Source organism: Athene noctua, chromosome 2, assembly GCF_965140245.1.
Source record: "Athene noctua chromosome 2, bAthNoc1.hap1.1, whole genome shotgun sequence".
Taxonomy (NCBI): domain Eukaryota; kingdom Metazoa; phylum Chordata; class Aves; order Strigiformes; family Strigidae; genus Athene; species Athene noctua.
Window position 1 is genome coordinate 44,734,236 of NC_134038.1, and position 144,179 is coordinate 44,878,414.

A 144,179-nucleotide genomic window follows, 5' to 3' on the forward strand; every position below is an offset into this window, starting at 1 on the left:
TGAGAATGTGTTAGATGGATCATTTATTATATTTCTTACTTGAATTTTATGTATACATTTATGAAACCACCAAATGCTTCCAGCAGTAAGAAAACATAGTACAGTGTTACCGTGCTAGCCTCAAATAAGAGAAACTATTCAGTTGCCACATGTAGAGAGTATGTGGCAGCTTGAGAGTGGTGAGAACTTACTTGCACTGGCTCTGAAATGGTATGGTGGTATACTGTCTCAGTCTTGTCTTCATCTTATATGGCTTTGCAGTTTTTACTCAGTTCAGAGCAGTCAGAATGAGCTTGTGCTTCCCAGAATACCAAATTTGTTGTCATACCTGAAGATGTGTTAGTGTGGGGCAAGTTACCTACACTAGCTATCCTGGCAGAGAGCTCCCTCAAGACTTAAACATTCAAGTACAGTCAGACACTTAAAAATGAACCATAGCTTTCTCAGCCAATTGGCACATCTCAGGTTAACTGCCAAAACAGGGCTTTCACAGAAATTTCTTTGAGAGATCTTAAAGACACAAGCAGAGTATTCACAGTAACAGGGTGTTGTGATCTAAAATAAGATTGTTTTTTGAATGTATAGAATGGTTTTCAGTCAAAGCAATGTAAAATTGAAGGAATGTTGGGGGGGGGGTGTTAATCATTTTAAATGAAAATTGTGTATGGGTGAAACAAGTTGTTTCTTTTATTTATTCATTATTTATAACAAGAGTTAACTTTTATTTACTTTTTTTTTTTATTTTCACTCTGTGCGTGTGAGTGTGTGTCTATGTCACCTCCAGGAATAAAACCAGCTGGGGATACTGAAGTCAATTCCCTTCTGTCTTTCTTTGTACGAAGCTGGTATTTATAATGAGCCTCCAGTCAGCTCTGTCATGATAAAATGAACTTTCTGAATTATTGTTGTTCGCCTGATTTCACAATCAGCCCTTTGTAGCCCACAACACTGTCACTAGCAACCTAACCAAAGGCAAAAATTTCTCTAATGTCTAGACCAGTTTATGTTGGATAATCTCAACACCTTTCAGCAGCAGTAGTATTTAAATGCAGCTGGAGTGGAACAAAACAGAACTTTTTTTAATTTTCAAAAAGCCTCATGTGTCTGCTATTCTTTCTCTCCTCCTGGAATCCTGTAAGTTATAAATGTGGTGGGCTTTCTTCCATTTCTTTCTATGTCTTGCTAACACTTTGTGTCTTGTCTTGGGTGTAAAAGTTAGCAAGTTTTAAGATTGATAGTCTTTGACATAGGAAAGTGACTTCTTTGTTACAAAGCCAGTAGATTTATAAAGCTATATATAAATACTATGTTTAAAAACTTGGGTCAGGAAAAATTTATCAATTTATCTATCAGATACATCTCTGTTTTTCTTTTGATGTGGATAGAGCGTTCAAACTATTGTCTTTTGGAACATCACAGGAATAAAATGGCCAGAGGCAGTACTTTTACTTGCAGCTTGAAGTCTATTTCCAGTTACCACTTAATATATATTTTTCTTTACTTTTCCATGACCACCTCTACTTACTGTTTTTCAGAGAAAGACAGTATCAGGTAGATGGGATTGGAGGAGGAAAGGAGAGGTTGTCTGTGCCCATTCTCCATTCATCATCTTTCTAATCATCTTTTCATCCCCTCTTGTACAAAAATGAAGACTTCACAAAACACTAGTTAGGTAACTCTTCTTTCCAGATGTATATCTGTTGGGGTGAAATAAAATATTTCCACTGCCTGGTTCCAATAACTATGCTAAAAAAAGATGGATATAGAGTCAAAGCAGTAAGCAGTTCTTTTTAAGAAGATGTATTAGGTATACAAAGCATTAATAAGGTTTTTTAAAAATTTAAAAAATAATTCTTATCTCTGGCAGCAACAGAACTGTTTAACTGCTAGGGTCCAGGTTGAGATGAGCTTTGAAAAAATGCTAGAGTTAGGCCACTGATGCATATTACCAGGATAAATCCTTTCTTTGTTATCTAGTCTTCTTTGTGCAATAAAAATGCACAGGCCTGTAAATTATGAAGACATGTGATTTCCTTCTAGTCCTATGATAGGGCAGTTTAGACTACAATCTGACTTTAATTCTGCTTCAGCACTGGCAGGAGTTTTACCTGTCCCAAGGGTAGTACAGCTCGCCCAGGGCAGGGGTGCAAGAGCTTTCTACCTCTTTGAAGCAGCTCTGAATAACCTCACTAGTAACCTGAACGACTTGCCAAAAGAGTTATCAAAACTGTACATAGCTAGAATAGCTCTGTCACTGAGCTATAAATCAGAGGGGAAGAAAGGATGCATTCCCAGCTGTTAACTCCCACTTTTTCCAGTACTTTAACTTGATATAAAACACGTGCACCAGCAGAGGGCATTACATGCCTCAATAAAATGCAGATTGATAAACAATTTGAAAGGAAGTGGATATTCTTCTAGCCTTCTTAGGATATTGGACATCTTATATAACTAACCAAAAGCTTAATACAAACTGAAATATCCCAAGCATATGGCCTATCAGATATTTCTCAAGTGCTCATTCATTCCAGTAGCTCCCTGTAGCTCCTTTGCTGGGAAAAATAGTAAATTAATTAGTTCTCACCTGTGAACAAAGGGTGAAACTAAAATTCTTAGAACTGAAAACATACCTTTAGATTTATATCTATGAATTATAATTTTCTATAAATCAAGCAAAGTGAACATAGTGACTAGAACTGAAAGACAGTGACAGGAAAACACAAAGAAAGCAGCATTTGTCATAGTTCTGTGGAGCTTTTCATTGCAATTGGCTTAATGTTTGCATTTCATTTTTTCAAAGTCTGAGGGGTTTAGCAGCACTTGTAATGATCCCTTAATTTCACACATGAAAACAACTTTACTGTGAAAAAACAAATTGTCCATGTTGAGATTCAAAAAGTAGTTACCTCACAAACATTTTTTTATCAAGTAATATCTTTCTACTTTATAATACTGTTGTATTTGTGTTCTTCAGGTAGAAGTAGGGTCTTCAGGGAAAGCAATACAACAGGGGAGTTCACATACCAATGCATCAATGCAGAATTATGTCTAAGCAGACAATCTAATACACACTTCTTCAGTGTAGTATACTAGTACTTTTCCAGAAAGTTTTTTTTTCAAAAGAAAAAAAAAAAAAAAAGAACTGATGGTGAAGAATCTTTATTAATTCAAATTAGCAGACAGAATTTGGAAACATCTGTATTTCTGAAATACAGAGCTTACTGAATAAATTACATAAAACAATACATTTCTTTCTAGAAAAATACTGAATTATCATTGAGGTCGTTGACAAAACTTTGTTATGTGAGAAAACAAAAATATCTAAGATGTAGTTAAGTCATCAAATAATAAGAATGAAACGTAATTTCTTTGGTGGAACACTTTTTGTACAGAAGGATGTAAATAATATGGCAGCCAATGAGCTTTTTATTATACAAAGCATTCCAGCTCTTCAAGTTTGTAGATAAGTATGTAATTTTAGATCTTAGAACATAAACATAACAGAATAATTGTTTGTTTGCTTACAAGGCAGGAATATGCAGTGATTTAACTATATTGCTTGGATATCACAAGTCCATTGGGTAATTTTCAAGGTGATTTACAGAATATCATTACTGGGTATGTTGCACTCATTTGTCTTTTCATTTGGTGTGGTTTTCCTTCCTACTTGAATACTGGCATAGCTAATTAATAGCTTATATAAATGTGTATATCAGAAATCTAACATTTGGAAGTACAATGTTTGCATTTAAGACCAGTCCTAAAATTAAAATACTATTTCCTACTGCTTTTGTGGACCAATAAAAGAATAAATGCCCAGAGACATATATACAAATGACACACTAACACTCCGTGTATGTTTCCTTCTGCTTGTTTCAGAACTCAGGAAAACACTTTGTTGGTCATAGATGAGAAAAGCCTCTGTCCAGCTAAACCTAAAATGGTCTTAACTTTCAGCATCATCTAGGCTTCTCTACAAGCAGGAAGGACTGTGCTAGGAAGCATAGGCTAATTGGTCTTCAAAGCAGCTGTCCTGACAAACAGAATATATATTCATGAGAAACTATGGAGCAATATTAATTCAAACTCTTAAGGTTAATAAGGACAGTATTTGAAATGTAAAACTCTCTAAAATTAAAAAAAAAAAAAAAAAAAAAAAAGAGCTTTGAGTTTAAATGGACTGATGTTTAGTGATTTTTATCCACAATGCCTGGAAGTTGGTGAACTAGAAAACAGCTGAAAGCCCATTTCTGGAAGTGGGCCCTGCAGTCCCATACTATCCTGCTGTAAAAGCTTATGCAGGGGTTCTGAAACTGGAGCTATCAAAGTCAAGGAGACTGCTCTCAGAAAAACAAATAATATACATATATATCTTGTGCTTCAGGTCAGAAGGAAGACATGACAGAAAGCCTTAAAAATACGTTACATTTCCTACTGCTTTTTCTGACACTTTTTATTTTCAAATGTCAACTGCATATCACACACACTGTGTAACCCCGTTGGCATGCAAAGAGGTTTATTTACCACGTCAGCCAATGCTTCTTAAGTAAAAACCTCTGCAGAAATAAAGACTAAGTATGCATGTGGTAAATTTTCATCCATATCTTAACCAGTAATAAATTTACTGAAAAGTTATACTCTCTAGCTAAAAGATTGGCTTTCAACAAATAGTTGTTGTTACTACATCATTATCAGATCTATGATTTATTAATGTATTTGTGGGGGCTTTTTTTTGACAGACAATAGAAGGGTGTTGCTAGAAGTCATCCCAGATTATAGCAAAACCTGGAAAAAAGAGAAATTTAGCCTAATTCACATAGGGAAAAATATGCTCTGCCACTACTACTGGTACCAAGAACAGGAACTGCAGGTCAATGACAGCAGCTGGAGGAAGCCTAAAAGAAGAGGTGAGAGGATACGAGTCACTAGCATGATCAAGGGAGAGATGCCTCTGCATCAACTTGTAAACAAGCACTTTTATCATGTTTGCTACTTCGTTAGCATCTGAACAATTCAGACTGAGATATGAAAGATGGTTTTAGCTCCCTTCTCTTTTATGCAGGTCCTGGACGGCTTTAAGCAAAACACTTCTCATCTGAATAATGATGATATGAATAATAACATTTCTCTACTTCAAAGGGCTTATAATGAGAATAAATTAGATGCTCAGATGTTATGGTAATGCTTCCCAGTAAATCAAAAAGAATTTTCAAAACAAAATAATCACATTTACATTATTTTTTAGATACCTACAATTCAAAAATCTCTTTTTGGCAATCATAAGCCATTTGTATGTAAGCAAGGAATTTCTGGATGGTTAACCCCAGAAATGTGAAGAACACTTATCCGGAAATACTTCAGCTAGTTGACAGCAGAATATATAAAGAAGAGACTATTAAATTACTAAATGACCTACACTACATCTTCTCATATGCAGTTTTGCAGCTGGAGGACAAGTGACTGCTAGGATGCTTAGTTTGTTCTCTTCAAAATGTCTACAGTGAGGCTCTGGTTTGAAAAGTGATTATGTAAAAATAGCACTTCCTACTCAGCAGATCTGTTCTTGTGTGCTTTAGTGGGGAGAGAGAAAAAAGAAGAAAATCACTGCATGACTTCACTGCTGAGCCACCCTATCTCTGGGGGAAGAAACTGCATTATACTCCAGTTTATGCAACTTCATCAAAATCACCAATTTAAAGCTATAGTGTACCTAAGCAAAACCTATCATTTCAAAATTGTGCCCTTTGAAATCAGACCTGCATAACCTCATTACCTTCAGCTGAATGGAAGTGAATGAAATTAAAGGAAATAAACCCTTCAGACTGAAAAATCATGATTGGATTTCCTCCAGCTTCCTATCATCACCCAAACTAATCAAGCTATTTCTCCCCCAGGTGGAAAATTAGAAGAAAGAGACAGGTGATGATGATTCTTTTTTAAAAAATATTTGGCAGGTAGTCTCAGAACACTGAGCCCATATAAGTTTCAAGAGGTTACATGAGGACTACAGAAGGCTAATAGTATGATAACAGCAGCCAGCACAGGGGTGTAACCAACGCAAAAAACAGATTCATGCAGTTTGGCCAGCTTGTTGCCAGGGTTGTCAGACACCTGAGTGATGGAGTGGGCTTTGCTACTACCAGCTGCTTCCAAAGAATCAATATATCACAACAAATCTTCCTCTTTCAGCCGTTCAGAAGAAGTCACCTTTATCAGTGTGATTTTTTTCCCCAAGAAGATCAGATGAGGAGGCTCTTGTAAAAAGGGGGGAAAAAAAAAAATTACACTGGAAAATGCATACTTAGTATCTGAAAGGATACTTTGATCATTCTTGCCAATTACATACCTGTTAGAGGCGAGTATATTTACATATTTAACATTCAGTTAATCTCCAAAAACTTCTTTGATCAAATAGACATGCCATTTATCCTCAAACGCTGTGCCAAAATCTCATCTCTAGATAGCCTAATGTGTGAAGTGATGAATTTGTTTTCAAGTCTTTTACAGAATGCCTTCCATTTTTCACTTCAGATTAAAACACCTACCCTTTTAACAAGTGTATTGCCTCTCCTGAACACTATCTTTAAATATAAAAGAAATCATACCAGAATGGTTCCCTTAGGGTTTTGCCTTTTGACATTTCTCTACTTAGAAAACTTCTGAGAAGGAAAACTAATGGCACTATGCTTGCAGACACAATCATTTTCTAAATGAACAGAAATGTCTACATATTTCTGCTTCCCATCTGTGACATGTTCTAGTGTGCCTTATAGACACATATCCTGCATGACCGTCACTAAGTCCCTGGAGCAGTGGACTTAGAAGCACAACTAGCCCTAGAACTGCAAGTTCTGAGTTACAGCTTCTGCACTCATTGGAAACGGAAAGATTACTTCATCAGTCTGCAGAGAAAAAGCACATAGGTTCTGACAGAGGTCAGTCCAGCAATAGAGGTTTTGCAATATAATCTGGACTCAGGTCTGTTATGTTAGACATGACAAATCCCAAGAAAAAGTGTTGTATTTTTGTGATCAAACTGTGTTCTTACAGAATACGTGTTTTCCAAGCAACATCAAAGATTGTCATTCTTTTCTTCTTCTTCTATACCAAACTTTCTCTTAAGTCTCTTCAAAAAATTCCCCGAAATGAAAATCCATGAAAGAGTGTTTTATTCAACAAAGAGAGAGATGCAAACACAGCATCGCAATTCCTTTATGTATTTAGAATGCAGAATTTGCTTTGAACCTCTAACTGTGTCTTGGAGACCTTTCCAGCATGGTCTACATGTTTACGGAGGATGTTTTGGGCATTCCTCTCCTTACAGTACCAGTCATTCTCACAGTAGAAGGTTAAGACCTCTGGCAAGTAAGGCATACAGTGAGATAACTAAACTGTAATACATCTGAAGTCACTGTCTGCAAAGCACTCCTTCATTACAGTCCTAAAATTGAAGTACCATGATAGAGTCTCTCAGAAAAAAAAAACACTGTTAGAGGTACAGCAAGATTTTATTTTCAAGGCCTACCACAATTACTCTTGTATTTTTTCAGAATACTCCTTAGTGTTTGTTGCCACTTTCAGGGAGCAAGCGTACGAGGCTTTGTATGCAGGCAGGTCTGGTCTATCACACCACAGTAGGCCGGGGTTCGCCCATCAGCAGTATGCCTCATTAGTGGCATTTGGGACTTTAAGGAATGACTAATTTGTGTAATTGTTTTCACGGTGTGAGATGCAACTGTGCTGACTTAAAGCAGAGACCACAGAGCTTGTTAACCTGTAAGACGCAATATAGACAATGAAAATATGAGAGAAACATTTAGTTACAGAAAAAAGTGCTATTTCATAGAGTGTAGCAAACTTCATCCTCATCCATCACAAAAAAATTTTGGAGGTTGTAAGGCATTTTTTCTTAGCAATGATTAAATGAATAAACAGTACAACTTACTACAAGGATACAAATAATATTCTTAAAAATTTACAAAGATAAAGAGCCTTCAGTGAGGAGGTTTTTTAGGGTTTTGTTTCCAAATCACTAGATTTTTTTTTTTCTTCCTTTAGTCAGAAGACTCATTTTCTTTGCAAAAATGTTTTTTCTACCTGGGACAAATTTGTAGAAACAGATTTACTGAGAAGAATTCTGACACTTTCCTGGCAACTTGCAGTGATGCCTGGTGAAAACAGCTAAATTTTACTGTAGAAGAAATTTGCAAAAACTCATGAAAACAGCTTTTGAACTCATCCAAATGTCATCCCCCTAAAAACAAATCTAAATAAAAATGTCAGGATTGTAATTTTTTTACTCACTTCAGGAACCCCATTTGGTATACTGCCTATGCAACTGAATATTTAAGGGAGTTTTTTCCACAGAAAAAAACCCTGACTTTAAGTGTTGATCCTGATTTTTCTTTTAAAACTGCCTAAACTGGTTATCTATCATATAATTTTGCCAGGAGACTGTTTTGCTTCTAGTGATTTCACCTTGAAGTCTCCAAAATTTGGTAAGATCTAATGACGAATGAAGAAAAATGGTGGGTATCCCTGTTTTGCCCAACTACCCATAATCAGACACAAGCAAGTAAAAGAGGGTCTAAAGTAAAGCTAAGAGCACTTTTCCTGCATGTCATGAATTACAGTTCAGTCTCCTTCGCCTTGTAAAAAAATGTAAGGCTTGTAGTACAAAAGCTACCAAAGGACATCACCAGCATTTCAGGCTCCCTACAGTAGCAGGAAACTTGTTCTGCTTAAAGGAACCCAGTAGTACCACAGACTGGCTATTTCTCCTGTATTAATGACATTTTTGTTTCTGTTTTGGTGAGCACTCATCTTGAAAAGAAAGTCCACAAGAAAACTGCATCCAACAAAACAGCATGACAGGGACTTCAAACTGTGCATACCTGACAAAACTCATCTTCAGTGCAACATTTTTTATATCCTGTCTTGATAGTTCATCTCCTAAAGGAAATTTAGAAGCCTCTCATTTAAATTTTTCATGGGTATAACCTGATGAAAGGGGCTTCAGATTACAACTTAATAAAGGCTGATCTTGTGAAAACAGAACAGATGTCAAGAAATTGGACAACTATTCCTGGTTTTCCTTATTTTTTCCAATTCTTAGAAATTTGATTAACCTTGCTGTGCTTCATTGTATTCTCTATAAAACAAGGATAACGATACATGCCTATTCTACAGATATCTGGGAAAATAATTATCTTACACTGAAAAGCTATGGGAATGAAAAGTATCATTACTTCACTGGTATTTAATTGTATTAAAAACTATCCTTCAACTTCCATTGAAGTCTTTGGTATTAAATATATCAAGAGTGGGTAGAAGTAATGAATGCCATAGTGCTTTATCTTCTCTACGGGCAAAGGTGTTTACTAATACAAATTGATTCATGGATCCAAGTCCTATTAAAAAGAACCTATCTTCTGTTTGAAGGAGGAAGAATCCCTATCAAATTCCTATCACCAGTTTAGGTTCTTCCAAGCCACTTTGTAGTGTTTCAGGTCTGGGAGATTTTGGGTTTTGCTAGCATTACAGAGCTGCTCTAGAAATTACACTGAAAAAAAAAAATAATCTAAAAATAAGCTAAAGAAACCAAGCTCTCTGGTGTTAACGTCCCAGATGGGAGGAGAACAGTAGCATGCCGACTAGACACAAATCTCTCTGCAGCTTTTTAATAAATCTACCTTAATACAGTGTTGACATAAATAAGGTGTTTCAGAGAAATTTTTGTTAAATATGGATCTTATTTTATGACTGATCTAAGGTTCCACTGAAAATTAGGAACAAGTAGGAGCAGTGCAACGTAACTCCCTCCTTCATGCTAACCAGTGACTGTGTTTGTGAAAGCAACTCTTGCAAAATCAGAAGAGTTGTCAGCAGGAGGATTACTACATCAATATCATAAGGTCAGAAGCTATTTGATCTATTGAAAGGGAACATTGTGATAGCTGAGCTACACAGGTGAGATGCAGTAATAAAACCATATAATGATATTCCCTGTTCCAAAAGAATTTATACTCTATTATTAGGCAGAGGAAATAATGGAGATGTTTCAGATGTTACTGACCACTGCAATAAGACCATCTTTGGGTGTTTACTGATTCTCATGACCACTGAAAAAAAACCCAAACAAACAACACAATTTGTGCAAGAATAACCCTAAGAATAAAGGGTGCTTAAGATAAGCATCAAGGAAGAAGTTCACCAGAGTTATTTTTTTATTTATATTTAATAAGTTTTTATGGCTTCAGATAAAATGTACATACTGAGTAGCAGATCAGAGTTACAACTGAGCATGCTGGCAGGTTTATATCATGTCTCACTAAGAAAGCAATTGGCATTATTCAAACACTGGGTCTTTACCTTTCCATATTTCCATGTCTTTTCCTTTCTGTGAAAAGAAGAGCATATTTCATCCTCTAACTATAAATGTCTTCAGACATTACAATTCCCTGCAACTCCGAGTCACAAATCATGTACTTATTACAGTCTGGACTCTCAGTATCTGATTGTGTTTTGATTCCCAAGTTTTGATTGCAATGAATGGTGTTGCTCTTCTGCAACAGCTAGTTTTAAAAATACACACAAACATGACAACCATATACTCAGTTTGTTTCTGTTGTAGAAAAAAAGATTAGCCTGTGATAAAAGAAATTAATGATAATGTTGAATGGGGTCAGTGAATGAATTAAATGAAGGTTCTGTAAGACATCTCTCACACTGAATCACCAGAAGAGCTACTGTTATCTTCTGAAATGATCCTTCCTGGCTGCAGGGTAGAAAGTCAGAGTAAAGGTAATACATTGACTTTATTAACGTCAGTGATAGTAAAGATAGTACCAAATGAAAGGCCACGAAAAAGCCTCAGGGTCGCTTGGCTAGATGAACTTGCAAGAGCTGCATACACACATTACACAAGGAATTTAAGCTACCCTGACAGTCAAGGTCTAAAGGGTCCAAAAGTTCTGAGCAAGAAATTTCACTAAAATTTTTAAGGATCTGGGATAAAGTTGGATTTAACAATGTCTAAAGCTGCTTCTGTGTCATAACAGAGAAGAAAAAACTAGTATCCAAGGAAGTGTGCCATTTGTAAAATTATTCAGAACTCTTAGATGTCTATGATGCATCTTTCATTGTGGCTTTCTAAAATATGTTTCCAGTGAATTATTCCAGAAAATATGTTGCTTTTACCCTCTCCTCTTCACAGATGAGGTTCAGGAACACAATCCCTTTTTCTTTTATATTCCTTTACAGATTCTGACAACATTTGGAATGTATAAGACTATCATTAAATATATGAAGAGCTATGCAGTCACCTTCATATAATTTTAATGTTAAAAGATGTGTACAAAGTGGAATGTGATTAAATAGCCTTAGTTAGGTGGGGTCTTTTTGTTTTGTGTATTTATTTTTTATATATCTATAACTTTATCCTTAATACAGTCATATATGAAGAGACACCATGAGCCCAGCTGGATACCAAATAATTGCATCTGTCATATAACTTTTAGCTATGTGCTTATTTACATGCTGGGTAGTTTCTAGTGGCTTCTTCTGCCTAGAGACTTGAAACGATTTGGATACTATCCTGTTCACATGTCTTAATCACTAACTTTGTGTTAATTATGGATTCAGTTTGCTATTATATGCCAAAAATACAAGTGGCTTTATTCAGGTCAATTAAAACATACTGAGAAAAAGTATCAGTTACTTTCTTACTGAAAGCAAAGGTCTTGAGCTTCACTTCCCATTCTGCAGCAGAAGCCTTCTTTCCAGAGAGTAGGAGTGTTAAATCATCAGGGCTCTGCAATTACCAACTACTTAGAAATCAGTTGAGATTTAGGTGTAAACTTTGTCTATTGATCTACGTTGATGCTGGCACAATCTAAATATGCATGTTTACCTGCCACATAGGTTTATGTGTGATCTAGAGTATGCTTTGAGTTCTCTTTTTTCAATAAGACATGGCTATGTGAGGCACTGAAACACTTAAAAATTAGCTAGATACAGACTTTAACAACAGCAAAGCCAACAAAAATAATTAGTGGTCATTCTCTAATATTAACACATTGTTGCCTATACACAGCAAAGCTGCAGATTCTGATCGATTATATTCCAGAAAATGCAAAAAAGCAGAACAATTCAGTTAAATACAGTTCATTCCTTGGGGGAGAAACAAAATGTTTGTATTATCCTTGCATTTTTGCCTGCTTCAGTAGCAGGGTATTAAGTCATACAGAGGCAAACTTACTACATAAAATAAACAGATGTATTCTTTTTCTTTAATATACTGATATTTTATTTGTTCCAGGATCAGATTCTGCCATTGCTATAATGTATAGCATAATGTTAGCAGAATAATTTTTATACTTTTATCTAGCATTTATACTTTCTATCTTAGAGTCCACTGAAAACTTTCTTGCCACTGTAAGGCTCAACACACAGAAGAAACATCATGTAGGTATACCCTCACGCTTGCACGTAGCCCCATTGATTTCAGGCTGTCATTTTACTTGAGAAGTTGTAGACTTTAGCAGAGCAATTTTCACACTATAAAAAACCCAATCAAATAAATCTTCCTTTCTCATCCCTGGGTTTTCTTCAATGGATTTTTTTCTTTTCATGTAATTGTATGAAAAATTAGAGATTGACTAAAACAGTTATAGGCATATAATCCCTATGAAGACTTATAGTTGTTTTACTGCCACATATTTGATTATTTAATTTTTTAATTTCTTTGGGTTAGTAGGAAATTGCAAACTGCCAGGAATCAAGATGAAACAATCTTTCACACGACTTAAAGGGTGGAGATTCAGATATTTATTCAGATCTTCTGGAGTACAAAATGTCAGTCCTGTAGTTGCACGCAAGAATGAGTTCGCTTTAACAAAATCTTCTACTACCATCAATATGCAGTAAAGGAAAAACATTGGCCTTCAGCATTTACTCAAGGCTTAACACAAGCACTAGTCTGCTTACTCGTCCTTGTCTTGCACATTAAGATATATGCATTAGGCCAAATAAATGAGAAAGATCGCAAACCTATTTCTTATCAGAACAGTTAACTGTGTAATTTCTACGAGAGACCTAATGCCTACCTGAGGTCATCTGAATCAGTAAAAGCTTTTTAACTGGGCGTACCTTAAATAGGACTAATCAGTACAATCTTAATCTGGTTATTATACCCTCCACTGATGTATTCACTGCAAAGTCTGGCCTGCCAAGTTATGTCATGAAAGAGCTTAAGTCATTTGGGCTTCGTCAGTTGAAAAGCTCAATGTCAGGGCTAAGTGCACCAATAGGTTGTAATTGCCCCGATGAGCCCCACCTGGGACCTCCACTCACAACCCCAGCCCATGGCCCCAGAAGTTGCATTTAGCCTCCGGCTGTGTGCTGTGCTATTAGGTGTACCTACCATCCCCACCTACCATCTCCATCCCTGCAGTGTTGTTTGGGTTTCCTGGATTCACCTTAGATCTGGCTCGTTGCCTTGCTTTTGCTTTATGATCCCTGGACAGTTCATAGGATCTGTTACTGTTACCAGCCTGCTTTGCTTATCCAGCTCAGGGGCTATCGGACTGTCCCCTGGCAATGAGGGCACTGCTCATCCTGTGCTGCAGCTGCTCTCAGCTCCTAGTTTGCTTTTAACCTTAGAGTCCTGCTCTTGCTGCTCCCTGGTACTCAGTGTCCACCATTCCCATCAAGAATGAATCTCTCTTAGCAGTGAGGCACCTGAAAGCATTCAGCATAACATTCAAATAGGTATGTGTGGAGGAGCCCAGGTCTACCACTATCAGTGTACTTCACTTAAAAGATTTGCCTTGGAGTATCTTTTTTCTTTCTTTTCCTTCTTTAGCTGCTCTTGTTTTTCAGAACCTTTCCCAAATGTGCTAGTGACACTTCCAACATGATGCAGAGACCAGGGTCTAGCTGTGCTTCAATCTATATGGCTTTGTATGAGAATAGCTGAAGGCAGAAAATATCTTGCAGTCAGTGCTAGTGGAAACAGCTGCAGAAATGGCCAGAAATTTGTGTGGTAAAAAAAAAAAAAGAAAAAAAAAAGTTAAAATCTCGACCTTTTTTTTTTTCACTATGATCATTAGCTATTTTCTGTAACCTTCTGTAACTTCTCAGATCCCAGTTTTGTGTTATACCCTTTTTCTTATCTCTCATCCTTTTGTTTCCTGCCTTGTTCTTTTATCCCTCTTCTTTCCTTCACTCTTCAATTAATCTTCTCCTACCTACCTTTACATGCCATAAAGTTGTGAAACTAACCCAGTGCTTGCTACTGCCATATAGTTCACTCACATGCATATTATTCTACATAGACATATTCAATTAATTAATTTCAACAGCGGTATCTTACCTAGCTACCATCTCACAATTTTTATCTTTCTCACCACTGCTCCAAGAGCTGGAGGAATAAAACAGGGCAGAATACTGAAGCCATTTAATTTCTTCTATTATATACCTAAAAGTATGGTGTACACCCATGGATGAGGGATTCTAGGAAAGCACTCTAATTAACTGGCTGGGAACGAATCTCTTCCAGAGATCCTGTACATCTCTCCTAACAATCTAGTTTCATATAATTTACTAACTAATGTGCTCCTCACAGTTGTGAAGTTTCACTTTTACTGCCCCAGCCATCTGCGCATATGTCAAAGACTTAATAATAGTTAACTACATCATCCAAAAAGCAAAAACAAGTAAAAAAAAGGTGTAAAACCTCTGCCAAATTTGGAGAAAAACAATTGGTTTTTTTGGAAAGCATCAAGAGTTTGGAGGAGGCTAAAAGAAAAGATTATGTTCTGTTAAAAGACCTTTAAAAAGCAATCTGCATGATGAATATTAAGCACAAATCTTTTGGTAAGTCTGTTGGATGTAATATATTCTTTCTCAGTTTCTCATAAAAATCACTTAAGCTGTAGAATATTATATCCTATGAACAAAAAGCGCATGTTAATTTTAATAATCTCAATACAATAAATGATTGTTTCCATGTCTTTTTGGTAGCATGTTGGTAAAGGATGGCTTTATACATTCCAAAAGAAGACTAAATCAGTGTCTGTAACAACTCAATCCTATTGATTAAGATTTAAATTCTCTTAGGAAAAAAATCCTATAAAGTTAACCTTCCCACTTTGCCAAAATATTAAATGTTATAAATGAAAGTAGAGACATTCAGATTTTTGACATATTTACAACATACAGATAGCTTTCCTCATCTTTCCTACTTAAAGATAAAAGCAGCATGTAAGAAATAGATACCTAACAGATTGTCACTCTAAGTAAATAGTTTTAAAAGCTGCTGAAATTATTGCACACAGGCCAGCTGACTATCAGTAAGAGGACTATTGATAGTGTATTATCAATCCATATATAACAGAGAAAAGATGCTCTACAAATTAAATATTAATTCATATAAATTAAATCACATATTGCTCCATGTTTGATTAACAAAATCAGGCAATATTACAGGCAAAATCCCAACATTTATTAATTTAAGAATAAAATGTTTGCTATTATTTAAAATACAAAATACAGTAACTTCCTTTCAACATGACTCATTCAAGGGAAGCTCACAGACTGTTTGGTTTCAAACTACTAATCATGGTGGCATATAATTTTTCTCAGTTCGAAGGACTGTGTTGTTTCTAAAAACATAGCATTATAAATTTAGCAAAACACCCTATTGATTTAAGAAAAGGATGACATAGTCTGTTGTTGACTCACTGTCAGCTAGAACCAGAGACAAATCAAGATATTTCCATGGAGAATGTCTCGTGCTTGCAGTTTACAATCAATGAGTAGGACAGAGGTGATAATATATGACACTTTCTGCTGACACATTCATTTTGTAACCTAATATACCTCTAAGACAAGTTACAAATGGCTGAAAGCAGAAACATTGAAGGAGGACATTTCTCTTCCCATCACGGGTCATGGGGAAAAAAAAAAAAGTAAGTAGGTATCCATAACTTTTTGAAAGAGAAGAATGGCTTAATTTACCCTATTATTTGTAAAATATCATTACAGATGAATAGGTTACTTCTATACATGAAATCTAAAAGACAAACATTTGTCTTGGTACCAAAGTCTAAAAGATTTTTTTAACATTTGATTGTGTGACTACATTTAATAGTATGTCAACTGTTATCTAGACGTGATCAGTTTGTTATGTTTATGAACAACATTTGGTTCTACATGTATCAGTGACTACAGGCCAACAGAACCCTTCCATTGCTACAATCTCAGGCTTGTTCTTAACCGAAGAAACAAACATGAAGACACAAGCAGTAAATTGGAAAAGTAATCCAAGAAGGTCAGACAGCTGATCATGACAGCTTGAGACCAATGTCTGTGACCACAGATTCCATTTATTTTCATTTCATTTCAGTCATTTCCATCCCTAAAATATTTTTTTTTTTTTGCTAGCATGTTCTTTCAATGTTTTAAAATATGAACTGAGCACAGCTTATGTTCTGGCAGCTAAAATAATACTTCTGGCTCTGCGCCATCCTTTGCCTGCAGCCAGGAGCACTCCCAACATGACTGCTCCAGGGGGCTTGAGCGTGTTAACACCGCCCTAGCAGAGGATTTCATGGCAAGGGAAAAAAAAGCCTCCTGCACTCTCCTAACCAAACGTATGCGGGCATATCACCTTTGGTAATTATCACCGCTATTTCTGCTTACCTAGGGCAAAAAAAAAAGTTTCTGGTACTATTGTATCACATTTCCTCTGACAAAGGAGGTAAGAGTTGTGATCACTTAAATGGGGCATGAGAGGTGGGATGCAGGGATAGATTACAGGCATCCCAAATAAATGTATGTGACTCAAACCTCAACACATTTTATTTGGAACTGATTCTGTGTGCTTCAGAGGAGCATGATCGTGATCCACAGCATGTGTAACACTGTTCAACTGCTTAATGAAATTCATGTCTAAGAAGAGTGTATTTCAAAATCTACAGCAATGAAAATCTCTATTCCTTAAAAATTACAAATGCCTTAGCAAGGTTACAGTACCAACTGCCTCTCTGAAGAGGGTGGGAGAGGTACAGAGGGTGCAGTTCTAAAAGAAAATTAAAGTGGCAAGTCAATCTTAAAGACCAGTAGGAATAAATACTCTCTGAAGTATCCTGGCACATAGACATGGTCTGGAGTAAATGATGATTTACTCCTTCTAAAGATGCATTTTCCAATCAACTCACTTCTGGAGCTTTCGTGAAATGTTATTCCGATCTAAAGCTTGGTCAGCATAAAACCACTTTTATCTAAAACAGTTACACTCAGCTTGTTTACCCCAATTGCAGATTAAGAAGGCCAAAGATGCAGAGATGCTAGAGCTTGTATATGCAGATCTTACCACTCTTACAGCCAAAATCTTTCAAGTCTCACCTGTCAAAGCAACACCACACAAATGTGACTAAACCACTTCCAGAGCCAGGACACACCTGAAAGAAGCACAGCTGCATAGCTGCAGCAGCCAGTTGTAGAGGTCCACATCAACAGGCTCAGGAGCCAGCTTGATGTTTTGCTACTCATCAGAACTGGGGCTACAATGTGATACACAACTGTGCAGTCAGACTAGTCCATTACAGCTTAACTGTGAGTGGCTTGGTGCTGAACGTGCAAGGGAAAGGACTCAGCTTGGGTTTGGCACTCAGTGGGGGCTGATCCATTTCCCTTCCTGGGAACCTGAACACCATTTACTATAAATCTTTGGAAATAGCCTGATGGCTGCTGAGGTACAGATGAGAGCCACAGAAAGTACACTCCAGTTATCTGTGAGCAAAGAATGAAAAATAAAACATTTTAAATTTTAAAAGTATGATCGGCAGGCCAAACATCAAGGGTAAAAGAAACTGCTTTCCAGCAGTTATTTAATTACTTTTTCCCTTTATGTTACTTGCAATTTTCTCAGTACTACAGTATTTTTTGCTCTGAGACAAGATGTTAATGCAGGCAGACCAAGTCTGCAAGACAGGAGAAAGCCACTGTAGCACTCCTCCTTTTCAGAGCCCTCTTCCTGAAACAGGCTACACCAATGACAACATACAGTATGGTGTGAAGTATGCGCTCACTCTATCCCATTGCCAGAAGTGATATCTATTGTAGGGAAAAGAGGACGATATCTGAGAACTGTAACTGCTACTTATATAGCACACACTTTTTGTGTTCTACATCTGCAAAACTGACCAGTCAAAACCTGTCAAGAAAGAAAATCCACCAAAAATTAAAGAAAAAGGAAGAAGGCAATGAAAAGAAAAATTAAGAAGACAAAGAAATTGCTCAGTGCACGTACTCTATGAATGCAAGAATATCAGGAAAATACCAATATGAGAAGGCATACAAAACAGACACAGTAAATCAACTATGATTTTAAAATGCCTTATAATTAAAGCTGAAACAGAATGAGCAGAGTAAGGTTAGATTGGGGGAAGGAAGCCTAGTAAGATTGTGGAAACAAGAGAAAAAAAATTAGTTACATGTAAAATGAATGAGAAGCAGGATGTTACACAAAGACTCACCAAAAGTTGTAAATTTTAAACATAAATTAAAAGTATATGAGCATTCAATGTGGTTTCAGTATGAAGATGCTATTTTCTTCATTTTGTGGAATAGAAGGAAAGCAGCAGCTTCTGATCTCCACATAGGTCTAAACATTGGATCAAGTTCAGAAAACAGTGGATTCTTCTCATCTTACTTATGGCTGCTCTTGGTGAAATTCTTTGTCCAGTTTTTCAGCTGAAGTTCTTCAGCTACAACATTTTAAATTTCTAATGACTGTTTTACACTGGCCATGTATTGTCCCTCTGATGAGAATAATAAAAGAAAGAGCAACTACCATTAACTGTGAAAACTCTGGTCCTACCATCTTTCTGAGGACAACTTTTTGGTCCTGTTTCATTGGTATAATGGAAGATGATGGATATTTTCAATAAGAGAAAAATATGTGAGAAAAAAATCCATTACTTAAGCAAGAACTGGTGATATTACATCTTTCACAATTATTTTGTTCAGTTGAACCCGTTAACAGTTGGAATTATTTGCTGAATTAGATATTTATAACTTTAACATTTCTTAGTTATTTTACTTTCAATTACTTTCAATTTTTGTCTTAGCTTTTTGTCCACCTATGATGTAATATCAAATCCTACTTACTCAGATCTTTGTATCATCCCACTCAAGCCAATATCTGAATATACAGAGAGGGTCTAGGCTTTAAACAGAAATTTAACCTTACCTTTATGGATCAGGTTATGTATTTACATTTCCATAGTATTGTGATTGTAACATATTCTACATTGGTTCATCTCTATTTCACTGCTCTACTGGGGTATTTTTTTAGATGGGCTTTCTGGACTACATGCAGACACAACACGGCATCCTGTTTTATTTTATTTAATTTTATATCCTTCAAAAAGCATCAGTTGAAAAACTCAGGCAAAAATAACTTTCAATAAAAAAGAAATTCTGGTTGTTTAGATCTCAGGGCCACCATCAATTACTTATTTTTTCTCGAGGTGACTGAACTTCTATATAACTAGATACTAGTTATAACAAATGTGGTTGAAGAAGCGCTGACATTCAGAACACTTCTTCAGATATTTGTCAGTAGGGAAAATGAATGGCAGGTAACCCACAGAGCAATAAATATCCATAATTAAAACAGCTCCATTAGAATTCATTTCTATGTCTTTGCACACAGTGTCTTTTTCACTCATCTAGGTTTGATGGTCCTGTCATGTAATACTTACGTTTTTTTGAGAATATTAACACCAATGAAAAGTTGCCCAAATTGTGCACATCTCAAATTTAAAATAATTGTGACAACAACTATATTTCACATCACGATTCAGAAGTTATACCGCAACAGAAAATATGTACCTCACTTCTATTTTGACAATGGATGACGGGAGTTAGAGCACATTTGGAGAATCGTACATGCTTGAGCAGAATTTTCTGCTACACCTAAATGATGATGCTTCTTTTCAGCTCTGAGACAAGATGGCAGAATGACCTTCCTAACTGGATGTCTGTGTCCACTGTAAACGGAAAAAAATTGTATCAGTTAACATGGTAATTTAAAGGGAAAAAAGCTATCTGAAAAATTATCTTAAAATTAAATGAGCAAAATAGGGCCATAACTTCTCTCTTGAGTGAAGACTGATTAAGTGCACCTTGTCTGACAGGTAATGAGCATGTGTTGGTCAGGCGCAAAAAGATACAGTATGGCATAGAAAGAGAGGGAATGAAAACCAGGAAACCCTCATACATACAACAGGCATGGAATTATGCACACTTATTAAATCTATCTAAAAATTCTTAATAGAAATAATATTCGATGCTCAAAGCCAGCAAGAATTATTATCTGAGGGTAAGGCATATTTAAATGTAAAAATGGAATTTATCTGTTTCTCCTCCCCTCCATTTCTCTTATGCAAGGGGGCATCAGAAGTATGTTGATTTGTAGGACTACTTGAATCCCTCAGTACACCTAACAAAAGACAGTATTATTTCTCAGTCACAGCCTAGCAGAAACTCTCCCCCTTATGTTGCCAATTATCTCCACCTCAGTTATTGCCATGTACATTCATTGTGTGCTGCAGGTATTAACTAATTCCATCCCCCACCAGAGTAATACTCAGTCCTGGCCTCCTACCAGCTGCATTTTTGTGTACTTCATTTCTCAGGGCTTTTACTTAAGAAATCCTGTTCCACCAGTACACAAATTTTGGCTAAAGCTCAAAACTTTATGCCTCTCAGCTGCATTTCGCAAAACTCTAAATGCTTAAACCACTCCAGATTAAATTATCATTGTAAATGTCACCAAGCCACCTAAATTGCTGGTTTTATTGTAACATCCACTCTAGATCTTCAGGTTTACATATCCAGTAGCCTGAAAACCATAAACACTACACCTTTTGTCTGATCATTTGGTGAATATGAATTTACTGTTCCACAAGTGTGGATATCATCCATTTTCTGATACTGATCTCTGGCATTTCTCATTCCTTTCCTCAATGGAAAACTGATTAGCCAAGCTCCTGCAAATCCTGACACCTGTGTACTTTTAATTCTTCAAAACACCAGAAGCAGCCTACTTTACCCACTAACTCCCCAAATCTCACCTCATTCCTCCAGCCCTCTTTGAAACCAAACACGGGACGATGCCTTAAGAACCTCACTTAAGACCTGGGCTCGAAATGACCCAATACTTCTGATCATCTCAGGCTTCACTTATTCACATCTCGACCTCCACTTATTCCGTTCCACAGTACTTCCTCCTTTCCCAAATTCCTCTCAATTTTCCTTGCGATCTCTCTTCCTCCCTGTGGTCTGAGAAACCAGCTCCTATTTCAGAGCATCGGCAACATCAAAGCCTGAAGCCCCCCTCTCTCGGAGGGGAGCAGTGCCGCTTGTGAGAGGCCCCACAGAAGGCGGATCTGAAGAGGTGCCGGCCTCCCCCTTGGCTCTGCTCGTCAGAGAAAGGCGGAAACGCCGTACAATTAGAAGGCCTCGTAACGTGAGAGCAATTTAGGATGGGGCAATTTCGGAAGGGGCGGGGGGCACGGGGCACCTTGCGCATTTGTTCAAAACCGGGCCTGAGAACCTGCGCGGCCTCTTTCGCCCTCCTGCGGTGCCGCTTGCTCCCGGCCGGCCCCGGCCTCGGCCTCGGCCCCGTCCCTCCACCCGCTCCTGCTTTCCTTCCCCAGCGGCTCACGGGCGGCGGGACGCGGGCGGCGGGTCGGGTCGGGCCCGGCCCCACGAAGGAGCTTCCCGCCTGGCGGGGGAGGGGAGAGCCCGCGGCCGGGCACTACGGCGAGGACAAGGATCCCCGCGTCCCCGGGCGACTGGTGACGAGCGCCGGGAACGCCGGCCTCCCATTGGCTTGCGGGCTGGCGAAGCTCGGCCAATCACGGCTCGAAGCGGAGCGGCTCGCCCCCGCCCCCCGCCCCGTGGCGCGGAGGGGGTCCGGCCGCCTGCGGAGGCAGGGTCACGTGACCTTCTGTTTACATCCTCTCAGCTGTGGCGGCCCCGCCTCCCCCCGCCGGCTCTCGCACCGACACCGGCCGCGACCCGCGGACCCCTCCGGCGTGCGGGCCGCCCTCCGCTTGCGCCGCCGGCTCCCCCTCCCTCGTCGATCGCCCCTGCTGCGCTCCGCCCGGGTAGCCGGGAGCGCTCTCCCGCCTGCGTTTCCCCACCCCCCCGGCAGGTCTCGCCGCTGTGCCGCCCCGCGCAGGGTCCGGGGCCCGCTGCAGAACGGGTGAGTGTCCCGCGGGGGGCGGGGGGCCGGGCAGACCCGCGCTGCCCGGCTGCCCTGTGCGGCGCGGAGGCCGCCGTTGGACAGCCGGGACGGTGAGTTGCGACGGGGCTGGAGGACGGAGCGGGGAGCGCGGCCCGCCGGCCCCCTGCCCCCCTCTTCGCCTCCCCGGGCGCTCCGGGCCCCATTGTCCGCTGGCCCCGCACGCACGCGCGCGCCCTTGTGAGGTGCGGGGGGGTGGGGAGGAAGGGGGCGGGGGGGGGGGGGGGGAGGTTGTTTTCGTGCAGCCGGGACAGGGTGAGGACTCGCTGCCGCTCTCGTCTGCGGGGTGGGGAGGGGCGGGAGGGGGTAAGAGTGTGCGTCCGCCCTCGGCAGTTCGTTCCTCCTCCTCAACCCAATCCCCCTTCCACCCCCCGCGTCCTTTCGCCGCCTGCGTAATAAATAATCTCTGGCCCAAAAAGGGTCGGGAGGGAGGAAGGAGAGGTGGTGGTTGTAGCTGTCGTGGGCTCGGGGCAGGTGTGAGGGGACAGGGACAAGCGAGAAGGTTCCAGCCTGAAGATCTGTGCGAGAAGGAGTAGAGGCAAGGTGAGGGCAGCGCTCGTCCCCCGCTGCGGCTCAGCGCTCTGCCTCCTCCCCGTGACGGCTGGGGGTTTCCCTTCGAGGAAATGCAGTGAGAAAGTGGGAACTTGCCTTTTTTCCTTGTTTTTTTTCCTCCTCCACCGAGTCCATATAACCTCAGGGTCTTGTGGGGTCTGCGTTTTCCAGGCCGAGGCATTTTGGAGGAGGCAGAAGGGAATGTGAGACAACACTTTGTTTTGTTTCAAGAAGAACCTATGGGCTAAGGAAGGGTACGTCTCCTTTCGAGAGAGGAGGTGGTGTGGCAGCAGCGAGGGGAAAATACTTTGTTTACATAAATGAAGCGTGTGAAATGCACGGAGACTTCGCTTCTCGCCCTGTAAGCCACGGTCAGTCGGGGGCGGTCGGAGCCGGTGAGCGGTCCTGGCGGCAGCCGCCGGGGAGGCAAAAGGAGAAGGCTGCCTCTGCCCCCCGCTTGGCCATAAACGCACATTTTGTCTCTGTTTACATTGTGGTCTCTGTTTTGGCTGGGAGCAGCGTAAGGGGAGGAGCAGGAACTCGCTCCGGGGCAGCCGCCGCCTCCCCTCTCTGTTTTCTTTGTTGTTATCTGCTCGGAGGAGGCGTCCTGGGGTCATGTCTGCCTGTGGATGAGCTGCGGTTAACGCGATTTCTCTTCGGCCCGAAACCTCAGGCCGGCTTTTCTGTGCTTGCGCAGGTCTGGTCTTCCCTCCTCAGCCCCCCCCACACCCCCCCCCGACTCGGCAGTTGTCAGCGGCTCGCAGTGAAGTTGGAGGAAGGAGAGGGGAGGGCGGAGGGGGAAGGAATCTTGGCATTTGTTTGATACGCAGTCAGCAGCCTGGGCCTGCTTTGTACAGCTCTGTCGTCTTTGACAGCAAAAGGGAAAAAAAGAAAATCCTCCTATGGTGGAAGGGTGGGGGGTGTTAATTTCTTTTTTTTTTCTTGGTGGAAGACGAAGGAGAACATCTTTAGGGTCTGCACAAGAGAAGAGATGGAAGTACTGAACTGCTGCAGTGTGTGGAGAATGCTTGTGTCCTTGCAGTACTTACCAGTGCCCACATAGCTACTGTTTTCCTAGTGGGTATTTTTTACTGCTGTCAAGTAAGTCAAGCGCAGCTGAACTGCGGAGTTTAGCAAGGAAGTAAGGTTTCTTCTGCTAAAGAGCAGTAAACTTTGAGACACACTCAAAAAAGAGACACAGGTAAGGCTAGTCAGCACTTCAGTGAATTAATGAAGATACCCAATCCCTCCTGACCATATGTCACTGTATTACAGAGAATGCTTTTAAGATGCAAGATGCAAAAAATCTAATGCTAAGTTGGTAAATGATAAGGGTTGTATTGTGGGAATGCCTTTGTAACCATTTTTGCAAATGGATCATAATTAGTGTGGTACATTTTTTGACCCCCACAGGACTCTTACTGTACTCTGGGCAGACTGTCTCTGGAAGGAATCAGGCTTTGATAAATGGAGCTGTCTTCTGAAGAACTCCTGCCTGATTTGCTGGGAAAGTTTGAAGAATATTTTGGATGTGTAGGTGGACAAATGTGTGAAAGATCTATTGGTATTTTAACTAACTTTGGGTGAATAAATATAATGATAGAAGTATAAGAAGTATGTGAGTGAGGTCAGAGAGCCACAATGACGGCTTTGGAGATGGGCACTTAGTCTGTTAGTGTCCCTCAGAAATGCAAGGAAGAACAATTGGATGTTGTTGGGAGGCCTGCAGTGAGGAGAAAGTAATGAAATCACAGAAACAGAAAAAAGTATGTAATACTGGATGGCCAGATGTTATCACTGGGTCTATGCAGGATTAGGTTTCTTCCCTGCATAATCTCTGATCTTCAGTCCAGAATTCGTGTAAAAATCTTTCTGCCTCTCCTAACTGCCTTCCTGTGGGTTTTCTTCATCCAATGTCAGACTTACTGTTGTGACTTGCTTTAGGTATCTGACCAGTCAGTTTCAATTTTGCAGTGCTCTGTTTATAAATTTATGAAGTCTTGCCATTTTTATAGTCCTGATCTTGGTAGATCAGTGATTTTTATTGCTCAGTCTTCTCTTTGCTGTCAGTCACTGCCCCAAGCTGCAGCAGCTGCTTTTGAAGAGGATTCTGCTGAATAGGAGACTCAGAACAGGACCTGACTGCCAGACATGTATTGTAGTTTTCTGTGCCTATGTTGGACCATACCAGAGCAGTCACTTGGCTGTGTTTCTGTAAACTTGAAGTGTGATTGCTGAGATGGTAAGCCTGTATTTTGAAGCTAAAGGGAAACTTAAGCATGATACCAGTGCAGATGGAAGTCTCTAAAGAGCATCTTGCCTGTGACTTTTTTTAGGCAAACCTGAAAGAAAAAACAGTAACACAAATGAAATTTGAAGTTTCTACTGCAAGACATGGTTAGTAATACAGGGTGTTTGGTTGTTTTTTTTTTTTTTTTCCCCAGAGATGCTTGTAAAACTCAATACAGGCAGGATTAATTTTTTTTCTTGCAGTGTTCCAGAAAGGTTTATGCCAGGAGTGTTAAGAGTTCCCTAAACCCAATACATTTTTATGGCCAGTGTTATGTTAATGGTTGGACTAGATGATCTTCAGGGTCTTTTCCAACCTAGATGATTCTGTGATTAAAACCAATTCTGATATATTTAGGCAGTATGGGAATGCTCATCCCAGTCTTCAGTGCATGGTGAGAAACACCTGAGATTACAGTTACGGTTTCTGGATGAGAAGTGTCTTTACATATACTGGTTCTTTTCATTTCCTGCTTTGTTTCCATTTTCGCAGGAATGTTGGAGATCTGCTGTTTTACCCTGCTGAACTGAAAGGGATGCTGTGTAGCTGATCATTAATTAGCTGTGTAAGAAAAGAGTCTTGAAGACTACAGCACCTGGCACTCCTGAATGCAAACATCATTGAATATTATCTCATTTAATGTTTTACATACTTAAAATGTAAATTCCTCAAAGCAGGAGTGGAAGGAATATATGTGCCATCTTGTTTTGCAAATGAATAATCAGGTGTGTGACTGGACTAAGACACTCCAGGAATCTTCTGGTAGGGTCAAAAGTTGATCTGTATGCTTCATCTTCTCCAACCAAAGAGTGTGGATATTTTTGACAGAGAAGTGTGGTCATGCTGTTCTACTTCTTTATTTTATTGAGTTCTAGGTAGTAAAGTGAAGTAGTTTACGTTAAATATTATGGATATAATTACATTGAAACATCAGGAAATAACTACTGTGCTCCAGTTCCTTTGGGACTTATTTGTGTGCACTGGCTGATAATGAGAGCCTTCAGGCCAGCTTAATGCAAGCTCTTAAAACAATTGCTGCTGCTGTGTTGCTTAAGAAAATAAGGCTGGACTTCTGACTCTTGAAGAAAGGATAGAATTTGTAGCAGTTTAGGATGCTGAGTATCTTTTTTTTTGCAGGACTGAGAGATTAGCTGAGTGCTGTTCAGAACAGTAGTGTTAGTTCTCTGTCCTTTTTGTCCTGGCACATCAGGCCAACTTCATGTTTCAGAGTTAGTGTTGTTGCTGCACAGTTAATGGTGATGTTAACTAACCACAAGGAGCTTCAGATTCTGATGAATGTATGTGTGTGGATTCTTGTTATTTCTGACCTGAAGCTTACCTGAAACATTGAAAGTAAGAAGTAAACTGAAAGCAAAGATGCCTTTAAAAATGGAAATTTGTCTGAAGAAGCTTATTTCTGAAAGCAAAAAGTATTAGGAGCTGTATTTAGAGAGCAGCAGTGGTGTCCATCACTTGTATGTTGTGACTACAATTGGTATGTGACTTATTTCTCAGAGAATTTTACCAGTCTTTTAAACTGAAGCAAAAAAGTATAAATTGCCCTTCATTGTGATGAGAAAACACTGGTTTAGAAGTCATCATAGAGCAGTTAAGAAAAAAAAAGACAAAACCCCAAACTCCACAGCCCTAAAATAGTTAGATGTGACATCAGGAGTCACCATGGTAACTCTCAGGCTGCAGATTCTGGTGTATTCTCATGTGGGGGTGTTCTAGAGTGGGGAGGTGACCATGGAGCAGGGGTAAACTGCTCTTCTGCTTAGAGGGCTGTCTTGTGGCAGAAAAAGATTTGGGGCCCACTGCTTACAAGATGCATTTAATGAAGGCTAATTTTGGAGTTCTGGCTTTGTTTTGTATAACTAGCAAAGAAAGAATGTAAAGATCAAGATCGTTACAATTGCAGAACATTTTGTTCTGAGTTGCATGGAGTTGGAGATTTAAGATATTGTGTTAAGGTAATGTAAAATAGAGTTCCTCTCGAGTACTGCATTTCACTCCAGATTTTCTCAAATTAGTATTTGCTCAGCATACAGTTGCAAAACAAAGGAATTTGGATTTGCAGTGTTTCTAGGATGTAAAAGATAAATGCAATTAACTTTTAAAAACTTGAGGAAACAGTCCAGAACTTGCTGACAAAACCTTAAAATTAAGTATAAAAACTAATAGGCTTAAAGCAAATGGTTTGGCAGCAATATGGGGTGTTTGAAATCCCGTGTCAAATACATTTATATGAAGGTCCTATAGGCCATCTTGAGTTATCAGCATGGAGCTGTTAGAACAGGAGGTAGGGTTTACTGAAGACCTGCATTCTTTTGAAGTTAAAAAAAATGGCAGGCAGGGTAAGTCTCGGTAGAGATAGCTGAGCAGTTAAGAGAATGGACAGTCTTTGTCTTGGTTGCTAACATGCACATTTTACTGGAGATACTGTGTGTATATATGCACACATACACAAAGAATGCATGCACAACCAACCAGCTGTGTGTCAGCGTAGTGACTGTGAACGGGTTCTCTGTCCTGAGAGTTTTTACAACCTGGTGATCACATATTGCACATTCAATTCTGGTTACAAGTCAGTGTCTCCATGTTTGTTCTTTTGGTCTTTCTTCTTATGAGTCTTTTGGCTGATGGTACTTTGACTTTTCAGATGGTTACTTTTTCAGTTCCAACTGTTGCGTTCCTTTTGAAGGACACATCCCTCAGCTTTATGAAGTTTATGTTCTGTCTAGGAGTCTTAAATCACACAACAGCAGCTCGTTTTGCTTATTTGTGGGGAAGTAAGGACAGGATGTGGGCAGAAGAGTTTTCTGTTATGTTTCCTAACACTAATTGTTGCTGTCATAGGTCAAGTAGCCTATAGTTAGCATGAGCACCTAAAGTAGCACTAGAGGTCTGTGTTTAAGCACCTGAGTCACAAAGCAAGTTTCAAAAGGCTGCTTGTCGTTATTACAAAAATTTTCTTTGCATGATTTCTAAATAGATGATGCTTATTAGAGCTGTCAGTAATCGTGATTATTTCTTTTTTTTTTAAGAATTGTCTTGTTAAAGTCTTACATGATAGGTGCATATTTCTAATGGCAAATTGAGCAATCTTGAAAAGTACTTGCAGGATTAATAGCAGCAACTTTGTGATACTGGATAATGTTCCACCAGGAGGCATCTGACTGTCATTGGGGTATTTTTTTTTTCTCCAACTGATGTCAACAAATGTTTTTGTAGTGTTGCAGTCAAATCAGAGTTCTTATACAATATTAGTTTAAGATGTAGTGAAAGGCAGTATGCAGTAATATAGTAGACACAAAATACACGTGCTCCTGAATGTAACTATTCAAAGTATGTGTATTGGTACTATTCTTCAAGCAAAACAAATACCATTTGCTGTCAGTTCTGTTGTCTTTGGAGTGAAAGGGAACTAAATTTCAAAGTGAACATCTCCGAGTTGACATGTTTTGTTTTTTTTAAAAAAATCACAAAAAGGCTGCTTCTCCAAAAAGAAATACCTACATCAGTTTATGGTTTCCATAAGTGAAGTGATAAAGTAATTAGAATTGTTTATGGTAGTAGTCAGTTACTGAATCCCATCCAGCAATTGAATGCCTGTGATGTTCCTGTCCAAATGAAAGGCTTGATTCCTATAAATGGTTGTTTTAACATTGAAAGAGGAATTACGACTGTGTGGTTGGGAGAAATTGAGAAGTGGTTACTATTTTGAGAATTCATTTGTGTTATTTCTGTAGCAGATGTTTTCAGTGGATATTCAGGAATTACCATGTGGTGTTCTGGACATTTGAAAGAAAAAGCGAAGTAATACTCCTCAGCTCGGTCAGGACCACTGTGCTATATAATGGTCTATATATCGAAGTTAAAAAAAGAGAGCTGGAGCCACTATCTTGGTAAACATATTTTCAACACAGTGGTTTTTGCTTGATAGGTATGGCTAAAAGGTATGCAAGTTACTGCTTCCGAAAGAATGAAGTTCACTGAAGGAGATGCTTAACTTCAGCAAACAAAGCAAAAGGTTAATATTCCTGCAGGACTAATAATTTCAAGTAATCAAGAATGCTGTGTGTATTTCTACTAGGACATCAGTTTGCCATTAAAGGATTTGTTTCCATCTGAAAATCTTTGCCTGAGACTCAAGAAGTTCTTGTTTACTCCTGTTCATGTTGGATTCTGTCAGGTGGCATTTCACTGGCTCTTCTGCTGGGGCAGGTGACCCTGCTGTTTATTTGCAAAACTTCCCTTTATCCTTTGAGAATGAACTCTGATTTTCTTTCCATTCAGTGTAGTCACCTGCTATCCAGTTTCTTAAGCTTTGCTGTGTTCTTTCTTCAAGAAGTGCTAACTTTGGCATTATTGCAGTCAGGAGGTCAGTGAAACTGGAAGGACACAGGGAAGTTGAGTTGCTGAGTTTGACTTTTGCTGAGCTGACAGTTGCAACATTATAAAACCCATACGCCTTAGTCTCTGATTATTTACTTTGGTTAATTATGCCTTCATTATAACTAAGACTCATTATTCTGAGTTTCCTGAGATTCTGTGATGTTTTCTAGAGTAATTAAGTTGTCAGAAAAAGTCAGTGTAGAATTTGACTTCCATTGTGGCATGCTGTGGATAAACTGGAGTTGCTTCAAGATACAACTATGGCAGGTTATGTGATTGTAGCAGCCTCTTGTGTTATATCTGTAAACTACACTCTTCTCAGGTAAAAACCATGTGCTTTGTATGATCGAAAGAAAACTGATGGGATAGGATTATGGGAATCAAGATAAAGTTATGCTGTGCAAGTGCACAGCTGCTGCATAAGCAATGATAAAAAGTTCTCAGTTTCCATTTCTTGGTGAAATATTTGTATGAATATCTTGAAATGGTCATTGACACTTTCCCAAATGCTCCACATCCCCTCCAGATGACATCTGCTGATGTTTGTACTGAAAGTAATTCATAACTTTGGAGCCATATTTGCAATAGTACTTGATTCATACCTGGAGACAAAGAAAAACAATAGTGCAGAAGCATTTTCAAGTTTAAAATGTGCTTATTATGTATTTTGGTTTTGACTCTTAAAGAAGGCCTATAAGTGGTTTTGTTCAGGTATTTCTAGTTCTTAGTTTAGGCACACGTGTCCTTGGGTCCAGCCAGTGTGAGGCTAAGCACGTATTCTCAGTAGCACACAAAGACACATATTCAGCCTGTACGTGTATAAATGCATAGTTGGCCACCACATCAGCACAGAAAACACAGCACCACTGCAAGCACAGTGCCAATGGCCTTATCCTGTTGCCCTTTCTGGATGGTCAAGCTAAATGTCTGATAGTGGCAAACATGTGCATGTATATAGTACGGATCCTTCTAGTTACTGCGTTTAGACAGTCTTTTGTACACTGAAACTGGCCCTTGGGTCCATTTATTCCCCACTGCCACTTGCACACACATGCTCAGGCTCAGCCACCAACCCCAAACACCACAGCTTCTCCAGCAGCTTGCTTAGACCCCTCTTTTCCCCCAGTAGCCAACTCCTTCAGTTGCCTCACTTGGACAGTCTGCCCCATCCCTGGTTCTCAGGCCATGCTGCCAGTTTGCTGGCTGGTCCAGCTTGGCACTCCCTGTGATCACACCCTGGAATGCAAAAGCTCACCCCCTCCTCCTTTGCTGGCACCACAGACTCATGGGTCCCTGTGACCTGTGGTCTGACTCTATTTGTCACGTAGACACACATGCACACTGAGTAGAACCTCAGGAGAAGAGTTACAAAAGGAGATTAATGGGCAGACGGGACAGACAGTAGGATTTAATGGTTGGTCTAGGTGATCTTCAAGGGCTTTTCCAACCTAGATGATTCTGTGATTTAGGGGAGTGCACAGCTAGACACACATACTGACCTGCAGCCTGTTCACAGGTGACCCTCTTGTGACTGTAACCCTCTGTTTTCCCGTGCTTGTTTCTCCCCAAGCTGCTTTGATCCCACCTTCTGTTCCTCTCCTAAACATCCCATAACAGGATTTATGCAGTCCCCAAGTGCCTTTCCCTTGCACCTCATGATAAATCCGATAGCCCTGTAAGCAATTACACCTCAAAAAAAACCAGCTGATGGTTCTGTGGTAGCCCTGGGAGCAGCTGGGTCAGAATATTTGGGTGGGTTCCCCACCCTCCAGTGTGGCCCTCTGTTCTTTTGTCTGCATACAGAATAGCTTTTTATCATGTAATTTATCAGGGTTAGCTATGATATGTGCTGGCAGTTAATCTGTTCAAACATTTGCAGGCCCAGTTGAAAATTTCTGGGAGACCTTACTGGCTGGCCACAGGGGTAGAATTAAAGTGATACTGTTACAAAAGTAGTACTTTGAAATGTCACCTCAAAGCAGGGTATTTTAATAGCAACTGAAAGAGAGGGAACTTGCTAGAATGATTGGATGAAACTTTCTGGAATAGGCTTTGGTAATAGTACTAATGCTGTAAACTTTTAAATTATAATTTAAGTTGTTCTTTTTTCCTCGATGATTTGCATTTTGTAGAGACTTTGGTAGATTTTAAAAATAGATTTAGTTCATACTTGATCTGTATGTTTTGAAAGTTTTGATAAATCATCACTTTGGTAAGAAACCATGAAGGGATAGTTAATCTCTGTTTTGTATAAAGTAAGCATCAGACATTTTAAGAAACAGGGATTTATGGACAAGGTCACATCTTTTTAGGGTATGCTGTTTATTGATTTATGGTGTGTCTGGAGAATGAGGAAGATTATGACGGGGGCCTTATGGTGTGAGGCACTTGGAGATACGCAGGATATGGGGACTAAAAAGAAGAAAGTTAGGTGCAAATACATATCCATTGCTTGCTTTGACAAGAGAAAAGTAACTGTTAGTGTGAATGTGTTTTAGTAAACATGTTAGACTTTAAGAACTTGGTGAATTCAGTGTGATGCTTCTGGAAGATTGCATTAGTAAAACAATTTTGTGTCGTGCTGAGGAAGAGAAGCAGGAAACCGGAGTAGGCCTTACTCATTCTTCCCACTTGAGGATTACAGGCCTAAATAATAAAGTAACTTCTCAAAACGTACTGTTGTATTACACTGGACTATTTTAAGAATTTGGTAAAAAGGATCAGAACTTAAATTTTTAAATTTTTAGTGTCTCATGAGAGGAGGACACAAGAAATAAGTTGAGATTCTCAGGCTGTGAAAGTCAAGATATTGATAATACAGTATTAAAAGTTGTTTATGCTGTGATTATTGCATACTGTTTTGATGCTTTTAGATATATTTCTAAAGATCTGAAAACCCAAAGGTTTTAGTGCACTTGAGCTTGATAAAGTTGATTGATATTTTTGTTTTTTTATTTGGGCCTGGGTTTTTCTGTAGAGACTGCAGTAAATGCATAGCTCTAAGATGAGGTTTCAAGTGTCAGGAATGTAACCATCTTCTATTTTTGCACTTGACCTCATTTCTATTTTCTTTTGCTAAAGGCAACAGGCGTATGTTGTTCTGTTACTGCTGGAAGTAAGTTACTTAAACTTGAAATGTTTATATGTGATAAGCTTTTGAACTTCAGCATTGGCTGAAATATTCACTATTTTGTCATGGGCCACATTTTGCCTATTCCGAAATTACATGAACCATGACTTGGTCTGCTTAAGAACTGTAGCTGTGGAAAAGACATTTGTGGTAAAATGTTATGAAAGTATGTTTCAGTTCTACTGAACATGCTTTGTATTTCATTATAAAAGAGGATTCTCCCTCCTCACACACATACACACACACACACACACACACCCCCACCCCTCCTCCCGATCTGTTACTGGTTCCTCTATGAAGGTCATAGAAGGTAAAGGAGCATCATATTTTACTGTGGTTTGTTACCTTCTGGTCAAAGCAAACTAAAGCATCAAGCATTTCATTTCATGAAGCGAAACAGGTTTTGTTCTAAAAATGTTATTTGGCTTGATCTTTATGTCAAGGTGTCTTAGTTGGCTTTTGATCAGGATAACGTTAAAATTTGCAGAAATGTTTGTGTCTTATGAGCCTTTTGCCTTTTTAGACTAACATTAGATATTCAAGTGGGTTTTTTTTTTTTTTACATGTCTCTGAACTCTTCTAATTCTTAACGTTTGACTGTTATGGCTTATATAAACCTGCTTGAAATGAGTATTCTCTGTTAAATACCCTTGTACAAAGCTGTGTATTGTGGCAATGAGTTTTGCAGCCTGATCGCTCTGTAGCTCACTAATTCCTGTGAAATATGTGCACAGACAGCAGTTTCTCTTCTGAAAAACAGGTGCATGATACAGACTCAGTGAATATCAGACATCTGTATGTATTAAGCATCACTGATTCATATCTGTCTTATGAAGTCCTGATATTTTAGTCTTGTCAGTGAACAAGCTGCTATTACCTGGTACCTCCTGTTCCTGTGGGTGTGTTAGACCCTCTAGAGAAGCTTCTCATCTTTCTCCTTTCTCCCAGCCAGTCGGTGATAAAGCAGTACTCTTTGACTAGTTTATTCTGGACAGACTTAAAATAGTTGTAGCCTGAGAATAGGCAGAGCTGTAGGCACATCTCTCAGGAGCTGAGACTGTCACAAAGTATGCTGTAAAAGGACTGCCAGGTTCTTTCATGGACTCTGCTGTCACAGGAAGGATAGGGGATCTTCTGTGTGTTGGACATTGGGTTAAGCTCACATCCTTTGTTTATGAGATCTTTCAGTTAACTGTGACAGCTCACCAAGCCATCTTAGGCTCCCCAGAGATGAGACGATTTTCTGCAGTGTGTTATAAACAAGCACCACCAAATGCTTTGAACAGGTGTGGGTAGAGAAGCAATATTAAATGTTTTGAATTCTACAGTTGGATGGATACTATAGGGTATGCAGTATTGGGGCAGAACTAGTGTTCATTCAGTCATAAAGGTATACATACAGCCTTTTGATGTAATCACTGGTTTATATGTAGCTGACCTGTAATGAATGGTAAGCAAGAGACTGGCAACTATTGTTTTGCTGATGTATGTTATCACCATGTACTGTGAAAAAAGCGTGCCATGCTGTTCTGGTCAAGTACTATTACCAGGAACTGTCTAGCTCCACGGCTCAAACTGCATTGTATGCTGCCACAGACATCAGTTTTTGCTGTTGTCAGTCAGGTGTTCAGACTTCTGTTGGCAGTTAACACTGCTCTCTGAAATTATTGAAAGAATTTAGAATTTTTTAAAAAATCTTGTAGACAGTATCACTGGACTGACACGTAACAAATTTTGGTTCTGATGATGGTAGCTAACAGCATCTTGCTGCTTTGGAAAATGATTTTCAGAGCATTGAAGAGGCTATTATCAGTACTTCTCTTCATGTGCTTCAGACTATGAGGAGGAGCTGGTTCTGGGAGCTGAGCAGCAGAACCTGTTTATTAATACTGTCCATCAGTAATGGACAAACTTATGCCTGACAGACTGTCTTTTGCACAGATAATAATGGCAGGTGCTTAAAGTCTTATAAGTCTTTTACAAAGATGGACTAATCAGAGTATTCCAAGGCTGCTTATCATCTCATCAGCCTCTCATCCATGGAGGCTTTTTCATTTTACAAATAAGAGCATTTCTTAACAAAAGTTTTATGGCATATACTGGCTAAATTAAAATTACCTGTGAAATTGCATACTATGAAATCCTTTTGAGAAGGGAGTGTTTCTGTGCTTAGTCCCAATTTAAAGCTTTTCAAGATGAATTACTACATTTACAGTATTTGTAGGTATGCAAATCCCAAAGAGCGGGGGGGGGGGGGGGGGGGGCGCAGAATACTTTTATATAGATGACCAACAAATGCTCTTTACTAGTGATTAGTAAGTCAGTAAACTAGGGTGGTGAGACAGCTTTCCTGTCTCTCAGCAGGGCATTTTTGCAGGATGTAATGAAGAAAGGTCAGTTAGTGGCCCAGAGGGCATTCTATGATGTGAGCACTGAAGCTGGGTCTGGTAACCATAGTGGTAACTATTGGAGAATCATAAGCATAGCCCTAAATAGATAGAGACCAACAGCTGAGGACTTGCTGCTCTCTGAGGGTATAGGGCTGCTTTAGTATTTGTAGGGTATAGATCTATGTCTTTAAATTAGAGAAACTATCCTGTACTCTGCGTTTCACCCCAGCATGGCAAACTGCTCTGCTGTGGAAATGGTGAATCTTGTTTCTTTGTTTTGAAGTAGGCATTCAGAACACGTTTATGTGGTGTCACAGGTGGGAGATTTTGTTTGAAGAAGGAACTGCTTCTGAAGCCTGGGAGGCTCAGCTTTGTAGACATTTTTTGGTTGCCCAGATATTAAGCAGTAAGGAGAACTGACTCAGGATGTGGTGTTAAGCTATGTATTAAAAGTTCCATCCAGGAAATACATAGGATTCTTTGCTTTGCTTCATAATAAAAGGTAATTAATTTTAAAGTCTTTATCAGCATACCTGAAAAGAGGTCTTGTATACAGAACCAGGTATATCGAAAATGTTCCTTTCAGCATTCAGTCCTTGCCATGGTGTGAAGAGGGTAGATAGAATTTCAGATAAAAAACCGAAACCAGTACAGAAGAAAACATAGACTGAGAAAGGAATGTATCCAAGTCCAAAAAAGAGGGGGGAAAAAGTGTTGTTTCTTTTCTGGGTGGACAACCAACAGAATTATATGCTGTTTTAAGTTCCTGTGAGCTGTCTCTGTTTAAAAAAAAAAATAAGAAAAAGTCAAAAGGTTCAGTAGACATTCGGCAAGTTTGCTCCAAAAATTACACCCTTGTGTAACTACCAGGGTTAAGGTCATTTGATCATGAAATCTGTTCTGATTTGTTTGTCACTGCTCATACATTTGTGGAGTGCATTTCTCTCAGTGCATCTTCTGAGAGAAATGCAGTACCATGTGTGCTGTTTTGATATGTTCAGGTGACTGGTGGTGGAGGAAGAGTGAGAGCACACACCTGGAATCTTGTATAAACAGCTGTTGAAGGCCTAAACAGGATCAGGGCTCAAGCTTACATCAGACTTGACAAACATTTTCTGCCCAAGTAGGTCAATGCAATTCAGGTTAAGTCAGTAGTTGTAGCTGTTTACATTCATTTGGTTTAGCGTTAATCCTGTGATCTGTTTCTTGTTCCATTGCTATATTATACAGAACCTTGAAGTATGCTTTGTGGAGTGTATTACATTGAAGAGCTGACTGTACTTGTTTTTGTACTTGCTTCTGTTTAACTTGAAAAGCTTCTTGAAATGATCTACTGAACAGTAGGTTAGGAGTGAATGTTTTTGGAGTGAGATGAGTCTAGACTTCAAAAACATGCAGTGTTTCCAGTAGAGTTTTTCTTAATGCACCAAGTAGTATGTTAGTCTATCCTGAAAACAGTAGTTTTACTTTTTCCTAAATTATTTGGAGTGACAAAACAAATAGCTGTGGAAGAGAAGGCAGTTCAAGTAGCAGCTAATTTTCCAAAGCACTTGGACTTTTTACGGCCTTTAGTAGCAGTTTAGCAGCAAGGCATATGTATAAAAATTTTAAAAAAATGTTTGTAAAGACTTCATTCTGAAATACCTCTGTGTCCCATAGTTTATTCTGATTTTTGTAGTCATCTACTATGATTACATCAAGCACACAGTTCATATTTTGGTTTTCTCCAGCCTTTGCCTGGTGAAGCTGTTACAGTTTCTCTTTTCCTTTCAGATAGTAATCAATCATTCTGTTTATTCAAAAGGTCCTGCTGAAATCTTACACTCAGCTCTGCAGTTTGGAGTTGAATTTCCTCTTGTGCGGCACTGTTACAATACTTGGGAGGAAAGGGGAGGCTAAACTAAAAATTGAGTCCTTTTGTTGTAGGAGTCGCTGGACGGGATAAGGACAGGCAAAACATGATCTTGAGTTCATTATGGCTGCAGGGGTGGCATGAATTCAGTCTGAGCAGAAGTTGGTCTGACACTTAGTTGGTGGCCTGGGAAACGTTAAACCTCTGCTGATCACAGTGGTGTTGCTGACTTCTTCCATGAGTAAACCGAAACTGTTAAATGGATCGAAGTGTTTCAGGCACTTGTGCGCATTTGTAGTTAATTCCCTCCTCTTGCCAGTCTCGGAATATTCCTGTTTGGGAATACTTAACAGCTGACTCTTACGTCTATATTAATGAGTCGTTAAGTGGTTTATTGTTTTGTGGTCCCCCTCCTCCTTTCCTGGGTAATGGGAAGGGTTGACCAAGCAATTTTGTGTGACATCCATGAGTTTAAAGTAATGTATCTCAGGCTTGATTCTGTGTGGTGTGGTGTGCTCCAAGCTGATATCCTAGTGAAAGTAGTTCCCAGGAGGAGACTTGAAATATGACTGATGGCATTATTTTCTGGTTTTCATCCTTTGAAACAAAATAAGAGTCAAATTACTACTGACTCTTGTCAATACTTGTATTTTTAAGGAGTCCTCTGTGTAGAGTCAGGATGTGTCAGTATCTTGTAATATGTAAGATACTTGAAATTTGTAAGATACTTAACATTGTATGGATTTAACAAAGGTGAGATTTTTGTCTGTCAAATAAACTGGATACCTTGCTAGCATGGTATTTAATCTGTATTTAAGAGAGTGTGAAAGTCCTTAGTGATCTAAGGAATTAATTTGAAGTGTGAATGTATTTTTAAAAATTCTGAATTGTGCAAAACTTGTCTCCCTTTGAGAGCTGGCAGAAAAAGCTTGGCAGACATTACATCTGGTTACTAACTTTGCAGATAAGAGTTTTGCATAGCTTATAAAATGGTGAAGGATTAAAATGCACTCAAATTATCAGCACTTATATTCACATAGCCAAAGAACACCTGCTCAAGTAATGGGACAATATTAAAAAAAAAATATTATAAGGAATTTCAGTAAAACTGGTTGCAAGTTAGGTTTGAAATAGGTCAGAGGTGTTGTGATACAGTTGTGTGGATTTTTACATAAATTGTAAAGTATGTTGACATTTCATTTTTATTGTGAATATAAGAAACCTCAAGATAAAATGTTTCAACTTGTAAAAATAAATTAATGGCTAGTATGGAATGAGAAACAGATTTTTTCTTTAATTATAGTTGGTTTTAATAAGTGAACCAACTTATTTATTCAAGACTATATTGAAATTTTAACTTGTAAACTACAATTTCTGTTGGCTTCTGTATTCCAAAGATTCCTAAGGCTAAAGGCAAATGCTGCATTTTGTTAATGTTATGCACTGTTCTCCTTTCTCCTGAAATCTCTATATCTCTTGGTGTAATAGGCATCAGAATGCTGCTTGTGTACTTTGTGGACAGCATGTGTCTCAATTTAGGTGTTGGTGAGCTTCACAGGATGCTTTCTGTGAGCTTTGCAGCTGCATAGAAACTTTTATCATAGTATGCTTTGCTGTCTTTATCTTGGTCCTGGGTCAGATGTCACAAGGGCACATTGGAGAAAAAGGGCAAGTCAGTCATCTGTGTTAAAATAGCTTGTGAGGTGGTTTCTTTTGTGTGCTTAAAACAGTAGAAAATGTATTTGACTTGACGTCTATTGCCTCTGTTAGAAGCAAGTAATTTTAATTTTTTAAGGTAAAAGCTTACAAATAAAAACCCCTTTTCTCTGCAGCACAAGAGGTCACTTTTAATTAAAAGGTCACTTTCCTTCAACTTCCTAGGGTGTTTTTTGGTTTGTGGGTTTTTTTATAACAAAAATACCACTTGAGTATCATTTTTGCTTACCTATAGCTGTAGAGACCAGAGTAGAGCACCAGTTGATTAACGCAAATAAACCAAAAGCAAGGTATCTGAAAAGCCAACAGTATCACTGTCTACATAATGTTAACCTTTTTCATCTGGGGCAGTGTATCCTGAATAGGACAGGACCTTCAACTGCTTTTCCAACTAGCCCCTCTGTTTTGCTGCGTAAGCATCCCATTCTTGAGAGGAAGCTTTCTGTTTTTCTCCCCTGTGTCCCACAATGTCATGCTGTCCGCCAGACCTTTTTAGTTCTTACCTTTGAGATTCTGTGTGATAACCCTAATGAAGGTGAAGTGCTTGACAGGTATCATCAGGAGAAAAGTCTATTGATATTACATTAACTTTAACTGTCAGATAATACAAAGAATATAAAATTACAAAATACTTGAAGAAATTAATTTTGATTTAAAGTAGTGACTATAGAAATTAGAAAACGTTATTTATAGGAAATAAATTTTATGTGAAACGAGTAAAGACATTTTTTGATAGAAACGATAAAGCTTTAGGTTGGAAGAACATCCTTTTTCCATCAGCCTTTTGTGTATTTGCCTGCTCACTAGTTGAGTGTGGATAGTTGGTGAAGTTCTCCATCTGCTGGTGCGAGGTGGTGGATGCACTCTGCAAGTAGGACTGGAAATGGTATTTCTTTTTCTTGAATGTAGCAGCTGCATTAGTTTAAGAAACTCAGTTCTTATATTTGCTTTTTAGTTAAAATAATTTTCAAATGTACCTCAAGACAATCATGACGTTTTAGGATGGAGGGATGGCAAAAACTATTGCTTTAGTTACTGTAGATTATTTAACTTGTTAATTACCATTAGATTCAGTAGTTCATTGAGCTTCTAGGTTTGATGCAAGTGCAGACAACCGAGCAGCACTGGACTATTTTTGTAAATTATTTTTAACTTTAAAAAAAAATGTTCCCACCAGTTCCACATTTCCTGTCTAAATAGTCTGTCAGTTTTTTCACGAATAGAAAGAGATGTTCCCATGTGATTGAACATACACAGGCCTACTTAGTTCTGCTGTGAAACACTAGAATGTTGAGAAGTGTGGGTTTTTTTACTTTCATCAAAGGTTTTGCTGCTGGGGTTTATAATTGCACTTGGTAACTTTTTACTTCTTTGTACTCCAGTATGTCAGTGAGAATTGATTTTGCTTCAGACAGAAACACACAGCTGAGTGGTAAACAGTAATAATGTCACCCATGATTTTATCAGGGCTCTAGCAGCCCTGAGCTTTCCCCCACTCTTTTTTTAAGTGTTTTGAAGTTAAGGAGAAGCATTGTGACTGCATCATCTGGTAAATTAGAGCTTGTGTGGTTGAAATTTTAAACCTAGCTATGTATCTTAGCACTGGTACTATATGGTTATTCATCTTTATTAGCTACTTGGTGTTTTATGTAAATTAATAGAGGCAAGGATAAAGAGACACTTCTGTAGGTCAGAATTGCAAATATAAGTGAGGCTTCCTGTGTTGGAATACTGTTTTGTGATGGCCATCTAGATGGGAGGGGTAGGGATTGTACATCTTCTGATGCTGGATGCTGTAAAAACTTCTTTAAAGTAAAAAGAAAATAGCAGGCCAAAACAAATTTTAAAGCTTATATAAGAGAAAACCAAGATTAAAGACATGTACACCTTTATATGTGCCGTTTCTTTTCAGAACTGAGCTTTAATAGTTTTAGTACTCTTTTGATTCTGAATTTAGTGTTCAGAAAAGTGAATTTACTCATTGGACTGCAGTCCAGCAGGTAAGTACATTTTTTGCATTTTCAAGGATGTTTCAGTGCTTTACTTCAGAACTGTTGCTGTTTGCATTTTAATTTTTCAGGAAAATGGTTCAAACTCCAAAAGTCTTTGTTTAATGTTGCGGGGGGGGGGGGGGGGGGAGAAACCCACCAAACTTCAAGTTGCTCATAGTTTCTGGATGTTTCCATTTGGTTTTATGGATTCATGAGTGTTCTAAGAAGATTCTTAATTTAAAGTATTTAACGATAAAAATAGTGTTGCAGTGATCCCCACAATATAAACTTAAGAACCAGCTTCATTCTGAGGACTTAAATGATCTTGGGCATCCTGATTGTGTTTGCAAATTCCCAACTCGTGAATTTGCACTAATAGGTATGTACAAAACAGGAATTTGCTGGATTGTGTTGGAGTATTCTCAGATAAAAGATTATATTCATATTATTAAAAAGAATGCTTGGTGAAATAGGCTAGTTGGAAGATGCAGGTGGAATTTTTTTAAGAGGTGATATTCAGCACCTCTTGGTTTTGTTCTTTTGTTTTGCTTTTTTCTTTGTTAACTAGTTACCTAGAATGCGCAACAAGATTCATGATGGTTGTCTTCTTTTGGCTAAGCTGGCTGTAATCAGTGTTAACAACTATCTCACTATGGGTACTCTGGTCATCCAGAAGCGGTGAATTAAACTTTTTTGCTTTCCTTTCTTCCAGTCTGCTGTTGCTCTTTTGCTGGTAATTCATGCAGTGTTAAAAATTTTAACGTCTGGATTTTATGAGTTTACTGATGAATAATATAACAACTGCAGACAAAATACAGACCTGAAAGAATTACTTTGAAGTGAATATGCTGTGTAGAATTCATGAAACCTGCTAGTCACTTAAAAGCAGTCCAGGTGTTGAAAACTTCTAGGTACTTAAGGAATTCATACTCCTCTAGTATAGTAAATGTGAAAGACATTCAGAGGAGCTGGAATATTCAGAGGGTTTTCCTGTGCTGAATCCAGAACAGAGCAGTATGTGGTTGTGTCTGCATTAATACTCTGGTTCAACTCAAAAGTAAACATCTGAGGAGCATATGCTGGACATCACCACTCACCTGGCTCTCTTCCCCTGTGAGGTGATTTCAGAGCATGTAAACCCAGTTCCTTTCAAATGTAACTAAGTTGGTACACCCTCCAACTGTTGTTGGACACTTAGTTCTCAGGATGGGACTAAAGCTAGTCCAAAGGCAGTTGCTGTGTCCCCCACCCAAATGTATATAATATGGGTGGTAGGTTCTTAGCACTGTAGTGTTTTCAGTGTTTGTGTACGCCTATGCTGCTTCACTTGCTAATGGAGACAGCCCATGTTGACATATTAAAGCTAAAGTGAAAAACATTGGATTGAGTTAAAATCTGAAGGGCAGAGTTCTGATTAAATACTAGCTGTCCTGACTCAATAGTTCTGCTTTGTAAAGTGATCCAATATTAACAATATTTCATCATCCTCTAATAGTTGTTGATTTGTTTTTCTTTTGAAACTCAAGTTATGTAAACATATCTATTTTCCAGGATTCGTTTGTGACGTGCTCCTGAAAGAAGAACTGAGAATCCGTTACGTACTTAGAATTTTGGGAAAGCTTTTCTCCTAATGTATTTTGCAAACTAACTGAATTATCATAGAAATTCAGCATGGGAGGAGCTGTGAGTGCTGGAGAAGACAATGATGACTTAATTGATAACTTGAAAGAAGCTCAGTACATTCGCACTGAGAGTGTGGAGCAAGCCTTCAGAGCAATTGATCGTGGTGATTATTATCTGGAAGGATACAGGGACAGTGCTTATAAAGACTTGGCCTGGAAGCATGGAAATATACATTTGTCAGCACCGTGCATTTATTCGGAAGTCATGGAAGCGCTGAAGCTTCAGCCTGGATTATCTTTTCTAAATCTGGGTAGTGGAACCGGATACTTGAGTACAATGGTGGGATTAATATTAGGTAACTTGAATATTTTTATTATAATATAGTGTTTCTGCATGTTTTTAGAATCTCTGTAAAACTTACTTTTACTTCTTCAAAAATGACAGTACTAATACTTAAGACTGGGTGTTTGTGTTGTTAAAATACCGTATGTTAGCTGCAATCTGTTCACTGACACTGTTATTCAGTGACATTTCATGGAGTGTTTTGGAAGAGGCAATTGTTCCTGCTTGCCTTTCTATAGTCTAAATTTCTCATTTGAAAGAAAATATAGCCCTCTCTTTTCTTAAAAGGCATAGAGGAACAATTTCTGAGGACTAAAATTTTAGTCTGCATTTGTACCATGTTTATGCCCTTACTCTAGGGTTATTGTTTTGATCTTCAGTTCATGGAAAGAAAAATATAAATTATAAATGCTAATGGATCTTGAAGAAACTTAATTGAAAAATAAATCTCTTAACAGTGTGCAAACAACTATTTTAAAATACATTTATTTAATAATTTTATTAGTGAGAAAATTTAGAGATATAGACTGATAAAACTGTGTAAGCACTTCAGGTCCATAGGTTTTTAAAACTATTTTAACAGATTAGCACTGTGTGTTTTCAGATACGTTTTCTATATTGGAAAAAAGATTGAATGAAATATTGCTGTCTAAATTTAAATTTTAAAACCTTCCTTAGAGAGAAATTGCTTTAATTGTTCCCCCTCCCCAATATTTAGAATACAGAGCACCTGTACCAACAAATTTTTTTACAGGTGAATTTCATTATCTTAAATCTTTATTTTAGTATGTAGTTTTCATAGATACAGTTTTACTGACTGTATTACATGGAGTTTTCATATTTCATTGGTTGCAGAAACTTTGCTGGCAGGTAATAATACAGATTTTGCATATATTTATTTACATACACAACTGAGGTGTGAGGAGTTGGTTTGTTAATTTTCAATTAGTTAGATACTTTCTGTCATCTGTTCTTATTTATTAAAGAGTAGAAATTATCCCTAATAGTACATAACAAACATTTGTTGGCATCTCTGGCAGTGTCTTTTGTTTCAGTTAATGCCAAGAAATTCAACAGATTCCACTGTTGTCTTGTGGAAATAGAAATTACATTCCTTCACAGGTAAAAATAACAAGATATCTGATCTGATAGTGTTGCTTTGCCCTTTTTAAGAGTGTTTCTGTGTGAGAGTAGATAATTTCAATTAGATTTTTATATTCAGCGTTCTATTTCAGTATTAAAACAATTAGTAAATATTTCTGCATTTTTTTCTCTAAAGTGTTTGCTCCAGGTAGTGAGTAGCCATCTTCACTTACTTCTCTGCCTTGTGGAAAGCTTTGTTATTTCATTATTCTTTCTTAACCATAATGTTCAAAAAAGTAATTGACTTATGTATGTTGCACTTGTATATGTTTATTTATCTAATCTATATTGTGTGACTGTTGGTTGACTGTTGAATGGCTTCTGGGTTTGACTTCTCCTTATCAAGCAGAATTCCTGTCCTTCAGAATATTATATGCAGAGTTGAAGAAATTAAACAGGAAAAGACTTGTCTTCTACAGAGGGTGAGATTGGCTGACAGCCCCCAAGGAGCACAGTTACACTGTAGATGTTCCCACAGAGCCAGCTCAGGTGCTGATACTTCTCTAGAAGTGCTGAGGAACCTGGAGCAGTGGACTGCTCAGCTACTTACAGAAGCAGACTTGCTGTATTTCTGTAGTGCTGTACCCAGTCTCCAAAGTCTGCTTAGTGTTGTAATGTGGTTTGAGTGCTAGGCTGAGGCATAAAAGGTATAAATACAATTTGTGTGCCTTTATTTTCTGTACTCTGCTGCCTTTGATAAAATTACTGGTTACATATAATCATTCTTTATTTTAGTGTTTGTTTTAAACCAGGGAACAGCTGCTTTAACAAAGAACAGACATTTTCTGACAAACGAACCATATATATTTTTAAAAGCTTTTTGTTTTTTAAATCGATTTCAGTGTGCACTGCAATTAGTAACAGAACCATGTGTTTCTTGACAGTAGTTGGGTATCTTTCCATTTGACAATTTAGTGAGCAGTATTTTTGCCACTTTGGCAGTGTCAAAATGACTACATTAAATTAGCAAATAATTTGAAACACTTGTAAGTATAGTAACATACTAAAAAAACCCCCACAGCTCCACAGAAATTAAATTACCTATTGCTGATACTGTTAAAATTAAATGTAGTTCAGACTAGATGATGGAATTGCTAGCTCATTATGCTGAAAATAGGCCAGTTTACTTTGGAAAGCAGCAGATAAGTTGGTTTCACACTTCTAGAATGGCTGACTCTTTGCTTAAATGTATAGCTGTGACTTTCCTGATGAAAGAAGAGAACATGTTTCTTGTATTTCTGTTCAAATTATGAATACTGTGGTGTATCATGATAATGGTGGTGTCTTGCATTCATAGGTTTAATTTCAAGCTCTTGGAGCTACTGAAATTAAAATTTTTTTCAGTTCTCTTTTTCAAAATTGAGTATTGAAATTTTGGCACATGTCAGTGCATGTTTTTTAAGTTATGACATTAAAGGAATGGCAATTAATTTTTAATTTAAGAAAACATACCTTGGATGCTGCTGCATTCTGTAGAACTGTAACTACACTGGTTAGAAACCTCATAGCATATTACTGTGCAAGTGAGTATTAAATAATGAAACAGCTAGGAAGGGATTGCCTATGCTAATGTTTTTCTCAACGTGATAGATAATAAACTAAATTTACAGTAAGTATAAGTGTCAACAAGAGGTAAATGTTTCCACAAGTTACTTGAATGATCCACCTACCTCTTGCCTGCTACCAGAGAGGTCTTACAAGCACTGCTTATGGTAACCTAGTGGATTGGTTTTATTTCACATAGTAGAAAATGCTCTAAACTGTGATAAGAATTGCACTCATTAATCAGCTTAAAGGCATATACTATTTTTTTTTCTTGCAGTAAATGAAACTCTAGGTCTGTTTTGATAATTGGTGTCCTAGGAAAGACAAATTCTCTTTCACTGAAGTAACATCTTTGAGCTAAATATTTAGGAATGTTTTAGAATACAGTAGAGGATATAAATACATGTTTTGTCTAATCTTATTGATGTTTACTTTCCCTTCTTCCCCTTCCCTCTCCTTTTTCCAATTCTGTGCTCCAGTGACTAAAGTCCCTGGGCTATGAGTGCATGTTAAATATAGAATCCCCACAGCCAATGTGACTATCTGATTCAGATTCCTTCCTGATGTGGATAATACTGTCTCATGATCTCTTCTTGTTCCTGAAAAATAGCATGAACTTTTGGCACACAAATTGACTTGGAAATATACTTGAATTTGATTGCAGGAAAGCAGTGTTGCAATCGTGATGGGATTGTGATAAGTGGATATAACGCGGTCAGTTTCAATGTTCTAGATGGAAATTAATTACTATGTAAGTAAATCAGGAGCAGATTTTGGAACCTGTAAAAGCAGATGTGGCTAAGGGATATAATATCCCATCTCTGAATTTTCAAAACCTGAGAAGATTGCCATAAGAAAACTTCAAAATTTAACTACCAAAATACAGACTAAATTATAATTTCAGATAGTTGTATTCCAACTAAATACTGTGTTGAAAAAGAAGTTTCTCAGACTCACTTATGTAGTCAGATTCATTTTTCTCCTACATGCTTATGAAGAAAATTAATTCTGTAAAATTGTTTTGCCACAGTTTTGTCCCTGTTCTTTCATTGATCTTTTTCTTCTGATCATTGTTCTTTCATTGGCCTTTTACCTTTCTCTTAAGCATCGGTAATGCAGTTGCCAAAAATAACTTTGGCACTGTTGGGAGACTTGTGTTTTATGTGATGGTTAGTGCTTTCAGAGATGAAAGGTGTAATGCTGTTCCATGCTGTTGTGCTGTGCATAAAGAAGAAGAAACAAAAAAACACCCTGCTGTTTTTATTTACAGGACCTTTTGGGATAAATCATGGAATAGAGCTTCATTCAGATGTGGTAGAATATGCCAAGGAAAAATTGGAGAGCTTCATAAAATATAGTGATAGCTTTGATAAGTAAGTATCTAATTTGTCTAGTACACTTGGCAGCAACGTTTTTGTTTTTAAATTGAGTGCATCATTGCTTACAAGTTTAGGGAGGGGAGAAGAATGGCATCACACAACCAAAACATAAAACTTCCAGTTTGTGACATTAGTTCATGAGGTAAGTTAAGGCTTAAAAAAGGACTCTTTAGAAGTGTGGGAGTATTCCTGCTGTGTAATACTTAACAAAATTGATTTCCCTGCATTTTGGTGGTGCATACATACACATGCACACATATGTATGTACACGTACATGCATATATATATTTAAGAGAATGATGTTATATGCAGGTGTCTTTGCATGTATAGAGTAATTTTTATACATTAAGTCAGTTTTTATTATATAATTGTACATCATCTTTCTGTAGAGTATTAACTTTTTTCTAATCTACCACTATCGATCTAGATATAAGTAAACGTCTGATTGTCTTCATGTATTACCTGAAGAGATGGACTTGGAAGTATTCATCTGTACTCATACACCATTCATTTTTATTGGTATACTTCTGGGTTACAGGGCTTTAAACTTTACTGGTTCTACCTACTCAGCAATTTCTTATTAATAGTTTTAATCTGGCCCATAAGAATTTAAGTCTTTGGCTTCTCTGCCTCCGTGAAAGGGAAAGCAAGGTTCTAGCTAGGACTGTTCTCTGTAAAGACTTTTTTCCTTACAGGCAGTAAGTACTCCAACAGTGATCGTAAGGTAGCTTCTGGAAATCCAGAAAAGCTTCTGAATTGTAGGGGTAGCCTAAGAATTGCATGTCCTATGCAATTCTTTCTACTTCTTTACCTTTGTTGTAATGTGCTTTAGAAACTGCTATGTTCTTGGTTATGTTGGCTGGAGTCAGTCTACTTTTTTCCATACCCCAGACTTTGGAGCTCTTGTCTGACCACAAGCCTCCTTCCTTATGCTCCTAAGTAACAGAAGGCTCTTAATTAGAGTATAATGTTAAGTTTGTAGTATCATCCTACTGTTAACTGTGTCTGAATTCAATTCTGTACTTCTGGTATTGGCTAGATGATTTTAGTACTACGTTCCCCCATTAGAATAAAGTTATATATGACAAAATATGTATGTTTCATTACTACTGTCTTAATATCGGCACGTATGTTAGCTGAGGTTAATATGTACAGAAGCCAGAACACATAAAAATGGATTCAGTTGGGAACTTTACAGTGCACTTCATATAATCTGTTTTAAAGTGTGTGAAATGTGATCACTTGTGGTCATTATTAATATTGCTGCATTGGTGGTTCTGTTAAGTTAGATGTACCTGCCAGCTAGTTAATCAATTCCTGCACATACCTGTACTCCTGCATTCCTATAGGTGTGTGTCCTCAGACACAAAAAGCTGGGTTTGATTGAAATGTCATGTCCTTCCCATCTGTTGGTATGTTTATGTACAGAAATTGAGAGAAATTGAGCAACATGGTAGCAAGGAAATGTCTTACTGTTTAAACAAAAACTGATTAGGGTATTTATGTAAAGAAATATCAGAACATTGGGGTTTACATTTTAAAACACACAAGAACCGGAAAAAAAATACAAAAGCTGCTAAACTGCATAAGTGAATGTGTGTTGTATGTATATTGTGTTTGAAGGAAATAAGTGATCATACATAGTAAATGATCTAAATATTCTTGAAGGAGAAGAGGTGTATTTTCCCCTAATTCAGCAAAGATCCACTCTGGGGACAGTGTTAAGTGCTGTGTGCTAATTACAATGAGAGTTAAATTGATCTTTAGTTATACAGCATTATTCCAATGAGGGAAAAAAAGCAGGTTGGTAAATATGATCTAAGTTTTATCACTAATTTGTATATTTTGTTTTGGTGTATGCTGTTTAACAATCCACCTTTTTCTCACAACAGTAAAATACTAAGCAGTGGCTACAGAAACACCCTCTTCACCAACCTAACAAAAATTAGATTTCTGTGAAAGTGCTTTTTCATACAAACCTACTTGGTAACAGCTGTACTACAGCTGACATGGTACTGATTGGCTGGATGGATTTTGTGTTTTGTGGGAGGATTTGTAACTTGTCTGCTGCTGGCTAACTGCTTTCTTTGTAAATAATCTGTATTTTAATGTAGTTAATAAAGATGGTGTGTGGGGTTTTCTGTGATGGGGTCCTTCTATATTCTTTCTAATCTGAGCAAATTTCTGCAGCATGTCTTAAATTTTATTCTGCCTTTCAAAGTAATGTGCTTTGGGTCAGTAAGTCTGGTTTTGATTCTTGTTTCAGTAACTTTTTCCTGCATCTTCATTTATAAGTGAAAGATATTTACCCAAAATTGTGCGGACTGTGGCATCTGAACTTAACTACTGATTTGGTCAGCTTAGTATTGGACGAAAGACCACCCAAGAAAAAGGTGTGCGGTGTCTGTCTACTGTTGAACACTGGTGTATACCTAGCAGGCGTCCTTACTGTTTGAAAATAGATTTTATGTGGCAGACTGGTATGAATGAAGTTAATTGTCTGAGTGGATGTGTGTGTGTTTGATGTGGAGAAATACACTTGCCAGCAATCTCTAATGAGGCCTGTGGGGGACAGAAGGAGCACAGAGACCACGATCCGTTTTCCTGATAGTAAAGGGAGTTACCTGGATGGGAAATTCTGTAAAACTTCGCATTACTACTTCCCTGCGTTCTTTTGTTAGCATATAATGTTCTTCAGTCTGTTCTGAATATTTTAAGCAATCTCATTTTGAAACAAAACCCCAGGGTTTTAATCTTATGGGTAGGTACTTGGAGAGCTTCAACCTAGATCCTAAATAAATACTTCGCGTTGCTCCTTTGCTTGGAGCAATAGGCCATTGGCTTTGTATCTCACTTTTGTGTGAAACTGGGTCATGATGGTTTAGGTGGGTTTTTGCCTGAAAAAGCAAGATGAAATACTGTTTTCATGCCATTTTTATGGGGGAATGATCCAGTGTCGTGGTGTAAGACAACTTTTTTTCTTGATTCCTGGTAAGAATCTTGTTGAAATGTAATTAAAAATTTAATTTTCTATGATTGGGGTAGGTGCTTGACGAAAGACTGGAATCAATATAAAAATAGCATGTCCAGAAGGATTTGAGACATTCTCTCTGCCTAAAGGGAGGGTTGTCTACTTCTGGTATCTGGACTTCTTTCAGTTTCGGCCTCTTGAACAGTTCATCGGAGGAAAACCTTTTCAGATACCCGTTTCAGAAAGACAAATAATTCCAGTAATCATTTGTATCTGTATCCATATTCCACCAATCTATAAAAATAGTTTTCCTCTAAATGGAGGTGGAGTTCATTCTGAGAGGTAAACGGCTGCCTTGATTTTAGTTGACAACATGTTTGCCAGTAGAAGTAAAGGAGTTCCATCTGAAAGTGTCATGGTTGAGGTACAACGATTTCAGGTGTAGACTTAAAAGTTCTCTTGAGTCTGAAATATACATAAGGCTCTCTTTCATTCTTAAAACCTTCAGGGAATGCATGCCAATTAAGGGGAAAAAAAAATCATTCCTTAAGAAGGCTCTATCTAAAACACGTATGTGCAAGTACCAGGCCCCGCTTCACCTGTTTATTGAAGGGGAATGTGTTGTCTTTTCTGCTCCCAGTCAACTTCTAGACCTAGAATATCCAGCTCGGAGAGAGAGCCACAGGGCAAGGCTAGGTTGCCCATCTTCTAGCACCCTATCAAAAACCAAACCTGGGTAAGCTGGTGAAGTCCCTGCTGTGAAAGAAAATCACCAACCCTTCTCAGGATCAAAAGAAACCACTTCAATGGTAAGTGACAAGAACCCTAGTACTACTTGTGGGATAACTGTTACGGGTGAAACTTCTTCCTGAAGTCCTGTAGTAGATTGTGTTGTCATTAAAAAAACAGTAAGCTTAATCTTCCAACAGAATATTTATTTCGTCGCAGTTCAGGGCTCCTGCTAGGACTCTGAAGGTTCACTCTCTTCGTTCAAGCAGATTTGAAACAGAAAGTTCCTTATACACAAAGGAAATAAAGCTCCTGCCAGCCTGTGTAGCTGGTTAATGATTGCAGTAAAAAAATCCGATCAGGAAAAGCAAACTGTCTCCAAAACTCACTGATGGCTTTCTTGGTTTAAATCTTACTAATAATTTAGTCTTAGTTTCAAATAATGTAATTTTTTTTTTTTAGTGCTGAATGAATTCTTGTTGAGATTTAGCCTAACCAGAACAACACAGAGACTACAAAAAATCCAGTGGGATTCTTTGATACCAGAGGTTATGTTAAAAAGGAAAGGAAAATATGCTTTCAGAATATCCCTTTTTTTTACAGATATTAAAGTTTCTAGTTCTATACCTCGTAAACCAGAAGGCTCCAAAATTAACAGTTGAATCTACTCATATCTAGAAAGGAACTAAACCTGCAATTTTTGAGTATATGATACAGGCAGAAATATATACTCTTGCCCTCTCAGAACCACACATAAAATACCTTTTAGAAATAAATAAATTCCATGGTGGACACTGGATTTCTCTGGAAGTCTTTCATTGCTACAAGTTTGGATAGTATTTAGAATATTTGTTACATTAAAGCAAGTGGTAACAGTGCTCATCAGTGCATGGTTCTTACAAAAGCTGTTGCTTCACAAAAACCCGCAGTATAAAATATAACAATTTCAACATATAAACCCATTTTTCTGCTTTAGTAAAAAACCCAAATGTTCTTCTTTTTTTGTAAACCGATAAGTTGTTTTCTAGACTCCTATCCTGGATATATTAGGGCCCTGACAATAAACAGAAATGACAGAATTTTTTTTTTTCTCACCTCCTTGTCTGCTTTTCTTAAAATTCACCATGGAATTGATAAAAAGTATTCCTTCAGTATAATTCTTTATTTTAGCACCAACATTTAGATGTAATATATAATGAAGTTTAAAATCTTGTAAACCAGTGTTGAAGGGAAAGTGAGATTAGTCATAAGTATTTTTAAGAACCAGTGTTTGAATTTTTCTTCAGAAATAATTAAGGTCCACTTCAGTGAAACTGATTAGAATATCAGAAATTATAAACAAGATAGCAGAGGTTACATAATAGAAGAACCAAATAATAGAACCACCAAGACAATTTTATTCAATAATGTGAGATGGCAAATACAAGTGAAGTAGATACACACGTTTCTTCCTGTCCCTATAGCATTGCCTAGGGGCTGAAAAAATGTTCAGGACAAAATTATTGAATAAAAATTTTACCAGCATTGCTTTTGGCTATTACTCTAATGCTGATTAAAATTACTGTTACTGTAATTGGATGCAAGGGACTTAAAAGTAGTCATGGTAGATTTTGTTGTCAAAGATTTAATATTTTTATTTGTTTCTATTTAATATTTGTAGTGTACATGCAGAGGGTCTCACACATAATAATAATACTAATAGGTAAAATATGTGTAAGTTTTCAACAAAACATGCTAGCAATCCATGAATATGCATGAACCAAAGAGTTCAAAGAGCTTGAAAAAATGTTTAAATAAGATGGAATGAACAATTGAGGAAAAAATAAAAAAAAAATGTAAAGAACTTGCCATCTTGCCCTGCTGTTGTCTCACTTAATAGGAAAAGAATTAACACTCTTTAAAAATTACTTTCCCATATTGACTGATGCAGGTTACTTAGCTAGTGTTTTAATCTTAAATAGACTGACAGGACATAACATGAGAAGTATTGAGAAACGAATAGGAAAACCTTTTCCTGCAATATATAAGTACCACCTTTAAATCTGATTGATACTAGTTCTAAAACGCTTGGAGTGGAGTAAAATGAGAAAGGCTAATGAAGCATAGAAATTACCATTCTTTTGTGTGTTCTTGTGGCATGTTACATCACACAAAGCCATGTGAGTATTGACCGTCATCTGTGGTTTTCAAAGAAGAGAAGTCTTATGTCAGTTTAAAACCTGAAAAATTGACTAAATGATCTGGAAGCTTTTCAAGGTTTCTTTGAGTGAATGTGTTAGTGTTTAAACAGGTTCTAGGAGTACTTGAGGTAGGATTACTGATTTACAAAATTCTTATGTTTGACGTAGGAGAAGCTCTGAGTGTTCTGTCTTTGATGCAAATGGAGAAAGGAGCCAGAACTTCCTGGATTAAATTATGTGTAGCTTTTCAGTCTGTGTCTTAAAATAACCACTGGAAACACTTTTCAGCTGCTGTAGCTGTGTTTTATAAAGATAGGCCAGTTTTTTGTTGGTGAAAAGAGTAAGAACTTCTTAACCAAACTGTCAGAACTGATTTTTTTTCTTTCCTTCTTTCTCCATCCCGAGGAGTCCTTTTGTTGAAAATATGGTCAGCAGTATATTAGTATAGAACAAAAGTGTTATTTCCTTGTCACAGTAGCAAAAATAGTTTAATGTTTTATCATAGTTTTTCAAAGTCTACACATACTGCAGATTCATTTCAGTGTCTGGTTATTAGTGTATTTGATGTTTTAAGGGAAGTTTGATACAAAGTAAATTTCATGAGTTCTTATGCTGGATTTACTATTCTGTTTTGGAATCCGTATTAAAACTTGGGTTTTTTTTTTCCATGAAGAGTGTGAAATTTGCCTTGCAATGCTTTTGAAGTCTTTGTTCTATTGTAGTGTTACTGTAGTTCAAATGGCAAGTGTTAACAACTTGCCAACCTTTTCTTATACATCATTAAAGTTGAAGAGTCATTCTTTGTGCCCTAAATTTAAATAAATTTGAATAAATTTAAATAAATTTCGTACTAGAGGGGAATTAATTGTAGCAGCTTGATGGTACTGAATGAGATTTCAGGCTTTTTGGAGGGTTTGAGTTGACTGACTAAAGGAAATGAATGTGGATGGGAGAACAGTGTATGAAATTTGTACTGAAATAGGTTTTCTTCCTGTAAGGGGTGTTGAGCAGAAAGCTGAGATTTGAGTGTGGTTAGTAAATATAGGGATAGACAGAAGTGTACTATTACGTGATACCCTGGTATGAATGTAGTAGCTGAGAGGTATAAATATAGCTGGAGTGATGCTAGTTTTAAGAACTAGTTAATTTTTCTCTTAGCAGAAGATAAGTTTAAGTGGTTCCTCAGTATAGCTTTTATTTTGAGCATCTTGTAACATGTTTCCTTCAAACACAAGCCTGTGGGTGTTGACAGTTGTTTGTCCTTCAAATTACTTGACTTTTATCCCCCATTTTATTGAACTTGTTCCTTTTTAAAGAATCAGGTATGTATACCACTTAAAAAAAAAAAAAAATATTCATGCCTACTTCCATCTAGTTTCATCTTCAAGAGACATCAGGACGAAATCCTGCATTCATGAAGGTTGTATAGATAGAATAGCTTAGCCCAAGAAGCATCCTGTACATCTTCAGAGTTGGAAGTAATTAAAGGGTAGGTTCTGCGGGTAGATATTAATGGTATGACTAACCAATGAATCCACTTGTAAAAAAAACCCAAACCTGCTTATTGGGATAGGTTATTGTACTGTGCTCTCTTTTTTATTATTAATCTTGCGATCACACAAATACTAGATTGGTGGATATGGATACAGGAGCAACAAACTTTAATCTTAGTGCTTTGCTATAAATTTTTTTTCAATGGATGTTCATTTTATTACACTAGTAATACTTCATTGTGTTTATCTATGGGGAATCTTACTTAAAAGAACATGGGCAGTAACAATATTGATAGTTTCCTTAAGCTGCTGCAGCAAAGATAGAAATGCACTTTAAATTCTACAGAATATTTTTGTACATTTAGCTGGAAGAAAAGTACTGTGGCTGTGTTGAGAATGAACTTGAAATGCCCATCCTTGAGGGGCAGATTACAAAAATGCAAAAGATGGAAGGGCAGAATCAGGTCAACAGATGTTTTATGTGCTTGAAGCTGCTTGATTATCTTGGGCCATTGCTAAATGTGATCTCTCTGTGCTTAAATTTATCCTATGCCAAGTGCATGTTTAAACAAATTTTCTGTTGCTATGTTATCTATAATGGGAACTCTTAATTTCTGTTCTGATGGCTGTTGGTTCTCTTGTAATCAAGAGAGCAGATTCAGCTGAAGAACCTAATGTGATTAAAATTCTCCAGATTGTTCCAGCACTTTATTTTTGCCCTTTTTTTGGCTTCTGATGTGTGAAATAAGAGGGTTTTTCCATGTTACCTACATAATGCTCTGTAAGGCCACCCTGGCCATTTGGTAGAGGTGCACAAATGACAAAAACCACTTGGCATTTCTTAGTTTGGCATTTCTTAGTTACATTTCAACTTAAACTAAAAAAAAAAACCAAACAAACTCATCTTGATAGGTATGCTATGTGATTGTTAATACTGCATGTTAAAGCAGTAAACCACTTACTTTCAGCAGTGCCATTAATCTAATAGAAGTGTAACGCAGAAGAAAATCAAATATCTGATCTGGTCTGATATCCCAAAGGCAATAGGAATGAAATAAACTTGTTGGATATAGTGATGATTAGGACTAAAAGAATTTGAGTTTGATTAGGTCAGGTACCATTGTCAAACAATGCAGATGATACTACTTTGACACTGTAAGACTAACAGGCTTGTGATGCTCTTGGTAGGTACTTTTAAAGTCACTTGCTCCCCTGTATTTGCAGAACCTTTTTATTTCTTTTAAATAATTTCCTGATCAAATTGAATCTTTTTTACTTGAATAAAACTGAACTTAAGTTTGTTTACTTTGAAAATTATTTGGGCAAGTTAGTATAAATGCTCAAAATTATACTTTAGTCTCTGTTGGAAGGTCCTCACAAATTTATGAGGTTAGATAAATACAAGAAAATGGTACATGCATTTATCAGCTCTTTCTGATTCACAGGTGTGTATCTTTTTGTGAAAATGGAATCAACTGAGGATTCAGGGAGTGGGCAGAGTCTTGTTGCATCACTGTTGAGGTTTACTTTATGTGAGAGTGTGGGGGAGTAAGGTTCACCATTGTACAACTTAACTAGGTTTGAAAAGCTCGTAATACTCTACTTCTGAAGCCTCTATGCCTTTATTTCAGGTATTTTGTCATTGCTTGTATCATAACAAATCAGTTCTGTGGGAAGCATGAATGAAGAGGGTTGGCCTTTGAACTCACATATTGCTATGACCAGTGACAGTTTACCACCTTTTCCTCCCATTTCGTCTACTTTCAGCTTTCTGGGTAACAGGTAGTTCAGGAATTGCCATATGTAGCTTCCTATGTCGAGCAGGCAGCTAAAACACCAGTGCAGGCCAGCTGGGTGTTACCATTGCATGGCCAGGTGAGCTGAGTTAGATCTGCTTGTTTTTCCCCTGACGTGGACTAAAGAGGTGTCTTCAGGAGTTACATGTAACCTAGTCCATACAGTGTCTAGGTTTGCAGTGCGTAATAGGTCTTTCAGGAAACTTCAGCTGTTGACAAATGGTGCTGAAGCTAACTGAAGATATGTGGGGGGAAATTTTTTTGAAGTAAATGCTCTAATAACTAACTTGATGTTCTGGTCATAAGCCTCATGTCTCCACAAAACTCTGCTAGGACTGTAGAGCACAGTCCAGCCAATTTAAAATGCCCGTAGATGGAGTTGGTCTCTAGAGCTTAACCCATCTCATTATTATAGGTGTAAAGGGAAGTTGCTTCTGTGTGTTTGCACTTTATGGCCTGGTTACAAGCTGTGGAGCTAAGTGAGAAATTATTGTATTTGTAAAAAGACCACTGTGGATTTTCATTCACAGCTGATGTATAGAGTATTTTGTGTCTGGGAATGTTTTGTGGGGTTTTGTTTTGTCTTGTATTTTTGATTTCTTAGGGAGTTTAGGGGTCCACTTGTTTTAAGAGGGTGTGACCAGTGGCCTCATGAGATGCAGGGTGGTGTCTAGTAGATGGGAGTTTCGTTTGCCAGCTTTTAGAGGAGCATTCTGAGAAGACCAGAAGTAGTTGTGGAAGCTGCCAGGTTAGGTAGGCAAGCTGTCTTTGTTTTTCTAGAACTAGGGACTGTCTCAAGATTTAAAACTGCATTTTAGAAAAGTACCATATTCTCTGTCTCTCTGCCTTGCCCTTGTATTTTTGAAGCCCACAAAGGTACTTTGCTCAAACTTTAAATTGTTGTGGTGATGCTTGACTTAAGCTGTAGGCAACCTGAAATGAAAACTGTATAATGAACTGCCTCATTGACCTTCAGTGAATGTAAAAAAAATACACAACAAAACAAATGCTTATGAAATAAGATTGCTTCTTCAGCAAAATGATCCGTGCATTGGATTTCATTTTCTTCCCAGCATTTTAACCTTACCTAATGTATTTCTAGATCTTTCTGTGTTAATCTGAAATTATTTCAACCACAGTTCAGGCTGACCTAGCTGCCTACTTGTGTGCCACAAGGCAGTCATTCCCCTTTCCCTCTCCCTTTTCTTTTTAATCTACCGGTGTTGCTTGTAGCTTCAAGTTTTTCATCTGGATTTGGATGAGGAAACAGCATTATGGACTGTTGGCTATGTATAACATGAGCTGGGCAATAGTTGCTAAAGTATTCTGGGATCTGTCTGTGACTAGGCGAAGGAAGCATTGCATTATTTTCAAGACCAAGCATCCCATCTTGTGAGGGGAGGAATATACTTTGAGCAAAAACTTCAGTTTAATGGAGTGCTGATTTGTTAATGGCAGTGCTATAGATAGGAAAGTCAGCCAAGCCTTACAGGCAGTATCCCTAAACAGTGAAAGCGGCCAAGCTTCACTGTAACTGAAGAAATACTGATTTGAATGTTGTCAGGTGTTGTACTGGGATTTGCTACTACTAGCCAAGTAACAAAAGTTCTTTTCCAATGACAATCAGCTGCAAAGTTCATAAAATGACTACATGTATTTGAAGTTTTTAGAAAAATTTATTCCTTCTGGATGAAGTTTGAGATACACTGAGTTTTGATACTGCCAGATGAAATTTATGAACTGTTTCATGCAACAACAAGGTTTTAGGTTTTACTTAATATTTTTTTCAAAGAAAACCATAAATCTTTTCTATGAGCTACTTTGTAACCTCTCTTCTTAATTTTAAAGTGCTTGGGGAAAATGAAAAGTTAGTTGCTGAACGATATTTTTTTTTTTTTTTTTTCAAAAAAGTTAAATTGCTTTTATGGTAATAACAGCTGAAGCAGTAAGGTGCTACAGTGATTTGAAAAATAACAGAAAATATCAGTGTAATGGAGAATACGTGCAGCCTTGACAATAAAGCTCTATCCTGTACATCTTTTCTTTGGTATTTTATGCAGTGACAAAGAGTACTTACAGTCCTTGCAACTTCTGTTATAAACTTAGGTCTGCTTAAAAGCAGTTGTATAGCTTTCATTTGCTGATGAAATTAGAACAGATGTTCCTGAGACTTTTTTTCTTCCTTGCTTGTGTGTGATCAACAAAATGATGGACTTCTTCATTAAATTTCTTTTTTTGGGGAAATATGGATTGGGCTCAAGGTGGAAAATTCGGAGGTAGAGGGAAACGAGTCTTTGGAAAGCCTAATTAAAAAAAAAAAAAATGAAGGGGGTCTATTAGGAAATGAACTGTTTTAGTATTTATTCAACAGCCTGGATATTAGACATTGTTGATAAATTTACTATTTTAAATGTACTTTTACTCTGTGGCTTGTAAGGTTTATTTAGACAAATCTATTTGCTTGCAGTTAGGAAGTCCGGTGATGCTTTGAGGCCTTTTCTGCTTTGCACAATGCATAATTGTAACTGCTTAAGAGTTTTTCTTTGGTGGTCCCTGATGTGGCATAAGAAAATAGATGATTTTCAAAGTAGTATTACCTTAATATAGACTTTTAAAGTATGTATGATAATCTTTCTTCATTACATAAAGGAAGATATAAAAAATATTTTTCTGTCTTTATCTGGACTGGCTTTTCTTAAAAATCCTAATTTGAAACATGTCCCCTCTTTCTTTGTTTTTTTTGTTTGTTTTTTTTTTCTTCCCCTTAGATTTGAGTTCTGTGAACCTGCCTTTGTGGTTGGTAATTGTTTGGAAATAGCCTCAGACAGTCATCAATATGACCGGATTTACTGTGGAGCTGGAGTCCAGAAAGACCATGAAAACTACATGAAAATTTTATTGAAAGTTGGAGGCATTTTAGTAATGCCTATAGAAGATCAGGTGACTTAGTGACAATTTCCCGTTTTTCATCTTTTAGTATGAGAAATATATATTTTTAAGGAATGCTTTTAAATGTATATGTGACCGAGTTAATGTTCAACTAATGATATTTTGATTCATTGTGTTGTTGCAGTTAAGCAGATGCTAGTCTCTTTAATGAGGTCTTGAACTTTTTTCCCTTAAACTTGTAGGAAAGCATCAATATCCCACTTCAACAAAGTATGTGGCAAAACTGTGTTTTCAGTGAAACTAGAACTCCATTTGTAGTATTTTCAGTGTATTATACCAGTCGCAGAACTGCTTTGAAATATCCTTGCCACGCAGATGTTTTCAGTCAGTACTTCCAACAAAGAAAGCAACCTCTAAACCAAGAGAACTTATTTCAGAGGAATATCAAATAGTTGTGATTAGTGGGATATTGGGAGGAGAAAAATGAAGGAAAAAAAGTAATTCTAGCAGGTTTTAGTATTGTTTTTCCATGTTAGATTAAACGTTTGACAGGTGTATTATTTTAATAATACTTCACACTTTTATCACTTTTCATCCTTAGATCTCAAAACGCTTTACAAACGTAAGTATTATTCTCCCTGTTTTACTAATAGGGAAATTGAGAAAGATTGTGACTTTAAGTTGATGTCCTCCTAAATATGGATAATTACTGAAATGCCTCTTGATAAACATGCTAATTACTTTATCTTCTGAAAAGGATTATTATGTATCTGCTTTCTCAAAATACCAAAGTGTTTTAAATGTAGCTTGCATGATTCAGTTCCGTAAATTATTTTTTTTTCAGTATTTATTGAACTAAGATACTGCCTGTTGAAATTGATGGGATCCAACCTAAAAGTAGTCACAGTTTAAAAGCAAAATTAAAACTGTGAATATTTCTACCTTATATACAAATGGTTAGGGGACTAAGAGCATGTAAAGTATAAGGAGCAGTTGAAAGATCTGGGTTAAACTAGTGTGCAGAGAAACAGCTAAGGGAACATTAATTCCTGATTTGGCATCCTAAAGACGTGGAGAATTTACCTAGTAGGCAGGAGTCCAGTCCTCCTTGCACATGCACAGCAAACTGAAAGAAAAATGTTATAAATGACAGCAAGAGGGCATTCTGCCTACATATAGGGAAAACAGCTTTTCATGATGAGTAGTTGAACACTATAGGAGGTTGCCTAGACATTCTGAGAAATCTCAGTCCTAGGAGATCTTTTTTAACATTGGAAAAGCTTCTGAGTTGCCTGATTTACCTTTGAAGTTGGTCTTGTTCAAGCAGGAGGTAGGACTCTAGATGTTGCTTCCAATCAAATGTATTCAGTGGTATTTTGCAAAAATCAGAATGAGTAAAACTTACCTTGGGCCTTAATTTTTCAGCTGCATGTCTTCCCATTGCCAAAGACGTTATTCAATATTGTAACAACCAAGTAATACTTCAAGGAATATGAAAGTCCTTTCTGTTCATAAAACAGCCTTTATAAGTTAATTTTGAAGCAAGACAAAATAGCAGTTTGTTTGAACACCAATCTGAATAGTACTGAGTATGACAAAACTGTAACCACTGATTTATTTTGTTCTTGTTTTTATGCAGCTAACACAGATCTTGAGAACAGGACAGAACACGTGGGAAAGTAAAAATATCCTTGCTGTTTCATTTGCTCCACTAGTGCAACCAAACAGAAACGACAATGGCAAGCATGACACTGTGGGACTGCGTAAGTGTCATTTGTGCTTGCTCCCTTTGTCTTGATGGGTTGTTGTAGTGCCTCCTGGTGGTGTTTTGAAAGTGGGGAGACTATGCTATACAGACACGGTATGATAGAACAGGAACATAGTTCAGTAAAGCAGTAGCTCACTGATATATTTTTGTGCTTCTGACACATGTTCTGTGTTGTGAAACAGTTAATAACCTGAATTAAAATGATAGTGTTTCCAGCTTATTTTTCCAGATTTCTTTTCCTTTTAGGTTCAGCTTCTCTAGCAAGGTATAGATGAAATAGCAAGCTAATATTAGGTCTATCAGGAGTGCTAACTTTCTGATGGTCTTCCAGATAAAAATATTTTTTTCCTCTATCCCCTGAAATGGAAGGAACATGTCTAAACTGCAGCTGTGGTGTGGTAGGATATTAACAGCTGAGTGTGCTTGTGTCTGTCTGCAACTGATAGTCATGCGTAGCTGTATTTTATTAGTCATTGGGGTTGGCTTTCTAGCTGCAATGCTTTGAATTAGGTTAGTAAAGGTATTTAGAAAGTACCTGAAAGCCCATCTGCCAAGATCAGACAGCATGGTAAGTGGAGACCAGAGAGTGCCATTACTCAGGGGTCAGCATTGAGACTGGCGCTATTTAACATCTTTGTTGGTGACATGGACAGTGGGATTGAGTGCACCCTCAGCAAGTTTGCTGATGACACCAAGTTGTGTGGTTCGGTCAATACGTTGGAGGGAAGAGATGCCGTCCAAAGGGACTATGACAGGCTTGAGAGGTGTGACCATGCAAACCTCATGAAGTTCAACAAGGCCAAGGGCAAGGCCCTGCATATGGGTCAGGGCAATCCCAAGCACAAATACAGGCTAGGTGATGAGTGGATTGAGAGCAACCCTGCGGAGAAGGACTTGGGGGTATTGGTGGATGAGAAGCTCAACATGACCTGACAATGTGCACTTGCAGCCCAGAAAGCCAACTGTGTTCTGGGCTGCATCAAAAGAAGCATGACCAGCAGGTCGAGGGAGGTGATTCTCCCCCTCTACTCTGCTCTCATGAGACCCCGCCTGGAGTGTTGTGTTCAGCTCTGGGGCCCCCAACATAAGAAGGTCGTGGACCTGTTGAAGTGAGTACAGGGGAGGGCCATGAAGATGACAGGGGGATGGAGCACCTCAAAGACAGGCTGAGAGAGTTGGGGTTGTTCAGCCTGGAGAAGAGAAGGCTTGGGGGAGACCTTATAGCGGCTTTCCAGTACTTAAAGGGGGCCTAAAGGAAAGATGGGGAGGGACTCTTTATCAGGATTGTAGTGATAGGATGAGGGGTAATGGTGTTAAACTGAAAGAAGGTAGATTTAGATTAGATATAAGGAAGAAATTCTTCACTGTGAGAGTGGCGGGACACTGGAATAGGTTGCCTAGAGAGGTTGTGGCTGCCCCCTCCCTGGAAGTGTTCAAGGCCAGGCTGGATGGGGCTTTGGGCAACCTGATCTAGTGGAAGGTGTCCTTTCCTGTGGCAGGGAGTTTGGAAGTAGATGATCTTTAAGGTCCCTTCCAACCCAAACCATTCTATGATAAGGGGTGGAAAAAGTGGCAGAGAAAGGTGTAGAGTTGAAATTTTCTGTCAGCATAGTCAGGGCTAGGAGTAGAATAATACATAAAGCTTAGCATGTGGGAATTTAAATGCAACAAAGAACCTAGAAGATAACAGCTTTTCTCTCCTGGTTTGTTGTGTTAACATATAACGAAAGGGAACTAATCCACCTGTTCTCTTCATATGTTTCTTGCCTCCATGCACATTCTTTAACTGTGAAACACGTATAAACCCTCAGGAGTCTAGGATGTTCTATCGGGTTGCATTGTCTATAACTATTGATGTGGCTATTAGTTTTGAGAGTGTGTGTGAGCTTGACAAGGATAATTCCTTATTATAGTTACCTTTTTCTTGTTCAAAGTATAGAAGGCCCTTTCCTTTATGTAATCAGTTCTTTTTCAGAAATAATTAATTTTGCTTGTGTCAACATTTGCTTTTTGAAAAGACTTCAGAAGTTATTTCCTGAAATTAATGTGTTAATACATGTTTATTTGTTTCCTCTGTTCTTTGCTTTAGATGTAGTCCATAATAAATAGGCTGTATCATGGCTAACAGTGAAATTCAGAGATGGCTTGTTAAAACTTGTGTTACTATGATCTTGTATAGTTTAATCCCTGGAAGAGAATTTTCAAGTCTTCTCTATCCACCATCCCTGAATTTTCAGAATGAAAATAGTGCAGACAAGTGACATTAAGAACTGAACTGTAGTACAATAAAGTGTTTTTTGTAGGTAGCTTAATATAATAACTTCAAAATGACTTTTTATTGAGAAGAAGAAAATGACATACAAATGTGCTACAAAATCGGCACTATTTAAAAGAAAAAAAAAAAACCACAACCCACATAACATTAGGGGCTTGAATTTGCGTGGTAAAATGAAATCAGTAAGATAGACTTCTTTTCACTGCTCACTCTGGTCTAGCTTTATTATGAAGCTTAAAAAAAAAGGGGGGGCGGGGTGTATGTTAAAAAACCCAAACAAACAAAAAAAACCCAAACCACAAAAAACAAACCCACACCAAACAACCCCCCAAAAACCCAACAACCCCCCTCAAAAAAAGTAGTGATCTGAAGCTCAAGAAATACAAATTCTATCTAATTTCTCTTTTATAGTAACATTGCCTATTTGTTTCAAATCCACACACCTCTAAATTATCTGAAAAGTTCAGAGTAGTCTAGTAAATGTTACCTTGCTATAAACTTTAGCCAGAAATTGCAGATGTCGCTACTATGTAAACATGGAGTCTGCCATACTTGGATAACCCTTGAATGCCTTCTGACATATATGTAATTTTATATATAGACTACAGTTATAATTCTTATATGTATATAGAACTCATTAAAAATATCTGTAAGCCAGGCATTCTCAAAGTAGAATCTTAGAGAACTACAGAGGTGTTGCTCAAAGGATCATTTTACTGTCTTGGTTATTGGTTAGGAGACAGTTCACTGCTGCTAGACAGTTGGGAAGAAGCAGACATTAAACATCACAAAATTGCATCCTGTTCCTCTCATTCAAAAAAAAAAAAATCCACAATGTGAATAGCTTGATGAATGCTTTTAGGAGAGAAACTAAGGCAGATTGGCAGTAAGTTGCATTCAGATTCTCATGTTATATGTAAATGATTTAAGATGGCTTATTAAACACTAGAGTGGTTATACCTGTGTGGCATGTTGTCAGCAAGGATGAACTCTGTGGTTGGGTAGACTGTGAGCTGTGTGATAAAGATCAAGCACCACTAGCATTGGTAAGGTTTCTCTGCATCTCAACAAAGTTTTATGTTTGAGCAGGATGTTAACATGGTTGTATAGCTTCACGCTTAACTTAGTGTGCGAAGTAGACTTGTGTTGACTCACGGTGTATTGTAGATGCTAACAACTCTGATCATGAGCCCAGTACATCACTGATATGCCACAGTGATAGATTTTTATTGGTCTAATTTTTTTTGGTCATAATCATAATGGAGAAAAGATGAAACTTCTTAGCTTCAGTTCATTTTTACTATATTTACAAATATCAAGCAAGTTTGAGATCACTAATCAAAACAAAAGTGAGTTGTATTTCTTGGTCAGTTTGGCTTAAATCCATGAATATCAGTGGAATTTAAGGCTACTTCTGTTATTTGATGTCTTCCCTAGGGGTCCTTCTGAGTAGTTCTGAGTATTCAAACATATATATTTTATATTACCTGCATAGGAAAGCTTTCTGACTGCCTCGCTGTAGGACTTCCAACTATCTGTCCTACCTACCAAGTTTGTTTGTTTATTTGTTTTTCAAAAATGTGGCAAGTCTGGAGCTTTCTAAAAGCTTTTTCTCTTTATCTCTGTGTGTGTCTGGGATTCCTGAACAGAAGTGCAGGAGTTTTAGGCCTTGACTTCCTTTATGATTTGTTGGTAGTTACCAGTTGTAACATGATCTGGGATGTGACTGAGGAGCTTATTTTTGTCTAAACGTTTTAGATTCTGTTGTCTTCAAAATCAAACAGAATATAATCAATCGTAACTACCACTGAAATGAGTAAGGCTGCTTAATGTTATCTTACAGGATAAGAAAGCTGAGAGCTTACTGCTTTTACACCTTTTTTAGGACTCAGTGTTTTGAAAGTTCTATTCCATCCTTTTTTGGAAGTAATAAATCTTTTTTTCCTTCGGATATTATGAAGTCTGTCTTACACAGTTCTGTATATGGGATGAATGTCTGCTAGTCCATTACTTCAACTTTATATACCTTGTGTTTGCATTTACTATGATTGGCATAAATCTGCAATCGTGGCTTGTTTAGTCAGATCTTGTAAACGTGTTTGGGATGGTTAGGGTTTTGTTCATGAATTTTGATTTGGTTTTATATTAAACAAATGGGGCTTGGGGATTTTTATTTCTTTCGGCATCAGCTGAAATCAGTATTATCAGTTATAAACATTCTGTCTCAGATATGAGCAACTAGCAATGTAACTGAAGTCAGTGTATGAAACAGTAGCTTTTGTTTGAAATACATTTAGTGGTTTTTAAGCTGCAGTATTGAAAATGTAATTATCAAACATTTCTTCACTACCTTCTTTCCTGCTGTAGTCACCATTAATTTTATGCTATTTTGTATAGGAAGAAAGATGACAAGTAATTTGAATATGCTTCAGTTTTGGTTGGTGTGCTTTTTTTTGTTATTGTTTTCCAGGGAATTAGCCAGCTGTAGTTCATCTAGGGCAGGCATCCACCAGCCCAGCAATACTTAGCCATCACCTGCCTGTCTATCATTGGAAAATAGGTGGCTTGTGGCTTTTGGCTTGTTGTTACTTGCTTTTTTTTTTTTCTTCAGGGCTTCAGTAATTTTGATTCCTTTTCTGCTGCAAAGATATGGGTGACTTACCTGGCTGATCAGCTGTGAAGTTGATATGACCCTCCCTCATCAATTGGATTCAGTAGGAAGTAGGGAAAAGCATAGTGAGTGGAAGAAAAAGGCAGAAGGAGGGAACTTGCCTAAACAAAGGTGACATAGGTGTAGAAACTGTTTTCCAGCAGCAGTATCTTAAAACAGTGCCAGCAGTCTGTCCCAAGACATGCCAGGTGCTAAAAGGTGACAGTATTTGTTGTATGATTTCTTATATTTATTTGTGCTTAATACTTACCTTGCACATGTGTCAAAAGACCTCTTAATTTCTTGGATTGTGCCACAAGGTTTATCAAGGTGATTCTACCCTTGTTTCATTTGCATATTGTATCATGGACTAAAATTTCAATTGTTCTTGAACATTAGTCTTACTGCCATGCAGCTGTTTTTTTTTGCTAGAGGGAATTTCACTTAGTAAACTTACTTTTCTTTCATTTTAGCTCCATGTGCTGTTAGGAATCTGCAGGACCTAGCTCGAATATATATCAGACGCACCCTTAGAAACTTCATAAATGAGGAGATGAAAGCCAAAGGTATTACTCAGAAGGCTCCTCCGAAACGAAAACGCAGGAGATGTCGTAGACGCAGGATTAACACCTATGTGTTTGTTGGTAATCAGCTCATTCCTCAGCCTCTAGATAGTGAAGAAGATGAAAGAATGGAAGATGATAACAAAGAGGAGGAGGAGAAAGATCACAGTGAGACCTTGAAGCCAGAAGAGCCTCCTCGAAATCTGTTGAGAGAGAAAATTATGAGTCTACCATTACCTGAATCTTTAAAAGCATACTTGACCTATTACAGAGAGAAATAACTTGTTTTAAGTAGAAATAATGCCTACTGATAGTTCCTTTATTCTTGAAAATGTAGCATTTATTAAGTAGGTGGACAAATTATTATTAGTTTTTCATCAAGACTGAAGTACAGCGATAAATCATAACTTGTCTCTATCTTGTCTTTGCTACAAGGAAGACTTGCATTCAACAGTAGAATCCCTTTTTAAAAATCTATTTTTCTTTAAATTTTGAAAATGCTGTTTTAACTCTGATAGAAATATATATTCCATTATGCAGCACTAATCAATATTTTGCATGGTAAGTCTTTTTTGATCCCTAACAGATTTGTATTGATAAAAGGATGAGTGAAATTTTATATATGCTAAATAATTGTTAAAAATGTGCATCTGACTTGATGAACAATTTGTCTGTAATTGTAGGGGAACATTTTAAACATGCAGACACTTATCCTCTAATGTCAGAATCAGACCCTTTTAAAGTTTATTTTACTACGGCTTTGTTGCAATCATTATTACTACGTTGGTATAGATGTATTCCAACAACACAAGTGCAATAAATGTATACAGACACTGAATGAGCTGGCTTTAATGAAATATGAAAATAGAAGTTCTGAAATGTCAGATGACCCTCCTATTTCTGCATTTATATCTTTTGCCAAAAGATCTTGAGAATTGTAACAGCTTCTCTCAGAGCCTTAAAGAAACATCATACTGAATAAGAAAGGAATGCTTACTTCAGCTCTGCTTATATTTAACTCCATTCTACACTTTCAGTATTTCTAACTAGAGGCAGTTCCTCATTTGTGGGAAGCTTGGGACAGTACATTTTGTTTATTTCTACAGCTCACAGCATTGAGTAATGTTTGGTAATACAAGATTGTAATTTAGATTTCAGTCATCTATATTTACTGCTTTTAAGTAGAGGTAGAATTTCAACAAAGTTTAGTTTGTATTGCTTATTGGGATAGCTATAATAGTAGAAGTTAGAATTTGTTCAGCAAATGCACTTTAGTAAGTGAATTTTATACTTAACATGCATCTTCGAGAAGGTAGACTTGTGCTAGCCTATATTTTGTTTCTGAGCATGGCTCTTAGCACAAAAGTATTTATAAAATCATACACATCTCTTGGAAACCTAAGAGTAGCAGTGCAACTGTGGGGACCCACAGTAGTGCTGATTTAAATCCTTCTGTGATTTTTCCTCTTCTAGGTGTGGAGTTACTTGCAGTTCTCATTTTTGACTTTGTTTGCTTTTGCCATCTTAATTACTTCATTCTATTGTAAAGTAACCATGAGGGGCAATACACTGTTTATTAAGAACTTGCCATGATACGCATTAAAAGCCACAGTCGTTGGAAACAAATACCTGTTGGACCCAGTAAAAAACATTCCTCTTGAAATATCCTGCACAATACGTTTCATAATACTGGTAACGGGGTTTTTTGTGTAATAACAAGAAAAATAGTTACTCTTTCTGAAACAATAAGTGTTCCTAGTCCAAGGATTTATAATGAGCCAATATTCACGTGGTCTAACAGTCCAATATTGACTTCAAAATATATAAGCATTTTGTTGCATCTGAGAAGGAAGATAATACCATAATCCCATGACACTTGATTTTTTTTTATGGTGCATTTCATGCTATAGTCCCTGTTTTTTAAGGTACATCATAGTAATGTTTAAGTGGAAATTCATGAAGGCCTGTTGTACCAGCATGTGGAGTTACTTTCCGCAATAGATTTACAGTGTAAGTAAACAAAACTATTTGGAATAAATATTCTGACTTTATTTTAAAGGCAGGAAAAGCTAATAAAAAAGTTTTCCAAACCAGTGATATTAATAAAGTGATTGTGATGCTTCAGCTATAAGAATTGAACATAATCTTGTTTTAAACGGATTATTTTAGATGGAGTTTAAATAATCTGAAGTGTGAGATGCTTCTTGTCTCTCCTTTTCTTGGAATCTACATCCATAAACTCAAAGAGTATGAGATTACTAAATATTACTTAAATACTTTAAGGACTTTATACAGAATGCTTTTGGGGAATAAATTTCTGCGTTCTTTCATGCCTGTATACTTGGAAAAATGGACAGCGGATGACTTGTCACGATTCTTCAGTATGTAAGTTTTTTTTGGAGTCGCTGAAAGAGAATGTTTCTCCTGTGTTTTATATGTGGATTTATTTTACACTCTTGAATTTATATTTACATATATAAAAAGGTAGAAACGCAAAATTAATTAGAACTTAATTTTTGCCATCTCATTTGATGATGGGGACGTTGTTGCAATAAAACGTTTATTGTGGTTTCTGCTTGCTTGAATTTCTGTGTTTCTGTGCAAGTATTTATTTGGAAATTCAGGTACCACTGCGTTCATATTTAGGTCAGTAACTTCTTAATAAAGGCTGTTCTTGAATTTTAGAAATAGAGTAATACACCTTCTTGCTAAACTTTGACTTTTTCAAAGGTTGGAAAATGAGATTTAGTTATGATACAGGAAAGCTATTTTGGGCCCAGCACTACTTTTGAAGTACTCATGTGGAGAGTTGGTTTCTTCTGAAGAGCCCAGAAGCTACACTTGAGCTATATACTCAAGAACAATTTCATGGTTTTTTTTCCTAAATATTGAGATTGTCTTCACCCTCAACAGAACACCTATCTGGGTGAAAATAAATAAGGAAAACTGAGGTAAGAACAGCAAGGGTGGTGAGCAGCTGGCAAGTCACGCTTCCTATTGAAACTCCCTCTTGGTGCAGCATTACTTCTGTTACCTCATACAGGGTGGGTAGGCTCGACTGACTAGCAATACCGTAATTGTGGTCACTGTAAGGAAGGGTGTGATGAATTGGAACTTCAGGGACTTTTTTCCTTTGGTCTGGAGGAGAACTTGAGACCAGTGCAGTCATTTCAGAGGACCTGGAGCTTTTAAGCCCCATGTTAAGGAAAAACTGAACAGCTGCCTCCAAAAAAAACCTGGGAACAGTTTTCATTGAAATGAACCTGAACAGCTCTGCTCAGCTGAGCACTGTCTCTTGCTTGTTTAGGTGCTGGGAATTTAGTTTATTTCCTTTTTTCAATTGTGTCATCCTTTCTCCAAGCTCCTTTTTAAAATGCATCTTTACTTGTCAGTTTGAAAACAAATAGGGAATGTAATCAAATGTGCTATGTTCTAATTAAAGCTGTTTTAACTCATTAAATATTAATCCGTATCTCCTCAAGAGTGTCTCCTTTCATCATTCATGTAATTGAGTAAAACTGAAGGCTTCTACCTTTGTGTGATTTACTAATCAATTATAAAAGATTAAGGAGTTGTGTGCTATGTTCCTCTTAGAGGTGTATACAGAACTCCACCTTAATGAGCTGTCATGTTTTTGACAACACTTGAATCATGTATGAGGTCTTTCCCATAAACATGTTTTGAGAAGGTCATTGGAGTGGAACTGGAACAGTAAGGCTTTAAAGTTGTGTGTTTCTCAATATCCTTTATAAAATTAACTTCAGTAAAATCTAGATGGCTGGCTTGATAAATGCCTGTCTGGTTTCGGTAGCTTCGGTGTTATGTGTCAGCCTGTTGAATTACTCTGTTCAAGTAAAGCTGGCGTGTTTAGCCACAGGCTTGCACCATGTTTATTGTCAGTATGGAACCAGTAATATTAATGCTTTTTAACATGATGGTAACACTTTCTTTCTAGAGTCTTCTGTTTGTCATCCTTTGTATTCTGTGATGCCTTAAAGAGATTTGTCAGGGGAGTTAAGGGAATTTGTACCTCCCTGTTAAAGCTCTGTCCTTTGCTGCTGTGATCTAGGAATCTATGTAATACCTTGCCAGGATATTTTGCAGAACACTTCAGCGCTGGAGGGAAGCGAAAGCACTGTAGAAAGCCCTGAATTGTTTTCTCTCCCTCTTCCTTCATGCATTCAGAAGCAGCCATGGTGATCATAGGCTGGAAGAAGAGGTAACAGAAGGCAAAAATATATCAGTACATGCTAAAGGCTGTATTTCTTATGAGCATTGCCTTGATGTTTTGCTAGCCTCTTCTCACTGAAAAATAATTCATTAAGGTTTCCTACTCCTTTGCTGCTGACTTGATTGCCCTGCTTCAAACATCTTCAATACATGTGGATGATCTCCACAGACTGAGAAATGTTCCTTGCAGGCAAATAGACCTACACTTTTTTGTTGACACATGCTTTGGTAGTCTTCTCTCTCATATCCTTTTGAGTATTTGCACCAGTATATTCAGCTTGATCAGGTTTCTGTATACTTTTATTTTAAAGCCTGATGGCTTCTATTCATGTCACATCTCTAAAAATCCAGCAGTTTAGGTAAGGAAACTGACCAGATCATGAGCCTTAGACTCTCATTCTGTAATTGTGTTGGTATATTGCAGATAATTATTACAAATGTGTGTCCAAGGTGGAGATTATATAAACCATCATGACTGAAATGGTTATTTTTACTGAAGCTTTCACCTGATTCCTAGTCAAGATCTAGAGGCTCACTAACCTGTACTTCTAGAAAGAGGTACGTAGTTTTTCTCCTTGGAAGATGTTGAACTCAAAATCATTGTTTCAGGTAGGGGAATATTGATACACACACACATGTAACTACACATACACTTGCAGAGATCTTAACAGTCTCATTTAAGAATCATGGTTAGTTTAGACCTAAATATTTTAGAAAATAGTGCAGTTCAACTACATTTATATAGAGGAAAGAAAATCACAGTAATACAATTAAAACTATAGCACATGTGCTGCTTTGTTTCTGTTCCTTGTGGAGTTATGCTCAACCTCCCATCATTTCCCCTGAGTGTTAAATCCACAGCTTGCAACTGCTGAAGAGTATAGCACAGAGTTCCGTACCTCTGCAGTCCTTCATCAGAGAATATTTGGTTGATGTTGCTGGTTCCTTCTCTCCCGAATATCAGCTTGGAAGTCATTTGTATGTTGGATAATGTGCTTTTGTAAATTCTTGCTTTATTGTTCTGCAGCTCCAGCTTGTATCCAGGTTTTCTGTATGATAATCTGTTTGTTAGATACTGTAATTTGTTAATCCTAAAGCCAATTTTTTTCAAGATTTGGGTCTACATTTTTTTTAAACTGTTTGGAGGTGTGCACAGCTGTGGGATCTCCAGTACTAGGTGTGGTCCCTATCTCAGCCACCCCATGCCAGTGTTCACCTATGCTGCCTCTTGTGTTCTCACTTCTCAAGCCCTCTGCTCTCATACCAGGGCTGCATTGTCTGCACTGTGGCATTGTGTGAGAATCATAAATACCTTGTTCTGACAACAGTAACGGTATGTTGCTGTTATCTAGATAAAACTAGGCTTGTACCACACAAAGATAAACATGCATGGAAGGGGTTACCTACAGACACTGGATCAGCTAGAGAGATTGCTTTCACAGCTAAACTGAGTAAATGATATGGGCAGGTGAAGAAAAACTCATGTAGCCAGTCCAGAGGCCTTGCAAACTCAGTACAAAGTATATGACCTGCTGTTGGCAATGTGAGTACCATATTATAGGGTTACACAAGGGTGAAAACAAGCTTTTGTATCTTTACTTAAGTGATCAAAAAAGCTTGCTTTTTTTTTAAGGGTTGGGCCAGGAACAGGGATAAAGGAGTGAGAGGTGGCTAATTAGTACAGGAGGAACTGACTGGTGAGTAAACAGTAGCAACAGGTCAGTTCATATCATAAAAAATTTATCCAGTTTTGATTCTTGTTTCTAAATCTTTAATTTCTGCCAGTTCCTGGGTCTGTAAAATCAATAGCTTGTGTGTGTAAGATTGAAAGGAGATTCTGCTCTGTGTTCTAACCACTTTACCTAGTTTTAATCTTTTGAACTCAACTTTCTCTCCTGGCCTTTGGTTTGTCTCTGCTAAATGCTACACTGTGTATTTGTGCTGTAATCACTAAGAGCAAACACAATGCTTTTTGTACTGTGTTCCACATCTACAAATTTTGTGACGTTGGCCTTCAGCAGTCTGTTAACAGTAATGAACTTTTTAGATCAACATCCTGCAAAACTCTGTTAGTTGTAGTACTTTGTTTATTTTAGCTTTTTTTCAAAACTCAGAGGATCAGTTTTTTACAAAATAAGAAGTTAGTACATCCCTAAATGCTTTGTAACCTTGCTGAGAATTCTATCAAAAACGTAAATTACACCAAGAGAGGGCAGTGTTGCCTTACGGGAAGCTTAAAGGTCTTGTGCTGACAACTAGCAGAGAAGAGAAAACACCTACACTGATGTGTTTATAGTGAAATATTTATTTGAGTAACTTGCTTAGATATATATCTGGAAGACGTAGAATCATTTTTACATTATCTACATTATGATTTTTCCAAATTTCTGAATTTTCTGTTTCAGGGGTATAGTACAATAATTTTTTTTCTGGGGTATGCTTTAATGTAATGAGACCTTTCCAGAGTTGCTGATGTGGATAAAGTCCTCCGTTCGTAGAAATTTAAGGTATCACAATGTAAAAGGGTCTGTAAGGGCCTGACTAGCAGTTTAATTGGGCATTAGATGTCTTCAGCTGCCAGAGTTGTTCTGGAATTTGTACTAATGCTTACTTGAGACCATATGTGAGTACTGGACATCTGGACATGTGAGAAAAGCATGGCTGTGCAGAAAACAGCTATGCATGTTGCCATCTATGCCTGTGTGTGAATTACAGACCTGTGTGATGCAGTAGGCAGCTGCTGCTGTGCCTGCCGTGCAGTGCCGGTGCTCATGTGGCGTGGAGAGCAGTGTGTGTTGCGGAGGCATTGGCTGGGAGGGAGGCCGTAGATGTGAAGCAAATAGGCATTAAATGTTACAAAGGGTGTGGGGCTAATGCCTGGCCCCAGAGGGACAACATGGCTCTGAGAAAGAGGTGTAACTTGAGGAGAAGCACCTTGAGCACTGCTTGTTGCTCTGCTGCCAAGAGTCCCAACAAGAATTTTATCCAGACTAGATTTTCTAGTTATGCCACAAACAGATCCCAGTCCTACCTTCAGTGTTTCCAGCAATAACTAAGATAGCTGCCCAAGCCTCTGGATTATGCAGACTGACAGTTTTGCAGTCCTGAGAGTTTATAGTCTCTGGCAGTTGCTTATTCTGAAAATTGGGAAAAAATATGTGGTGGCCAAAAAAGCAACTGCTGTGTTTAAAGCATGAGTCAAACAGATCTGTCATACTGTTTCCACAGTGTAATCAGTTGTGCTAATAATGCTAGTGCCGAGATGGCACTGGTAACAATCTTACTCAGATGCGGTTTCAACTTATCTTGAAAAACCAAGCACTTTTCTAAACTATTGTGATAGCAGAGGGAGGGCATAAATGCTTAATTTTCGAAGGCCAGAGTGAGGTTTTGGATGCAAAGGTTGGCGGGCTTGTTAGCTCAAATAGCACAAGGTACACAGAAGTGCTGATAAACCACTTTCAGACTAGAGTTTGTACACACTTAGATGTGGGAAAGGGGTAACAAGAGCCATCTCCTTATGAAAACCTTTAGTTCTTCATTCTGCAGGTCCTCTTTTCTATTCTCAGATACTCCCTAAAATAGGGATTGTGTGAATATGTTGTGGAAAGCTGTTACAGGATTATCATCTTCAGTACCTGCACTCAGTGACTTCTCCCCTATTCAGAAACTGGGATGTTAAGTTTAACCCTTACTAAATCTTTTCAATAGTAACATGCATCTCCATGACTATAACTCACTTCAAGAAATTTTGTTTAAAAATTAACCACGCTATTTTGTTTCCCCTTGAGCACAAAAATAAGTCTGTCCGTCCCCCCCCTTTTTTTTTTTTTTTTTGTGGAGAAGGGGAGGTAACTACCATTTTGGGCAGTGGTACTGATGTAATACCAACTTGAAGTAATAAATTCTGATATAAATTTTCCTGTAAACATACCTTCTTTTGCTGCTATTAAAATCATCACACTAATGTCCTTTTCTCTGCAGTGGTGGTAGCAATTGTGGTGAGACAGATTCAGTTCTGTCACAGGAGCCTTGGGGTTTTTGTTATGCACTACTGATCTTTCATCTTGTATCTAATCCATGGACTCCAGTGGTCACTAATTGTAAGCCAGTGCCTGTGTAAGATGCTGGGAGGAGAACATGATCTCTAGGAACTGATCACAGATGAAACATTGAATGCCAGTGGATAATGGAGTTGCAAGGTCCTTTCATGCAAATGGAAAATAAAAAAATAAAGGACTTGCAAATCATATACACGGAGGTCCACAAAAGAGTTCAAGTGTCCAGGTGTCTCTTGAGGCACCTAAAATAAAATTTTGTATGTCCATAACTTTTCAAGTGCCACCTCTAATTCCTACCTGCCTGCCATGGGGTTTAATATAACTTAGTTGTCACCTAAGTCCCAAGAAGGGTCATAGAGCAGGTATTCCCCAGTTCAGTTTGTTCTGAAAGCTCAAAACACTCCTGAATTAGGCCTCAGACCTGGGAGAAGGTGAATGATGCTATTGTAAACACAGAGATACTGATTCAAGTGCGCGCTCAAAACCAGGAAGACGAATATCTTCAATGAAAGTTCTCCTGTGACAGGTAAGAGGTCTAACTTCCACTTTGGGAGAATTTATGGAAGTGAATGATAGCCATCTTTTCCTCTCTTAGGCTTCAATGTTTGTGGCTGGTTGAATTAGTTCCCGTATCATGCTAATTGCAGTGAATCATACGCTGTCACCCAGAGGTTATCTCAGATGTGTGGTGGGCAGGTAGCAGGTTACCAGGTCTCAATCTGTTTAACCCTTCTGGGGAAAAAAAGCCCCACCATAGTCTTTGCACCACAGAGGAAAATGTGTATCTGCTGGCATGTGCGTTATGTTAGGTTCAAATACAAAGCTATCATCTCTGGAGGAGAAAAAAAAAAAAAGTCAATTGTCTTTAATGATGCAGCGTTGCTTTGATGCTAAGTTGCTTGCCTATTTCAGAATCGATATTAAAAAAAGAGAGATTGAAAAGACTGTTGAAAGTATTTGGTCACAAGAATGACAAAAATGCCAACTATGCTTCTTTGACAATTTTTAAAACCCTGTGTCAAAGCTAGTGCTTGGGGATATGGCTAAGAACAGACAATAAAATCATTAACAAAAATAGCTGAACAGTAAGCATCTCACTATTATTTTCTGACATATTAGAAATAAATATTCTAGAAACTTTACCTCTTTAAACAGTATCAATTTCTGGCTTGAATTTTACCTATAACGTCAGTGTGCTAGCTGTTGCAAATACCAATCTAATGTATTTTGATAAAGAGGAGCAGTCTATTCCGGAGTAACTGAAAAAGATGAAATCCTGATTCCATTTGAGTCAGTAGAAGTTCTACTATTGCCTCTAATAAATACTGGATTTCACCATTCAAAAAATATTTTCTGTCACTGAAGAGTAGACAAAGGAGATGAAGTGTGCAGGGAAGGAATACAGTATGCAAGTAGTGTGTAACCAGTTTCATGTCACATTTGTTTTTACGTTTAATTTTTTCTTCAAATAATTTGTTCAAATGTAAAGCAAGGCCTTTTCTTAAGTATGTGAACTGGAGCCTTCATGACGGTTTCACTATGATATGAGCTGAGCAGATGAAGCAGAAAGTGAGAAGGAGGAAAGTTGGAAGGGGAGAGGGAACTGTGAGTAACAGGCACAAAGGATGGATTTGGTTTGCTCTAGGATTCTACTGGTAGGAGAGGGAGTGGGACCAATGAACAGCAATGAAAGAAGATGGAGTATGGTGTTGATAGCATATTAGTTTGGAACAGTAAGTTGCTGATTCTCGTACCCCACATAGGAAGCTCCTGAGGGTCTGTAAGCCCCAGTGGGACCTGTTGGCTCTGGTAGGCAGTTGTGCTGCTGTGGCACAGCTTTGCTCGACTTCTGACCTAACCTGTCTAAAAGGGATACCAATTAATTATCCCAGATTTATCCAAATAACTTGGGGGGCAGCAAGAAAGTTTATTCAGATACTTGAAACATTTCACTAACATAAGTCCTTATATCTTAAGTGGGTTGGTCTTGTTTGGATTGAAATCCTGCAGTTCTGCAAATTTCATTTCTCCAACTCTATTGCTTTCAGCATCCAATCTAAAATGTAAGACCTCGAAAAAACATGAAACAATAGCCCACTGAATGTATGTGATATGCCCTTGCATTTATGTGCTAGATGAGAGTGTCTGAAAATCCTTTATCTTTTCAATGTGCTAAATTTTGAACTGTAGATTATTCTGTGTGGAAGATGAAAATACAATTTTTCTGAGTCTCTTCAACTGAAATTATTTTCATTTTAATGGAATAATTCAGGAAGCATTAAGTCAGAGACAACTAACAACTTTTTTGGTGGGTAGGTTCCTCACTGGGGCAGAAGGGACTTGAATTTCAACCTGCAATCCAATGGGTGTTTAAATATTTTATTTTAAGCACCCTCACAAGAAACAAATCCAGAAAAAGCCAAGCAGGTTTTCTATCCAAAAAGGGGAGAATGAGCAATGGAGAGACAAGGGTTTAGCTGAGACATCTCTTAATGTAGTTCCTAGCAGGGATGATGGAGGGTAGAGGAGGAGAATGTGGTGGGAACAAGGCAGGGGCAGAACCACAAAAATGGAGACTGTTCTGAATGTAAACAGGTGAAAGATAGATATGCAGGGATTGTCGAGGGGGAAACAAAAGGTCTGTGGCTACCCCCAGAAAGGGAGTGGGATGAACTCACTGGCAGCCACAGGTTGCTAATTTGGGTTCCTGCTCCCTGCAGGGTCTGGCCAGCCCTTCCCCATCCAGGGCTCACCATGGCCACCCCGTCTACCTCCAGCACAGCATGTTTCCTTCAAGGGAGCAGAGAAAATACTAGAAAACCATTCCTATAGTAATTCAACTACCGAGGAAAGAAAAAGCTTTGCTTTTTTTTTTTCCTTTTTTTTTTTTTTTTCCATGAGAAAGGAACAGCACAAGCATCTCTCAGGTGAATGCTCAGCCCTTTCAGTCTCAATGAAGATAAATGGTAGGACTCAATCAAATATCCTGTACCTAGACCTGTAAAATTTCAGACTCACATTCTAGTCCCACCTTTTCTTCAGCATTTCCTTTTAGCTGAATATTCTCTCTAGTCTTTTGCGGTTTCCCTGTCACCTGACACCAGCCTTGATTTTGGGGCCTCACAGACACAGAAGGAGGGAGAGCATTTGATGCAGAGTACCACATATACCTTTTAAATCTGCAGTTAAACAAGGGGCTGACTGGAGGCAGGGCGAGGGCTGCTGTGGAATATCTCTTTGGTACGGGGCCCAACAGGAGACTGAGTAAATGTAGATGCTCTACACTGTGGTCCAAGGGAATGATGTTAATTTCCTCTGAAGATACCAGTCTGTTTCCATCAAAATGCAAAGCTGACAACAAAGAGCCTGTCTCCAAAATTTTCTTCTTATAACTTTAAAACATTGCCTGGCAATAGGAGCACTTAGCAACATGATCAAAAGTTAGGGAATACTATGCAATGCTAATACTAAAACAGTAGATCTAAGCTGTTTAGTGGATCTAGCCACAAATTTTGAATTCTGCCAGCAGATCTGAGGAAACAGCCTTTCTTAGTAATAGGGATGCAAAATACATGGGGGGAATTGGAAGCTCCTTCCATGGTCTGTTGGTAACCATACATGTCATTAACCCATGCCTCAGTTTGCCCATTGGGAAAACATGCTTTGTGTCACTGAACCCCTTTTGGAAATGCGTTTACAGAAGGACTGCTTTGCTATAAGAAGCACTTAATTATGTAAACAAGACCTTATGCAGTTGGGCCTAGATCCTGGTGCAGGACAAACCAAGTCAGCAAGCCGCTTTCCTAGTTTCTTCTCAATAGGAAGGAGCAGGGAAAGACAGCAGTGAAAGAACATGGAAGAACAAAAGAGAGGGGGTTTGCCTGTCCAGGCTACAGAGAATGTGATGTAGCTTTTATGTTCTGCATCTAGATAGCTTCTTGGTGGTCACTGGAATTTTGGAAACAGACTGCTTTTGGCATCTCTCCTCTTGCAATACAGTTTGGCATCAGCAACATTTGGCCCCCTTTCCCTGTAGGCATGTCTTTCAGTATTTTCAGGTGAGGAGAAGCTCCTCCTCTGCCTCCTCTTCTGCACCTGCTGGCATGCAGACACCTTCCTCAGACGTTACCTGTGGCTACAGGGTAACAACCTTGCTCTGCCAGGTTTCAGGAGAGCTCTGGGGAAGAGTCAGACCACAGGTGATTGCCTGGGCTAGAAGAATTTGAGTGTCAAAGAGAGATGGGGTTGGGGGCAGTGGGAAGGGGAAACTGTCCCAGTGCGTGAGCAGAACCTCAAAATACTTGAATTTCTGGAAATACCAATAGTGAAAGTGCAGCAGCTCCAAAGAGCATAGTGCTGTCAGGACCTCTGAGAAGAATAAAAGACAGCAGCAGCAGGACAGAAAATTGCTTAACTGAGAAGTTCTTATTTCCCACACCATGTGGCTGCATCACTTGGTGCTCAGGTGCCCTGGCGGAAAAAAAAACCCAACTGCTGGATACTGTGGTGATATAAATAGTAAGAAATATTTTCATACATGTGGATACTTATTGGGTGGCAGGATTGAGGCCACACAGTGCGATGGCTGGTGGAGGAGGCTGGCTGATGTACATTTGAAGGTTTGGGCTTTGCTGGTTCTCCTTACTGTTAAGCCAGGATACCTTTTTCTCTGCTCACAAAATTAAGACTCCCACACGGTAGTTTTTAGAGTGAACTACACTGCATAGCCAGTAATGGCAGATGTTTTTAAGCTTGATTACTTCTACTGTCATTTAGTTAAGGTTCCCACATGTAGTTTTTGCTCTCCTTATGTTTGTACATCAGAAGGGGATGCTTGGAAATGCCTTTTTTTGTGGGAGTGTAATATGAAAAAGGAACACTGGATAATGATTAGAGCAGCATGGCATTATCAAATGCCTATTATTTCAGAGTATGTGCTTCTAAGTGTTTAAGTTTTTGAGCCTGTCACTTCCTTGTAATCTGTTTAAAATCAAAGTTAGTTTGATTGTAACTATTAATACTGCTGTGTACAAACATGCCCTGTTTGCCCAATTCCATGTGTGTAGATGGGATGATCTGAGTCAAATTGTGCTACTTCACCTTCAGGAAAGAGTTACATTGTTGAGAACTTTGTAATCATTGTGGTTTGTTTTTTTTTTTTTTTTTCTTTGTAACCTCGATAGGGATCTGCCTGATGCTTTTTTGGAGCCTGGGAAGCAAGTGGCAGTTTATTAAATGGGTGAACAATGGATGGCTGGAAATTAGAGGGAAATGAAAGAATTTTGGGTTGGACTTGATCACAATTGAATTGAATCTTCTCAAATACAGTATATTAACTGAAGCTGTTAAGCAGTAAATTTTATCGTCACAACACTGTGTGGTGTTCCTTCAAATTCTGTTTTCTGAAGCTCAGAACAATGAAAAATTTACCCTAGCTCACCCACTTATTTCTCCTGAAGAAATAAAGAGCAATTTACAGCTACAGCACCTACCTACAGCTGAATTCTGGAGGCCTTAGTTAAGACGTTAAGTAATCTGTGGATTATATTGGAATGAATTGTTGAATTACAACAAGATTATCAAAAACATTGATGGTGTTAGTACTGTTTCAGTTACTCATCATTTATGAAGGGCCCACTTGTCAAGCTCGTTGCACAGTCCGTGCACTAGTTTAAGGTTGGGTCCTGCCTGTCACTCCTCCACGCAGGAGCCTCTTCTGTGGAAGGCAGCGAGCTCCTGCGTAAAAGCTGCTGGTTTCCAGAGCAGTGCAGCTTGTCTGGTCAGCACCAGGGACCTGGTGAAATGATGCCCACAGCTGAAAGAAGTGTGGAAACGTGTAGTAGAGGGAGTGGAATAGCACTGGGAAGACACTATATATGCAGTATAGAAGAGAGCAGGTGAAAAGTCTGTAGAGAAAATCACTGAAACCTCCCTTTTCCTCAATGGATGAGTTTTATCTGGAGAAGATATGTGCCAAAATGTTGTTTAGGACCATCGGTGTCCAAGTGCAATTTGTTTTGTGTCACGGGTAATGCAAAAAAGCCTATGAGGCTTTTTTTTGTCAAAAGTTATGTCATTTGAAAGGGCACCAGTCCCCTCCAGGCTGCTGCATGTGGGGAATCTACCATCTACCATAATAATTATCACTGTTGCATACCTTCCACAAGAAGCAGCATGGTTTTATCTTGGTAGTTTTCTTTATTGTTGGTGCTGTATAATTAATCAGTGTTTTGCATAGCACTAATATAGGATCTTAAAAGAGAATTAAGACTGCATGTCCCGTAGAAGCTGGAATGTTCATAGAAAATGAAAACCTCTGGGAGCAGAGAGATTTATTTTATAGTATTTAAATTAATTTAATGGTAACAGAGGTTTGCAATGTATTATAAGCAATGCCTTGAAATCCCACAGTGTACCATTTTTCAGGCATGTGACCTGAAAAAAGATACAAGTGATAAAAGCTCTGCTCTGGAGCAGATCTGCTTACTTACCATAAGAAAAAAAATTACCCAGCACTGCAAATGTACCCACAAACACACTAGGGAAAGGTTTGTATGCATTTAATTGGCCCTGTTTACTTTATTTATTAATTTAAGCTATAACCTTATTCTGTCAAAGTGTACAAAACTAGGGCTGTTTAAGCATAACACAAATAAACTTAAGCTAAATGCAGAACTATATCTGCTTGAAATCTTACCCTGTATCTTCAGCATTAACCTGGTTATACATGCATGTGACATACCATTAAAGTCCCTCAAAGAGTATGAATTCCTTTATCAACTTAAAGGGTGGAAAATATAAAATTTCCTGCTTTTTGAAATGGATCAGAACATTGGGAGATTTAAAAACTCCTGATAATAAATATAGATTTCTTAGATGCAAACTGACTGCTTACCAACAAAGAAATTAACATTGTCTCAACTGTTTCAGCTGAGTGCTGTGCATTGTTGAAATACATCATGCAATTCTCTAGTGAATTGTATGGGTATGTATATAAAATATAAACAACAACTAAAGAAAAATGATTAAATTACTGCAGTACTTGGTTGTCATTTGAATATAGGCAGTGCTTTCTCAGACATAAATTTTAAATACCTGTTTACAAGACTTTTTTTTTCTATTTTAGAATTCTTTTCATATTGTAGGATGCGTTTCTCTCACATGGATTTGTTAAATCTATATTTGTTCTATTTATGGCATTTTTGCCTCATGTAGAAATTAAGAGTTTTATCTATTCTTGTGAAGAAATGAAACAAAACATAAAAAGCTAAGGTTAGTCAAAAAGATACTTTTCTGCCTTGAATAATAATTTATGCTTTGTCACAGACAAAATAGGATTTTGCTTGAGATTTGGCAGTTCTCATTCTGCTGTTAACCTGTGCATTTTATTGCATCAAAAGAAGTTCATTTTTCATTAGCAGGAACGGTGACAAAATACAGCTTTGTTTTTCATGTTTTGGATGATATGCCTAAAGCTGTAATCAAGTGTATGTGTGCATTTCTTTTCTTTTGTTTTGTTTTTCTTTGAGCTGGGAACCCTTTCAATATGGCCAAAAAAAAAGGTTGGGTTTTTTTTGCGAGATGCTTATAAAAGCCCTCAGTTGTAGAAATGTTGTGAGCTTGGACCTGATTTGATATCTGGTTTCCTGAACAGAGTCTGCATTCTTCATCTATCCCTTTCCACCTGATGTCTCGTCAAACCTGCTACTCACTGCTAGCCATTAAAGAATGATTTTTTTTTTTAAATGTATTAATTATGTCTAATTATGAGTCTCCCAGTAACTGAACAATCTATTGTCACAAGCTTATCTGAACTGACTTTAGAGACAAAGGAAGTATGGATGGTGTCTATCCAGCTTATAGTTTTTTGCTTTGCAGTTTGAAGTTTTTTATGAATGTTTCTGCTGTCTTAGCTGTCCAAAATTGAAAGGAAGAAGTAAAGAAGACACAAGAATTTTATAGTAGGGGTGGCAGATGTTCAGGTTTGAGGTCCTTCGGAAAGATCAAGTGATGTTTGAATACCAGTTATTTCTTTGATGGAACATGCTAACAAAAAGTGGCATGCTCCTGTTCATTAAATGTGTATTTTGATGTTTAGTATCATCTGACTGCAGAAATATTGTCAGTGTTCTGGATTGTGGGAGAGGTTGTCAGATATATCTCAGGAAAAGCAGGATGCTTTGGCAAATGCATACAGAAACCAGTCACATTTATGCTTAAAACTTCTGCATGCACCTGATTGCATATCATTCTGTAGTCCTTAGCAGTATGATTTAGCAGATGGGAAGTTTGGTCTCCCTTCCAACACCATATCCTGATTCTAAGAGTTTCTGAAAGTATTCATGAGTTTACATTTAAACACATTGGTTTCAGAGAACGAATGGCCCATTTTGTAAAACGTGCCCTTACACTTTTTAAAAATGTCTGGGGTTTTTTTTGGTAAGGAATACCCTGTGCTTTCATGTAAAGATAACTAATCTTCAGAATGGTTCTACAGAAACAAGACCTAAGAGACTCCTGCTCTAGTCTTTCCCCATCTATGCTTGCAAAATATTGGGGTGCATGCAAGACTTCAGTCTACTGGTTATGTTTTCATTCATGAAAACTATTCATACAGCAAAACATTAGAGGAAACTGAGCTACTGGTAGTGCAATGAACCCACTGCATACATTAATAATTAGGTTTGTAGAAAAGCTGCCTGAATTAGTAATTACAAGTCAAATTTAAAGTGTATATATATTAATACATTTAAGGAAACTTTAAGTATACTTCCTGCAAGCAAAGTGACTCTATACCCTTTCCAGATATTGGATGCTCCTGAGCCTGTATTAGATTTTCCTAAAAACTGCCACAAGTTATGAAGCAAAACATCAAGGAAAAATAGAGGATTTTTCCAGCAAACAATTTCCCACCCTTCATTTTGCTCTGTTTAGAAAAGTTTCTTGTAAAGGTGTTCATGTCTCTTAGCAAAAAGTTTTCAGTCTTTTTTTCCCTTGGCTGACAACTTGTTTTCTAAAAAAACCCAAAACCCAACACCAAAGTTTGTGGCTGTGGGAATCATCTTTTCCTCAGTCAGTGAAAGCTGGCTGCCTTTGAAGAGCCCTGTAAAACAGTCATCTGATTTGCAGTTACAGCACTAATGAACTGTGCACAGCTGATGCCTGGGACACATAGCCTATCATTCATGAAAATACATCCAACATGCTCAGCAGTGTCACTTTGAAAAGAATTTAATGACACATTTCCTTTTGCAATACGCAACCAGAAAAGTTTCATGTAAAATCTCCAAGGAGAGATGGATAGCAGAGGAATCTCAGGACTTTGCAAGAGAATGCTTTCAGTGGAGAAAAAGTGTTTTAACAAAACTTTCCCACTTAACGATGCTTGTACAACAATATATTGCATTTTTGCACTCCCTTTCTTTTATATATATTTGTGTTCCACAAAATTAAATGGAGAACAGATTTTATTGTATAGACTAGGCAGAAGTTTATTTTCATTTTTATTTAGTTCACTGGAAATTACTTAAAAAATGTTATTTCAGAGCATCATTCAAAAATTGTCAGTTACCATGCTAGCTGGTAATGATCTATAAAACTTTTCAGTTTCTGGGTATCAATGTTATGTTGTTATGAATTCAATATTTAATAAATTCCTTTATTAGTACTTTTCCTGATACTGACTTTTTTACAAAGTAGAGTTGAAGACAGGTTCGTGGAATATATAGATGACATAAATGTTCTTAAAATAATTTGTATAGTCTGAGGTGGGTGAGCTGCTTTTTGTTATAAGAAGGGGGAAAAAACTTTGTGCATCAGGCTGTTATTCAGTTTCTAGATAGATGAGTTATGCCACCTGTCTATAATTAGATATCTTTTTTTTTTTTTACAGTACTGGGCCAGCTGTAGACAAATCCTATACTGATTGTCTTGTCGGTCTGATCCTACAGGACTTCCCATTTTATGTTTCTCAGCTACCTTCTAGCCTTAGCTGATGGCTGGGTAGTCATCACCCATTACAGCTGATGCTGAATGACTGTATGTGCACACCTCTTCCTCTGCAAAGCTGAGATAAAGTGGTTTAGTTTAAATTTGTTTAATTGAAATTTATTGAAGACACCATGGAGGGCGCCGGTGCTGTCTTGGCGGCTACAAACATGTTGGAAGATTGGTGTTGGTGGTGCTGCAGATGGGCTTCTGGGTGGCTGAAGGCACAGGTTCTGATGGGGACATTGGCCAGGGGGGTTACTGGTGGGCCCACAGGGCAAACCTTCCTCTGAGGCTCAACAAAAGACCAAAGAAAGAAGTTATTGTGAGAATTATCTCATCATAAAGGGATGGAGTCAAATAGTAGTTGTGAATGGATCATATTCTTGGGGGATTTTAATACAATATAAGCTTTTTATTTTTTTGTATTTAAAGGCAAGATTTCTGAGCATATGAAGCAAGTATCAATAGAGGTTTTTTAGCAATTTAGAAGGAATAGTGTTAATAAGTTCAATGTCAATAATTAAAAAAGAGAGGACTATAAAACTATTTAGAAGGGTGTGCTTTCAAAAACGTGACAAAAATACACTGCTTTATTTCATTTGCAGTGGGGAATCTTTTCTTACTGACTCCACTATGCATCCATTGGTTTTCAGCAGGGCCCAGTGCAACATGATTTTGTTGTTCTTTATTTTTAGTTACCCCTTATGATATTTCTGATGATCTTTTTAGAGTCTGATGCAGATTTTGGGACAGTAAATATGATGTCAGACTCCTAAAATCTACAAAAGAGCAAATGACTGCTTTGAGTACACACGCAACATGGGGGACCACATCTCTCCATCTGCAACTAAAGTTATTCTATCAGTCTTTGCAGGTTCATGTTCTTAAAACAGGTTCAGCCATCATTTTTGTAGGGAAAGAGTGTGGAAGCAAAATAAGATAGACACTTCAGTTTACTGTAGAGAATTTTACTTGAAGATTTCTTGGTCTGAAGTCTGTAATTTCAGTAGCCATGAGTGTAGATTATAATTTGTATGTTTGGATTAATGGTGGAGAATATCTAAAGATAGGAGCCTATAAAAACTGAAGGTTCAATTTTTCTTCATGGAAAAATTGCATCTTCATACACAAGGCTAAAAGATTTTATTTCATCATGACTAGAAACACTAAGTTTCAGAAAGAAATTGTTGGACCTTTAAAAAAAAGAGAGAAAAAATTATTAGTCATTTGGACTGAAAAGAAAAAAGTTGAAGGCTGTGGGTCTGCATGAAAGTATCCCTGCTGCAAGAATTGTCTTAATAGCAGCCCATCAGGGAGAAGGTGAATTACTGGGCTGAATGGATGAATATGGACAAGGAATTAAAAAGTAGATTTGCAAGGCTTCAGCATGGACTGTTTTCTTAGATTATTTAGAAAGTCCTGGTACATAACACACCCCTAGCAACAAATACATCTCTTGCACTTTTGACAGGAGATACATTTCAGAGCTGTGACAGAACATTTGGCTTCTATCATACAAGAAATTTTCCCATTTGACATCCATTTTTAAAAAAGAGTTTTAATTTAGTGGAGGGGAAAGGAGTTTTTTAAAACTTGAAGTTTAAAATAATTTATAGGACTCTGACTTAGGAGCTAGTTTGGTAAATCAGCTTTCTTGCATAACACTATGCAAGAGATACAGTCTCCTAACGGTGTTTAAAAATTACTGCCTGTTCTCCCAAAAGGAAAAAAATTAAAAAGGTAAAGAAAGAAAATAGCCATTTATAGGATGCAGGTCTGTTCTGTTCAGTCAAATTGAAACTGCCAGAGACTAGTCACACTGGATCCCAAATAAAAATATTTGATAACTTACTGGTTCTATGTAAAATATCGTCCCATTAATGAAAATTCTGTTTAAAAAATAAAATATTAATAACCTCTGAGGAACTCTTACATCTTCTCCTTTTTATTTAGTCTGTTGACAGCAGCCATGATTAACATGTCACACTCCACTAAAACGTAAGGTCCAGAAAAGTGCTGTGTGTGCCATCACAGCGGACACTATCTCCAGACATTTGGCCAGCAAAGGTCCAGGTTTCTCAGAGACAACACCTGATTGATTGTGCTATGGCAGCTTGAAATGACCAAAGTGGACATCTCTATACCTCAGGCTCACCTGCTGATGGGCTGGCAAAGCCCCTTTTTGACTGTTTGCCCTAAATGTCAGTCTAGGGATTGGAGTAGCTGAGGTGTAGGTGCTCACCTCTGGCACAAGACCTCTGCCAGGTATCTGGAGAAGATAAAATCTTAAATCACCAGAATAAGAGTAATCAGAGGAACTGCTGGAGCCTGAGTACCTCTGAGCAAAAGCTTTATGTCAACAAGTAACAGTATCTAGGAATGAAGTGTTCCAGTTTCTGGTTCCTACATGATATTTGAATGTTAGCTGCTGGTACCAGCATAATTCCTATGGAACTACATCTGTCCATCTTTTCTGATAATTAATTGGGGGCAGCATGCTTTCAAATTAAATAGTAGGAAGAATAATTGGATTACTTTGGCAAAATTTGCTTTGCATGTAACCAGTGATAAACCAGTGATATGGAAGTGGAGTTCATTATTCTTTTTTATTTTAAATTATTTGACTGATATGGAGCTGCGTTGCAATTTAAACTGCAAAAGAGCAAGGTATGCTGCATTTATCCATTTTAAATAAAATTTTTTGCTTCTCTCCAGACATATTTTGATATACTTTATGGTATGCACTTTGTGCAATTTCAGTTGCTTTTCCTTTCTTAGGACTATTTCTGCTACTTTTAGAAAGGCTGCTAATGGTAATTCTTGTTCCTTTTTATTCATGAAATTCAACATCACACAGAAGAGCATAGCTTATCCCCTGGCTTGCTTAAATTGTCTCATTACATTTGTGGTCTCAAGTAGGATTAGCAGCATTAGCCCGTATGGTAGTTCTCTGCAATGTTGTAGAGACCTAAGAATGCATATTATGCAGATTACCTGACTGATAATAGTTTGATTTTTCAAATTCTTTTTCTTTTTGCTCATTAGGGTGCTAAATGAGAAATTTAGTTCAGTATCCATACAGAACTAATTTTCATAGAGCAATTTAACATGTACTAACCTTTTCTTTTTCTGCCTCTGCTTAGCTGTTACTGTCAGTGTGAGAAATTTAGTGGGTTTTGCACTACTCAAAAGGCTTACTCTTATATAACCTGTCAATTCTCTTAATCAAAGGATGGGCAAAGAAAAAAAAAGTCTAGAAATGATACCTAAATACAATAAATAAATCTTCTATCAGAGTATTATCGTGTGAGAATATGAAACTATAAAACTTACTTAGATATTTTGAAATCCTTAATGAAGTGACTTGACTTGGTTTATACCACTAAAAGAAGCTTCCAATTAAAGGCTAAAAAATATGATTAACTACATTATTAAATTTTGTGTTGCTGATCACATTGCTCAGGTTTTTATGTAGTAATGTCAAAGGAAGAAGAATTTGGAGCCTTTCTTTCATTGTTGCAGGTTATCACTGGATAGATCTGAAACTGTGGGTGAACCAGCATGCATCATGCTGCTGGATGCCAGAAAGGAACAAAAAGAAGAAACAGCCTGAATGAAAGAGTGAGGTGTTAAGAACAGCAACAATAAAAAGGTTTCCAGGTTTATTTTATTGCTTTCATTTTATTTAACTTGGCAAGAGAGATTTGAATAAAGTGAATAAGATTTAAAAAACAACAACAACACAAACCCAAACACAGTCCCCTCACCACACACCCCAAAACACATAAAAGTGTGATTTATAAAGAGCTTCGGGAGGAGATAGAAAACAGAAGATTTTGAGAGTGAGCTGAAGTTGTTGAGACATAATCTTATGGTACTGGAAGATTAATCTACTGTGGTAGATTCCTGTAATATCCAGAGTTAAGGCTCAACAAAGAAAGTGATTAAATTTTGGTAAGAAAACTGGGTTAGGCTAAACCGAAGCATTTGTATACTGGAGACATGAATTAGAAGTACTGGAGTCTAGAAGCAGAAAGGCATGAGGAGCTTATAATCAGAGGCCACAACAATAGTGTTTGTGGTTGCACATGACAAACATTTCAGAAATGACTAGAGCAAAGGAAGAACAATGCAGTCTGAACCATTTATCAGTTGATTGAATAAACCACGGGTGTCTGCATTTGACTTGGTTTATGCTCATATAATCGTACTTGCTGTGAATGATGCTGCTGGTGTATCAGCACTAGAACCGTGTCCCAAGTGACTTTTACATTGCTGTGTCCTATTAAACACAGGAAGGGAAAACAGGTTTTTTAGAGATGGAGAAAAGATATATTTATGTATTCAGTGATGGTTTAGAATTGCTGAATATTAAACAATTAGATACATATCTAAGAGAAGAAAGTTTATGTCCCTACTGTACTTTCTATGCTTTCAAAGTTTTAAGCAATGCAGAGGACGCACCATGTTGTTATTGTTCCAAAAGAAAGCATCTTAAATATTATAGTTATTACCAACAATCAGTTTGGGTATGACTGAATCCACAAACCTTTTCATTCTACTTCATTTGTAATTTTGTCTCTTACTTCCTTTCTTATTACAAGTTTCAAATCATGTTTGTTGTTTGAAAGCAACAAGACTCTTGCCGTGGTTTAATTCCACATAGTGTCATTGTAATTAGTGGAAAGAGGCACTGTTAGAAATGCTTTAGCCCCTTTGCCTAAGTCATGCTGGTGTGAGTAATTCAAATGACTCTTGTTTGCACTTTCATAAATTTCAGATTTGATTTAATCAGTTATTTGTCCTGATATTTTCTAGGCATTTCTGATATTTCAAGTGCAGCCTCCAACTTCAAAATTGTCTGCTGTGATTTAAAGCAATATATTTTTTCCATTTACAGATGTCTCTGGTTAATATTTTCTTGCTTGTTGATGGAAAAATGCCAGTGCCTAACTCCTGTTTCCCCCGATCCCTGCTCTCTGTTGAGGTACCATGAAGCAAATGCGTCCTTAATGTCATGGTAAGAGTGGCAAAGACTTTTCTCCAGATGAAAGGAGTTTTCTGTTTGTAAAAGTCTGTCAGTCTGTGTGTGTTTGTTCTTTAGTCTCATTTTCATGTCAAAATGGGGAATAGAGTTGGTGAAAACATGAATGCAGTAGACTGAGTATCTCTGCTCTGTTTGTGAGCAGTCTACAAGATTAAGATGGGGCTTATTTGTATCCCTTTATATAGCAAGCGTAGCAGTACAAGGTGTGTTATGATTACTTCAGAGGCAAAATATCTTTTCTGTCTAGAGAGGAGAAGACTTGCCTTTTTCTGTGAGTTCAGGTATATTTGGGAGACCAGAGATGCAGAGATGGGGGGAAGCTGAGGGAACTCTAGCCCCTCTGCACCTCCTCCCCCAGGCAGCAGCTCCCAGCACTGGTGATTGTGTTACCTGACAGGAGAGGAACCTCCTCGCCAGGAGGTGCTTGATGGGGGGGAAGAAACAGAGACCTTGACCATACTGGGTAGACACACAAAACAGCTTTCCTGGTCCTGGTGCTGGCAGCAGTGCATTTGGCATGGTTGGTATATACTTTAAACACTGTTTCTTTCCAGAGTGAAAGAGAGAAAGATAGAAACCAGATTGATTAACTGTTCGACAAACTTGACGGTGAAGTTTCACAAACTGCATTGACACAAGGTACTTGTCAGTGGCCATTTGCACTCTGTCTTAGTAACCCAGGTTGAAACAAGATCTTTGTTTGGGGAATCTAATCGCTGCAATACCACGGGTCTGGGCAGTGAGACTGGCTTGACATTTATGTATTACCTCCTCTGATACAAAGCAACGTGTGTTATTCCACATCATTGCCAAATTTCTGGCTTGAATTGCATGCTTTCTGTTTTCTCTCAAAAGGACCCAGGTGTCTACAACTGAGTAGCTCTGTTTAAAAATGTGCAATCACCTACTATTCTCCCACCTACAATTACCACAGTAATTTTTTATTATCATGTGGAATTGAATTGATTGAAGTTGCAAAATCTTTTAATTTTGTAAAAGGGAAGGGAAGAAATACTGTCTAAAATAGCTTCTAAGCAGAAATTATTTTAGTACTTCTCAGAATACATTAGTACTTCTTTAATTCCTTGTGTGTGTGTTAGTATTTGAAACATCAGATGTAGGATGGAGTACTGAGAGAGTTTAGGAATAATTCATTATAATCTCTGACTTTTTGATGTAGATATTTAATTTAGTCTTGTCTAAGTTTCAATTTTCCTGGCCTTTTTATTTTTTCCTGTGTCAGATGGATACTCTGTATTAGATAATATGGTTTTATTTTTATACATTTAAGTGCTTTAAAGTTTCTTTGTTTATAAAAGTGCTTTTCAGGGGCAGAGCCTTTCCTTGTCTCATATATCCAAGTACCCTCCCCTCCACCTGCTCCTTTAGAGCAACATAAATGCGTGCTGCTACACTGAGGCGCAGGAGAACTCCCATCAGCAGTAATTGTTGACCTACCACAGTTCCAGTCAATGATCAATAGATACCACGTCGCTGCACAGCAACAGCACAGAGAAATTGCAGAACCCACTGAGAATTTGTTTTTGACATGCAAGCTCAGCTGATGGCCTTCAACTGTAACAGATGTCAGAGAGTGACAGGCACCCTGGGGCACTGTTAAAGTACTGCTGGAACTTGACTGGGGAAAAAAGAGCGCTATTAAATCACTAAGTGCATTCTAACAAATCACATCAAAGTGGAGAAAAAGCCTGAGCAAAAGAAAATTACTACTTTCATTTTCTTTCTTATCTTCCGCTCCAACACAGTATGTGGGCTGCCTTATGCAATGCTATCAACCACTGCACTAATGAGCGGTTCAACTGCGTGAAACAACGAAGCTTTTACAGTACTGGCCAAAGGACTGTGTCGCAGGAGAAATTGGAGAGATTAGGAAGAACATGTACCCCTAGGAACGCATTAGCTAACTTCTTTACTTCAGCATATGTAGATTCCTAAGTGTGTATATCTGCTAACATTTTACCCTTAGATGACTATGTGAATTCGATCTAATCCAGTTCAATGCAGAGGCAAAAACTAAATTCAATATGACAATTCTTTTCTCTTCTTGTGTTGATATTGCATGTGCATAATATTTTGCTCAGCTGTTTTCCTTACTTGCAATGCCTTTGTTCCTGGAGACGTTAATTCAGAGTTGGGACTAGGCTGGATAGCGGGTTTTTAATTTGTTGATAGCTTTGACCATCTCTGTGTGGTCATGATCAGCAGAATTGATGAGCCTGAACGTGCATATAACTACAAAACTAAACATGCATGGGGTCCATTTATTCCCAGAAAATACTTCAAGTTCAGTGAGCCAAAAAGTATATTAATACTTAAAGAAATTCTGTCTCCGAAAGGAAAATAAAAAGGTAGCTGTCTATTTGTATTTTTTTTTCTGGGTCTTGAAATGGATTATTACCATTTCACCAAGTGTAAAGAGGTATGTCTCCAAGTTCTCTTATCTTTGAAATACAAAGCCGCTAATATTGCTTATACTTGTGCACGATCTATGCACACTTCTCACACATGAAGGGTCTCATTATAGAGAATGGAACTAGCATAGTGCTTCAAAGGAATACTATACTTCTGACAGCAAAATAAAAAATACATCTAGGAAGATGGTGCAGTCCTCTACATCGGCTCCCTGCGGTAGCCTGGGGACCATGAAAGAGTCCATCTCCCAAATGCAGCTTTCCCAGCAGAGGTTTGAAACGGAGTTACACGCTACCCAACTGATCCTTGTAGCTGAGTGATCTTTCTTCTGAGCAAAATGAGAACATCTCTTGTGCAGCAGAAATTTTGTGTGTGCGGTGGGCCTGAGGAGATCGTGTGCTCACCACGCTCTGGACTGGGCAGAGATGACACCTGTTTGCTCCACATGGGGCATTCAGAAGTTCTGCAGAAACAGTAGCAAAACATACAGCTGGACTGAATTCTGGGGAAGAAAGTTCCTATGTGCTTAGAAGACTAGGAACAGGTAATGTGGTGTAGAATTAAGCATATATTTTAGACTGTAGTCCCATACAAGCTCACATAACATTATACCTAGATTATATGACAAGCAGACTGCTTGTTTTCTTCTGAAAATAGACATATTTTCAGAGGAAATGGAATCCTGTCTTGCTCTTTAGTCAAGAGTTTTGTGAATGATTTCTGCTAATACTTTTGTTATAACTCTTCTGATATTTCTAAGTATGAAGCTACAAGAGGTAGAAAGTGCTAGCCTTGAATAGCTGCTGCACATCTTTTCCTACTAGACAGCCCTTCCACTCTGTGTTCCTGGATCTACTTGCAGGAGGTCAGAAGGGCAAGACATCCATTTTGGATAGTCAGAGAGGCATCTAAGATGTCCAACAGTTCAACGATAATAGAGATGTAATGTTGCTAAAAAGTGGCTGATTTGGACTATCATGAGGTGTGTCATGAAGCAAAGAACTATCAGTAAAGAATTCAGTGGAAGCATTTAAATAAATAAATATTATTTTTAAAAAAGGCATATACATATATTTATATCTATCTATCTGTCTGTCTATCTGTAAAGTTAAGAACTTAGCATAGGTATAATGGAAATAGTAGTAGTCTAATTCAAGCACCATTGTTAGCCTGATCTCATTGTACAGAAAAACAATGGTGATAAATAGAATACTGATACAGAAAATGATCACAATAATAGTAATAATACTATTAAAATTGCAACGTACACGTCTGTTCCTTTTCCTGGGGTGATACTCACCCCTGCTCTATTCCATTGGGTCCAAGGCTCGGTGGCTTCGGTCTAGTCTTTGGTGTGTAGAAAAGTGTTACAGCAGATCACTGGTATCTGGAGCCCTTTCCCAGGAGGAATATGATATTCATGTTACTGGTTTCCTCCCCTATGATCCACTTGGGATTGACTGTTTGCATGTTTGCTAACACTTTCATACTGTTCTTTTTCTTCATTGCTCTGCAGCTCCAAGTTATACCCAGATTTGCTATGTATGGTACTCTTTGCATGTACTGAATGATAATTTTTTGTTCTCTTTGTTACCCCAAAGAACAGTTCTGTCCAGCTCCAGGTCATCTTTTTTTGTTTGTTTGTTTCGGTTTTGTATTTTAACAATTATAGAGAGGTGTGCACAGCTGTGGGATCCCCCCATACCAAACTCTGGACCCATCTCTCACTATTCCATGCCAGTGTTCACCTATGCTGCCTCCTGTGTCCCCACTTCTCAGAGCCTCTGCTCTCATACCAGGGTTGCACTTCTCTGCACTACAGCATTGTATGAGAATTAGAAATATCTCATTCTGCCAACAATAACTGCTTGTTGCTGCTATCTACATAAAACTAGGTTTGTACCGTACAACCATACAACAAACATGAGTAAAACAGGCTAGAAATCAAGTCAGCTGGAGAGACTGCTGTCACAGCTCAACAAAGTAAAACAAAGCTTTGGGGAGGTGAAGGAAAGCTCTGATGTAGCAGTGCCGAGGCCTTGCAAACTTAGCACAAGAATGTGATCTGTCACTAGTAGTAGCAATACTCTATTACAGGGCAACACAGTTACAAAAGTAAAAGGTGCTTTTTGACTATATATGGCCATTTTTAATATGGTGCTTAAGTTTCTCAAAAATTCTCCTTGTCACCAGCCTATCTTGAACATTTGGATTGCTTAAAAACCCCCTTTGTTTTGGATGCAAACCCACACTTTTTCCCAAAGAAGAACATCAATTTACAATACATAGCAAGAACACTATAACCCTATTTATATGTCTTAGCTCAAGGAAAGCTGTTCTGTTTGTATTTTAACACCCTCTACACCCCCACACATACTCTGATAAACTTTAGCTTTTAAGACTCTCCAGCTGTGCCTCCAGCAGTAATTGGGGTCATTAGTCTTTGCCTCCCCGGGCTAATTACCAGCACAATCCAAATGTCATCTCCTAAAGAAATGGAGCTTGAGCAGGTTAAAGGCTGCAGCCACATGCAGGTACAAATAAAGGGGAAGAGAAAAGATAAGTTAAGGCTGTTTTCTGTGTCTGTATTTTATCCTCTATCTTAAACAACGAGTTGTACTTGCTTTTACAGGCAGTGTTTTCTTTAACCGTCCTCTTAAATCTTAAGTGAGGCCAGCACAAAAGAGATGTTTGTGTCTTGAATATGTTCATATTTGAATTGTGTGCTTCTTAAGTATAGATCTTAACTAGGAATCAAGCATTTATATTTTAGTCTGAATGGTGCACTGCATTTGAATTCTAGTATCTAGTACCTTTGATTCTGGCACAGTGGAAAACTCAGGGACTCTGATTTCAGAGTTTGACCAAAGTAAAAGTTTTAATCATGGGCTGGAAAAGCCACAAGAATGGCTAATGCACTGCAGTATTAATTCTTCTTTTTGAAGTCAATCTATGAAGTCTTGTATGTAAAAATACAAATGAGGAGAGATGTAAAAAGTATCTTTCTTATCCAGAAGATTCTGATTTGACCTTAAACTGCAACATGAGCATTAAAATTTTATAAATAAATCCTTGAAGTCATACTAACATATATAAAGCATTTGCTTAAAAGCTTTGCTTTGACAAGTATACTCTATTTGTGACCTGGGAAAAACCATATGCTGAACTGCATTCCTCTGATGAATAGAGGAAAAATAAGTTTCATTCTAGATCCAGAATTTTGCTCTAAACTGTTGGTTGCGGTTGGCATACTAGTAACTGTGTAAATCAAGGGTTCTGCCAGTTTCTAAAAGCGATTCTGAAGAAGAGTTCACCATATCACATCATGTTTCAGATAACTTCGAGTCATGCTGATAAGTCAAACTGATTCTATGAGGAAAAAATGTAAATTAGTGGGTCTCTAGGGCAGGATTGCAGCTATATTTGCATTCCTTTAATAAGAGCATGAGACAGGAATGTGCACTATGCAATATGTTTTCCCTAGATAAATATACAGGGCTCTACTGTATGGTTGTTACTGGGGACTGAACTTGAAAGCAAGCTTTTTTGTCACTGAAGAGTAGACTTAGTGAAGCTGATTTAGGACCATTTGCTATTTGCTGCATTTGGTCATTCAGGGCTACAGGTTTTGAGGTATGGGTAGGTTTTGTATTGCTCTGTGAGGGAAGGAATATGGAAAATGGGTACTGCTTTTATGCAGATTATCTGAACTTTTCTTTATGTGCTGTATGAGCAATAAAAAAAGATCTGAGAGTTAGCTTTAAGCCTGCTGTTCTGGCTTGCAAGTAAATGCTCAGCAAAAATGAGTTCTCAGTAAATGAAGTTGTGTTCACCTAACCAATTCTCCATTTGTGTTTACAGCCCTTTTCCAAGTTTCAGATATCTTTAGTTTGCACAGTTTTGAGCATCCTTCAGGCTGTCTCTGTAGAAAAGTCAAATTTTGTGAATAAAATAGTTACACAGTTACATGGGAGATGTGACAAAGCCCATCTCTACTGAATGCCAGGGCTGTGAATGTATGTAGGTTTGCAATCATTTGTAGCTAGTGTAGCATATTCACAACTTGCCCGAGTCCTTTATTACAGATTTATTAATACAATTGAAGCAAACTGATCTCCTTTGTGACAGAGAGAAAGTGTCATGTATAACAAAGTGTAGATTATATGGATAGCAAAGACTTATATAGGTCCCATCACTGCTCATATTCTAGGTGGCTGAATGGTAAGGCTTTTATGTTGTAAAACCTTTCTAGAAAACGGCTTCTCAATAGTGAAAAGGTTTCATTTATGACTTGACCTGTTGTTGAAGAATAACTAAAATGTGGGCATGGAACAACCACTAAGGGGAAAGAAAGGGATGGGAGATCTAAAGCCAGAAGTCATGGAGTGAAATATACGTCTTATTGTGAACAAAGCCTCGTGTATTCCCACTGCAGATCATGGGTCTGGGGATAAAAGTTAAGGGAACAGTTTCAGAGTCCAGGAATCCTGAGAAAACAGGAATTTTTTTACAAAGATGAGGGTTACAGTCCATGTGCCTGTCCCTTCTGTGTTGTGTGGAAAGATGGCAGTAGCTGGAGGGGACCCTGTGAGGTGCTCTGCCAGTTAGGGGAGGATATTTTTCCCTAGATGTGAGAATTGAACAGTGGAACTGATTTAAAATTTTCTGCTGAAATGACGTGCAAAAATGCCTGTTTCCCCAAACTGAAACTTATTTTCAAAACATTGACTTTTTTTCCCCTAAGAGAAATGGAGAGTTTTCCAACCTTGTATTGTAACTTCGCTGCAGAGGAAGCAGAATATCTGACTGTGCCTCTTCTGTGACTTGGCTGGGGAAATAAGCAGAAAGTGTGGGAATTACTGAAAGGCATTTGGAGCAAAAGTCTTTTTGGTCTTGCTTCTCAAGAAAATGAAATGGAAATTACAAAGATCTTTCAATGTTAGTCAGCTAGTGAGCTTTGAGTTGTGTGTTGCTTCTGTGACACAGGTGTTTCTAAGAAATCCTGTCTGCAGTAATATTCTGCAGGTTTGAGTTTTGCTGTCTTCTCTTTGAAAAAACACAGTTTCATTTTACAACAAGCTGAAATCAAAATTTTCCATGTTGTTTCATGACAAATTATGTTTTTTTAGTGGTTTAATATCCAACATAATTTATTGCTTCTATTCATAAGTCAGTTCATCTGTTTGCCTGAAAAACCTGTCAAAAAAACCATTTATTTGGTGTTGTGCTGTATATGCTTAGGAGTATTTCACTTTTCTTGGTAACAAATTACAAAAGTGTAATTTGAAAGCTAGTCAAAATAATCTGGAAATTATTTTTCTCTGTAACGAGAGCGGAGTTTAGTGTGTTTAGTTTTGTTTTCTTTCCCTCTTCAGTCTTATTAAGTTTAAGCTCGACATTTACTTTCTGGACAGATTCTTTTCTATAACTGCAAACTTGAGAAGTGCCAGCACTGATGCTGCTGTTCTACCAATTCAGATGAAGTTTCCTGTTCAGGCATCTCTTTTTATTAGTGTGGACAGATTGTGCCACAAATGTTTCATTACCTAGAGAGATTTCAACAGTTTTCAACAAAACGAATAATTTTATTTACAGGCAAGCTGAGAATTCTTCAACAGAAATAATAAAAAATCTTTTATCTAACTCACTTGAACAGACTGCAATTGGATACCAGGCTGGAGTTCTGAATGAAGTTGCAAATTGAATGTAAATTATGAACATAAACACCATTATCCATTTTTCTAGTTCGTCTCTCTTGTGTGGTAATTCTGCCTGTTACACTTTCTGATTTATTATACAGCTCTGTCAGGAGGAGAAAGAAATTAGATATCAACAAAAGTATAAGGCATGTGTATGTTTGTGTGCATGCATCTGAGACTAAATTCTTGTGAAATAATGGACTTGATCACTGGGTTCTCATAAAGATATCAATGTCTAAATCCTTTGTTGCATCCTCATGTGGCCACATACCACCAAAACAAGACACTTTCCAAGAAGAAAGGCTTTTCTGTCACTTTTGTTTTGCAGCAGATGAAAGTACAACTTTCCAGAATAAAATATTCTATTATGGCATTTCCAACAGAGCTACTGCTAAATCCACCTCACTGACTGCTGCAGGATTTCCCTTTGGTGGAGGACAAAAATGTAGAATATGCCCAAATCTGTTTCTTCATTGCACCTTCTCATCCACTGTAGAAAAATGACGTGTGAGCAGTGTGTTCTCAAGCTTTGGCAACTCTTGCTTGACATAAAACATTTTTGAAATTACATTTAACTTAAACTGGGGCCTGGCTGCAGTTTTGGTGATAGCGTAAAGCTACTGTTTTACCTGTCTTCCTATGTGCTGGATATTCAGGAATTGTTCAAAGTGTTGTATGTATTATCTTACTACAGTCTGTATACGTGGCTTTCAATAAGTAATGCAGCTGTTACTGGAAACTGAAAGGACCAAATCCAAAATTAGTGAATGGTGATGGTCAAAATTTTATTAATGGACTGAATTTTCTATGTTGTAACAGCTCCTGTTTAGCCAGCAGTACAGAAATGCAGTGGATTAGCCTTGACTAACAGCCAAGTACCCACCCAGCCACTCTCTCATTTCCTTCCTCAGCAGGGCAAGGGGAGAAAACAGGAAAAATGGGAACAAGAAAGCTTCTGGTTGAGATAAAGACAGGGAGATTGCTTACCAATTACTGTCACAAGCAAATCAGATTAAACATAGGGAACATTAACTTACTGTCAATTAAAAGAAAAATGTACTTAATAATTTGGGTAGTGGTAAATAAAGGGACAAACATTAAACTAAGACTTGTCCTCCCTGCTATCACAGGCTCAATTTCAGTTTTTTACTCTAGACTCCTCTAGCCCTTCCACACCCCAAGTGGCACAGCAGGGCATAGAGCATGGGGGCTTGGGCTCAATCCATAACAACTCCTCTCTGCTGCTCCCTCCTCCTCACACTTTTCCCCTGCCCCAGTGTGGGCTCTCCAAGGGCCACAGTCCTTCGTGAATATGTCAGCTCCAGTGCGGGTCCTCCGGCAGCTGCAGGGGAATCCCTGCTCTGCCGCTTGGAGCACTCCTCCCTTTTTCTTCACTGGCCTTGATGTCTTCAGGGCTGTTTCTCTCACAAATTCTTCACTTCTCTCTCACAGATGCTGTGCAGCATTTTTTAATCTGTTTTAAATATGTTACCACAGAGGAGCCACCAGCATTGCTGCTGGGCTAAGCATGCCCTGCAGTGGGTCTGTTGGCACCGGCTGTCTGGCACAGCGCAGCAGTGGCCTGTCCTTGCAGAAGGCACCCCCACAGCCCCCCGCTGCCAGTGCCTGGGCACCTGCATCTGCTACAAGAAGTAGCACAGAGCACATCTGGGATGCATTGGAAATGATCTTCAGATCTCCAGTTGGCTTCTCTGCCCTGAGTGTCGGGAACATGTCAGGCCCTGCCTTACTGAAGCAGCCTGGGTTTCTCCTAGAGATAAAATACAGCTGCTTCCATCCAGCTGTTCAAAGAAAGTGATAATGGTCTTTTTAGTGCAGCTCATACCTTGAGGAGGTTGAACCGATTTTCTTGAAAGTTCACAAGTTCTTACGATCTCTTGGACTCATGAAGAGATTTGTCAATAAAACAAGCTGGACATTTAACAAGGACAAAATAAATCAAATCTATTCCCTTTGTTCTATTCTAAAAATGTATTAAAAACATCACTTTTTTTTCATCCTTTAAAAGACCGAAAAAACAAGCTGATCTATACTGCTGCTCTGAAACTAAAATTCCATTTTCTTACTTTCATTAGTGCTATGTGAAAAAGCCACAAAAACATACAGTCTTTCCTCTTCAGTTCACTTTAAGGTCCTCTTTGGTGTATTAATGGCAATAGTTTAAATGTAATTTTACTAATGTCTTTCATTTCAGAAGTATCTGTTTATAAAGTAACCACTAATAAGAGGATATTTCTGGTGAATGTGATTGCTCATTAAGTGGGTCTTCCCAAGATGCCTCCACCAAAAGCATGGTATTGATCACTGAAGTTAAATTAGGAAAATTTATCAAGACTTCTGGAAGCTGTTCTCTGTTTAAGGTACAAATGCTTTCTTAAATCCCAGTGTTCATGGGCAAAATATGTATGTTTTTTCAAAGCTAGCAGCACATAACTTACTATTATTTTTTATTGTCAGAGCTTTATTCTTCTGTAGATATCTTCTTGTTGCTTATGAAATTTCTGAGCAAGTCTTTGAATCCTCAGTGTTGTGCTTGTGGGCAAGCTGTGCTTGTAATCTTTTCCTTGCAGAGTGGTAGAGGAGCTTTCTCACTGCGCAGAGATGTGCATACAGGTATAGGCCCTGTGAAGAGAACCTGTAGACTTATTTTTTTAAGGAACTTGGAAAAAAAAAAGATCAAAAAGAAAGTAGTTTTGGGATGTCTGACACTCTTTTCTTCTTACATCGCTTGTATAGCCTGGCTTCAGGAAATTGTTGTGGAAACAGTAACATCTACTACTTCAGAAGGAAGGAAAAGACCATCATGGCATTTAAACTTTCTCTAGTCTTTACCTAGCTGTGTATGACAAACTCAAGCTCCAGAAAATGTTAGTATAACTAATGTGCACAAATGCTCATCTCAAGAGAAGGAAAAGGTGTAATCTGCATTTAATATTCTTTCTAAACATGTTACATTTTGGGGAACTGTTATTTTAGACTATGCTAAAAGACTTTCTAAACACACACAAGAAAAATGAGATAAAGACGGCCTACACAAAACAATGAGACAAAACTGATACTTTTTTTTTTTTAGGTGGGACACTTTTTAGATAAACTTCTCATGCTAGCCTCCTGCTGCAGTTGACGTCAGTTCTGTCAGTTTACAGTTTACAGAAGTAAAACCCCTCCTAGTTTGCAGTTCTGACCCATATTTAGTTGTCTGCTTTAGGATGAGATGAATCGCATACTAGAAGGAATGTGGACCTGAAAGGAAGCCTTGGGTGACTAGCTCAGATTTAAATGTCTGTCTATAAGATTATGGAGGAGAAATCCCCCTCCTCTTACCTTATTTCTTCATAGTGCATGATGGGAAAATATGACATGTAGGTGATTTTGTGTGCAGCTGTTGAAAATACCACATTTTGAGGCATAAATGCCTTGATTCTATTATGAGTAATATTTAACAAACTGCAAATAGATATTGGTAGTTTACAGAGAATGCATATGTTCCTGACAAGTCACCTTCAGGGGAATGATCTTACTTAGAACCATGGAAAGAAGAATAGTTTAATGATTGACTGCTTGGCTGATTTAATATCCTTGCTTTAAAAGAATGAGTATCATGCTCATTTTCTTGAGGCTGCTGTTCAGACTCTATTTTACATTCTTACGTGGCACTTGTAAGTACCACATATTTATCCACACAAATTCCCTGGAAGAAGTGAAAAAGCTACTTTTCCACTTTCTAGAAATGGGAATCTTAAGCACAGACAGATATTGGTGTTGTCCAAGCCCCACAGTAAATCTATCCCAGATGAGGAGACCTGAATGTGTCTATCCCAGGTCCTCAGCTTTAATTAGATCAATCCTTCTTCTCTACAGCAGATATTGATAGGAAATCTCATCCGTATCAGGTTCAAGTATGTGATGGTTACAAAAACCCTCTGTTCCTCTTGTCAGGAGTTTGATTGTACTTATCACTGATCCAAAACCTTGCTGATGAAATTGTGTTTCTTCTTGAATGGGACTCAGTTTATCATTGCATTAACACTGCTATGCCTCTAGAAACATACCTTGTTTCAGAAGTAGCTCACACAGTCCTGGCATAACATTGAACTATGAAGTGATTACTAAAAGTAACAGATATTTGTCTTCTCAAAGAATCTCTATTTATCTGTATTTATAGAAGAGCTTGGTTTCCTCTGGTTGTGAATAGACTTTTCAACTTTAATAATTTAAGTCATAAAAAATATTTAAACATGAATATAACTAATAAAAATAAACCCAGCTCTACTGGATGGTAGCTTCCTGTGTGAATGGGTAACTCAAGAAAAAAGAAAACAAAAAAGCTATGTTACTAGTCTGTATGTGTATATAGATGTATATATGCACACATGTAGGACTTAGGACAATATTGGATCTTTCCTGTTTTTAATCTAGCTTGAGCACTGGTAGTATGCTAGCTGAGAGAGCTGAGCGAGCAGGGTGCAGGACTTGCTGGAGGAGCAAAGAAAGCTTTTAGATTTCTGACATGCTCTCAGTTCTGTGGCTGGACCAGTAAACGTGTTTGAATAAATAAGGTTACATTTGGTTTGTCAAATACTGTGCTACATCACAGACTAAACATTCTTTGGACTGGTGCATCATAAGGGTAGATGAATTTGTCTGACAGCACGTGGCAATACATTAATGAATTGTATTTTTCTCTGATTCATTATTACAGTTACAGTTTTACAGTACCTCTCTCTGTTGGTTATACATTAAGCTGTTTTTGCAGGCAAATGGGAGGTTAAATCCCAAGCAGTTTAGTGGCAAACAGTTGAACACTAAATATTACCAACCTTCCAAGCAAGGAGTGAGAACTTGTAAGCAGGAGACAAAGAAATGCACAGAGTTGAGCTTGTCAGTGAAAAGGTATAGGTATCTCAGACATTACAAAGAACCTGCTGCTGAAGGGTGGTGATCTGGCATTAGGTACCTGCCACAAAGGCACGGAAAAGCATGTTGCTAGTGCTGATTTAACAAAATGACCTGAGAAGGAATGGGTTAACATAGAGGAAATGGGATATTTTGCTATTTATCATAACTCAAATATTTTTCTGGAGCAAGCAGAACTTCTTGTAATGACAAATGTCAGCGTTCTAATATTGCCCCTATTGAAATGGCACATAACTGTAGTTTTCCCACCGTAGTGTTAGCCCTAGGAGTACACCTTTGCTGGGCTGTATGCTCTCTGAGTGCAAGACAAAAGCTGCCCTTTGAGCCCAAGTATCTATGTGGAAAGTTGTGTGAAAATCCCTTTCCAAATCTGTGAAAGAAGCAGATACCGGCCAAACCACTCCTCCCCTCAGAAAGTGTACTTTTAAAGAAATTTCTTAATACGAGAGGTGTGAGACTGTGGCTGAGCCTCTGCTAAAGATTCTTTCCGCTTGCCAGACAAGTTCTTTAATTTCTAGACTAGAAATTAGACCAGAGTGGAAGTTGCCCCTCTCAGGCCTTCTTCCCTATACAATTACTTTACCATGTGTAAAGGTACGTATTGTTTGGGTAACTCAGCGTGGGCTCCTGGCATCTCAGACATGCATCCTGACTCCTCCATCTCTTTTTCTCTAGCACTGTGAATAGCTGAGTGTTTTAGAAAAGGCAGAACATTTTAGCTGAGAGCCTGAGGGGGAGATGCCTCAGACAAGTACTGCCGTGTGCGTTTCTCAGCACAGTCAAGTTCCTAACTCGTGTTCTTGCTCTCTTCCAGCCTGGCCAGTAAAAAGATAACTTACAGAAAGTTCAGTGTAAAAACTCATATATTTCCTCAAAAGTTACAGTATCCATGCAAAAATTGTTTCCAGCAGAAAAGAAAGAAAATTAAATACATTTCCAGCCAGCCCTAATTCTTATGCACACAAGCTTCCATCGGCTTCACAGGGATGACTTGTGAGTAAGATCCACTCCCACAATTAACAGTCTTGCAGAACTGAGTTTTAAATCAATGTTTTTCCTTTTCCAACAGCCAGACACCCTGAGGAGTGAGAAAACAGAGCCTCTGAGGACAAATTGATAGGATAGATTTCTGCACTAGAAACAAATACTTTAATTTGTATTTGTAGCGAAACCATGGTGCTGTCTAATGCAAAACAGACTTGTTCATTACTGCTATATCCCATTACTAACACACTCCACCAAATAAAGGAAACCAGGTTTCCTTTTAATTTCAAAGTGCTTCTAGGCCATAGTTATCTTTTTTTTTTTCCCCTTTCCTAATAACTATTCGTACTAGAATTTATTGCTAAAATTAAACAAAGGTAAATTCTGTAAACCATGAGCTTATGCAGTTTTCTTGTCATGAGTTTAATTTTATGGTGCTAATATATGAAAAATAGAATGTAATCAATATACTATGTTTTGGGCCATAATTTTTTTTACTTTTTTTCAGCATTTTTTTCTCTTTATTCTTTTTGGTTTCAGAGAGAGCCTCAGGAAATATCTGGATGAGTTTGGGTTCTGTTTTCCTCTCTGAGTTTTATGGAAAATATCCCATTTTTCCTATGTCCTTCCCTTCCCTTCCCTTCCCTTCCCTTCCCTTCCCTTCCCTTCCCTTCCCTTCCTACAGGAATCCTAAATGTGCATGTTGGATGACTTGAACAGATCCTGTGGGACAGTATCTCACCGATAATTGCTTGAATTTTTGCACCTGGGGGCCATAACCTGCTAAACTGAATTTGGAGCCCTGAAATCCTCGATCACAAGGGAGTGCTCAGCTGCTGTTGAAACGGTTGCCCTTTTTCTGCTCAAAGTACAGGCAACTGCTAGAAAGCTGTGGTCAGTATTCATCTCTGGTGTTTCAGAAATGGAGCTAAGGAGTGATTAATGTAAATAATACCCCTTCCTTTTTTTTTTTTTTTTTTTTTTTTTCCTGTTTCTTCCCTTCTCAAAGTAAAATTAACAAAAGTCTGAATCCAAATAAAAATGGGACAACTTGAGTCTAAATCTGAATTGGCAAGTGGGGCCTTGGGGCCACAATCTAACAGTGCTCTTTGATGAACAGAGAGCCTGGATCCTCTGCCTGAGATGAAATATCCCTTAAATGCTTACAGATGTCCTGGTTGCAGAGGTAGCCTTGATGCCTAAAGAAATAGAGAAAGGTAATCACTCTCTACTAGCTCATACTGAAAACTATTAATCAGGCAAATGTTGTAGCTCAGCAGGAGCCCAGCAGAGATCCTTGAATTAGCTCCTAATAAGTATGGGGACAGCTGAGCTTACTAGCTTATACACATCACCTTAAAAACATAGCCATACTGCCTCTGGGATGTGTGCCTGGCTACCTTCATGGGACTGAATTGTATGGTCTGCATATAATATCATCCAGCATAAACTCAGGCATTTCTGCCATCTGCCTCTTTATGTGGAATAAAATCCCTAGAGAAATCATTAACCTGCAGTGATTCTGTCCCACTGTCCAGCTGAGTCATCAGATCAAATTGAAACAAAAAATTTGGGATGAGGATAGTTGTGTACATAAAAGGGGATTGGAGCAGGCATTAAGAAGATAAATGTTTTGCTCCCTTATAACCAGAGGAGAGCCATTCCTTTCATCTCGTGGCAGAGTATACAGGCAAATGAAAAATAAATGCACGTAGGCTGGCTTTTACACTAGTGTCACTTTTTTTTTTTTTTTTTAAAGTGACTTTTTCCAGTTGTGGAACAAGTTTGTTAGTGTTGGCCACCAATCCCAGATTCCCAAAGGGAAAAATGCTTTCAACTAACAAGTAGTAAGGAGAACCTGGTGAACACAGGAGGGTAGCTCATCCCCAGTGTAAGAACCACGGACTGTTGAATTTCTCCAGGAGACCAGGTTCCTGCTGAAGGAGAAGAACAGAGGTTTATAGCTGAGGATTTAAACAGTTAATCTCATCTACTGAAATTTAGGTCGGTGAGTGCTTTAGGAACCTATTTTCCAAGCAGCTGTTTTTTGAGCAGTGTTCTGCTCAGGTGCAAAATTGGTGGGGGCAATTTTAGGAGCCACAGGACTATCTTTGCAAAGACGAAAGATCCCACCCTGAAAGGCACTCTTGCAGCTGTGTGGTGCAGGCAGCTGCACAGTGTCAGCTCCAGCTACTCACTGCAGGCTTTGGGGATTAGGGTCACACCCCTCCCTGAGGTCATCGGGCACATGATTATGGTTTGTAAAGAAGCTGTACTTCACATGCATCAGGGGAGTGCTATTAAGATGTCTTCCTATAAGAAGCATTCCATCCTTGTGACTGAGCAAGTTTGTGAACACAGTTTGTTTGCAGTGTTGGTTTACTGTTACACTCTTATTTATGTTATTCAGTTTTGCCTATAGGTTGAAAATGTGCAGCTATGCTCCACAGAATGGCCCAAAGATCACTGAGGGAATAATCAAGGAGATGAAGCATTCTTGTTCTGTCCATTCAGTCTGTGCAGCAACTCGGTGGCAATTGAAATACCACTTGAAATATAGAATTAATTTTTTTTAGGGGAATTACTAAAGCTGCTTGCTCTCATTCCTAGCAATTTAAGAAGTTGTTCAACACAGCAGGCTCAAAGCTCTAGTACTGCTTGTGCCTTTACTGCTAGCACAAGGCTTCAGAAGGATCACCAATACAGGCTATAGAAAATTTAATGTTGTAAAACCTATGGAGATTCATTAACATTTGCTGACTTTTTGCCCTGTTTCACAGTAAATGACACCATATTATTCAGGTCATTTAAGTACAATAAAGGAAGGAGCTCAGCTATTCATTCTTTATTTCCTGTCCTTGACTGTTTTCTCATATGTTAAATGAATAGACAGGAAAAATGTCACAAGTGACATGATCAGTTCCATTATGAACCTTCCCATAAACAGTCATGAATCCCATGCAGTCTCCCTCTATATTCATCATTCACAAAGCTTTGCAAAGAAGACTTGTGAAAAGCAAAGCACAAGAATGGGAAACCAGTTAACTTTAGAACTTTTTCCTGTGATGCCTCTTGTTTGCAAAACTGTATAATGTTAAAGCTGTATATTGTTGGGGAGGGTTTCTGCACAGTAAGGACACATCTGTCAAAACATACGTTGTGATTCTTTGTTGGAACTGTAGGAAAATGATCAGACAAAGATGGATTCGAAGACCTCTTACCTTGTATGTGCCGTTTTGGAGCTGGTATGAGTGCTTAAATTTAGGGATGGATCCTGCTGAGCTGTGGATCAGAGGGATGCCTGCAGCCACCGCCTACCTCCCTGGCAAGGTCAGCCCTTGTTTGCCACCCTTAATGAAGTTTCCTTCTGCAGTTTGTGCTCATTTCCATTTGCATAAGGAAACTGTGGCCATTTTTGAGGTTAAGCAAAAGTAATTAAGATCTATGTGGAGAAAAACTTGTAGTCACTCTAATTCCTTTTGGGTTTGGGGTTTTGGTTTTTGGTTTGGGTTTTTTTGTTTTGTTTGTTTGTTTGTTTTTTGTACAACATAAACTCAAGAAGTTTCCAGATCTTTTTTTCAGTGAATAAGTTTCTAGTTATATTAAAGAAACTCATAAAAATAAGAATTCTACACTTCTGTTGTCAACTAAATGATTTCTCCATTGCAGCTGTATCATGTCTGTGAGCAGGATAAAGGAATCTGATTCCCTATTCTTAAAAAAACCCCCAAACCTAAACCAAACCCTCTAAACACAGATGGGCTAGTTGTTTGCAAGGGCTTATTCAGAGGCCTGAGAATTGCTCTAGGTCTTTCTTTTTCAAGTATGTGGTAATGCCACCTTCTGATAATTTGTACGATGGCAATCCAAGTTTAAAATCCTACATTCTTGTGTCTTCCTTGCACATTTTAGAACCTCAAAAATGTCTTCATGAGGTTTTTCTTATTCAAGCTACCTCTCTTCCCAACACGTTATACAAACACAGTCTCTACCTGCTGCAGACAATAATGGGGTAACAGATCCTAATGCCAGACCTCAGGAATCCATGGGCTCTGTAAAAGTGATACTGCCCAACCTGAGACCTCCCTTGCAAACTCCCTTTACTAGGGAGTTCAGGAGTTATCCTAGGCAACGGTGAGCAAGAACTGCAAGGGATCTCTTTACCCACGTCAGAGCTGTGTGATTTGAGAGGCACCAAATGTAGCTGGGAAGATAACTGGGACACTAACTGGGACTATACTGACCAGACATTTAAATTTCTCCTCTTTTCATTTGGTGGTAGTGTGGGGAGGCAATGGAAACACTCATAGCCACATTTTTCTGTGTTTCTTACGATGTACATTTGAAGCAACAGGACATACTATGGGGATGACTGGAGTGATATAAGGAGAAAATAGCGGTTAAAAAAGAGTTTGCAGTCTGAGTTCTGCTAGTGAGAAAATCTAAGTGGTGCTCTCTGATCCCTGTTGCTTGAGTGGTCAGGAGTGAGCAGTTTCCTTCCCAGGAACCTTTTGGCTACCCTGCTGCAGCTCCCTGCAGAGCAAGGTTTGTGTTCTGCTTTTCCATTAGCAGTTTCTCTCCCTGCTGATAATTATATTGCTTTTCTAAGTCACAAGATTGAAAATTTACCTCTTTGACAGTGTAGAAAATTTTGGGAAAGCCAGTGGATTTTTCTCTCTAGATTGCTGTCAAGAGGTGTGTGTTCCTGTATGGAGTGATTTGGAGCTCAAGACTTCAAATCTGTTTGAAACTTCATAGCAGTGTAATTTCTGTGACTTCCCTCTTTCAAGGGACTGTCAGGAACAAATAAGCCGCCCAGGTAGCAAAGCTCTTTTTGCTGCCATTTTCTGTCTTTCTGGTATACCCTGTACCTGTCTCTAACAGTGCCCATTCTAGTTGGGCATGAAAAGCCAAGGTTTTCAGTTTTGAATCTAGTATTTATTTCTGGTTTATTCCATCTTCCTATGTTGCAATCCCAGTGGGACAAAAAATGCCTTTCAGGCTTTCTGGCAGAAGATGCCTTTAAATGAATCAGTTGGCATAAAGTGCTCATGTGTTGAACAAATGTCATTTTCCCCTTTTCAGAGCCAAGTGTGTCACCTGTGATGTGTCTAATTGCTCTGAAGTCCAGGCTTTACACCCTTTGGCACAGCATCTACAATGAAACTCTTGTTTTCATGAGCTAAGGCAACTGTGTTATATAGTGCCATATGTGCCAGTTGGTAGAGAATAAACACTTTCCTAGGAGCTAGAGAGATAACAAAATATTGCTCCAAATGCAGGAAAGTATGCCTGGAAGAGTCAGTTGGGATAAATATTCTATTTCCATTTCAGAAGATTCATATTTTTTTCTGGTTTTGTGTTCTCCGTGTGCATCAGCGCATTGCTTATCTGTTACAGAAAGCTAAAAGTAGTTTATGACTTCTTGTGATCCATTTAAAAATGATTCTGTACCTGAATCAATTGTGGTTTCCAACTCTACATTACTAGTGGACTTGCTAACCTTAAGCATCCAAGAATTAGCTTAAATTGTATAATTTATGTGGCTGTTGATTAACATATTTTGGATTAATTTACTGGTTTTCTAATTCTTGAGATTGGGTTATGTCTATATAATGGTATATCTGAATTATGTTTTCAGGTTTTAATTTACAATCATTTAGGTATCACTAAAGAAATTATAAACTTTTCATGCACTAATGTGGTCATATAGTAGGGAATGTAAGACATGTGTATGTATAATAACAATAATGATGCGCATCTTGATATTGCTGGGACTAATGAATGATATTGTAGCTACTATAAACCTTAGAGCTAGTAGATTCCAAGGTAAGGAATTGAGTATTTACATGAAGTCTGTGCAACTGTATCTCTTGCATGTCTGGTCCATAGCAAGTATAGCAGTTGCAAAAATGCTTCCTATTAAATCAAAATTTATATTCGTACTTTGCCAAAACCCTAGTCAAACTTCTTCATTTTTATCTTTACTTGAAATAATCACAATGCAAAGTAGTTTGAACATGGGCCTACAGTAAAATATGCAAACCCCATTAAAACATACCTGAAATTGTATTCATTATATTAATGGTATATTTATCTTACTTTTCTGCTATGTCCTTCAACTTCTGCCTACCACCTTTGTTTTGGGATTTTTACTTTAATGTTTGTTGATCTAGGAAAAGAAGTCTTAATACAAAACTGAAATTTGCATATATGTTCTGACCTGGAACAAAACAAAAATATTTGAAAATTTTTTTCAAAGACAAAACCTCTGAAAAGAACCCAAACCAACGGGCCCAGTAGATTAAGATGAACAGTATGTTTCAATTTCATTTTGTCAATATTTTTTAATATGAATGAAAAGTTGGAGCAAAGTTATGGGGTATAGAATTTTCTTTTCTCGGTTTTTAGTTGTGTTGGTTTGTTGGTTGGTTTTGTTGAGTGACCACCAAAATGTTCACAGACTCTGCAGTATCCCTCTTCACTTACTTGGATTTCAAAAGGACCCTTAGTCTTTTTTAAGAATTAAATTATGAGATCTGGGCATAAAAAAATCTACTGAGACTGTCATTTGTTGCTACTGTCTGTGAGTTGTGTTTCTTCAAAAACTGCTTTCTTTCTCCTGCTTGTTTCAGGTATCATGAATCAGGATATTAAATTAGGTGCTACTTGAAGGATTAAGATACTACTGAAACTTGGAATAAATTTAGATAGTCACCATGGTGAAAATACTTGGCAAATTTAGGCTGATCATGTATTCCTGTTATCTTCATGGATAATTCCCAAATTCATCTGTTCAGGCAGAGCAGGAGCCTCTGTTCCAAAGGTACACTTATATATGCTTGAATGACTGCTTCCAGGTGCCCAGGAACACTTGCTTGTCAGCCTTCTCCATTAACACAGAAATGTTGAGAAGGTAGAAATGCCAGGGCTCTTTATCAGGAGAGCACACGTGGATGGCCTTTGTTAACAATTAACACTGGGACTTCAGGTGATGTGTTTTTTTTTTTTCTTAATCTCCAAGGAATACATTGTTCTTTCAGGATCTGAAAGCAAGCTAAGGGCATAAGCCCTGAACTTTGGCCAGGCTAACGCACTCTGTGTGTAGCTAGAGCTGTTACAGCTAAACTGTTTCCTTTACATTCATCAGATATTCTTTGTTTTCTTGCCTTAACCCTTCTTCTCAGAGCAGCGTTCACTCCAGTTTTTATATTGCTACTGCCTGTTTTATTCTTCACTTGTTTGTTTTCTTCCCTTCATTTCTGTTTCTTTCTGCCTCCTAAGGAAATGACAAACCTGAAACAGTTGAGTAGTCAAGTGCATCTGAAATAAAGCAAGCTGATGCATATGGCATGGTTCAGTGGATGGACCATTTGATTCTGTGTCAGAAAAAAGTCCTTTCTCTGCCACTCATCCTTTTTTTTTTTTTTTTTTTTTTTTTTTTTGTCTCAGTGCTGAACAAGCTATTTCATCTTAATTTAGGCGGCACTGAGGCAGGAATGCTATGTGCCTTCTTCTGAGCACTTTGAAATCCAGGTTTGTAGCCTACTTTTTTTGGCATAGGCATTTGCTTTACTAATTGTGGGAGGAGAACTAAGTAGGTCTGTTTATGTGTGGCTGGCGTAAAACAGAGAGAATTTCTAACAGGGTAGTCTTTTTTTGGAACTGCTTGCCTATGAAGTATGTTCTTGTCTTTGATCTGTAGTAGTTCAGGTTTGTCGTCTTTTCAGATCATCTCCCAAAGAACACCTTAAAACACATGATAGCTGAGCGTGGACGTTGTAAAGAGTGCAGAACCTGTTCATCTCTCTGCAGGAGTGCTGTGTTAGTGATGTCCTGTTTCCTGCTGTGAGAAGGGCAATCCCATGAGACAGGCGTGCTCTACAGGGCAGCACTGCAGAACAGTGCCAGCACTGGTGCATCTTCAGCATGAACCTGTCCTGCTAGAGCTGCAGGTGTCTCGCCAACTTCAGGCAATGCCCCATCTCACAGACACTGAGCAGAGTCATGCAGACACAGACACTGAGCAGAGTGATGCAGACACATCCAAGTGACTCTACACAGAGCCAGTGCAGGTCTGGCTGGGCTTATTTGGCCTGACCTGGCCCAGCATCTGTTGGCTGGATCTGAGCTGGCCTGTGGAGAGCCACTTGTGCTCTTGTACTGCCTGGCCTAGTAGTCCTGATAAGAGAAATACAGTGAAGTTCTAAAATAATCTGCAGGCTGCCAGTATGTGTCCACCAGGGCTTGATGATTGCAATAGTTTTGGCATTGCAGTAACTGGGCTGGCATAGAGCTCCACCTGATCTGGTAAATACAGCTGGACTGGAGCACCTGAGCCTGTTTTGTTTTGCAACAAGGGCTGCAGGCAATGAAGCTACTATGTAAGAGGCTGTTATCTGCAGCTGCTTTAAGCTCTCACCACAGTAGTTGTGACATTGAGGGTGCCAACATAGCCTAAATTTGGGGAATTTTAGTTTATTTTTTATTGACCAGATGCTTGGCTTGGGAAAAAGAATGCAAGCAACAGATAAACTTTTTGCCAGGAGCCATTCCTCTCCCCTTTCTTTAACAAAAAACATCCCGAAAAACCAAACCATGCCTGTCAAGAAATACAAGATAAAATCTGCTAACGTGAAAAAATATTATGCTGATAAAGCAGAGTGCTTGAATAAAAGAGTATTCATTATCTTTGGAACAGATGGAGATCAGCGAGAAAGTTGTAATGGACTACAAAACCTGTGAAGTTTTTTGAGTTTGTGATTGTACTGTCTTGTAGAACTCATAATGAGAGTAATGAGTGGGCCTCAAACACATTCACACTGGTAGGAATTTTTGCACTGAATATAATAGACCTTGAGTCAGAAATAGCTTGAATATGTTACCTTTTAATGTTATACAACAATACTTCTCATAAAACACTTCAAAAGCAGGTATAGAAAGTTGAAGTCTGAAGAGTCAAAGCAAGAGAAACAAAGCAAGTCTCTGGTAGTTATTAATTTGTGAGATAGCACTTGAAGAATACTTCCTTGTAGACTCACCATGAAAAGAAAGTGAAAAAAATGGACTGAAGCACAGTGTAATGTGTGCTGTGGTTCATATGTATTGTTATGAAGGTGCTGGAATAAAATAAAGGAACAGAATGTTCTCATTGGAATTTCCTTGATAGATGAACAGGCAAACGGTTGTCTGAGTAAAGGATGGTATCAGAAAAGAAATGCAATAAAGCATCAGATCTTTTTTAAGTGAGCCACCCTTTTATCTTGCAGATAGTTACAAAAAAAAGAGTGAGGTCATACATTGGAAATGTGTTTTTTCTCTCTTTGGTCTAAAGGAGATATGGGCAGATATAAAATCTAGAAAAGTTTTTCAAATCTTTCTGTTCTGTCTCTTAGTGGCTATTAGCAGGCATTCATCTTATGAAGGATTCTTTCTTTCTTTTATCATACTAACTGGCTTGGGAATTCAGTGCTCTGGCACAATTCATTTTACAGATTTGCATGAACAAGGGATGTAAGACTTTATTATCGAGTCCTGTTCTTGTCTGAGCAAAGGCAGTGACTGGTGTTTTGCCTTGGTGATAGCTGTGCTCAGAGCGGCGAGCAGGTTTAGGCAGGATGTATACCTAAAGCTGCTCAGTGGTGCAGCGTGAGATGTCTCTGGCCACCTGCACACCGTTAGGTGATGAGTGAATTTTCCTCTTGGAAAATTGGACCGTTAGCTGTTGGGACATGCTAGGCGTTCTCTTCTGGTGTCTGTCATGTTCTGCCAGGGTTCGTGAGAGTTATTTCTGTGACTGCATCTGAATTTGTTACTCCTGGCTGTGTGCTAGTTTGGAAAAGTGTGAGCATGCCCAGTCCCTCTCTCTGCTCCCTACTTTGTTGGCTGATAATTAAGGAATCTTCAAAAACATTTGGATATGTCTATGTGAGGGAATATCTAAAAAACAAAGGGGAGTTGTCTACAGAGTTGATGATAAGTAGTTAACTTTAGCATAACTCTAACTACCTGAACACTCCATGTGTATTTTTTAACTTAATGATTTTTGTAGAGATGAAAATATCCTAAAACATGCAAGAGAAATTCCATAAACTTGATGATGTCTTTTTTTTCTTCATGTATATATTTCAATGAATATGTTCCAACCTATCAGTTGTCATTTATCTATGTAAAACTTTGTTAATTATGCAAACTTGTCATTATTCAGGTGCTTTCAAAAATTTAAGTACCTGCAAAAAAATTAAATAAAAGTTTCATTTTAATATACTTATGCAGAACACCTTGTTGAGAGACCTTGGTTTAGCAATTCATTTTCCTAGTTTGTCACCACTACTGAAGCTTAAAAAGCTTAATTTATTTTGATAATTCTGTGCTTCTTGGATTGCAGAGAAACACAAAACTTCTCTTTTTTTAAAAAGCAAAAATGATGAATAATCTCCTTTAGAAAATCTGTAAAAATATTTTCAAATTTCTTAGAGAAGAAGATAACTGCAAGTCCATAGGATGCTGTGTAAATGAACACAAAAAGAAGGATCCTTGAAGAACAACTCCTAGAATAGAATAGATTCAGATCTGGAATAGACTCAGGTCTGGATAGAACAGATCTGGAATAGAATAGAACAGGACTGGAAATGCTGATCAATAGGAGGAATAATTCCATGAATTTCCTAAAGCAAAAATAAATGCGTGTTCTGGAAAAAAGTCATTTGGCCATAACGTATAAAGATAGCTGGTCAGTTCCATTACAAGGGAAAGTGATTTGGATATGAGGGAGCGGGACCTACAACCATTAGAGTGGTTCCTCTCATCAGGAATTCTTAATATTTCACATTGGATATTACCCTAAAAATACTTTAAACCACTGTAGAATGAGGTTAACATTACAGTTAATCTAAGTAAATACAAATTTCTACTTTTTTAAAAAGGAAATTCTGTTGTCTGCTGGAAGTCCCTGGCCTTCAGCAGTATTTACTTTCCATTGGTTTTGTCATTACTAACAAGGATCACAACTTTTCTGGAAGTATTTACAGCTCTAAATTTACAGCTACTAAGATAGACTTCCTCTATCTTAGATCCTACTTTAGCCCCTTTAAGGGTTTAGAGGGTCAAGCTAAGGAACTTAGTATTCCTTTGATATCGAGTATATAACAAACAAAAGTATTCATGTTGACTGCTTTGTATATGTACTGTAATATATGTTGGGTTTCTCTTATTCTTAAGTGTGCTTGTCATGTCCCGTTCAGACGAGGGAGACAAGTGACTCAGATTCGTAAAGCCCCAACAGAGTGGACCATGGTGAGACAAATCTCAAAGTCCAAACATTTATTAACTTCACACGATGTACTAATTAGATACATGATAATTGGCTAAGCATATAATGAGTTGTGGCAAGCAATACAGTATGCTGTGAATTTCTTAATGGTAGTGAAGGAAAAGGGGAAAAAGGAAAGGAGGGAGATGAAGAGAATAGAGGAATAGAGATCACCTGTCTGGGTTCCTGCATCAGTCCCACCAGCGAGGGTTCCAGGAGGCATCTGACTTGACTTGACTTGACTTGACTTGACTTGACTTGACTTGACTTGACTTGACTTGACTTGACTTGACTTCACTTCACTTCACTTCACTTCACTTCACTTCACTTCACTTCACTTCACTTCACTTCACTTCACTTCACTTCACTTCACTTCACTTCACTCTCTGGACCACCCCCCCCTTTTGCCCCCCCTTGATTTATACCCATTTTCCTTGGGTCCGTCTCCTAGGTCGACCCACATACCTATGTATCCCATGTACCAGGAGGGGTAAGGTGTTTCATGGGATGATGTAATCGGCATGATCTTGTTAGCCTTCATTAGCATATTGAGGGGTGTTAACTTTAATATGCATTTCGTGGATAATGAAGCAAAGGTCATTCACTGGACAGATGGCCCTTGAAATTTGCCCAGGTGCCCCAGAGCAGGGACGTCCTGTCTCCACAGGGCTCCCTCCTCCAGCTGCATTCTGTTATTTGGGCAGCCTTATCAGCTTTGACCTCCACACTATCCACCCCATGACTATAGTTTCATTACTTGTGAGTGTTTGAGACATTCCTTAGCTTAGAGGGCCTCCACTCCCCCTGTTAACCTTTATCTCTTTCTCAGTCTGTTTTTCCCAGTCCTTGTTTCTCGCAGGCCTGCTTCTTTCAGGATCTGCTTTTACAAGTCGTCTCTCACAGTGCTGCAATAATTAGGCCAAGAAAACACAAGTTGATTGTGGCCATTTAATTTCCTAATAGAAGAGAAAGTAATTCTGAATTTTTGGCATCTTACTTAATGCTGAAAAGATTAACAATAATATCCTGGGCCTGATAATTGTGAAGTAGACTCTTTCTGTGGGCAATAGGACAGTTTTTTGGTGGAGCTAGTGGCTGGAAGAGACTCCTCTGCCTTTCCTGATTGTAGTTTCAGATGGCTTCTCAGTCCCGTAGCTGCTCTTTCTCTGCCCTTTCGAGATCTGGGGTGTGCAGTGATGCACCTGATATTTAAGAGCAGCCTATCTTGGGGGCACTTGTGCAATTCAAGTAGCAGCTTCAGGAATTTTTCCCCTGAGAGAGTGAAGAGCTGCTGAACAGGATGTAGCAAGCATAGAGCTTTGTGGATCTCACCTGAGACTCCCTGTGGCATGTGTATGCCACAAGGTGGATGTGATGAGTGGTGACCCAAAACAATGTTTCTTCCCTCTTGCCTTAGGGGAAAAAATAAAAATAAACACCTTGACATGCTTGTTAGGTCAATTTTATTTGCTGCAAGGATTCAGTCTGCAGCATGTGGGCTAAAGCATGAGCCTAAAGCATTTGAAAAAACACAGTTCAATAAACTTTGAACAGTCTTGAAATCAGAACTTACCAAGTGAATTAGATATGAGAGGAGCAACATGAAATGTAGCCCATTGAAGAGAAAAAGTTCCTCTGTTTTCCACAAGCTTCATCATGATATCTTCAAGAATATATTAATATGAGGCAGCAGTAGTGCTGCTAGGATCCCAAGATGCAGCTGTCAAGTAACATCTGCCAAAAAAAGGACTTGCTTCATTACCTTCAAACCTTTCCATTGCTCATTAGGTCTCACCAGATGGGGATTCAGTATTTTGAAGTCAGTCATCCTATATGAAGTAGTTTGTTCATGACACTGATGAACAATTATCTACCCATACAGTTGGGACTTTTATGCTGTTTATTTCAACTGAGTGTCAGTACAGAGCATGACTTTAGCATCTGATGGTAAGAATAATTGAAAGGCAAAAGGTCAGTTTGGCTAACTACATGAATGAGATTGAAAGTTTTGTGTAATAATCTGTTGTTAATTTTCCTTTACCAGAATCTACTATTATAACTCCTCAGAAGATTTTGCTACATGTTTTTATTTATTTTACTTTTTCAAATACTGAAAAATAGTAATTATAAATTCAAAAATATTGTTCCAACCCATCCAGTGAAAGATAAACTGCTGTGCATAACTGTTGTGTTTCTGTTGGCTGATAAATATTTAATGGTTTGTTAGAAAGCTAATTGTCAGTTTAATCAGGAGAGTGACAGTAATATCTCACTTAAATATTTGCATTGTCACTTGCAAAGGCAGCTGTAAACATGATTCATTCTAAGTCCTGCATATAGTCTGCGGGTACAAATATAGAATCACAGAATCACAAATCATTCAGGTTGGAAGAGACCCTTGGGATCATCGAGTCCAACCACCAGCCGTAGTCTACAAGTTCTCCCCTACACCTTATCCCCCAACATCTCATCTAAATGACATTTAAACACATCCAGGGATGGTGACTCCACCATCTCCCTGGGCAGCCTATTCCACTGTCTGACCATTCTCTGTGAAAATTTTTTTTCCTAATGTCCAGTCTAAAGCTCACCTGTTGGAGTTTAAAGCCATTCTCTGTTGTTCTAATGTACAGCAAACCCCTTGAAAAAAATTCCCAATCTCTATTGAAATGTTTATTTTCTATTTGTTATTGTTTGCAGTCCTTGTTATAAACAGAATAAAAAGAAACATTGTCTCCTTGGTCGTGTGATTCATTCATCTGTGAGATATTGTATTGATGACTCTAGGCAGCATCAGAATTTAAAAGCGATTAAACCCTTAAATAATAATATAAACCATCTTTTTTTCTCCACACCTTTCAGTTAAATCAAACTACATAGGCAAATATGGGAAAGATACATGTCTATACACACATACATGTACATATATAAATACACACATACATATAGTTAGACACAATAGAAACTCACAGTGGAAATTAATTTAAAAACCCAAACCCAAACCAAGTTAAAATAATTTCCTCTCAAATTAATAATATTCATATTTCGTGACCAGATTCTGTTTTGCAGTCTGCTGAATTCTTAGTGAACTATATTTTCATTGACTTCAACAGGAAAATGCCTCTAAGAAGACTTCAGAAGATAGCCCTGAGGTATCTTAGTCAACATGGACAGCAGGAAGCAGGTAAACTTTTTCACTGAAAATGTAGGTGTGACATAATTGTAAACATAATTTTGGGAAATATACTGGTGTACTTAATTAACTGCAGCAGTATATTTTAATTTTTAAGGTTCATTTCTTGCCTATAGTGAAGGAAGTGAAGGAGGAGACTGTGCCAAAAACCTTCTTATCCCTTCATAGCATGACTGACCAGTGTTTTCTTTCATGGCAGAGGGATTTGCACACTCATCTACGCATCTTTCAGGAAGTCTTCAATTGACTGCATAGGAAAAAGTAAGGTAAAGCTTCCCTACTTTCACAGTATGATGAGAATCGAGGCCAAATTCTGAAAAATGATGCTGTCATCTTCCTCCCTTGTTTTTCAAGTTGCTTGGAGAACTTTTAATCAAAATCTTGCTTTGCAGTTCTCACATGCTCAACATAAAGAATCATTTTTTTAATCTCTTTTTTTTCTCCTTATAGCCTCATTTAGCCAACCCTGATGCTTCTGCTACTGAAGAACAAATTTTGTGGTCTGAGGAGGAAAAATAAAATCTCTATTTAAGGCTCTGGAATTAAATAGATCCTTACAAATCTTGGTAACATAAAAGTAAGTAAGTAAATAAATAAATGAATGTTATTTTCCTTAATAAACTCTAAGATGAACCCAGGTTTTCAATTTTAAGTATCTGGGAACCACAGAGCATTTGGGGACCACATCTTTCCAGCAAAATTTCACCCTTACAAAGAGGGTGTTTCTGTATGGTCAGTTAGTATGTGTATATAGGTACAAGCATATAGAAACACTTAAAAAGTAATGTTAATGCCAAGTATAAATAACTTGACCCTGAACATGTTTCTTCAGAAACATGGTGGAAATCCTTCTCTAGTTCAGGCTTTAAGCTGGCAAGGAGTTCCCAAACCTTTATTGAAGTTTCAAAATCAATATAGTTTTTAGTATATAAATTAAAAATAGAAAGGATTATGTGTCATGTACATTGACTGAAAGAGATTTACCCCTTTTGCAGCTGAGGTAAAAAGCAGTATCAGCAGAAAAAATCAGTGTAAATCAGTAGCACAGAATAAACAAGCTGAAGTGGAGTGGAAAGAAGATATCACAGGTTGGCAGTGACAAGTCTTGCATTACCCTGGAATGGAGAAGAGACCATGTTTGACAACTCCTAGTGGAACACAGTAGTTATTTGCTGAAAATTCCCTCCCTTCTTTTTTTCATATATTATGCAAGAACTGTGTATAAATGCACTGTACAGTTGGCATGTGGGCTAAAAGATGAGCCTTTATGCATTGTGTAAATGAAGTGCAAGAAACGCATCTTTCAGTCTTAGTGTATTATTTTTGGCTCCTTAGTGTATTATTCTTGGCAGATTATAGCCTTGTAATGTTTCCAGAGTGGTGGAGTGACATCTTTTCTGCCTTAATGATGAAGTCTAGTGAATCAAGACTCTGCAGATTAGACATACTGCCTCAAGAGAACAGGAGGATTCAGTTTCATTACTAGTAACACTTTATAGCTATGCCATTTTAAGGGTGGCAGTGCAAGCCATAAACTGACTTCCACAAGCATCAAGAAGTAAGATGTGTTTTTCCAGTCAAGAAGTATGTGGTAGTGATTTGGCAAAGTCTCATTTTGGTTTCTTCTGCACCAGTATGCTTAATTGTTCCATATGGTGAAGAATGGGATGCTGCTGGACCTGACTGCAAGAGCAAGGTCAAATATAAGAGCTAAGTTCAACATTTCTTCAGGTCAGTAAAAGGGTGTGAATTTCAGTGGATTCTGGTGGTTTCTGCTGCAAAATAACAAGCATGCATCCCATCACCTTTACTAAAAAGTTTATGCCTCTAATGGTGGTAGAGTATTTTTTGAGTGTGTGTGCTCCCACTCTTCAGAAATAATTTAAAATATATGCAATGTATTTGTGCACATTTGAAAACTGACCTTCTTGAATAGCAGAGACATCTAGCACATGCTTGCATAAATGTGGAACATCCATATTTCTGTGCTTAATTTACTTGCTGAAAAACCTTATCTAAAATACAGTACATATTGGTAGCTCTCTGCTTTTTCCCTCCAGTTAGATAACAGGTTGCTGAACACTGTTAGTTTAAAACATAGTCTCTGGCAAAGGTGAAGCAAAAAAGCTGCCAAAAGTCATTTATAGCAGCAGTTTTAAATTTTTTTTAAACATTTAGTTAAATGTTTTTAATCAATTTTTATTACAAAATAAAGTAGAATTTGATTAAAATGCAGGCTGTGAGCTCTGGCAGTTTTACTAGCAATTTGTGACACTTGCCTTTTGTTTTTTCTCCCATGGCTGGACTGTTTCATGTATAATTTACTGTGACAAAACACTGGCCCTACTTATTGTCTATAAATACCAGCCCATTAGATATGTGTCTGAGGTGTAGCTTTTTAATGGTTGCATAATGTTCTTGGACCTGGAGTTAATGGAATAGTAAACAACTTTTTGGTTGCAAAAGCAGTGAAGCGGAAGTGTTCCTTCATAAAATCGGTTTATTGTAGATGTATTGGATATTTCATGACAAGCACAATAATTTGTATCTACTTATAGACAAATACGAATTCTTCCTACCTCAGTCACATGAATATTTTTGAAGGTGTTAGGTTCATCTTATGATGAGCAGGATTTGGCTGTGTACACTCACTGCATAAAGAAGAATAAAGGTTGTCACTGCAGTGAGCCTTTTTATGAAACTGTAAGTTGTGCCAGTAGAGCTGTGAATTAGATTTTGGTAAATACAGATGGTTTCTTTCTCATACACAAAGTACAGAAAAAAAAACCACCTACAGCATATGAGTAGGAGGTAGATAAGTATGCAGCACTCGAGAAAAATCTATAGTTTATAAAAAGAACTGAATGTAATTTACTGGCTTTTTGATGTGTCTTAATTACAGAGCTGCAAAGTTAAGAGGAACTGTAAAATGAGCACAGTGAAAAGTCAGGTGTGCTTAAAGCACACACTACAACTGAGGTAGCAGTTAAGAGTAGGCTTACTTGCCTTTTAACAATTGTTATAACAACAACAACAACAAAAAATCAGAAATACTTCCATGTCTCTCAAGCAGAAATCCCATCAGAAGAATGTTCACAAGCTCTCCATAGTTTTCTGTGCTTTGAAAAACACTTTATCTGGTCTAGGTCAGACTCCCCCCTCAATCAGGGCCACCCAGAGCTGCTTGCCCAGAACTGTGTCCAGAAGGCTTTTGAATATCTCCAAGGATAGAGACTCCGCAACCTTCCTTGGCAACCTGAGCCAGTGCCTGATCACCCTTGCAGTCAAAGAGTGTTTCTTGATGTTGAGAGGGAACCTCCTGTGTTTCAGTTTGTGTCCATTGCCTCTGGTCCTGTCACTGGGCACCGCTGAAAAGAGCCTGGCTCTGTCTTCTTTGTAGCTAAATATCAGGTATGTAGGTAAATAATTGATGAGATCCTCCCCTGAGCCTTCTTTCTGTACCAGCCCCAGTTCTCTCAGACTTTCCTCAGGTGAGGGATGATCCAGTCCCTTAATCATCTTAGTGGCCCTTTGCTGGACTGTCTCCAGTAGCTCCATATCTCTCAAGTACTGGAGAACCCAGGACTGGACACAGAACTGCTTCAGATGTGGCTTCACTAGTGCTGAGGAGAGAGGAGGGCTTACATCCTGTGACCTGTTTGCAGTACTTTGTTTAATGCAAACCAAGACACCGTTAGTCTTCTTTGCTACACAGGCACATTGCTGGCTCATGTTCAACTTGATGTCCAACAGGACACCCAGCTCCCTTCCCACGAGGTTGCTTTCCAGCTGCTCGGCTCCGAGCATGTACTGGTGAATGCAGATGTTTCAGCCTTTAGCAGTGAATATTCCAAACCCTTTCAAGCAATCTATTCCAGAAAATCCTTGAGATTAGAAATTGTTTTGTTTTTTTTTTTTTCCACATAAATATTCTTGCTTCAACTTGAGGTCATTTTTTTAATGCTCTCTCACATTTTGAGATGGATTTCTCTCCACATTTTAGGAGTCATTTGAAATATTTCTACGTTTATCTCATCCCTTCTCAAACTTCTCTTCCAACTAAGTAATCCCAATTTTTTTTTATGGGTTGTATTTCCTAGCTCATGTTCTACATAATTTTTTGATCATTTTTGTGTTGTTGTTTTCCTCTTGACTTTCTTTCTTGGACCACAACTTTCTTGAAGTTTTAGTGTTATCAGTTTAAGCTACAGTTGTTGCAAAGTGATGAATTAATTTCTCTGTCTTGCATAAAACATTCCAGTTTAGATATCTCCATGTGATAAAAGCAACAACTTTTTGGTTTTCGTTTTGTACTTAAATGGATGATTATTCCTAATGCATTTAGTATTCTATACTCCAATTGAAGGTCCAAAAGTTGAGCAACTTCTTGGCAAAATCATTAAGCCCCTTGATACATCTCTCTACACAGCCATTGACAATTTTGCTAAAATTGCCATTGGAAATTCTTGTTTTCACATCCACTTCACATTAATTTCACTTAGTCCTATGCTTGCTTTATTAGGCTTTGTACCATTTCGGAAGTTTTTGCTCTTTGTATCCCTCAGCACTACTCTAGAGATGAGCAGCAATTCAAAAGGAGGTGATTACTACCTTCTGAGCTGGCAAAACTACACAGCTACTGCATCAGCCTTTAGAAGGATGGTTATTTACAAGCCTCCTGCTTTTGGGCCATCTGTGAAGCTTTGAGAAAGTCCCTCTTCCTCTATTCAGTGAAATTTAAAGGGCTTGTGATACATAAATATGTCTAATGTTGCACTGAAATAGTTTAGTGGGCTGAATAAAACAGAACCCAAGCAAGATAGGGATTAAATTATCCAGTAAAGGAAGTTATATATTGGCTTCCAAATTTTAGCAATATCACCATCTCTTTCTAAGTCTTCAAGAAGCACTTGAAAATATATCTATGTTAGGAAACTTCATGAAATAATCGCTATCAGTGCAATCAGCCTCCTTAGCTGACAGCATCACATTTAATGTCAAAGGTCTTTTAGTGCAGTTGGTAGAAGTAAGCTGCAAGAGTTGCTTCTAAACTGAACTCGTCAGTTCTGCCAGTTCATTATCTGGTTGTTGAAGAGAAACTTTTTTCTCTGTGACAATAGAACTTTAAGGGGGAAAAAATCAGTATGAGAAATTGTACTTTTTCCACAGATAAGTTTGCACAAATATTTTTCTATTACAGCTCTGAAGCTAGATGCTGATGTACAGAACTATTGGGCTGGACTGGAGGATCGTCAATCCTGTAGATCTCTGCATTAGAGACTATCACAGAACTGATATTCTTGGTCAGATAAGATTATATTTTTATAAGTGTTCTCAGTTCTAAAACAATGTAAGACTTTTTTTGGATTTCACAATGGTTTTAAAAATAACCCCCCCTTTATGTTTATATTAATTTTGTAATTTTTATTTACTGTGTGTTAGGTGTATGCTCATCTATGAAATATCAGTGAAAAAATTAATTGAGATAATAAAATTTAATTTAGTAAAAATGACTTTTCAAAAGAATTGGAGACTTTACATGTTCAGTTGGGAATACTCAAATAAGAGCAAAAAGGAAAATAGAAGAAGAGTGAAACAATTGCACGGAACATGTATGTGAATTACATGTGCTGCAATGGAAAAAGAACAAATAATTAATCTATGAAATTGTCAAATTCATGAAGTAATATCCCTTTCAAACTATTTTTACAGATTTTTCTTTTTAGTCCCATGGATTGTGAAGTTTTCTTTTGTTGGCAATAAAAGCCTGCGGTTCTGTTAAATACAGTTAAGTGCAAAAAATGCACACTAAAGTTAATTTTAATTTATAGTGTGTTTACTTTATTGGTACTACAGTAGCAACAGAGTGAAAAACTAAGAATTTTATTCTCAGTCTAAAAAGTTTAATGGTGTAAAATCAGGAGGACAGGACTTTTTTTTTTTTTTTTTCCCCCCTTTTTTTCCTCTCATTCCTCTTCTTTTATCTGTTGTGAAGTATGTTTGACTCTAGGAAGACTTGCATCCAGACCAGGTACGTGACAGGGATATAAATAGAGACATTATCATCTGGTTGTGAAAGAAGTGCTGTTACTGAAAGCCATCTGTGTAATTATCTTCTAAAAAAAACCCTCTATGAAAGAGAGATACTCCTCAAAAAAACATACTATACAACATTAAAATACCAGTCAAAATGTATTAATAAAGCAGAAAGCAGATTGCTATAAAAGAAGCTGTTGCATTTCACTGCGTGAAATATTTCCAAACACATTGCTTGAATTTTTATAATACTAATTTTGCTGAAACTATATGTCAGCTAACAAAGATATCAGGAATGTAAGTTACATTTACAATACATTACATTCTAGTTTAGTATGTCTGTTGCTTCATTCTCTAGCTTTTGAATCACAAGGGTTATAATATTTAACAGAATATCATGGTCTGATAAACTTAATTGAACTAAAAGTTACCACTTTTAGTGGTACCACCATTTTAGTATACCACCATTAATGTTTTTATATTAATAAGCAGTTTTAATATTTTGCTGTAGTCAGTCTGAAAACTGTGTAAATACTGTAAAGATATTTTCCCAATTACACAAGCATAATTCCCGTTGATGCCAAGGACAGCGCGGCATTCAGAGTAAATGCTTTACTCTCTAGTGTGTTTTTTAGTTTTCATTGTAACATTAGACATATTTCGACTGATCCTAATGTATTTTAAAAGACCATATAGTGCCTTCTGATCTCTGCTGGATCACAAAGCAAACCCTGGAGTAGTCTCTTCTAACAGAAACATTAATCAATGCAAGTTGTCTGAGCTGATTCATCAGGGCTGGAAGCTTTCCAAAGCACCAACTTTTCTACAGTTTCAGCTGCGATAACTTTTGTTTATCATGTGTTTATTGCTTATTGAGATGTTTCAGGAGAAAATTGTCTCTGGGGATGAACATGAAGCTGGTGCAAATAAAATTGTTATAAAACACAAACAAATTCTTAGCAGAGCAGCTATAAATCACTTGTCATAAGAAATTAGTTACTGCATAGTATTCTACAGTTTGTTTTACTTTAGTCTTTCTTTCTACATAGTGCTTTGTTAACTGCATCTTGAATGAAATTGCTTTCCATTTTCTGTTTGTACTTTGTTGGGGAAGTATTTAAGTCATGCATAAACTTGTATTTATTTCCAAAGTTGTTAATGGACCTGAAAAACACTACTAGTTTTCTAAGTATCTCTAAACCTGGTGGCAAAGATGTTAGATGCTATTACTGGAGCTATGCAAGAAAGAAACCTTAATTTTTCCTGAAAGTGGGGCTGATGGAAGTCCAAACTTTGCTATCAGTCTGTCAGGCATTTCTTTGTTGGATCCTTTTCTTTAGGCTGCGATGAATTAGGGAGGGAGCATGCTCTGTCAAGGTGGATCTGTATATGCTAACTACCCGACTGCCATAAACTCAGAATAACTAATTCCTGTTGTAGTAAATTAACTGATTTACACTGTGTAGATCTTCCATAAATAGAGCTGACTCAGTTTTTAGTGAGACATACAATAATCCCTTTTTGGATGCTTGAAATCTTTTCTAAAATGTCTTAATTAAGCTTTTACTTACAAACTGTGTACATTTAAAAAAAAATTCTATTCAGTATACAGAAAGTGGGATGCAACTAGTTGTTACCTCATATTGAAGAAAACTTACTGTTCTCTTTAAAGCAAAAATTAGACCAAACATTTGCATTTGGTTGTATTGCTAGCTTTTTATTTTAACACCTAGCTTTCTTGCTTGCTCTTTTTGAAGTAATGTTAAAATCACATAGATATTTCATACCAGTAGCCAAAATGAGGTGGATCTTAGAATAAACACTGCCTTTTGAATTGAAGGACCTGTTGAATTTGGTTAATCTTGATTACAGTTACTGTGGCATGATATAGCTTAGTAGTAATTTTGTAAGTGTAATATATAACTTACTTGTATGCCATAAACGGTGTCTTAATTAACATGAAAATGAAGTTTTGTTTTTGAAGAAAACACTTTTGGAAAAAAACAGGAGAAGGACAACCGATGTTTGGGAGAAAAAAAAAAAAAAAAAAGGGTGGTAGTGCTGAGAAATATACCTACACTTCGGTGGGTTTTTTAACACATTCAGGATTGCATCCAGAATAGCAAAATACATTGAGACAATTTTGTTTCTCACTAGTGATGAGTCTCTTGTTTCTAGTTTTAGGAAGGTTATTGACTAGTCTTTAGTAGAAATGAGATCTATTGCCAAGTGGCTAATTAATATTTAATTTGTATTTATTTATTTATAGAATAGCTGGTTTTTTTTAAAAAAAAGACTGCCATTGTGGTTTCTGGCTAGTGAACAAAGCTGTTTTAACTATCTGTTATGATGTACTAATTGGACTTGACCCTTATAATTGTAAAAAAGAAAGGTAGTTCAAATTTATTATTTATTATAATTGTCTCATTAATTATTGCTACTCATGGAGTTTTGTGTATTGTTTTACTTGCAATGCATTACTGGAGCAGCTGAGACCTGCCCTTCATTGTCTAAGACCTATTAGATTGTAAAACATTTTTGTAGCCATTACAGATATAAAGCTTTCAAAAGGTGCAGCCAGAGAAATTACTGGGAGACTGGGAAAGTGATTCATGGGCCATGAACATACCTGAGGGTGCCTCACCTGACCACCAAACCCTACTTGAGAAAGGCACAGGTCTCCTGTAAGTCTGTTGTCTGATCTGTTTGTCCTGTTGGAATGCCTAAGAGGCTCAAAATGGCATTTGTCACCTATGGTTAGTCATGAGAATCACACCAGCTATGTGGGGAAGATCATACATTCACTGGGTGTGTGTAACAAGTTTCATAACAGAAGAGGGGCAATATGAGGACCCAGCACTATGAGGTACCTTCCAGAGAGTTCCCAAGCAGTGTTTAGTGTCAGACCTCCAGTGTTCAGTACTGGAGCTTTCAGGTTCTTCCCTCTGTTGAGAAAAAAACAGTCCCGTGAGTCGTTCTGGTGAGAGCAGCCAGCTCTAAAATGCTGGTCTCTTTATCTAAAAAATTGATAATAATTATAAAGAAGTAAAAGACATCTAAATACCAGGAAATGTTATGTTAGAAATCTTAACTCAAATACTTTTGCTTTTCAACTTCCCAGGGAAAAGTCAAAAATTTGTAATGAAAGTAGGCGCTTTGCTGCAATGGCAACCTCTCTCCCCCCATTTTTTTCCAGTGAAAGACAGCATGGAGGGAAAAAATAATCCATTTTTGTGATATGTTGTTGTTTGAGCCCAGAGGGCAACTGAGCACCACGCAGCCACTTGCTCACCACTTCCCCCTCAAAAATGGGAAGGAGAAAACAAAGCAAAAGGATCAAGAATTGAAATAAGAAAAGGGAGGGATGAGTCACCCATCATGGTCACAGGCAAAAGACAGACTCATTAGGGGAAGAAAAAAGAACATCAATTTAATTCAGACGCCAACAACAATAGCACCACCACTTGTGGTAATGCTGTCTTACTCTGTCATCTTGAAAAGACATTCCCCGCAGACCGTCCCTTCTTCCTGGGCCCAGCTCTGCTCCCGATTTCTCTCCCTCCTCTCCCCTAGCTGTGCAGAGGGGCAGGGGATGGGGGGGTGCGGTCAGTTCCACGGCTCCTTCCTCCTTAGGAGGACTCATTGCACTCCTCCCCTGCTCCAGCATGGGGTGCCTCTCTTGGGAGACAGTGCTCTGAATTTTCTCTGATATGAGTCCTTCCCACAGGCTGCAGCTCTTCCCAGACTGCTCTGGCTCTGGCACGGGTCCCTCCTGCCCATTTCAGTCCTCCCAGTGCCGAAATACAATGGGGACTTCCCACAGAAGTCCCACACTTTTGGGTGCAGCCACTTGCTCCAGCGTGAGGTCCTCCATGGGATGCAGGTGGGCATCTGCTCCACCATGGACCTCCATGGGCTGCAGGGGGATGGCCCAGCCTTCTCGCCACAGGATACAGGGGAGTGTCTGATCCAGTGCACTTCACCTCCTCCTCCTTCTTTCTTCCACTGACCTCAGTGTTCACATAGGTATTTCCCTCACAGCTCCTCCTCACAACTCCCACTCCTCTGCACAGGTTCCCCTTCTTAAATATGTTGTCACAGAGGCACAGCCACCATCCCTAGTTGCCTCAGCCTTGGCCAGGGGTGGGCCTGACGTGGAGCCAGGGGAGCCTCAAGAATCTTCTCACAGGGGCCGTTGATGTAGACACCTCCCCCTCTACCAAAACCCTGCCACACACACAAACCCAACACAACCACTAAATGTATGTTTCTCTATATCACGCACACATTTATTTTTCAGCTGTTTACCCTGTATTTCTCTTTCACATACTTATTAACTACAGACAGTAAATTGTGCATTTTTTCCCTGTATAGGAATGCTTTGTTCCAATAGAGCAGTAATTTCTCTATCCTATTTTTATGTTTTATTGATCCCTGCCTTCATCATACTTTACCTGCTCTAACCTTATTGCTGCTCCTGAGGTCCTAAATGTGTCAGTCTGTACTGCAAAGCCTCATTTTTCTTCCAAGTTATGACCCTGGCCAGAATTTAGCTGTAACTTCTACTTGTCTTTAAATCAGTGCTTTCAGTTAAAGAATGCATCCATGAAAAGCAGATGATACTTTTCAAAACTGTGGAAAGGTTACACGTGGCTCAGTGTAGGTGCTTAGAAGAAATTTTTAAAAAGTGATTTGAAATATATCTAGTACAAGCATAAATGGCATCTTCAATGCACTTTGTAACTAGCAAACAGAAAAACAGTAAATTGAGTTGATTGCCAAATATTCCTTTTAATTTAACTTAATTGAAGTGTGTGTGTGCGTGTGTGTGTGTGTGTGTGTGTGTGTGTAATTAAGTCCAACAAATGTAGAAGAAAATATACCAAAGCAGAGGAGAGGTCTGGGATTGAAATCCTGCCTTTGTCAAAATCAGTGAGAATCTTGTCTTTGACTTTAACCAGGCCAAGACTTAATTTAATTTTTCCTTTCTGTTTTTCCTTTAATGCTTCCAAGAATCCATCAGCAAGTATCCTATGTTCCAAAAACATCAAGATTCAATATTACATATTGGCTTGAGTTTGGGAGGAAATGTATCATGGCAGTTTCCCTTACAATCTCAACAACTCATTTTAATGGGAAGAGTCTTTCTTCCAACAAAACAATTAAATGCTCTTGCACAGAGAATAAAAATACCTTTTAAAAGATTTTCTGCCTGTTTTTCTTCAGAATTTCTTCAGAATTCAGTTATGGTCATCAGACAGACTGCTGGAGAGGATTAATGAGTTTTTACCCATTTTGCCTTTGCTTTTCCCAGGATGCTAATAGCTTGTGCGCATGTGTCTAGGTTAAACGAGGCTTTACTGTATACTTCAGTAGAAGCAGAATGTTTTCATTCTTTCTTTCTTAATTTGGCCAGCTGAAAAAAGTGAGAGAGATACTAAATTTCGGCCAAAATTACATGAACTGTCTCTGTGGCTCTTCCCACAGTGTATGAGCATAAGTATCCCACACTGGCTGGGGAATCTGACCATCGTCATACCTGGGACTATAATTCAGATCTATTTCCCAGGTTCAAAGCCTTGTATTGTCCTCCTTCCTGTGATAATAAAAAAAGTGACAAGAAAGAATAAAATCTTCCTAAAAATATTGTGTGCTACAGCTACTTCTTCAGAAATTATATTGTTTCCTCCTGGCCTGCCTTAACAGTTTAAATTAGTATTGCTGGATGGTAAGGTAGTGTTCAGTAACATGGTAGTGATCCTGCAGCCTGGGGCCAGTGGCTGGAGGACTGAGTGATGAAAAACAGTCTTCTATGGGTAGCAGTGTGTCTGTCCTTTAGCAACTGAGTGATACCTGTCCAGCTATGCCCTGGAAGTTTTTTTCCTGTCCTGAGTCTCTGTGAGAGCACTGGTATACTAGTAGAAGCAGAACGCATTTTGCGATGAGAATTTCCATGAGGTTGATTTGTGTTACATATCCCTCAGGCATTTTCTTAAAACTTTGTGTTGCTATTTCAATATTTACAGCTTTGGCTCCTCAGTCTCAAAACTAATTATTTTGCTTGTTGCTTGCGATGAATTCTTCTAGCACTATGCGTAACAGTAACCCAGCTACCCTATGCTCAAAAGCTAAACGACTGAAAAATCAATGCTATCATTAATTGCACAAATATGTGCCATTAAAGTTATTTATCACCCCACTTTTCTGCGAATTGCATTCTTAATTAGGCATGTAACCTCAGTGTTCTAACAACACTAAACATGATCACTTCTTCAAACTAAAACCATATTGTGCTATAAAAATCTATGAAAATAGCAATTAGTGCTACAGTTAAGAAATTTCTCAAAATTTTGACATCTAGATCAATTTTTAAAATATTGATCTCCATATTGAATGATATCCTCCATAAATATATTTCTGATGGATCTATTCTTTCCGATAAGAATTATATTGCAGATAACCCTTGTCTATGAAACTGCGAAAGAAATTGTAAATCACAGAATCGTAGAATGATTGAGGTTGGAAGGGACCTCTGCAGGACTTCTGATCCAACCCCCCCCTTGCTCAAGCAGGCCCACCTAAGCCAGTTGCCCGAGACCATGTCTAGAGAGCTTTTGAATATCTCCAAGGATGGAGACTCCACAACCTCCCTGAGCAACCTGTGCTAGTGCTTGGTCACCCTTGTAGTCAAAGAGTGTTTCCTGATGTTCAGAGGGAACCTCCTGTATTTCAATTTATGCTCATTGTCTCTGGTCCTGTCACTGGGCACCACTGAAAGGAGCCTGGCTCTGTCTTCTTTGCAGCTAAATATCTTCAGGTATTTATATACACTGATGAGATCCTCCCCTGAGCTTTCTCTTTTCTGGGCTAGAGTCCCAGTAAGTCACAGTGCTTAAATGTAATTAAATTTGAATGGCTATCTGTTGTATAGGGACTATACATAATTGTATATTATATAAATGTGTTTGTATTGTATATAATTGTATATATATAAATGCATTTTTAATATATTGATAAATATATAGAGAGAGATATAGAGTTGCATCTTTACGTGAAACACTAAAGTCTGACTAGAGTTGAGCTTAGAAATCACCTATTTTCCAGAATTCTTGATAAACCAGTATTTGGTTCAGAGATGTTTTGTATAATTCCGACTTCTTTACATTCCAATTTCTTTAAATTTTTACAGTTTTGTTGTTTCTCAGTGAATCTCTGGTATGTTGTCCTGTACTTGTTTCAAATTTATCCTAATGGAATAGCATAAATCTTTTTGTACTTTTTTATAGTTGTATGTTTAGCATGTAATTCCTGACAATCTGTGATCAGTCAATATTTGTTTTAATCAAATTATTAGTAAGCATTTATATTATTTTATACTCTAAATGCAGAGTATGGTGTCATTCACTTATTTTCAAATGCTGTAGTTTATTTTGCTGTTGTTGGTTCCTAAATATTAGAATCACTTTTGAAAAATTATAAATTGTTTTTGAGTAAAATAACCATGATGACTGTAGTCACTGAGTAGCCTACATCTAGGTTGTGGAGATATATATTTCTAAATGCCCAAGGTACATTGAAAGTGGAATTGTTATTCTAAATTACTCTAGAAAATTACTTGCTCTCATATGTGCTGGGGAACATACTCCAAATTATAAAAAAATCTTAAACCAAAATTGGTTACTTAGAAATTGGATATTATTTTAATGACGGCAATTTTGAGTATGATGCCAAGATTTTACCATTCTTTTGCTTTTTTCAGACCAAAAACTAATCTATGAAGGAAAGAGGAATTTTGTGAGAGACCTATTTTTTGTTTTGTTTTCTTTTGCTGGGTGGTTATGACTGCTCTCACTATGATGTGAGATAGTGCTCCTGAGAAAGAAAGGAGAAATAGTGGCTATGTAACTTTTATTGCTTAAAATGCAGATATAAATTTCCTGGTTATTAGGTAATATTTTCAGTGTTCTAGTAAACTTGTAGTGACAAAGAAATCCTTTTAATATTAAGATTATTTAATATTTCTTTAACTGTTAAAAGGGGGTTAAAAGTTAGGTTCTGTGACAATATTTTTAATTTTTGTTGGTCCTTCTGATCTTCTGCAAATTGAATAAAATTATGAAATGCACACAGTTCACACAAACACAGATACATTAGTGGCCTGACTTCAATAATGGTGAAATCTGTCCTGGCTGTCAAGATGCTAAAACATTAGCATCAGAATAACCACACTAAATACCATGGAAAAAGATTGCTTACAAAATGCATACTTGAAAAGTGTAGCTATGGAATCTTTTCTATCTGATAAATATTTTAAATTAAGACCGTTTACATCACATTAGTTTGGACCAGTTGCATGTCTCATTTAATATAAGTACTTTGTTTTCACCATATAGTGGTGTCACATCTATTGCTTTGAAAAATTGATGCTCGTTTTTACATAATTCATAGTATCATGCCTGCTGAGATGAGTGAAAAATGCTTAATATATTCATGGCATTACTTCTGTAACATTTTCAAGGTCATACATTTAATTGATGCTTGATTCTAATTCTATCAATGTCAGTGCATTCCTTTAAAAAAAAGGAAATGACAAAAAGAATGTTTTTAAAAATAAATTTCATGTCTGAAGTCTATACAGAAAACATTTTGAAGGCCTTTCACCTGGTTTATGTTGTCTCCTACATGATGAGAACTGTTTATCATATAATCTATATTTTATTTCTGGGATGTGGCATAATTATTAAGAATTTTCAAGGCTGTGGCCAAGGGATCCAAAATCTTTCCAAGAACAATACTGTATATACATTATTTTTTATGTTGGCTAATGTTTATCTTCAGAGGGGATTTTATCTGGCTTAGTTCAAAAGCCTTACAGACATTAGAAGTTGGTTTATGAAGCTTCTACTCTCCAGGGAGCAGTCAGGCTGTTGACCAAATTAAAACGGTTGCATAAAGGGTATCCAGGTTAATAGAAGTCAGGTCATGCATCCTGTTCTTCTCAGTTGTCCTCCGTTTCCTTCAAACTCCTTGTCAAGCTTGGACAGAATATCCTCAGTTCAGTCCAAAAGTTGTGAAGCTCCTGGGCAGCAAGAACTGAGATATGTTCACCTTCAGCCAGGTGCACTTCATTGATCTCCTGTCTTTTGCATCAGTGTAACAATGATAGAGCTGGGAAATGTTGGAACTCATGTTCACCAAGGGATTAATCTGACTTTCAAGAAGAGAAAGGGTGAGACATAAGGGTAATCAATTAAACTGCTATGCAAACAGGAGTGGAATTCCTTAGTTTTGACCAGCTACCCTAAAGCTACCCTAATACAGCACTGAAGATGCAAATCTTAGGAAAGCTGCTTTGCAGACCAGCTCTTCAGGAAGAAATAACAGAAATAAGTCTGCAAAAAGAACATGGTCAGGTAAGTTCAGCTGGGAAAATTCCCAGTGACCCTTTAGAGACGTGCAAAAAAGTGAAGAAACGTGTAGAAGAAACAAGACTGGCCCAGTTCAACAAGGGTGTGTATTGTGGGTAGGGAATGTGGAGAAGATGGAGCTGGAAAGGGAGAGAGGAGTTACACAAATGCAAATAATAATGTGTCTTTTGGCATTTTTGTTCTGTTATACCCTCAGTGAAACTTCAAATGTGCTTGGAAAAGTTTCCTGATGGTATTTTTCTTGTTAGTTTAATCTTTGTTTCAACATACACTTGATCACCCTAAGACTTGGGAATAAAAAAAAAAAATGCAGTAACTCATTTTGTTTATTCAATTTTGTTGAAATAGGATGATACTGAAGGTTGATATGTGCTGTCGGTATAGGACAGATGGTTTGTCTCCCAGGAGGTCTGTGTCCCTAAACTATAAAGGAGAATTTAAAAACTTAAATGAAGTTAACTTTCTTAAAAAAAAAGAAAAAGAAAGAAAAAGGTTACAGCATTATTCCATAGAAAGTAGTTGCATTTTTGTTTCCTTTGTTTCTTGCCATATTCTTTGGTGTTCTAACTCCAAATGAAATAAGGGAAAATTATGTACAGGCACAGATTTTTTTTTTTTTTTTTTTTTTCCCAGTGACCTTAACTGTATCTTTTCTGCTCTGTTAACTCTAAGAACCTGGAGAAAGAGAGCACAAAGCAGGTAATAAGAAATAGGGGCAGAGTAGAGCTGAAGAAGACAGTCGGGTCCATCATCCTGTCCACAGCTAACACTGACCCTGTCCTAAATAATTCCCTATGAATGTGTGCCTAATTTATTCTCTAGTGACAGATTTTCATCTGTCAATAAATTTGCTGCCTAGACAAGTGTTAAGTAATCTTCTTTTTTAGACTGTTGTTCTTTAAAGTCCAGCCTAAATATCTCCTATATCAGAAATTACACCTACTACTTACTGATCTATCCATAGCAGAAGTGCAACATAATTTGCTTGTGTCAGTCTTGAAAGTTACTGTGATGTCTCCTTTTAGACTTTTCTAGCCTAGACACTTTTTTTCTACTTTCTCATCAGATTGTTTTGTGGTGAAAAAGCATTTGACAGATGACTTCCTGAAAAAAAGTATAGATGTATTCTTTTATTAAGTTACTGGAATCCCCAGGACAAGTATTCTATTTTGTACAATTTGTTGGGAGTTAATTTTTTTCTTTGTTTCTTTTAATCTTGTGGTTAAAAAAATGTTTTTCTAGCATAAGCTTTTCATGAGAAGGGATAGAGAGACAGGGAGAGACACTTCACATGCTGGAATGGACAAAGTCAGGGGAAGAGTTGGAGCACAGATCTCTATTTCTGATGTCAGTGTCCAGTGCTGTTGGATACCTGAGCAATATCTACCTCTCAAAATTTAAGGTCCAAAATATTTTCAGTTAGTTTATTCACAGTATCCTTCAAATACTTGTTCAAGATATACATATTATTATCCTCTTTTTGAAAAATATGCAAAAGTTTAGGAGAAAAATATGCATATGCTTAGAGTCTTGTCTCCTCATCCTCATATTTGAGTGTCTCTCTGTTACTGTGGGGAGGGAAATGCTAAATGATTTACATTCACAACATTAAAGGTAGTGATTCCGTAGATGAATAATTATAGCTTCAAATCAGAGTGCTTTAGTTTTAGTCTGGGCAGTATTTTTTACGATGGGTTGTGTCTCCTGAGTTTCTGATATGCATTTATACTGTACCACTTGGCTGGAGTCTGATTTTGAATATTGTTGCTTAATTGAGGAATTCATTGGATTAAACATACACATGACTGGAATCCTTTGGGTGAGTACAGGAGGAAGAGGCAATTGTCACCATGCTTTCTTCTTTAAAAAGGACAGTTGTGGTCTTTATTGAAGTCCCAGTCCCCGGATTCTCCTTTCTGAGTTTTTAAAACAAATCCCTTGTGTCTGTATGTAAAAACCTAAGACATTTAAACTTGAAAGGCATGACAGATCACAAGCACATAGAAGGAATTTAGAATTAAGTTATTTTCAGAATAATTGTTTTTAAACTGGCTTTAGGAGTGTGGAGATTTGGCTAATGGTTTTTGAATGACTGAGATGAGAAATACAAGAAATAAAGACTGTGATGCATAACATAACCAAGTATTCTGTAAAATTGAAAAGCATACAATGACTAGATCATTGTACTTTGTCAGTAAGTGATGACAGGACTTTTTTTGTATTATTATTCTTCACTGTATGCTTTGTCCACATGTAAGCTGAAGGTTGAAATCATTCAGCCATAAAAATTGATAATGAAATCCAGTCCTCAGGGAACTCCCACTCGGGAAACTGAAGCAGAAATGATCTTATTAGAGTGAGTGTGAAAGCAAATGAAAAATGATGCAAATTGTACAGCAGTGTACGATAGTGAGGTTTTTTGGCATCCATGAATCATCACATTGCTCTGATCAGATGTAGATACAGATTTGCTGCCCTGTAATACATTTTCACTGCTTTGTATTAGCAGAAACCAAAACCTTTGAAATGAGGAGTTGCCCTTTTTGTAGAGTATGAAATACTTAGAGGGCTCAGTGAACCTTCCCTGACTTATCTGGTCCAGGGACTGGAGACTGAACTGGTTAACAAGATTTGCTGCTTGTCAGCAAGTTAATATTGCTTGGTCCTGAAAGGCACTTCAGGGACAAGAAGTGCTTCTTTTCTTGAAGCTACTGTTTTTGTTTAGTGTGCCCTGTTCCATATTCTCTTCTATAAATGTACAAATAATTGCTAATTTGTAGGATGTTCTGAAGTGGGTATCACTCACCTGTAGTTAACACAGTTCCCTTTGTATAAATAACTGGTAAAAATAAGTTAAAAAAGGCTGGTGTTCCCAGGTGTCCCAGGAAAAACAAGTGATTGTTCTGTTCAATGACTGTTTTTCTGCTTCTAAGAATTTATCCTTATGCAAAGTGTGAAAGAGTGGGGGTGTGTGCAAATCCAGGCAAAAAAACAAAAAACAAAAAACCCAGGCATTCATATATTGTAGTATGTTTTTACCAATCAGTGACCTCTATTTGAGGAAATCTACCTGGCTGCCTTTATTTTTGACCATTAATTTCTCTTGACTTTGTGCTGCTGATACTTCTGATCACAGTTGTCAGAATAACTGAAAGAGAATGTAAAGATACTAGCTAGCATTCTCTGATCTCCTTCATTAACAGACACCGCACAAGTATTTTCTTTCTCTGCATTACTCAGCTGCTGACAACACTGCTAAAGTGCTCCTTCACCATTACTCTTTGGAGAAGGACTTATATGAGCAGATGCAATCCCTACCCTCATGGCCTTTGCATGGAGGAGTCTGCTCTGCCTGAGATGTGTAGAAAATCCAATATGCCAATATAGAAAGAGGAAGAGGGGAAAAGCCTCACCTCCATTTCTAGTCCTTCCTGAGTATATATTTGCTTCCAGTTATATACAGAGTAAGTTTTACTAGAGGTCTTCAGAAGGCAAGAAGAAAGAGCTTTTTTTAACTCATTACATGTCAAGGACTTCCACTTCAAATTTTTTCTGCTTATCAACAGGTTGTCTGGAATTTTTTGACCAAGTTCAAGCTCTGTTTCATGGCCTGTGAGTTAGTTTTGGTTTGTGGTTTTGTTTCTCCATTGTGATTAGCAAGTAATTTCCACAGATAAGACTTCACTCTTTCCTTCTTCATCTATGCTTGGAAGTCATTTGAAGGAATTTTTGGGATTGATGGTCATCTAGCTAATCACTGACAACTTCTGAAAGGCTGGCCTACACCATGTGTCATAGCATTTAGTGAAATCAAACTACACAGACATTATGTCACCACCTGTCAGCTCTCTGAGGTAAATGTCAGTTTGACTCTTCCCCTTATGTGTGGTATAGGACAGTTATCTTTCAGTGAGACAGAACCATCTCTGACCTGCTCAATGTTTACTGTAGGGTGACCTCCAGAAGATTATGTGTGTGGAGAGCTAACCTGGGGCAGGCAACATGCAGTAGCTTTTAGTTTAATGAGTCCTGAGGCTACATACCCTGCATGAAACAGCCATCTCCACGAGGGTACCTTCCAGACACTGGAATTTTGCTGCTGCTCAGCAGAGGGTGAATTTGTCACACGAAGCAGCCACAAGTGTTGGGGCGGGGAAAAAAAAAAAAAAAAAAAGGAAATTCTGCTCTGCACAGATCTAGAAAACGCTCAGTGTGCTCCATCCCCAAAACAAGGGTCGAACTATTTTGTCTTATTTACTTTCACATTACTTTATAAAGTTGAGGAATGTATGTGTAATAAACATTTTGTGCATGTTTAGTGCATGCCATCTGGTGCATCTCATGTTGAAATATTTAATTTTCAGCTTTGGTAAAATTTTCATTGGATCACTTCTGTGTGGCAAAGGATTTATATAACTGTATAAACTTGCCGTAGTCCTCTGAAGGTTACATGTAGTGCTCCTTGGTAAGTAATGACCTTTAGCTTTTCAAGTTTGGGGTTTTTTTTAATAGTTGAATAGGTAGTTGATCTTTTAGTACCCAAATACTGAACAAAACAACTTGAGCTAAAACTCATTAGCTGCTAAGGAAAAAAATGAGATACTTTTGGAGACGTGATTCTCCTGATCTTTTATGTCAGTCAAACATGCATGACATACTGAATGCTCTTGCTATTAAGCTCTATCTATTTGGTCTGTCTGGCTAGTCTTATTTAATTGTTTCACACAGTTCCACATTGCCTGCAGAAAAGACTGTATGCCATATATATTTTAGCAGTATACAATTTGAGGTATAAATAAAAGAAAGAGTTGATGTATTTTTCTAAGTTTATTTGTATAAAATAAGATGCATAGATCAGAGTAAGCACTAAGTATGTTAAATTGGAATAATCTATCATCTTTTTATGATCTGAAAGTACCTCTCAAATGGTTATTTCACTTCCCAGCACCTCTGGGAGATGAGTCAACAATAACTTATTAATATTCTTCTTGACATAAATAGCAGATGAGTTTCATGAGGCAAAGAGGCCTTTCTTTACATGGAAATGTTGAACCTGTAGCAAATCCAGTCTGGACTCAGAGTCAGGTTGGATTTAACCTCTGATTTTGCTGATCTGAGTTAGTGTAATTTATTTTAAATGGTTCCTTTAGAATAATAATGCTGATGAGACTCTTAATTCACTGTCTCTTGGTTATAAAAATTACTATTATTAAAATAGTAATAGATAATCTATTTATACAGTACGGTGGCTTTATAGTGTGGAGAAGTAACTGTGAAAAGTCAAGCAATTTTAAGGAGAATCTCCACATATATAGCTTCAAGGGTCTTACTGCAGAGTTGTTCACAGTCGGGTCTGTTCTGCACAGAGTGCTCTCTGGATGTCTTGGGGCAGGTCCTGAAGGTTGTGGTGGCAGCTGGAGCTGGCTGCCACGCTGAGATCTTACCTAGGGTTTCTACTGCCCCATCCCTGGGAGGCTGTAGCACAGTGGTTTTGTTTTAGCCTCTGCCCAAGGGAAGGGAAGGATCGTGATTGGAGATGGGAAATGTGTCCCTGATCTCAACCAGGTTTCCTATGATGCTCATAATGTGAGAACTCAAGTCACTGACAGAGAACTCTCTGTTTTCCCATACTGCAGGATCAGGCATTGGGGACTGTGCTAACTTCTCCTGAAGAGGAAAGGAAGGAAGCTATTTACTGCAGTAGATGTTTACAATACTTTCCTGTTTAAAGTTTAGTGATAGTTGGCTTAGATGAAGCTGCTTTTGCTTAAAATTTATAGTATCAAAGTCTGACAAGAATAGGGCACTTTAGTTCCTTTCCTTCTTTCTTGATTGTGGCACCGAATTTTTTATTTTTTTACCGCTTGTTTCCATCAGGCAGCTTAGAGGGAGTGCAACTCCCACTGTTGCAGATCTTCACATTCATCTCTAGCGTTCATGCAGAACTCTATGCACCATTGACAAATTACATAAAGATACAGTGCGATTATTTAACAGTTTCTTATGTACCATATGGAATTTTTCTAATGACTATAAGATGAATGTAGCTAAGAAGCATATCCAAATCCTAATCTTGTCCTTATTTCATGTAAAACTGTCTGATGTATTTGCTCTTTTTCGGTATTTGATATTGGGAGCTAAGAGACCATTCCTTTGTGATCTGATCATGTAAGCACTGCAAATTTTTGTGGAAAGGTAGTACAGTAGTGGAATCATGCAAGAACCTGAAATGACTATCAAAGTAATTACTGTTGGCTAAAAATATACTTTGTGCCAGCTTCAGAAATATAATGAAGCTACTGAACTTTTAACTGCTGATATTTCTTTAATTCCTTTGTCTTATAGCTGGGCAAAAAACCCAGTTACAGTAAGTGCTGTAGTTTTATTCTTTTAACTGAATGAAGGGATTACTTCAACTTTTGTATTAAAAAAAAAAAAAAAAACAACGTTAAATTAATTGCACTAAAGAAAAGTGACATGTTAATAACTCAAAGATAGCAATTTCATTTCCCAGTGCCTTCTTTGGGTCCTCATAGTCTAATACATCTTAACTTCAAAGCAGTTTCTTCAGGATCCAAGAATGGAGCTTGCGTGTGGCTTCAGCAGTAAAGATTGCTTCTGATTTTGATAATTCCTTATATATGCAGAGACAGTTCTCTCTGCCTTTGTCTCTTCCTCCCCCCCCCCCCCCCCTTCGTTAAAGCTTTATAGTTGAACTGATTGCATGGACTGATTTTGTGGATGGTGATGTGAAAATAAAGTCTTTGTTAGCACACTACATTTGCTTGAAAATATTTCTATTTCTCAGAGCAACATATAGGATAAAGGATGAGCACAATCTCTGTATCAGGTAACGATCTAAATAGTTTTAATTTTTAATTAGTGTTAAACTTTCCATCTCATAATGAAAGGAGCTAACATTTATTAGTAGAAGTCATGCTAGGGTATTCTTCTTACCTGAAATAGGAGAGGCTCATATGTGTTTTCTCATGTTGGAAAAGTGAAGAAAAAGGCATTTTTTGTTATTAGTGATGTAGCTGGATGTACCTGTAATGGGTTAAAATTTGTATACTCTCCTTCAGCTTTTCTTCACAACTACTGGTGCACATTTGAAGACTAGTTTGAGACTACAGACCATAGAAAATCCTATTCCAAGTTAATGTTGTAGATTTCCATCATTAATTTTAAAGTCAGAAACTTCATCCACTCTCTGTTTTGATTTGCTAATGAGAGCACTTCTGTGTTCTCCTGTGTATGCTACTTGTTTTGTACATTGGCAGAGCTCAGGACCTAGGGTGATCTGGAGGTGATAGCTACTCTAATTTTCATGCCTGAAATTCCATGTCTGGGTTTAGAAGATTCTTTTTTTTTTTTTTTTTTTTTTTCTGAATAATCCTTGTTTTCTCAGCTTTCTATGATTTGTGATAAGGAAGAAGTGAAGTTGAAAGAAAACGTGGAATCATTTGCAGACCATCAGTTCTGCAATTAGGAAGATACAGCTTCTGTGAATAGCTGCATTTGTCAACAAGACAATGGACATCAAATTAGTGTCCACTTAGAAATAATTTTAAGATTTCTGCCTTTCAAACCTGGTAATGCCTACAAACTCCAAAATTCTATTTTATGTACAGATAGAAGCTCTTGTCCCTTCATCTTTAGGAAAACACTCTGTGATACTATTTGACACCCTTTATTGTTGTTAAGATGATGCTTTGGCTGAAATGCCTGTATAAGGAGAGGAGATCTCTAAGGCAGGGAGTTATGGACAATAAGCCTTGTGGTAGAAAGGGTTGTTGCAGGCTTCTGTTTGCACAAGTTGAGTTGAAGTTTCTATATGTATTCTGAAGAAAAAATATTTTTTAAACTAAATTTATTTGTAAACCTTTATTTTCTTTTGACTATATTTTTTTTTTTTCATAAAACAATTGCAGAGTTAACAATATTCATAGAAAAGTGAAGATTATCAACAGGGAGTTTTTCTATGATTTCTCTGATGGCTGATCATCATCTTTCACTGCCTAAGAAAAAAAAAGACATGGCATTTTATTATGTTCCCATTTCCAGATTTTTAAGTGGAGAGAGAGACATGAATTTGAAACTTTGAGTTCATGATCTTCTCAAAGAAGAATGGGTAAACTCACTGTGACCCTACCACATCCCTGCATTAAAACATGAATCAAAGATTCAAGTAAATATTAAAACTTGAATCAAAGATCAGTCTTTGTCTTGCTTTGAACTTTACCAGTCAGTTGTTCAGCACAACACTGAGAGCTGCAATGCCCTCTCAAGCAGCACCCCTAAGTGTGTTCATAACTTGCTCTGCCCAGGCACTTGATTTTTTCCTCCTCTCTCTCTCCTACAGCTGAAGAAAATAGTGAGGAGTATATGGCTCACAAGCCACATGGTATGCACTAGATCCTTAATAGAGAATCCACCCTGCCACGTGCTTGATCCCATTGAATTCTCCCCTTGCCTTTACTCTGTTCTGCTAAGAGAAGGGATAATCTCCCACATTATTGGATATAGGACTGAGACTAAGAAAATACTGTTTGATAGAAACTAAAGGAATAACTTTCTTTAAAATACAGCAACTGTTAAAAGTCTCTCTTGGATCCACAGTCTTTTTCTTCCTCATAACTTGCATATTTTCTGTACATGTGACAGTATGGCAAGCCACCTCCTTCTTTAACTGTTCCTGGAGTAGTTGTACATTCCCTGTGCATTCCCTTGCTTTTTCCAAGTAGGGACAGCCACACAAAGAGCAATTACTCCAAGTCCCTAAAAAAATAAAGCTTACTCAAACTTACTCCTACCCTTTTGAGGACATCCCTCAGACTGTATTGGAATTAATTACTATTGCACGATAATGACATTTTTGTACTACCTGGAAGTACTTTTTCTACAGCTCGCTCTCCTCTGAGATATCTCTGCTGTAAAGAGTTTAAAGAACTGATGCAGCAGAACTGAAAAAAAATATTTCTGTGGGGAATTTAGTGCCAATTTATAATGGCTGATCTTCCTGGGATGGAACAGCAATGCTTGCCATTGCCTTTGCATTCTTTCAGATCCGAGGCATTTTAACAGTCCTGTAGCCGGTAGGCTCGAGTATCAAAGCATACACACATATTCCTAAAAAAAAAAAAAAAAAAAAAAAAAAGTGTGAAGTAATCTTTCCTTCAAAAAAGAAACAGATAAGATGAAAAAGTGAGGATAGGGTGGTAATAAGAGGGGGGTCAAGGAATTATGAAAATAGAGAGGTCTTAGAGCAGTCTTCTAAAATTATGGAAAGATAAGTGATTTTTTTTTTACCACCTCTGTATGCTGTGGGAACATGTGTTGGAATTTTAGTAAGATTCAGGACCCATCCATGCTTTAAAATTTAGTCAAAGTGTATTCTTCAACTGTGAACACTTATTAAAGCTCAAGAGAGTTCAAATTTCACAGTATTTTACCTGCTTCTGCTTATGTCATAAGATTTGCGGAGTAGTGAACCATCTATCTCATCCACCACAGAGAGATTATTTGGGCAATTAGGTAAGGCTGAAGTGGCCTTAATGACTTCAGAAAGGAATATATTTTCTTTAATGTTCACAATAAATGCTTTTGCTACATTGCTGCCTTGTGACCTTTTCTTAGCTGTTTTATTACTCTACATGCCCACTTCTCTATTTTTAGTCACGCAGCTGTGCATCTTTGTGGGTAGCTATTTCAATAAGTTGTGGATTCCAGATAATGGATTTTGGCATCCTTATATATTTTTTTTCTAAATAAATTCAAAATTTAAGTATGTAAATCATTAAGATTGTTCCCTTGTGCCTCTATATATAGTTTTCTAAATCTGCTACTTAATGGAAATTGCACTATGATGCTCCTAGTTCCTCCACATCAACAGAAGTTGGTGATTTGTTTATGTGCTCTTTCTCTAGCACAGCATGGGCAGTTTGAGTTTCTCACACTGATGGACAAAAGAAGGTGCTGTTATCTGAAAAGAAACTGGTATGTGCCTATTGCTGAAATGCTGGTGGTACAATCATAGTACGTATATCAAATTCCCTTTTTGCTTGCACGTGTGAATCAGGCAAAGCTGTCCAGTTACTTTTTTCTTTTTGATCAAACAAGCAAGTATTCTTCTAATTGTTGAATCTAAAGTGAGAGGAAAATATTTGCTGAAGTAGTTTACATCAAGCCACATGTTGATGGAAGTATTGTTTTGGTCTGATTATAAAGGTAAGTTAGAATAAAGAATGACATAGAAGAGAGATAAACACCTTTTGTAGAGTTCCCTGTAGAGTTGTTATATTCTACTTTTTAAAGATATTTGCTTTTTTCCCACTGATAGTAACCTTCATGGGAAGAAAAACACTTCAGAGGTGCAATAGTTCTGTTACTTGTCTGACTGCTAGAGTGATGAAGCCCTCTCCAAACATACTGCTAGCTCTTTCCCAGCAATTACTTTCTCCATAGGGAAAAAGATTTTGTCTGCCACCTAAACTAGCATCTTTCAGGGGACAAGTTAGTGTACCCATGCAGAATTTGTCTTTTTTTTTTTTTTTTTTGTAAGAAGTTGTACATTGTCACTGAAACTCTCTGGTAGCTTTCTGCTGCCAAAAGTGAGCATGCCCCTATGATTTGCAGATCAAAATTTCATACAATAATAGTAGACTAGGACTAAAGAATCTTTGCTTTCCACATTATATTCTGTACCTTTGGAAAAACTCCCATCCAGATTAATCATGTTGTCCTCTGATTTGATCTTACACCACTTCACCAGGTATTCTGGTGTATTGCACTTAGCAGGAAAAAGGCAAACTGAATGACACCTGAATAAATCTTATAATCCATT

General features: G+C 37.9%; 1 protein-coding gene across 7 annotated transcripts; it reads left to right on the plus strand.

The window, feature by feature from the left end:
• The first annotated feature begins 22,055 nt into the window (after positions 1-22,055).
• On the plus strand, positions 22,056-69,145 carry PCMTD1 (protein-L-isoaspartate (D-aspartate) O-methyltransferase domain containing 1). Of its 7 annotated transcripts, XM_074898974.1 has the most exons (9): positions 22,812-22,864; positions 23,045-23,127; positions 23,826-24,074; positions 42,192-42,618; positions 46,564-46,666; positions 58,610-58,781; positions 59,332-59,352; positions 60,370-60,493; positions 65,897-69,145. In XM_074898974.1, the coding sequence occupies exons 4-9, from the start codon at positions 42,312-42,314 to the stop codon at positions 66,265-66,267; spliced, it is 1,098 nt and encodes a 365-aa protein (XP_074755075.1). In that variant the 5' UTR covers positions 22,812-22,864; positions 23,045-23,127; positions 23,826-24,074; positions 42,192-42,311; the 3' UTR covers positions 66,268-69,145. The 7 variants fall into 7 exon arrangements, with proteins under 7 accessions (XP_074755073.1, XP_074755080.1, XP_074755077.1 ...); XM_074898972.1 differs by lacking the exons at positions 22,812-22,864; positions 23,045-23,127; positions 23,826-24,074 and adding an exon at positions 22,056-22,282; XM_074898976.1 differs by lacking the exons at positions 22,812-22,864; positions 23,045-23,127; positions 23,826-24,074 and adding an exon at positions 22,326-22,374.
• Positions 69,146-144,179: the final 75,034 nt, after the last annotated feature.

Excerpts from the sequence above, each read along its gene's own strand:
- PCMTD1 (XM_074898972.1), top strand. The coding sequence starts at position 42,312 with ATGGGAGGAGCTGTGAGTGCTGGAGAAGACAATGATGACTTAATTGAT. Across the intron at positions 42,619-46,563 it reads AATGGTGGGATTAATATTAG|GACCTTTTGGGATAAATCAT; the intron begins GTAACTTGAATA and ends TTTTATTTACAG. Across the intron at positions 59,353-60,369 it reads TCTCAAAACGCTTTACAAAC|CTAACACAGATCTTGAGAAC; the intron begins GTAAGTATTATT and ends GTTTTTATGCAG.